Consider the following 108,570-nt stretch of genomic DNA (forward strand, 5'->3'; position numbering starts at 1 on the left):
TGTTGTTAATGAGTCTGAATATGAAAGCAAGACATTTTTCAGCAGAGGGATGAAAGTTGAGGTGTGAGTTTTCTTCGATTTCTGACGTCTTTGATAAATTTTAAATCAGCAGTTGCGACCTTACAAATTTCGTTTGTAAAGGGAGACAAAATTAGGGAGATAGATTGAAGAAAACTCACACCCGAGTCTGAATATGTTTGTCATTAACACGACTGTATAGCATTTTAGGTACAAGGTATTTCATAAAGTGTGGCTGAATACTGTCGTCACTCAATGATGCCATTCAATGATAAGACAATGGGCCGTATGCGTAAAAGGTATAGCAATTGCTTGCAATTAATTGCTTGTTAGCATACGGATTCAAGCAAAAAGCTATAGCCCAAGCAATTGCTAGTTTTTATGCATCCGGCCCACCGTGTCCCTGTCGATGTTATGGAGTATCTATTAAAGAATGTTCCCTTAAAGGTATAATGCTGAACATGTTGCTGAGGACATCATTCGTTTCTCTTCGTTTTGATACGTAGAGTGAGCACTTTATAAGACTGCAAGTTGGACAGGGGCATATAGCAGCGTTCCCCCCCCCCCCTTTCTGAGCTCGGAGGCGGGTGTGTCATATTTTTGGAGTGCGACTCCACAAGGCAAGGCTTTTAAAAAACTAGAAATAAATCATGAATAGTATATAAACCATCGTTAAAAGAATACTCATCCTGTTCACACCAATGACTAAGTAGCATGTAATATATTATAAGTTTCTCGTTCCGTCGTTCATATACTTTTCTGTCCAGACATGAAGACGTGTCAGATGATTTCCAAGTCCAATAACTACGACAGCAGTAACTCATTCAAATATTATATCAAATATCAGAAGTGCCTGCTTTCCCAACTGGTCGATATGCTCAGGGTGCGTCATGACCCAAATAATCTATGCATTATGAGTGAAGCTCTCGGTATCCACGGTGAAGGTGCAGCTGCTTCGCTTCCACACGGCGACGAGTTTACCGGACCCCATCACACGGCCGCCATGGCCGACGAACTTGACATAACTCCATTCGAACAGTCTTTCGCTGTCCAGATCATCGCCTACATGCTGTACGCTGAAGAGGAGTTCAACTATGCCCCCTTGGCGGAATCGGCGAAAGACAATTTCTGTGTAAAGAAAGTGTAAAGGCAAATATAAAAGAGTGTAGTTGTCAAAATGGAGTTTTGAGATGGAGTGTTCAACACCTTCATGTTTTACGCCCTATGTTTGTCGCATGGCGGACACACTTAGACAAAGCTTTTATGATAAGGTTTGATCCTTAAATCACATTTTCTTTAATTTATTCTTAATTGTGTCTACGTCGAAAACACCTTCAAGGCACATTCAATATACAAAAAGATCTAGGATGCTCAGTATTCAGCCATCCACTTTTTACTCTAACGCAATTTTGTAGTCCATTAAAACTGTAAAGATTTAGTTCTGGTATCATAGAAAAAATATTATTTATTTATTTATTTATTTATTTATTTATTTATTTATTTATTTATCTAATTCTAATCTTTTGTCAGGGTAGTCCATCCACTAATACGTAGTGGTCCTCAATTCCATGGAGCCCTGAATAATATTGATGAACATTATGTACATTAAATAGCAAAACGTATATAATTATACAGAAGATAACGTAGATATATACTGTACTTATATAACATAAAAAATACAGTGTATATTAATTATACCACAACATTGTGCAGGAGTGATTCGCTATATAGCCCATAATAAATTTGGTGTGTTACTTGCAAATAACAACTTTGTTTAATCTCTTAAATGAATATATGGAAGAAGCTGATCTGAATGAATGATTTAGCTTGTTTCACTCAAGTAAAGCAGATATGATCGGTCTACACTTGTATCAAACAATCAGAGCGAAATCTTGGCACATGTAGACTTCCACTGTCTATTAGCCTTGTGTGATGTTCATGTACATCATTGGGCTTAAGTAAGTGTACCTTAAGGTAAGAAGGTGCTAAGTTATGAATATTAACGTCAAACAATTCGAATGAAACATAGATGTGTAAAACTCTAGGTAAAAACAGCTCGCTCTGTAAGAATCAATGTATATCATGTCGGAACCGAACTCAAAAGCAGAGCACAAAATTAATTGTCAAGTAAATGCACATCATCTATCCTATTTCATTTTAATTGTAACCAATGTAGCTATTTTCGCTTGCGTATACGACCATGTTTGACGAGGACGTTTAAAGGACACTTCTGTACAAGAAATAGTTGATTAAAAGAAAAGGCAAACAATTTACAAGCACAATAATGACAACATATATGCAAATCTGATTAAAATAAGAAAGTTATGAAATGTTTGTTTGTTTGTTTGTTTGTTTGTTTGTTTCATCCAATCACAGATATGCTGATTTTCAGCACGGCCATGAACATAAAGCGAATACATGTAGTTACAAAAGATGTTAAAATGATTGAAAGTGGGAGAAGGGGAACAAGGTCTTGACCAAACTGAACACGAATGTACAAACTGGTTTATCGCGAAATAAGTACAACTTTGGTTCCGGATACGATAGATATGCTACTAGAGGATGCTATGTGCTGACGTTTTGTATACCTCCTCTTGTATAAGTCTTTAGTGAGACTGAGTATAACAGAAACCATGTACTATTCGATTTTCGCATTGCGATGAAAACAATACAACGAATGATAACTCCTGTGTTGTTAATGCGACTATCTACGAACTTTCGAGGCTAGAAACTGAATTCGGTGTGAATTCAGGGTTCTGTTATGGCAAAGAGTTCTTGACACCGAAAATTGAGAGAGGAGAGTTGCTTCTCGAAGGTTCATTAAGAAACGTATGGGTATATGTGTGAGAAACAAGATTGGCATCAGAGGGAACTTGCTCATTATACCTTTTCCACTTCGAACGTTGAAAACAAAAGAAAAAAAAAGAAAAAAAAAAAAGAAATGAAACCCGGAAGTGGCACCAGAAATATTAGTCACGCCCCCCCCCCCCTTTACAGAATTCCTGGATCCGCCCCTGCGTACGTATTCATTTCATCTTTCGATGGAAAGAAAAAGTTATGAATATCAATCTACTGCCAAACCTATATTTTCATTAATTCTTTCTTTATTCCTGAGAAGGACGGCCACGGGATGTAGGTCTGGAGTGTTCCAATCCTGAGGCATATTGGTTTTCATTGCTTGTCTTAGGTTTAGATGGGGAGAGGGAAATAACCAAGGGGCTTGGGGTAATCTGTGTAGGTCGATGTACTTTTCACTATCCAATCAGAGAACATTAAAAAGGTCTTGTCGGGCTAGGACCTTGTTTTTGCTATATGACAGACATACTATTCACAAACATTGATATATGATTTTCATTTCCAATATTTCTACGAACTCCGCCAAAGGTTATATACTCGATAAATTGCGTAAACGATGTTAATAACATTTTTCCCCCTCTTAACATTAGAAATCATAGCCATGCAATCAATTTTTCTAGGTATTTCAAACAAAAACAAAATGATACAGAAAAGTGTTCTTTGGCCCGGCGGCCCCTTTGAAGTGATCGAGTAACATGCAGTTCGCAAAATTCATATCAATTGTGTCAGATTTCTGACATTATTGATTATGATTTAGTTGTTGCTTTGCACTGAGCACAGACACAACAGATGCCGTCACTCCTTCGATGACGTCAAAAACAGCTGCAGCAAGTATATAATCGAAATTGCACTCAGGAGCGGGGGAAGGTTGAACTTGCATACGCTTCTGCAATTATTCATGTGGTTTATAAGACCCACTGTAGGCCTATTTTGCATCCATTACTATGCAATGTCTTTCTGGTTCTGCGTAACGGCAACGTCTGATATACAGTATCTGTCCTGACTTAAGGCTGATCAATACTTATACGTGCTACCGCTCCATCTCTATATAAGGAATTAAATCAAGCCTTCAGACATTATATACTTTTTCCTTCTAGGAAAAGCTCAAAGCATGCGGGCACATATTATCTATAACTTGCTCAATTATGAACGCCAGGGGACGTTTGATTAAGCTTCCCTCCCTTTGTATCATGTTCATATTGGGAGGGAAGAGATATTATATCGTGTGTCTATGACGTCCAACACACACACACACACACACACACACTCTCTCTCTCTCTCTCTCTCTCTCTCTCTCTCTCTCTCTCTTCAGGCATACTCATTATATCTTAATTGATTAATTGATTTATTTATTCATTCATTCATTCATTCATTCATTCATTCATTTATCTATTTATCTATAAATATGATTATGTAGATTATCTACTCATGCTTTCCGGATTTTGATTTGTTATCACGTCATACTCTGCAAAAATTGGAATTGATTAATACAGGACATTCTGATCAAAGCCATCACTTAACAAACGAACTAACAAATAGTTATTATGTATATACCATGTTCATTGTTATTTTTTGGACAAAAGTCATTGTTATGATCAAATTGAGTCGCTCTTTTATCAGTCTTTCTATACCACACACCTATATATCGGATGCCAGGAGGGTACAATGTCTGTATAGTCATGATAACACAAGACATCAACGGCTTTATATTATTTGTTAAATGCAACGTCCTGTCAATCGACACTTGCAAATGTGACTTGACCATCATCCCTCGTATGATCATGAACGCCGTCTTTAACCTACCATCGATACAGCATAAAATAATTTGTGTAATTTCCAGTGCAGCAAACCATCGGGCCCAGGCAGCTATAGATAATAACTATTGATACTTGCCTGGATTTACGTCGCCACCTGATGTGGAACTACTTCCGGGGTATAGCATCTTGGCGTGCGGAGAATAGATCTTTGACGCTATGCCTGCCAAATCCTCAAAACTATAAAGAGTCATTTGCAAGCGACGCTTCTCAAGTATTAGGTTCATTACTGCCGACGTGTTTTCAGGACAGGATACCGCCATTTTCCCTGTCGGGGATACGTCAATCTCGGTCTTTTGCACAGCCACAGTATTGAGTATATACCGCCCTTCTTATGACATAGATGGGAGCGGTTCACACCGGAGACCTTGTACATCGATTGTCGAGGAGAGTCCTTCCAATTAATGATTGCAGGAACCACATGGATCTCGATTACCTTACAAGAATTCGTACATTTGCCAGTCCACATACGACCATTAGGAGAATATCTAACTCTTTAGTTACGGTCTATTCAATATAGAATAGGTTTGTACTGGCGATAATGATGAACAGCGCAGTGTCTTAGATTAGTGAAATTTAACGCAATAACGACTAGACTTTAACCCCAACTACTCAGCAGTGTTGATATGGCGTTAAAGCTTTGTTGTACACGTGTAGAGTGAGTTCAATAAGGATTTCAAAAAATCTCCAGACATCAAGTTTGTCCTTTGAAATCCCATCTTCAGTAGATCAAAAAGCGCGCGCTACGCCTCATACCACACTTGCCATGGTATGCCATCCAAGAATGACTAGGCAGTCGGCATCAGCTGATGGATTGGCCAAAACCATCCTTCTTATTCTCTTTTTCTTCAAACGCAGCAGTGAGATCAGAGAGATAGCAGAATTACAGTGCCAAACCCGCTGGTTGTGGTGGTCTATGCGACCTTAATAAGTTCCAACAACTTGTAGGCAATCCCAACGTCAAACCTGTCACTCGAAATCAAATGTATTATGGTATTGGCTATGTCAACGCTGCTGTCTCGATACAGTCCTCGTTTTTCGTCCTTGCGTCACACAGGATCTTATATTACCGAACCAATTATCAAATATGCATCTGCACCGCATTATGTGCAGAACTCAACATCATCGCGGAGTAATTCATTGAACACGGCGCTTCATGGTAGCAACGACTCGGCACGCACCATTTGCTGTCTTTTGCGGGCACAAGGTGTATAAACATAATTTTAAACTCCCACCCAAACCAGCTGCGAGTGGCAATTGACATTCAGAATATTGACCCCATTGCTACCGCAGTACTTTTCACAATCCGATGTGTCTCAGTTCCTAATGATAGACAGGAGTATAGCAGAAAAGTGCAGAATTATGTGTTGTTATTCTTTTCATAAGACTATTTACGGTACGGGCTGCGTATTCATATAGGTTATCAGATATTATAGTAAACATTGTTTATGTTATAACTTTTTTACTGATTATGCGAGGACAGTATCCATCAGTAAAGTCATAACAAGGTAGACATCTATTTGTTCAGTAAAAAATGTTGTGTGTTAACTTTGCATGTAACACTCTCAACGAATGTTTTGCTATATAACTATCAGTAATAGACAATAACCAGATAACTGCATGGGCCTGCTTGTCTCTAGACAATGAAAATTATTTCAGGCATTGGAAATATGACTATTTTCACAACCACTCAAGTGCGCTACCACTGCCAAACTCATGATATTTGAACCCCATTCGTCTGATAAGAATCCGAACAGTTATTGCAGTCCTGAATCATATATCATAGCCGATATAAGTGGTATGCTCCGGCAACTCATTTTATGGCATACTGTGTAGCACTCCAGCGGCTAAATTCCTGCTTGTTTTACGGTGACTCATCTCCGTCGCGCTTTTGATAGATCCCCGCCGATATGTTTGCCCGTGGTGTGCGTACCCTTTCTTTCAATAGAAAAAACGTCGCCGTTCACCTGTGATATCCGTGGGTATGGCGAAAGGGAGGCTGCAGATGGTGTAGAGTTGCTGGATTGACAGGGGAACATGACGGGAAGGACGTCCCACCTGCTATCAAAGTAAGAAGGTACGTACAACGCACACTAACCTGATGGACACTTTATACCTATTACGGGTTCTTCGAGTGGTTCTCGAGGGGTCCGATTGGCACACCATAAACATTGATCATGGTACATGTGGATACTTTAGATTTGTTTAACTTTAGAATGGTCTTCATCAATAAACATCAGAATCTATTACTGTAAACACGATGTGTGAATCTTTCGGAAATTATGAAAGCGTGGAAGAACTTGTCCCTTAAAACATAATCAGTACTTTAATTTGTGCGCCGGCCAGTCTAATATGAAGTCACAACTTTTCCTTTAGACCACGGTAATCGACAGTCCCTGTTTTATTTTTATCCGGTCTTCGCCATGTGATCCCCGTTGGTCACAGGAATACAAAATTATCTAAAAGTAAAGAAAGATCCACCACAAAGCTTTGTCCTCAGTCCTTTGAGTAACAAAAGAAATTAAAGCACAGCATGTTTTATTTCACATACTGTTTGCTTCTAGCAAATACAATTCATGAATTCTGAAGCCATGCAGTTCTTTCATCCTGTCATGATATAATGTAATAGTCGGGCGTAATTCATGAAAATGTAACAAAATGACCATGATCTCTGGTGATCTTTTGTGACATTTAAGAATAGAAAATATTAACTATGCTGTCAGTATCAAAGGTATTGGGATTATCGTAAACTACGATTTCTAGTAAGCTCCTATATACTTTCCAGGAGGTTTGCAGACTGACATATGCCATCATTTCTTTGCTGATACCGCACTCATACGTCCGCTAGACCACGAATCATTCTTCCATTTATCTCGAATAAACGTACAAAAAGACACATTACTTTGCAAAATATAGAAACACTTTCAAAGCCATTAAATTCTTTGTCTGGAGGCAAAATGAACGTTGTGCTGATGAATATATCTCCCTTTAATAACCCACTCTGATCGCCCCAGCCATCCCTTGTACACCTCTGTGAGATAAGCACCTGTCACATTACACCGATCAAAGGTTTGCCTCCAATCATACATACATTGTGTGAGTGTATATGCGCTTGCATGTGTACTTTTGGGGGGCTGTGTATGAGTTCGGGTGTGTTTCTAATGTGTTAAAATATGTTCGCTGCGTTTGGCAGATCGTGGGAGATAATGGATATGAAAATTAGGCGGATCCGCGACACTAAATTTTAATGACTCTCAAGGGCTCTAATATCCAATCGATACTGAAGCCTTGAGTGACGCAAATTTTAGCCTGTTATTAATTTATTTGTTGTACAGGTTTACGACGTTAGCACATAGTTATGCACGTACTCAGACATGCACTCGGTCATGATACAAACTGTGCGCTTAATTCATTATGTCCGAGCACAGTCACGCAGTCATACATAAATAATATGTGATCTGCATCATTTCGGTGTAGGTCGTGTTCTGACAGGGTGGCAATACCTTGCCAGTAAGGGACGATATAGCCGCTCATACTGATGTCTTCCTTCTTTTATCGGTCTGACAGTCTTTTATTCATGTATTCATAATCGTCTGTGTCATAGATACACTTGACCCGGCCGAGGGGCGAAACGGAGTTACTCATCACAGGCAGTAGGTGGAGCCATTGGTGCATGCAGTAAATAGTGCGGATTAGTCATGATCTGGCATTCGGGCTGCTAGGGAGAGCACAGACTGATGAAAATACACACCTCCACGACGTATTCCATTCCCAACGTAGTCAAATCCCTAAGTTATCAAAATACTACACGTGAAGCTGACTCCATCCATACAAATTTCGTGAGTATGTCAAAAGTAAGACATTCTGCATTTAGTTTGATTCTGTGATTTACTCTGCTGTTTTTCACCGAAAGATAACATTTAACAGCACCCAGCTTGGTCTCATTCAATCTCATCATATCAACGAAGTCACACTTCCCTGCCTTCTAAAAAGCATTCGTGCATATCAGTCAATTCACAAAGTGTGTTCGACTGTGTGTTGCAGCTCCATGGTTTGACCCAGCTGTTAGTTATAGGGATGCCTTATTTCATACCCAGAGTGTTTATGTGAATTTAATAATTGGATTTCCAAAGACGATTGTAGACCGTATGGAGATGCATATTTTCTTTCAATGGACGTAGCTATCCAGGATGATGTTATGATGCGAGTTAACTGCAAGGATTAGGAAGATGGCATTATACATTACCTGTAAAGGCTACTCAGACCTGTGGAAACCATCCTCGATGCGAGTGATCTCATGGCTTTGCGATTTGAACGTGAATAATATGCATGCCCAATCACTTCCCTATACTGTCCTTAAACTGAAATACACTGTACAAACAACCTTGTTTATCAGTCTTCCCATTCATCTCACAAAGTTCTATCATTCTCTTATGCCTGATCAATAAATCCATACGAATTTATCATTGTGATAAAAGCTGTATAATAGAGCATTTAAACCAAACTTGCTGAACAGAATACATTTCGCAAACTACGCGACTGTGACTTCATGTAATGTTATGTTCTAAAGGATTTGACTCATATAACACATCGTGCTCATGGAAAAAGTAAATCCTCCATCAATAAGGCATATACGATTCACATGACATTATTCCTTACTTCATTTCATAGATCTGTGAAAGATATCTTTCGAAATTAAAGGGCAAGTCTGGACCAAATAAAGTTAGTCTCATTAGTAAGAGTAAGATTTTACAAGCGCAACAGCGAAAATTTGACCACATCAGGTAAAGATTAAGGACGTTATATGAAATTATGAAGTTTCGCTTATTTTCAGAAAACAGTTCCTGCACAGTCAATAAGAATTACAGAAGGAGTGAATTGATGATGCCATCACCTCTAAACTGGCCATATAATTCGTACACTAAATCTTGAAAGTTCCCGTTGCAGTTTTATCTATTTTTTTTTTTTGAGGGGGTGGGGGGAGGGGGTGGTGGTTCAAACGCAATTATGCCCCAATCTCCAATCCTGATGTTGGCTGATCTTTAGTACGATGTTATTCAACCAGGAGTAATGTTATGTTTCACACTTTGATAGCAGGAAAACTGTATTTTCGTCGGTCTTTGTACACGATTTTTGTACACGATCAACGAAATATTGTGAGATGATGACATCATCAGCTCACTCTCTTGAGTATAATTAATTCATATCAACTGTTGGATGACTGTTTGTGCAAAAATTAGGGAAAGTTCACAACTTCATAACTTCCCTTACATTTATCCGATTTTGATCACACTTTCACTGTTGTACTTACAGAATTTACTCTTTCTTATGAGACGAACTTCAAAATTGTCTCGAATTCCCCTTTAACTAACTGCATCTGCTTGGAAGGAGTGAAGAGAAATGAGTCCGAAAGGTGCATAATTCTGAGAAGGAGGAACAGTGTAACAAGTTGGGCAGATGCTATGAACCCTGGGAACTTCTTGTAGGATTCAGTTCTATAACTTAATAATTGATAAAGCTGATATAAATGTCCTGACAGAACCCCAAGACATTGCATGTCAGTGACAAAAAGAGCAAATATCGTGATTAAGATTGTGTTTTAAAACTGAACAAATTTCTGCAAATAGTGATAAACAGTTGAAGGAGAATGAAACTCAAATTATGTAGATTTTGAGTGAATGCCGCAATATTTTAGTACGAACACACAAGTGAATGAGAAGTTCGAGGAAATCGGACAATCTGTTCAAAGGTTATGAGTTTTAGCCGCAATCGCTGGATGAGAAGACTAACATTTCGTGACGTCACGTATGAAAAACTATGGAAGAAAACTGAAAATTGAATTCCTCATACTTTGATATTTCTTGCATAATGAAAGAGCACCGCATGACTTACTTTAGTAAGAAAACATCGTCGGAGACGTCACGGAGACGTCTTCGCGACATCTCCTTAGTTGCAACCAAGTCGCGGGGACTAATTTTATTCGCGAGGTCTCCGAGACGTCTCCGCGACTTTGTAGAGACCCATTGGTGACGTCTCGGAGACGTCGCGAAGACGTTATGCGACTTCCGGACGAATAAATTATACCACCTACTAGTAATTTGGAGACGTATCTGAAATCGCCGTGGAGTCGGTCTCTAGGTGGGAGCGCAAGCCATCTTTTTGTCTTCCGAGTCGTACGAGTGGCGGCGACGTCTCCTCTCAGTGAGATAGGCCCTTAAGCCGTCTCGATGGCCAAAGGGCCTATCTCACTGCGTCGGTCCTTTCATATACAAGCACGAGCTTCTTCGTGGTCTCGTCAAAGTCCAAACACGAGTAAGAAAAAAAAAGAAAGAAATTCCCTCGACATGTTACTGACATATGTATTCCCTTGCTTTCTGAAAGGGGTAAGTCAGGTGCTCTTTCATTCAGCTGGAAGGATGTTTGATTCTGTTTAGATTTCCTTCACATCTTTGTTGTTCAGTGACGTTAAGAAATGTTGTAGTCTTCTCATCCAACGATGACAGCACTGAAACTTTAAAAACTCTTTACTTTTGAACGAATTTTCAGAATTTCTCTGAACTCAATGATGTGTTCTACACCTGTACTAATGTTGCCTCGTCGTAGAGGCCTACATGATAATTGGTTTAATTCCCCATTAAGAAGAGCCGTCGAGGGTTTTTGAAAGTGGAGAGGGTGGAATCTGGAGGCGGAATCTTTGGGAAAGCCTGTAGTTTATTGGGTTTAAAGGCTTTTAATATACATATACATGTGTATGTTTTTTTCAAGTTTGTTTTTGTTGATTTCGTTGTTGCAGCATACTTTTGTGCAGTTTTGCTTGTTCTGGAGTCAAAACTCTGTGTGGGTTTGGGTATAACTTTCAAGCCTATCCCCTCATCCACTTTGTGGCTCGCGATTAAGACCAAAGAGCGTAGAAGTGCGCCAAGAGGGTCTACTCTCTCGATTTTGCGTAGTACGCTCATGGGCCATTTTAGGAAGCAAAGCGAGCGATGGCGGGCGTATTTTTACGTGACCCTCTATGGAGAGGTATCTGCCTTCCTTTCATTTTCTCCTTTTTATGGAGACATACAGGGTAAAAGAAGTACTTCAGACCTCATTACGACATTTAGAAGTATCATTCCCTTCAAAAACGAAATATAGATGAAGAAATTCCCTTTATTATCCTGTATACTAGTCCCTAAAAATTCGAGCTATTAAACTAATGACTTAATGATATAGGGAGTTTATAAACATGGTGTTTGATATGCATGAGATTGCTCACAGCTTCAGAGCCCCCCCCCCCCCCCCCCCCTCTCTCTCTCTCTCTCAACCCTTTTCCTGGTTAACGATGTAGACTAATATACAATGATTTTTCCCGAGAACAAAAAATAGAAACCATTGTAGGCGGTCAATAAAATTATCATTTCTATATACACTCATTTACAGAAAAGCTGCAGAACACTTATTTCTTCTTTTGGGGTTATCTTTATTCTCTCTTTATTTTTTTTTTTCGGGGGGGGGGGGGTTACCGTGGATCGGGTAATGTAGACCTCTAGATACGCTTTGTGAGCTTTTCACTGCGTTGGCACTTTTAGAATTTATGAATACTAAATTGTATGTCTCTTTTTTGTACTGATCATAAACATGAACATGTTGCTATTCTTGGGTCGCTGTGTAGGCCCTATATTTTCAATGACACGCATGTCAAATTTCACATATTTTTTTTTTGACATTCTGTTGAAAAAAATGGAATTAAAGTTTGAATTTGAATTTGAACTTGAATTAACATGGATCAAACGGATGAAGGGTATTATTTTTAGTGTGTATTGTTTAATAAAGGATGCGCAAATTTGGGCAGAACAGCCCTTTTAGTTAAATCATATGCCGTCCTGAAGTAAATGAAATGAATTAAATTAAATTAGATGAAAGTGTATAATTATCAACATTCTCCTTCTTAGTATTATCGTTATGTTGAATCGTGATTTTGTCGCCGTCACCTTATATTTTCACATTACTGACCCCCGCCTATAAAAACAACGTCTCTTGTTAATTATAACAAATGTGAATTATTCTTGCCCTAATATTCCTGGGTAAAGTGGCCATGTGTGTGTGTGTGTGTGTGTGTGTGTGTGTGTGTGTGGAGGGGGGTGAACGTACATTAATCTCCTTTCTTGGCCGCAATACACATGTCAGATCGTCTCTCTTGGCCGCAAATTTTAATACCTCCAGGTCTGATCTGAGGACTTGTCTATATACCTAACTGCCCTCTCTTCGATTTTTCATTAAGAAATTCAACAATCATGACAATCTCAGCGCCCACTTTGTAGGTGGAATGATATTTAAAATGTCTATTATCAAAGAGAAAATATTCTGGGACAATGATCCCCGGAAAAATTCCAGGGGAACACGTCCCCCCCCCCCCCAAGAAAAAAAAGGCGTAATATAAGGCCAAAAGAGCAGGAGCAAAAGAGAGAAAGAGACTGAGGGAGGGATGGAGAGAGAAGGCCGCTTCAGTAGTGTCTATAGCTCGAACTTTCAGGGACTACAGATTTGAAAATAATGGGCATTTCTTAATCTTTTTTAATTTTTAGGCATAAATGATGATTCTAACTGGAATTTTGAGGTCTTAAATAATGCTATACCACTGTTTGCGTACTTAAAAAGGAGAAAATTATAGGGAAGTAGAATTCACCTCTATGGTCTCGTATTACACGCTCGCGATAACCCAGCGCTTAGCTTCCTGTAATGGCCGCCGTTGGGCTCCTTGGCGTACTACACCGTACTACACCTGTTTATGTGTAAAATCGCGAGAGTAGACCCTTTTGGCGCACTGCGTGTGCCTCTATGCTCTTTGGTTAAGACTGCTATACTATACCAGAAAATCGCACTGTTGCCAAGACGATACTTTTTTCATTAACAATAATACTCTTTCTCAAAGTAAATCTGTTTAAACGTGATCAGTCTGTTGTTAGTTTTATAGAAGAGAGAGAGAAAAAAAAAGACAATACACTGTACACAGTTCCCAGAGAGATACATGCCTCCATGCAACATCATGGCTCATGCTATCCAAGATTCTTCCGGACTTACAGATACTTAGGAGAAGAACAAGTTAGCGCAATCACGCCACTGAAGTAGCTAAGTATGTCGAAGATCCCACAGGCCAACCTCCATCTCTCTTACACAAGTAGGCCTATACACCCACCAGCATTCACTCTCGTCATGATGTAAAACTTCATCTAACAAATTTCTGATTTCAATGCACTAAAATGCTTCAAATTCAACTGATAAATCAATGAGCCTAAGTTATCGTTGTCAAGATACATCAATCATTACGATGCTTTTTTTCTCATAATTCTTAAGTTTTCTTGATGAACGACTATGGCGTCGTCGTCAGCGACCAGTGTAGATGACACGGTCAGTCCGGCCATCGCTGAAGCGATCAATGCTGCTCACGCCCTCTACGACGAATTCTACAATAGTCGTCAGTTCGACAAAGTCGTTGAATCCATCTACGCCGAGGACTGCTGCATCATGATGGAAGGTCGTGACGTCATCAGAGGGAGAAAAGGTTTGCAAGATGCATATCAACTACAAGTTTATCTCAGTGTATGACCCTTAGAACGATGTTCAGTAGCTGATCTTGTGATTATACTTCAGAGATTGCTATCGAGAGATTTCATTGGAAGTTGTCGGGATGCGCATGGATAATTTCCGAAATCACCAAATCTACACACTTACTTCATTAGGTTATAGATTTATGGATAACCGAAAATGCATACTCCTCTCCCCTCTTCCAACAACCCATTTTTAAAGCAATTTGTAGTCTTCATTTAAGTCTCATCAATTTCGTGACACATGGCATATAAGCTCAAACTTGTTAATGAAGAAGTGAAACATACCTGGTAAAAGGACCCAGTACACATGATGGCATCGCAAACATCTCTTCGTCATAGACACCACTCATGCAAACCAAAATAACAAATACCCGGTACTCCAGATTTTTTTTTTTTAATGTAGGTAATCGTAGAATGTTAACAAGCTGATGAATTATCTTATCTTGTCTTGTCTTAATGAAACACTTCTAGCGCGCAAATTCCAATCGTATATACATACCTTTTTCTCTCTTCCAGCATTGTTTGAGCTTCTCAGCCAGTTTTCGCAGCACCCGAGCCACCATCGAGTTGAGAGCACTGCCCTGGAGATTCGCGAAATAACTGCACCGGGTCAGCGAATTTACGAGTTAGGACGCTACTCATTTTATGATGTGCCCAATACGGGCCGTGCCGATGGCAAACATGTGATTGTGTGGAGTAGAATCGACGGGAAATATCTTATCACTCTACAGAGCATCAATCCAATAACATAGAAGAAAATGATAACAACAACGAACTATTTTCTTCTTAGAGCTATCGGCAATATTATGACTGCTACGTGGAAATTAAGATAAACTAATGTAACGGTTATAGGCATATCCCTAGCCGAGCCAGATAAGAATGGACGTTGAAAATGACGCTTTCATGGAGGGACGCAATGAACTGTCTGAAGACTCAACAACCACGACGACAAGGAGACTTTCTCTCTTATGATTAAGATACTGTGTATCAACATGGATTTCAGATAGATAACTCAACACAGATAAATTAGTGTGACAATGGACTGTTTCAATGTATGATAACATGCTACTTGCAGACCACTGACAACGGAATATAATGCGCTCCCCTGGATTAGGTAAAGTTTCGATTCGACTTTAAATCGTTAAATTTTTCGACGCTGAGATAGAGTTCACTGCCAATTGTTTCTGCGCATCGTTAATCAGCTAACCTGTACCCTGCCGCAATAAAATGTCTATGAAGCGAAAATAAACATGCTTGGATCGGAGCTACTAATAACAAGAGGATAACATCGCCCCCCCCCCCCAAAAAAAAAAAAAAAATAAATAAATAAATAAATGAAATAATAATAATAATAATAATAATAATAATAATAATAATAATAATAATGTGCATGATGCCCAAAATACACTTTATATCAAATTATGGAAATTAGGAAACGTACAAACCAGGGGACATTCATGACATGTTCAGAAGTGTCACTCTTTAGCAGATGTGTATAGGTGAGTGAAAGTCATGCCAGAAACTGCTCTTCATTGCCATTGTTTAAACACACGTCTCCGTGACAAAGACGAGCGTTATGGCAACCGGAAAGGACGGAATGTCAGCTAATAAGAAAAGATGGCACTTGAAATCCAATGGCGGAGAAGGCAATAAGCGCGTTCCACTGGCCATTAATAAAATCTCGCTGTATCACACATACCAGAACAGCTCGCACACTGCGATCAGTGCAGAAAAAAAAAAAACTACACTGTATATCTGACTCTTCCTGAGAACTTGTCAATGACGACATAAAGAGTGTAATACAGTAGTATAGATTACATGTCATTATACAGAAACATTATCTGAAAATGACTATGCCTCTCAAACTCACTATTATAACTGTACTGATTGATATCTTGGCGTAGATAGGGAAATACAGGTCCTGGTATGATCATAGACTTGGTACAAAGATAAAGGTAGAATAGAATCTACATAGGAGCATAATCATTAATAGCCAGCAACTCTTGGACAAGTGTCATGGCAATGACAAGAATCCTCATTTTGCTTTTTGCTTCAGAAAGTTGCTATTCTTGCAAGAATTGCTATCCTCACATCTTTCATGAAATTAAACCCAGATTGACCTGAATCAATATTGCTACCACTTGAAAATCACGTCACAAAATAATAACATGGCACAGTACTAGTATGTGATCTCTTTGGTAACTCGTTCGCATTAGGGGAAAGAAAATTGTTCGAATTAGACAGTAAGGCTTGAATTCAAGAAGGTGGTACAAATGAAACCATGGTTTAAACCATGGGTAAAAACCATGGAGCGCCAAGTGCCGCATGGAATATTTCGTTACGAAATCAGTCATTTCGTCGATGAAATGATTATTTTGTAACGAAATGACATCTTGTAACTAAATGAACATTTCGTCCACGAAATGATAATTTCGTTAACGAAACGGTCATTTTGTCGACGAAATGACCAGTTTCGTAACGAAATATTCCGTGCGACACTTGGCGCTCCATGGTTTTTGTCCATGGTTTAAAAACCATGGTTTCATTTGTACCACCTTCGTGAATTCGGGCCTAAGTGTGTCAAAATGTCACAGGTCAAGCAGGACAGTATCATAAATCCAAACTGCGCATGAATTTAGAAGATGATGTCATGAGGATGATACTAATAGTGTTCACAATGAATCTGCAAACGTTGATCTTTCATAAGTGTCTATGTACAATTTTAACCACTAAAATAAGAGTTATTGTATAGTTCACGTAAATAAAGAGAAATAAAAAAAAAATCATAATGCACACGACTTCCTGATCTTGTTTTAAAGATTTTATTATGGTGATTAATACATGTATCATTACTTCTTTTTTTTTGTAGTCTCTTACGCTAATCCCGAAATACAAACAAGAGTATGGCTGGAAGTTGAGAGAATAGAATATGGTTGTATACCTATCGAATGCATCTCTACACAAAAACAAAATGAATAGAACAGATTTGATTTCATGTTATATAATGTATGCCCCCGTGTAATGCATCTTTTATCCTCATGACGGAGTCCGGGAGGAGGGGGATCGTACGCTGTCGGTCCCGTGGTGGCTCGCACATTTGATTCTTCAGTGGTCACGTTAAAGTCCAAACACAACTCCAAACAATATATGAGTTACCCTCGACTTGTTTCTGACATATTATGCATTCCCCTTGCTTTCTGAAAGCGGTTTGTTAGGCTCCTATTGGTAACAAGAGCTATAAAAATCCCCAGATACAGACTAAAACTAAATTACCTTTCATTTTCGCAATGTCATGTACACGTAGTGTCGTAATGCAAGACGGAATATCTATTGGTGCAGAGTGTTTAAATATGGCACAGGACTACACCATCAAACATGTTACCCTGTCAACTAGAGCCCTCCGACCTCATTTCTATCAGATACAATACTCAGTAACTGGATCGTATACTTCGCATAAAATCCTCTGATGTCAAACCCTCAGCTTACAAAAGGGTACTCGTCGACCGATTGTAAAGTATGCCTCCTGTGTTTGGGGCCCAGCTTCCAAGAACCTCATCCACAAAGTGGAAATGGTCCAGAGAAGAGCTGCGAGATTCACTCTAAATCGCTACCATGTCACCAAAATGCTGCAACAGCGCAGAGAAAATGACAGGCTAACCATTATTTACAAAATGCACAATAATCTTGCTCATCTTTGGGCACATGGCAATACGGTGTAGTATCAAAGTTGTTACCCAGTCGACGAGAGCCACCCAACCACATTCCTATCAGATACCATACTTGAGAACTGAATCGCATCGTCAGTCGTTCTTTCCGAGAACAGGAAGGAGCTGGAATTCTCTGTCCTCGGAAATTGTTGCAGCGCCATCTGTGGGAGCCTTCCGTAATCGACTGACGGTTGATCACAGTGGCTAGTTTATGTTCTTTGTGTTTGTTATCTATGTGCTCGTAAATATCTGTAAATGAACTGTATTATAATGCAAATAACACTCGAATGAAAGTATATTACGGTACGTAAACACACACAGTCTGCAAGAATCTTCAGCTAATTGAAGGAGGCAGACTTAACCAGAAGAAGAAGGCAATAATAAGATGAAGAAGGTGAAGAAGAAGGAGGAGGAGAACAACGTTTTTGGTGGTAGATAGGGCTTGATGGTATTCAAAGACATATTGTTCTCTTGTTTTTGCATTACGAATCACCCTCACTCACACACACACGCAAATTGTGGCGCAAATAATTGTGACGTATTATGACGTAACAAAGACAAAATATAAAATGTACGCACAGGCCGAGATAAATGCGCAAATCCAGACCTATCCCGGGTGACGTGACGCACATGTGGCAGGAGCTAGCTGTGAGCTACCTTGGTAACCAATGCAACCAAACAACACCACGAACTTCACATACAGAAAGTTTTGGTGATACGTGAAGTCAGAAAGTCGCGAAGTTAAAAAAAAAATGAATAAAGAATCCATTGCAGCTGCAGCAGCTTACATCACCGGATAATGGTGAGTTGATGTCACGCAACGTTGTACAAAATTGATGTGATCTGTCGATTCACCCGTTAAAACAGCAAGATATTTGGTTTTTACTTGCACTTTTATTTTGCCCTCCTCTTTTAATTTGTGTGTGTTCACACTGTATTCTGCACTACACGTGTTCCCGTGACCGCGCACCTCACTGCACTCAGTACGACTATACTCTACTAAGAGGGATGTACTTTAATGGAAGAAGAAGAAGAAGAAGATTGTAGGCAGCTAGTGTACGTATAGGATGCGTTGTCCTGGATCACATGTGACCCGTACAAAACGGCTCCTCGCTCTCAAAATTAAGATACATGTAATCACCATTATTTTGTTCAAATGAGATAGACAGTGACCATACAAAATTCTAACAATAACAGCAACTAAAACGTCACCAGCCTGCTAAGACCGCGGATACCGGTACCAGGGGCGGATCCAGAAATTCCGTAAAGGGGGGGGGGGGGGGGGCGCACGCACCCTCCCCCCCCCATTTTTGCTTTTTCTGTATTTTTTTTTTTTTTTGGGGGGGGGGGGTTTAACAAAAAATAAAAAATAAAGAGGGGGCGCGCGCCCGGTGCGCCCCCTCTGGATCCGCCACAGGGTATACTCATAGGCAACTTTCATCACTTGAGGAGCTCGATCCATGCATGCTTTGATCGTGCATTTCACATTGTGCGTTCTTACTGGATTGTGGTGGTTTAATGTCACCGTATCTCACTGTTGTTTGTCTGATCAGCAGGACCGCCGCAAGTCATACGAAGTATCAACCTCAGATGGAGCTACAGCAAGGTTGCCGGTTGTGGAAGAAGAACAATTCTTGAATTTCAGCAGGGAATGTTGTAACAGTCAACACTCGATTGCACGATTTGACCTTGGGGGTGGGGTAGATCTGGATTGCCTACGTTTCATCTCTTCGCCCATATCACCTAGGCTGACACACCAAACCCTCAAGACTTCTGAAATACACGAATTCCCTCCTGAAAAACTTCCTAAATATCCAAAGCAAGAAATGCCATCTGACAGAGGAGAACGTCAGGGAAGCGTCGAAGCAGCAATGCAGTCCCTGTCTTTATCGGATATCAATGTACAGGACCCCAATGTCATCAAAGAAAATCGCACAATGGAGCAGGCAGGCACAAATCATAAAGAGTGTCGCACCAGCCTGTCGAATATCGGTAGCAGTATAGTGAAATCGATACACTCATTTTGCAGCGAAAACAACAACTCAAACCTCATCGCATACACACCGATGGCGTGTCCAAAGGGCGGATGCATCGAGCGTGGAGACAACTCCTGGAATTACAGCACCCTGGTATCAGCGGCAGACGATGAGGGCCAAATCGGAGAGCCACTAGTGTCCCTTGGTCGCAGTTATGCCGAGAGTGGCAGCAGAAAACGATCAGGAAAGCACGTCTCCTTCAAAGTTTCCCCATCTGTTAAGTTGTTTGGTCCAGACGATTTCATCCAGCGTGGACCAGGAAGACTCAGAAGCCTAGATTGGTTGCCATTTTTAAAGCACCTCACATGGGCGAGCAAGTCATCGACCAGCGAGACAAGAATGACTCAAAGCTTGCCCCCATTTTGAAGAAAAAACACAAGCGTTTAGTGTGATAATCGAGGGCTAGTAAGATTAAAGGGAAATAAGCCAGCTCATATCAATCTAACAACTTTTCCAACGCAAAAATTTTGAAATAACTTCACTGCATGACGTTCAGAAACCTTTTTTTTAATCGCAAAATAGCAAAATCGCATTATGAAACAGCCCGACATTGGCACCTTAACTCCACAACCTGCCATTGAGAGAGAATGCGCTAGAAGAAGAAAAAGAAAATGCCACAAATTAAAGATCACAGCAAATATCTAATTCACAGAGTATACTATGCCCTTTTATTTTACAAGACATTGCTACTTTCCTATTGTTGATTCTGAACAACTATAATTATGTTGTAAACTAGAAAATATCTACCCCCTCAAAAAAAGAAAATGAAAGAACGCTCATCACTAAGATTCTGTAAACTGTACCATTTATTATATAGAGCTTCTATGAAGCGTAATCGTTTATTTCACAAAGACACACATCGACACGTAGGCCCATAGATACACACACACCATTATACGCACACACAACATACGTACACACTCACGTGACACTGTGTGCTACGAGCAATGTTTGTTTATCTTACAAATCTCATGCCTTTCGTCACGGTACACACGTTCAAGATAGCTGATAACATTGGTGCAAAATATTCTTTATTTAAAACTAAAGGTGGCAAGTTTATTGAATTACAAGATCACATTGTACAAGATCCTCGGTATTTTACAAGTTACATATTATGAACAAAGTAATTACCAGTCTCTTAAATGATATGTAGAATTATCAAGTTATGCGTCTTTCACCTTGCCGCGCGGTGAAGACCGCTATCATCGCCGTGAGCGTGGCTGATTATATCTACTATTGTAACTGATTGCTTGTTATACCTGATTGATGAAATTATTTATAGAACAGCTATGTTTGATACAAAAGTGAGCAAAAGCAAAGATGGTATTTCAACAAAGAAATAAACAATAAAAAAAAACAACTGTCACTGCAACTTCTACCACTAGCAAATAATCAGAAAACACGAGAGAGGAAGGGAGAGAGAGAGAGAGAGAGAGGGGGGGGGGGGGGGGAGAAGGAGAGAAAAATTGCTTGACGCAATCATGCATGCATGAGCTAAATTATGATGCAGACATTTGTTTTGATGTTTCTGACACCACTGGTTTCTTATTCCAGTGTTTTTGTATTTCTGAGTGATGTTCCTGTTATGTTGAGAGAAATTATTGAATTGTCTCTAATGCTTTTACGCCCATTTCTACAACAAAATATACACAAAGAAAACATTCTACAACAAAGAAATAGAACATACGAGTTGTATATACTTTCTTTGTGGTATTATTTCACTATCCAACAGAGAGAGTATAATAATAGGAAAGAAAAAAAGTGTTTAAGTAATTAACTACATGGAGACTCACGTTAATGCAACATTGCCTATTCGTACAAAGTTATCTAAGGCTCTTTACCGCATGTATGTACACTAAAAATGTTAGAATCGCACCATGCACGGGTTTTTCCATGTTAGTAAGAATTGAGCATGTTATTGTCTTATCAAAAACGTTACAATTTGTTACAGCAGGCCCAGTTAGTTTGTGGTTTGTTCGTTCATATTGTCTGTGCATTTTAATATTCTCATTTACAATACTTTTCGAACAGAAAACCCACTCATGCATTATGGATTGTCCTCAAAAAACCCCAAAAGATATTAATTTTCTATGCCTCAATTTCGGCACTGTCATTTTCTTTCTTTTCGTTTGCGGATTTTTTTGAGAAACATGTTTGATTGGTGAATTGCATTGATTGCAGTTCACGTTATGCATCTCCAGTTTTCTGAGTACCGGAAAATGAGTTTAAAGCAAGCTCTAGGATGATCCAGTGTTATCACAAAATCGACCGATTCTGTCAAGAGTATGTTGATAAACACGAACTACAGAATTGAAATCAATATGTCAGTCACACTCACAGAAGTCGTTACTATGTAGAAAGTCATCTTTTTTTTCCTTTGATAAACAGAAAGTGATAACTCTTTCTATTTTCTGTGAATGACCGTCTACCAATTTCGTTTGATTGCAGTAATAGGATTATTTGAAATTCTCGGTCTACCTCAAAATACGCCTGTTTACAGCTAAATGAGATATGTCTCTTGTTTTAACAGTAGGTGTTATGCTTCTGGCTTTTTTACGTGTACTACTCGGACATAGCACACACACTGACGTCTCTTCAGACTGTGGAACTCCGGAGTACTTGTACTTCGTCAGCTTAGTGTTTGAGGATAAATCGCTTCTTGCGGTCTCCAAGAATCAATCTGCAAGAGATGGAACATAGATATAGATGCAATATAATTTTGTTCTCACATCGAATGGTGATATGATCACTTTTAAACTAAACTAGTATAGATTTGTCGTCACAAGCGTTGGCTATAATAACATAATAGATACTATCAAAGCTGAAAATTAGGTGACCTGATCGATATTCCATTTTATACGTCTTGTGGATGTACCAAATCAACTGTATGAAACAGAAGACTCTTTGAAAGATTAAAGCATCATGACGAGAGTCTAATGAATTTGTTTCTGGAAGTATTGAAGAATATTATTAGGGCTTCTTTGTTTTGGGGTGAATAGGAAAAAACCCACATGTGTATAATGACGTATGTCTTGTACCAAAGCAAGGTGTATGTTTTCATATTTGTTAACAATAATCAGAGTAAATGAAGAGTCTTTTTTTTTCATCCAGTTAAGAAACTGAATGAATCAAAACTGCCCAAACTTTATGTCATTAATTTTGACTAGACTAAATTCACATGTGATTACGCTAACATATCTTACAGACACATTGACCACGTAGTTTATTGAACATCTTGGTCGTGAAATGTAAGCAATTTGCGTCACTTTGACGTTTGTATGTAATTTGGTTGTGACAAACCTGTAGAAGAGACCCGCCAGCAGACCACCCAGCATAGGCCCGGCCCAGTAGATGTAGTGCTCGGCCCAGTATCCAGAGACTACGGCAGGCCCGAAGCTACGGGCAGGGTTGAAAGAGGCTCCAGTAGAATGATAGCTGTTAAAAAAAAAAAAGAATAAAAGCGTAATAAAACGAATTGAATGCTTGTCCATTTACTCTCTTCTTCGGATAAATAATTCTCCTGACATGATTGCACGTCTTCATTGACACAGAAATTCTAAAACAGAGAGAAAAAAATCTCAACTTCAGAATATCACAAGATTCTGAAGTAAAGATACAGATAACATATATTATAGGGGATATTGACAAAAGCGAATTAAACACAAACACAAACTTATGTGAAGCACAGGTAAAAGTTATTAACTAGACTGTGGAAAACCATTAAAGATATGAATTAATAAACAAGAGACGCATATAGAGTAACAAAAATTCCGAAAGGGATTGTGACATGAAAACGAGGGGCTTAGTAAAGGAGAAAATATACTGGAAGGGAAATTATAATATTGGCAGAAGCAAATTAAACAATAACTTATGAGAAACAAATGGAAAAGTTACTAGCTAGACTGTTGAAAACTATCAAAAATATGAAATAATAAACAAGCGACGCATAGAGTAACGAAAATTCCGAAATAGTGACATGAAATATAAGAAGCTTGCTCAAAGACAGAATATATTGGAAGTGAAACATCAATATTGGCAGAAGCAAATTAAGCAACAATTTATGAGAAACAAGAGAAAAGTTATTAACTAAACTAATGGAAAACATAAAAAAAGGAATCAATAAAAAAAGAGACATAAAGAGTAGTATAATTTCCGAAAGAGTACGTGACATGAGGGAAGAAAAAGGGACGGTGAGAAAAGGCAATGCTCACGCAGCGATAACGCTGACGAGAACGGCGAAGCCATAGGCGAGAGGGCCGGTAGGCTGACGACTCTTGCTGTCCAGGTTTGCCATGAGGTAGACGAGGAAGATCATGGTGCTGAGAACGCTCTCGATGACCACGGCCGTGCCCTGTGTCATCTCCAGTTGGCGGTTAGAGTCGTACTTGTCGAAGGGGACGACGCCACGGTATTGGTTACACCCTCCTTTGATGTCGTGGTATGAGTCTCCCAGGATTACCGCCTGTACAGATTTTGATATGGACGCCGTTACCATTGACGGTATATTTTTCTACATTTGTGCCCAGTGGCAGTATATAAAGTATAGCGTCATCTAGGTAGGATATGGTGACACGACATTTTCTCTTGTGACAATTGTTCCGGTCTTATTTTTCTCCAAGGACTTAGGCGTAGTGCTAAGGTTGTGATAGGGTTTTAGGTCTAATTTGATGTGAGCATTAGGATTTATATGCTTGGGGCTATGATTGGTGGGTAGAAATTATGTTCGGCATAGCGTGCAGATGGGAGCATGGTCGAAGGAGCAAAAAAACAAAACAACAACAACAACAAAAGAAAAAACGTAACTTATCAGATGTGTCCATCTTCCAAGTTTGTATTTATTAAGAACCATATATTTGTCAATGTGGGAAACAAACTGACGCAAACTTGCATTCGAAATTTGAAAGTAATCTTCATATGGTCACAATACAGGGTTGTATAATACGCAGATGTTCATTCATTCTTCTATTCGAACCACATACAATCCTATGCAATCAAGCGAACTTGACACGATAAAACGATACAAAAATGAATTGATTATTCACAAAGTTTGAAATTTACATTTGCTTGTAAAAGACAGGATTCTTCATCAGACAGTGTTGGTGACATGTACTTTCATGCAAAAATACTGGCTTGTGAGCCTAATGACTTGCTATTATGTATCATATTGTGTTTATTGTTTGTCAAACGCTCCGAAAAGATGAAGAAAGATGACACACCCTGACGAACGAAGCTCCAACCAGAGCACCGACTAACTGGCAGATGAAGTACATGATGGCAGCCACGATGTTGATTCCTCCTGCCAGTGCCATGGAAAAGGTCAGAGCCGGATTGAACAATCCTCCACTGTTAACAAAGAAACAACATACCACGAAGATTAATACTCATATGAAATATCAAGTTTGATATTTACACGTTTGGAAAGACGTTTCCTTTACCCCCCCCCCCCCCCCCCCCCTTGAACAACAACAACTTTGTAATATCTCTCCAGCCATTCCTTATAAAGTGAACATGCTTCGTCAAACCTAAAGCACTTGGATGAATAGTAAAGTTTAAATAACATGGATTGCCTAACTCTCCTATCAAATCTTGAAGTTATACGTAATTCAGCATACAATGAAAATCTAACGCCGCGGCGTTAGATTTTCATTGTATTATAGCCGGTGCGAATTAACAGTACCGTATGCAAGATAATGCCTAATAATATTGATGATAATGATAATAATGATGATAATGATGATGATGATAATAATAATAATAATAATAATAATAATAATAATGATAATCCAGCATGTGTGCTGTGACGAATAACCCTTGAGTCTACAAGCGATGTATTTATAAACATGCTTCTACCAGTCTACAGGTGCAAATATGAGTTTTTGTCACGCATTAAACTAAACTTTACGTTAAACCTCTAATGTCCAAGAGCAAAAACTTGAATAACATCTGTATGCGTCGATCTACCTTTGCATGCTTGGATGCATGTGATGGCGTGTGTGTGTTTGTGTGTGTGTGTGGGGGGGGGGGGGGGGTGGTGTTTGCCCCAAAACAGTTGGACCTTCGACGGTTACGGTACTAAAGATCGTTTTAGTTAATGAATGTTGGAGCATGGAACCCATTCGCTGTATGCTGAGGAAGATCTACTCATAGCATGAGGATTCGTGAAGCTTCGTCATTGCTACTGCAATTTTTATATATTTCACTTCTACCACAGTAATTGATATGTCCGTTATTTATTTTCTTACACCATAAATCATTTTTACGATGAAATGATCAATTCCATCGTTGTAACCAACTTACGAATAATGGTCTATACAATGTACATTTCTTTATATCCAATTAATTTTTTGATAATTCTACGCATTTTTTTTTGCTATGAATGGCGTACTTTCATCAGAAAAAAACAAACGATTAATATTGATATTGTCACCATTATCATTACCTAAAATGTTTCTACTGTTTGTACTATCAGTAATCACACATCCTTACAGTATGAGGGGCCAGTAGTCTTTGAAAGTTAAAAACAATATCTGTTTTTAACCTCGGGACTCGACGTAACATGTGAACTGGATTGAAAAAATGATAAAAGTATAACGAATAAATATTTCATCTTTAAAGTCAATGCTATGATAGCTCTCATCCTATATAACAGAATCAGATTTACAAATCGACGTCAAAATGGACTTTGATTACTGTTTATTTACTTCAATTTGAGTAAAAACATTTGCTCTAATATCTCTATCAGACATCATACCAACAACGCAGTATCTGCGTAAAAAAAAGTAACACATGTATCAGAGATTCATGATAGTACGTTTATGGGTCCTTTCTAATCTTCAGCATTGTATAGTCAAGTCGACAGTGCAATTCAGTATCTTGAGATTGTGATATAATGATTTCCCGTTGTTGTAAGTTTAACGTCCAATATGCATTGGTGAATAGCCAACGAAATTGGTCGCGTCTGACAATCCAATTTGGGCACTCCCGTGACATATCCTACAAGAAGCTCTGTCAAAGCTTCACATTCAAAGTTGTATAACAGGGAGAATGTAAAACCTCAGCGGTCGTATGTAGGTATATAAAGAAGGGCGGATGCAGGAATTTAGAATTAAAGGGGGCGCACGCGCCCCCTCCATTCTTTCTTTTTATTTCATATGTTTAAAAAAAATAATAAAGGGGGAGGAGGTGCCCGGTACGCCCTCACCTGGATCTGCCACTGTATAAAGGGAGATCAACATAAGAGAAAAATTTTACTGACACTAGACTAAAATAAGAAATTAAAATTTACTCTCCGGAACATCCCGCTCTCTCCCACTCATCTTATAAGGAAAACTCTTCCCCTTCCACCGCAGGAGGAAACAGTAGAAACAAACCGGAAGTTCTGACCCACTTTCTTTGATTTGATTTGATTTGATTTATTAGTTCCTGTATTATCATTGTATATGCACATACATGTACGTGTATACATACATTGGTGGTGGTATACATCAACAGACATAATTTGTTAATTAAGTATTGATGGGTTACAATGGATGCCGGGGGAGGCCGGCCGAGATAAAGAGTTCAATCTAAAACCTCCACACGTCTTCACAACGTATGGATTTACTTTTAGGAATCTATAAATCATTTACTTTTCTTTTAACAATATTCTGCCTGCGCAAAATATCCTTGACGTCAATTCGTACTCCGACAGCGATGTTAAAAACAAAGACGATATCTTTTCGACACAATTCCAGTAGAGATTATGTTTGCAAACTTACCTTACTGAGCAAATAAATATCAAAGTTGATTTCGTTGATTTACTTCGATGATTTACTTTGATAATGCAAAAGATTATAAAGACCCGTCGAAGTGGAGAATCAAAAATATATTACACACTCTGAGGCACTGTAGTAAGTCTATCTTAACATCTTATTTAGGAATTTTAATGTACAGTGTATGTCAACATCGGGCGCCATTTTGAAAAGAAAAACAAATGCTATTTCAATACTAGGCAAAACCTTGTCTTCTCGGCCCCAAGGGAAAATTAGAAAAAGCTTTATATTTGGGCAAACCCTTAATAATCCTTTTACCCTATTCTGTTTTTACCTGACACTCAAGAAAGCGGAACACAAGAAGGCGATGCCAAACCCTTCTGCGAAGGCAATATTTGTCACATCCATGGTTGTCACAGCTAGGCAGGCGATGAACGTGTAGACCATTGTCCCAGCGAATTCAGCGAAACTCGACTGGACATATTTCTCGAAAATCGACGTCGCTTTCGACAGCTCCGCGATCTCCTCTTCAACCGTTATCTTGTCGTCTCGTCTCCTCGCCATTTCTGCAAAATTTCACTCACAACTTATTTGTCTCCAATAACAATATGTCCAAGAGATTTATTCCGAAGTGGTGTGAACTTGCATACGCACAGCGTAGGAAAAATGGCGGTAAAACCAGCCCAACAACAAAAACGCGTTGGGCGCAAAATGATATTACACACGATCAAGAATGGACAACTCCCTGAGTTTTTGATAGGTGCACGAAGGCGAATGGAATGAGATGTGAGTAAATAACGGTTTTGGAATATGTTATGATCGCAAGAACGCCATTGGTCCGACTGGGAGCATTGTTTGTCGAGTCGTAGACACTGTTTGGTAAAAAGTTAATGGTTAACTACGCAAAACCTCTGAGAGTATTTAGTACATGAGCAATGAGTTCGCACGTATAAATACAAGGAATAGTTATAGTCCTGTCTTTTTTTTCTTCATCTAATCTATAGGTATTTCATGAACTGATTTGATTGAAATTTTGACCTTTATCATCAATGATCAAGTAGTAACACCCAACATAGTTTCCTAACCACTTCCAATACACAGTAAAGTGCTGGAGCTGCTATACATCAGTCAAATTTGCACTCGCTTTATCAATCGAGAAAAAGAAAAGTATACAGTATATCATGCCGCAAATCACAATGTCTTAATACATCATCCTGTTTAGTTCTAAAGTTCTTATCATTGTATTGTAATCATATATCATATTTATAACTATAGCAATCATTGTCTCCCCCCCCCCCCCCCCATTATCGTTATCATTATCATCCTCCTTAATTGTCCTTATGAAAATCCTTATCATTATTAACACCATTATCAGTAGTAGTCGTACAAGCCTTGAACAATTCCGTTAAAACGGAAATAGCGGCGGCCTGGTTATCAGCACGCGATGATGATGATTGTGCCATTAAAATCAATGTTTGTCTCGACGTGGTCTGGTCAAGACCTAGTATCAGCCAGCAGGGTGGAAAGGTCCAGTTCTAAAGAGGCCTACAGATTCACTTCACACCATCGGAAAATAATGAAGTCACCTTGAAGACATTTTCTGATGTATGAAAATATGAGTTACATGGTCCCATATGTTATCATAGTCTATGATATTTGTGTACTGATGAAGCTATGAAATTAAGAGTGGAAAATGAATTCTAAATGCTTGAAAAGAAAATTAAAATCTGTGAATGACTGGATTCCCCATTCTCAATTTTCCCATATAGGCAATAGTACTACTATGAACCATTTACTAAACGAGAGTTGTTTATAGATCTTAACAGATCTCATAAAGTGACAGCATTATTCTCATATGTATAGGACTAAGTCTCCTGTTGACTGTTCATAAATCTTTTTTTTTCCCATTTAGACGTGTCATGTAATCAAGAATAAATCTTTCCCAACGACTACTTTCATGGGAAAGAATTGTGACTTATAGATTGTCGGTGTCTGTTTGAATCCAATAAATTCACCACCCAATGGGAGAGCTGTGATGTTATGGCATTTTTAAATATATTTTCCTCTTCTATTTTGTGTGTAAAGTTAGGACAAATGTACAACTTTTGGTGAAGACATGTAAAACTTTTTAAATTCCACAAGTAGCTCTTATTCCATGTCCGATTCTGCTGAGATTTATTCCATTCTGTTCGTCTCTAGGAACTGTCTTTATCAAGTCACCTTGACCGTGGTGTGAAATCGTACTGCACTATATCTACAATTTTGACAAACGTTTGCTATTTAGAAATTACACCTGTTAATCGTCAGCAATATCGTGCTTCTTTGTGCAACTGGGCTACAGTTTCTTAAGAATTGTTTCTCTCGAGATCCAGAAATCTTTGTTGTATGTTCCTGACTCTGTCCATATTTATGTGCACCCCCCCCAAAAAAAAAAAAAAAAAAATGGTGATAAAATGAACTGAATAACAAATGAACTAAATCGAGAGTCTAACAGGTACCACCCCTGTAACTGTATGTCTTCCTCCCAGCATGCTCCCAGCAACTCCGACCACAGTAACGTCAAACACACAATCAGAACCTCGAACATTCACACTCAATATCTCTATTACTCTTATTTTCTGGCCAGATCAATGCAACAACATCACAAAACATGATACAATTGTACATTGTACAAAGATGGCTAACACGCTTGTCTCATATACTTTTGTGTGAGCGAATAATTTATTCTCTAAAAACTCACATCCTATATTACATCAATCTGGGAAATAGAAAGCGTGTTACAGACTACATTGTACGTTTACTTATTAACAAACACTCATTGATACATGAATATATACAAGTCTCCATCAGCAATTGCGATTTGCACTTCACCGTTGTGGAATGAGTTAAAGCTCTCTCTGTTACAATGAATTCATCCATCATGATTCACACACATTGTGTAGTTCATCAAGTGACTCATCATAATGTCAGGTTAAACTTTAATAAGCGACGTACTAGCACGTACCGGGTGCAAGCCACATCTCTACCGAGGTGTATTGCCCACTGGTTAATTATTAACTACAAGGTTCATCGGTGGAATTCAAAGGTTCGAGGGTTATGTACATTACCACCAGTGTTGCCTCCCTCGTATATTTGCGTATGAAATAATATGAGAGCGCGGAATGTCTTGTCGATGAGGTCATCTGATGTTCAATGTGTTTTGAAGTTTTACATTTTTTTTTTTAAATTAAATGGTCGTTAATGTTAATGTTAATGCAGTATTTGTTTGGGTTTTTTTCAAATGTTTTCATTTCAACTCATATCATATATCATTTCATTTCATTTTACAATGTATTTCATTTCATTTCAATTACTTCACGGGTCGATATCCTTCATTTCTCACGCATTCCTGTTTGCTACGCAATGCACCAGTTGGTTAGGAGCAAATGATAAATCATAGAAACGTATCATATTTCATAGTTGCAGATCAAAACTTACAAAATTACAGGTTAGAAAATTGTATATCTATGACTACTATCAATTAAATACATGTATATATTACATATATAATCATACAGGTAATAAGCCAGGGTTTAGCGCTTTATATAACGTGTTTAGTATAACATTTTCCCCATCTTGTTCGTTCTGTTCAAATGGCATCGATGGTCTTTGGTTGTATAGGGCTAAGTGCTTGAAAGCTCTGGGCTGCGTAGCTACGTAAGTCATGTCATCATGGTACGGTAGCTAGAGAAAGACGAAATGAGGCAGACCCCCTGCTTCCTTCACCTACCTACACACTCACTGTGTAGTTTACGCAACGTGGCATGAAATTACTATTCGATTTTATTAAAATACACACAAAATTATTCCGACAAATAAAAGTGTCCATAAAGACCTTGCAGGATTGAACGTTGACATGTTTAAAACTGCGAAATAATTCTACAGGTGCCACTTTATGGGCATGTATAAAGTGAGAGACAAGAAACTTACCTCGACCAGTCAAATAATGTAATTATCATTCATTTCCTCGATACTGCGATTTGCATTGATCAAAGAATGCCACTTCAATTGCACACACGTGTTAAAATCTGCATGATTGTCTCCCAATCAGAGCAAGGTCACTATTTGTGCTTTGATAAATTGGACATACTGTATCCTGCTACCACATCTCATTACTCTTCCAATCTTGGAATCATATGTCATGTGTGTAGTCATCTTGAAATCATGTGTCTAGCTCAGTGAATACATTGACATACGTCTAAAGGCTAGCCCAGTCCCTTGTTATTGAAACTTGTTGCCATTTTCCCAGCTACTTTGTTCAGCTTGGTTTCTAAGAATGTTTTATCGTAGGTGTCAGCTGTTTCCAAACGCATTTCCATATGTCATTACATAAAAGTGTGTTACCTCTTGTACTTTACTGTGAAACTATGAATCAAGACGTGGACACTGAAACTCAGGAGCGATAGACACTCGTCAGCTAATAGTCTATGATCCATTCTAAGTTAGTCTAGGCAATTTCAACTCTGACATATTTTTACAACAATTTTCTAAAGCAGTCATATCAATATGACGTATCAATATACAAATTTCATTTCCATAATTTACATATGAATTTCATACCTGAATATAAAGAGAGGATAAAAAGGAGGACATCGAGAAGAGAGAAATGTCCATAGGCACTATAAGGCAGTGTGGATGGAGTGGACATTTACTTGTTTTCAGTGGAGTGTAATAAAATCTCCCTGAGATGTTTCATGGGAGATTGATAAAATGAGTAAGAAAAAAATAACACCAAGCACCCGCATGAAAAGATTAGGCAACAAAGGTGGAATGTCGAATTTGAAACATCCCTTCAGCCATCTGAAATATGTTTGAACATCGCAAGGTACTAGAGAGTATTGGTCCGCCTTTGTCAGTCTGGATCACTGTCTTACTTATTACCGTTTAAAGGGATGGTATAGTATTGGTTGAGGTGAGAATTTAGCTTTTAACTTTTTTTCGAGATAATAAGAAAACCACTTTATGAAATGTTAAAATGCATATAATTCTAAGAGGAATTCATTCAAAGTTTATTTTATGAAAATCTATTTTAAAATGGCCGAGATATCACAAAACAAAGTAAAACAAAGCGATCTACCACCTTTTATCTTTGCTTCGTTTTGGATATCTCAGCCATTTCAAAACCAATTTTCATCAAGTAAACTATGAATTCCTCTTAGAACTATATGCACTTTCATATTGCATAAGAGGTTTATCACTATCTTACAAAAAAAAAAAAAAAAAAAAAAAAAAACATTATCAAGAAAACGTTCGGAACTTCAAACCCTATCTCAACCGAAACTATACCATCCCTTTAAGAGCTATCAAAAGTGTAAAAGGCTAAGGCGTTAGCACCCTTCATCGTCTATATATACTGTCTACACCTCCTGATTCTCTTGAGAGAATCATAGGATCTATGATCCTATATATGGAATGATTTGCCAACCACGATAGTGTCACTTGACTAGTTATGTTCACATAAATTAGGTGCATTCAGAAAGATACATTTGATCACGATCCTATAAATTTAATCCATGACTCCAGCAAACTCTGTTGGACTGCCATCAATCGTTTGTAACTTAGTGAAAGTGTTTCACGTCGCCATCATATGTCACAACATTTGCTAGATGCGTAACCTTATGTAATAATTTACAGAATAATATTTCCAAATTCATGTTATTCATAAAGTTAAGGTATGTTGTATATTCAGCTCTTTATTTCAGTAAGATTCATACCATTTCAGAAATGAAAGCTTTATAAGGAAAAGGACAGCAACGCTTAGTGTCTGATTATACTACCTTATGAAGGTGTTTATATGTGTGCTCATGTGTGTTCGAGAATGTGTGCAGACGAGACACTAAGGACTGTCCATCGAAATGGACTGTGAAATAACAAACATAAGTAACAGATACCACAGTCTGAAAGCACACACATGACATGATAACCATTTGAAATAAATACTTTATAAATCCATACAATGTGTCTACAAGTAACTTGTACTTGTTTACGCCGGCGTAAGTCGATTCTAATGGCTCTTTCAACCTCGATTCCATAAAACATTAATACCAGTTGTTCGACAGGACACTATTACGAGTACATATGTACCTCTCATAATTGAGTCACTCCGGTACTACACTGTGTATAATTGTAGATAATAAAATAGGATAACATTTTCTCTTTCCCTGACACAAAAATTGTGTCGTACAAAGGGGTGTAAGGCGTAACTGATGACTTCAAATGTTTTCGTTACAATGACCGTCCCTGACTAGGCTGTCGTTCTCCATCTTGTTGTCGCTCGCTTTGTTCACGTCATTTTGCAGCTTCAGCTCGTAGTTCTCACCGGCCACCGAACTCACGGCTAGGTATTTCTTTGGTCTGATGAACAAGAAAACGGATAGTTTCAACATGTTTGTTAATCAATGTTCAAATTTCAAGATGATCTAGATGTAGCTATAGAGTTCAAGTCCGGATCATCGAAATACATGTATTGATGGTTTGTCTCGTCATGCCAAGTGAATTGTTTTACATCACACATCTATGGTAACAACCTTTTCGATTTACCCTCTTCTTTTTCAGCAAGTGCATAAAATCGTACGTCCGGTAAGTACCGGATGAATTTTTATGGAACCGAAAACCTATAGTCAGTTTACTGAACGACTTTGAGCAATGAGGGACAAGGGTATTTCCTGGGTAGGGTCGGCAGGAATCAAATACCTACAATATTTCTGCATTTTGTCTGAATCACAGTCTTGGGTTAAGGCAATGTAGAATATCTACTAACCCACTCAACACTCAAACCTGTGCATCATGACTTTGGTATACAAACGTACTATCGTATGCACAAACAACTTTGCCATGGTGACGATAAGAAGAAGAAAGTCTATAAAAGGTAATTCTGGGTAAAGCCGTCATAAACATTAATCAGAGAATAGTGTTTTGCTTCAGATATATGCAATATACCCTGTCTTGGACTGTGCCACCTGCAGCCTTATTGCTACATGTAGGCCTACATCCATTCCTTCCTCACCTGATGAATGTCGCCAAGAGCGACGGGTCCACCTCTTCCTCGCACTTGTCGGGATTTATCCGACGTATAATGGCACGGGACACCTCACTGACTATTATACCAAATATGAAAGTAGTCATTGTCGAGATAAGGCTGTACCACATGAAGGAAATCTGCAGAAGAGCCAATGAGAAGCCAGTATGGAGAGGGAGAGTCAAACTGGAAATCATCCACTCATGGTATTCCAATTGTCCCCTCAAACGAATTGTCTCTCTAGTGAATAAATCACTTTATAAAATGGCCAAATATTGCACGTGCTAGGTTCCCTTGCTTACCCTGATACTACCTAGCTAGTCGTATCGATGAAAGTATTTCTGGGAATATCTATTATCACTAACTTATAAAAAAACAAACACACCAGAAAACGAATAACATTTGTACATTCATCTAACTTTTACGATAGGACATAAGAGTGTGAGAAGGAAGGATCGTTTGAGTCGAAATGTAAAAATAAATTGTCGAAACTATTTACATCATTCACTTTCTTTCGATTGGAATTGGTCAGTATTGGGTGAGTGATCAGTTGTTAAGAAGTCGATATGGGACCTGTCATTTACCTGCGACTGAAATCTGCTAGGCCTACTTGCACATTGCTAATTTGATAGTGCGGCAAATAATGAATTATTTATGTGAAGACATTTTCATTGATAGACTTTGATCTGGCGGGCAAGCAACTTTGATGATAGCCTTTTGCAAAGGCAGCGCGCTGTAATTTGAGGACATGCACACACAGCGGGCGACCGGCGAGCTGCGAAGCGTACGCTCGCAGCCGCAGCTCGCCGGTCGCGCGCTGTGTGTGCATGTCCTCAAATTATAGCGAGCTGCCTTTGCAAAAGGCTACTTTGATGATAATGTCGGCGGCACACGTACCCGGAAGAACCAGCTTTTTTGGTCCTCTTCGACGTCTTTGTTGACCATGGACCCGATGGACAAGGTTATACCCATTACAGCTCCAAACAATAGACCGAAGAGGGCGCCCCTGCAGTCAAAAAAGTAAAGCATTACAGACGTGAACCCTTCTCTCACTGGTTTTTTTTTCCTCTTCCCTCATTTTTTTTTTTCAAAACCATATTTTGAAGAAACAGAACGCTAGCTCCTGCAGCACTATCATCATGCAGCGAAATCTCTCTAACGTCTCGTGTGCTTACTGAGATTTTCACTGTACTGATAATTAAGCAGAGTAAAAGATATAACCTTTCACCAATTTATACGCGTGGACATCAAAAATTGTCTCCGTACGCGATTTCTAAAAAATAATTCCTGCAAGCAATCGTGTAAGAGCCTGCCAAAAGGTGCAACGTCATTGATGCCCTACTGTCAAGTTGACAGCCGTGCCTAAGAAAACCAATTTAAGTGTTCAAAATGATCATATCTGATTTTTTCATAAAATGTGACAATATGTGGTTTTATTATTTCAAACAAAATATTTCAAGCATATTCATATATACAATTAATATAAAAATAAATAGTAAACATGTATTTATTGATAACTAGGGAGCGTACGCATGACGAGCAGAACACCGCTGGAAAGAGTTGTGTATCGATGACGTATGACTCTCCACCAAGACTTGCTCATTAGCATATTCACCATGCAGAGTCACACTTTTTCAACCAAAATGTACGAGCTTATTTGGTGATTTCAAGTTTGTTTTTGGTGAAAGTAGTTCATTACGCTTTGCACTAATTTTCGAAGGGCCGGCGAGGCCGGCTCACTATACATGCATTGCGCTAGCTAGGTCACCCAGGGGTAATCACGTACCATTGCTCTCTTTGTACAATATGTGACCTCTTTGCTGGCGGGTTTAGCAGTCACGTCGGATTTGGCTAGGACTAACATACTTTGCAGCCAAAATTAAATAAATTTATATTCCGATATCATGGCCTCATTAGTCTCCTATTTTGGCTGGAAACTGAAGAAAAAAAAATATTATCCTCTGCACCGCATTTTTGTTTCTGTATTTGTTTTTTTTTTTAATTCTAAAATCAAACAAGCTTTCCTAGATTGTGCAAATATTAGCAAGTCACTGACTAGCACAGTGAAGAAATTTATACAGTAATCAGATTGTTCATGCACTTCAATTTGAGATACCCAGCAGTCAACTCATAATAACCTCCATGCATTTAGCAACACAAGTGTGTAAAATGTTAGGGGTGAAGCTTAGTACCGCTCACAGCGGTCATTCTTACGAGACGTTGGCACGTTTATACAGCATGCCAAGAGAGAAGAGACCCACGAGTGGTCCACCCAAGGCACCAATGATCGTGTTTCCCATGCGGACTAGTGAGCCCATCTTAGTAGACACAAAGGCAAGGCCGAGTGTGATGACGCCGAACCCCACAGCTGTATTAGGAAGACAAAAGACAGACATACACGAATAACCAAGAACGTTTAAGAGGACTACACCGTCTACAACCAAAAGAGAATTGTATACAGTATCCAGGGGGGTGTTAAAGAAGAAGAAACAAGAACCTCTCTTTGTACCCATGCTCAGTATCGCAGAGAAATTATGCGCTCTATGACATGCGTTGGTAAATTGCTATGACAAAAGACAGCATTTCAGTTTAAGTATGTATCACTCCTCTGGCAGCTGGTCGCTGTTCTTGTCAATATTTTCGGGAGCAATTATTTAGTGTACTGAGAACAGGACACGCGAACAAAAATCAGTCGAAAATGTACTTCTTTAAGTGTAAAATGCTACTAAACACGCGGAACGCGCATTAACCAATTACATAATCAGAAAAAAATATATACAACTGTACATTTAAGTGCGGAGATTAGCGAACAATTTTTTTTTTTCAGTTCTGAGGTATTAGTAACAAGAAGATTTGAAGAAAAACTGGAAGTATTTGTTCCATATCACATTATCACCAAGTTCCATACAAGATTTAAACATTTTTCTCTGATATACAACAGCTTAAAATTGTTAAAATCAAGGACCTCGTCTTTGGTCTCCATATCCATACTCAATGGAAGAGCGGTTTGGAGCATGGAACATCAAAGCCAGAGAAATGATAAGCATTAAATTCCACAAATCACAAAAGAGATTCCACTTCTCTTAACACCTCCCTGGTATATCATAGCCAGAACTAGATCGGAGACGTTAGTGAGTTCAGTTTTCAAGGAGCATTCATGTTAAGTGTCTATTATTCAATTTTTCCGTTCTGTGATATCTTCTGTCCTCCCTCTCGTTCTCCTTTTTTTCCATATCTTTTGATTTTCTTTCATTCCTTCTTCTCTTCTTCATCTTATCCATCGTCCTTTTCGATTCTAATCTATAACAGTGTATTATTTGGGGCAATCCAGAGATCGCAAACGTCACAAAACGTGACGTTGCCAGAAGGAAGGTACTTCTTTCGTCGCACTACGTCGATGGGTTCACTTACTGAGGTACTTTGACAGTGTGGTGTCGCTGGAGTCTTGTTGTCGGTCGACTATTTCACCCGAGTCTGGGGCTGCCTGACCGTCCTTATGCCTCCACTTTCTCCATGGTTTCACGATGTCAACCAGCGTCACGGCCGCCAACGAGTTCAGTCCAGAAGTCACTGTGCTGTTGGTGGATTTCAACAGAGAGGAGGATACACGTATACGAAATTCGGTATATGGATGGACACGGACTAAAAAGCAAATAGCTGAATTATTCATAAACTTCTTATAAATGCACAAGGGATAGGTAAAAAGATAGACACAAGAGGAAAAGAGAGCATTGAAAGAAATAGTTCGTTTACATCGTATTTTGCCCTTTGTCATCCATGCCAAGTCCGTGCTTCTCTCAATGTTGTTGCTGCTGATTCGTACTTCTCTATTGGCGTGCCTCTACAAGCATTACTACTCCCCCTCCATAAGAAATACTGTTTTATTCCATCACCACTACTTTGTATGCTAAATCTATTATCACTGCTACTAGTACCACTTTGGCCTTTCGGTATCCGGTTCATGTGCGTTCATTGATACTACCAGTACCTGATCGTTCCGGCGTAGAGGGCAGCAATAAAAAGTCCTTGGATGCCTGGAATTCGACCAAACTCCTGGTTCACGAAGGTTATCAAGATCTGTTGGACAAAAAAGTGTATAGCAAGACTGAATGAAACATCATAACATACACACCTTCAGACACTACATACAGAAAATAAAAACCAATACGGAATACGATTGTATGGAAAAGCTAATATTTAGACTTGTAAGTTTTACGATGTACTGTATTTGGAACCCCAATTTTGTATCTTTTGGAAGCGTTGATTAGGCTTCGGACCAATTTAAAAATGTAAGGAAAAAAAAACAACAACCAACCAACCAAACAAACAAACCAAAATCTGATGTACCGACGATAATGACAGTAGTAAAGCCGCTATGAATACGATATCCGTATCTCTGAGATTCTGAGAAAATTTGTTGCTATGTTGTGTCAGTTTCTTCATAATGGAGGCGGTCCTCGAGATAATTCTATGATGTCACTTCTAAGCCCCTATTTTGGTCAGGGTCCGGAACAAAACGTAAGACTATTATCTACAATATTATTTTGTGTACTGAAAATGAACTGAGAGCTGCTTAGATAATTGACATAACGATAGATCCAGAGTAATGCAAATATATATATATATGTATATATATATATATAACCAAAGCAAAACATATACGAATCTGCTGAGTATAAATCATGAATTATCATGGTGATTTATGTAGCAGTCAAAAGGAATGTAGCGTAATTTACCTGGTCACGTTTTGTATCCTCTGGCACACTCCTTCCCGATCCCGGGTCTATGGAAAGAAATTTTCCAAAAATATGAAAAAGAAAGAAAGATATATCTTCTTGTAACAGCAAAATGCATGAACTATAGAAGAGATGGGATGAGAAAGAACTAAAAATAAAGTTGCACATGTAATTTGCACAGAAAAAAACTAAATACCCGGTCGCATCCAAAAAACGAGAGAAAACAAACAAACAAACAAACAAACAAACAAACAAACGCGATAATCATAACGTAAGACAAGATGAGCAGGATCGCAAGAGGCAAGTGTACCTGAGGTAAACACAAACTACAGAAGCATGAGCAAAGACACATGAATTCAAAGTTGCATTGAAAGGAAACATCTTGATAAAATAATAACGTTTAAAAACAAAACACAAAGTAGAACTCACAGTTATAGTAGGCATACATGACGAGTCCGCTGAATGATACTAGAGCCGTCATGAAGAACTCCCCAGGCAAGCCGTAGAGAAGAGACCTGGGAAGAGCAAGAGTCGATAGAAGACGCCATTTGTAAGATATATTTGAAAACTTCTATCACTTTGTGTGACGGGGCGAAAGCTATCATTACCGCTTTTGTCTTAGTCACCATTTCTACAATACCAGCCAGATCGTTTCCTGCATGCCATTGGAAAGTTGACTCTCTCCAAATAATATTCCCAGCACTTTCATCAAATCTCACCACCTGTACGGACACCAGGTGTCGGTATCACAATGTTTTGGGGTTTTTCTTTTTCAATTTTTGCAATACATGTATTGTAAATGTAATGTCCAACTTGTTACCAGAGCAACTGCAATTGCAATTCGTTATTGCACATATTATTACTATTATTATTATTATTATTATTATTATTATTATTATTATTATTATCATCATCATCGTCATTATTATTATTAGTAGTAGTATTGTTGCTATTATTATTATTATTATTATTATTATTATTATTATTATTATTATTATTATTATTAGTGTGTGACTTGTCCATTGGTAACTGTATAATCTGTCCATCGGTAACTTATAATCTGCAATCATTCGTCAAGTTCGAATCAGTGTATGTTCCAGAGTGGAAGTTATAATTCATTATAAGCCTACTTAGTACGTTTGTATGATAGATTACATTCACATACATGCACATGTAGGCCCCTACAATTCTATTTCAAACGACGGTGTGAAATTGAATGTCGTGACACAATGATACGATAACAGAACATAAAATGAAAACAGTACCATAAAAACGTATTCGCGGATGTTCGGCTGACGAAACAGAACATTGCAACTTTACTGAATGCACTATGAAGGATTATACTCCAGCAGTTTCATTTGAGTACTGAATGATTTATTCTGTGAGGCTGAGGTCGTCAAAAACAAACAAACAAACAAACAAAAAAGCAAACAAGCAAACAAACAAAAAAACACGTTCTTTGTAAATCCACACAAGTTTTGAATTCAAGATGATAAGATAGCCTAGTGTTTATTTCTGTTACAAACAGCTACATGTGAATTGTTCAAAAGCAAACAATGAACAGTGTCACGGGTACTCACCGCCGCGCGGCTTTGAGAGACTTGGCAGTGAGAAATCTCTGTACAGCAATCTGGTTCACCGACTGAGTCAACCCTTGGAATCCAGCACCAATGATGGCCCCCCAGAACGTCAGGCGGACAGTAGGATCCGGTGAAAACCTGAAAGAAACCATTACAAATTTACACCATTAATGTGTGATTTCGAAACCTTTTTTTAAACTGTCAAAATGTTAGAGTATTCATCAGATCAGATTCATCAGATTCATCTTTTATTGGTCTATGATGGGACATAGAAATTTTGTTCCTATTGACATTTGTACAATAATCAGGACAGTACATACATACACATCTCACATCACAATTACATATCTCAATGAAAGTTACAATGACCAAAAACAGCACTTTACAAATTTATTACACAATCATACATATACAATATGCATATTTATATTTACGTGAACCGCGGATCGATGGGGGGGGGGGGGGGGGGGGGGGGTCTTATTTTGTACATGTGTTTGCTTTTTCTTTTGCGTATGTGTGCAGGCCTGTTCATTCGTTTGTTCCTCTGTGATACACAATCTGAATAGTAAATAAATATTCGTTGAACAGTTAGATGTACGTGTGGTAATCTAAATCAACCATAATTGGCACAATGTGCTCGGCATATAGGAAACTATACGAACAATTCATTTACAGATCGAAGTAATGCCCAATTCGATTGATTATAACTATATGAGCGAGTGCGAGTTCAGTGATGTAAAATAATATTTGAAATTGTAAATTATTGACATGATTGAGGTCATATACTGATGGGAATATTTGAAATGATTCAATGTTTTATTCATGAGCTTTACTCTACAACAAAAACCACACGTTAGTTTGGCCCCTTAAAAGCGTTTTGTGCATTATTCATTGCCATCTAGGAAAAGATGACAAACTAAGAGATTAGGTGATCGCATGCCCTGTATCTTATTACATTGTGCTATAAACCACAATGGCATTATCATTATTAGTAAATGAGGTTCACACTGACTTTGGCGTTGTTTGTGGTTACGTGATATACGTGATATAAGATTCTTTTTGATCCAGTTTCAATACGAACTCGGATGTTTCAAACGGATGTGGTCGAATTTAAGTGGCAAAACATCTCCCCCCCCCCCTCCTCCTCTCTCCCTTTCTCTCTCACTCAACACAACTGAAATCGTTAGATATGGTGACTTCGCGATGTGGCAGTTAAGTCCGTAGATAAGAGAGATGATTATGTTTACAAGGGACACTGCTGGTGTTATGATTAGGTCTCAGAATTCAGATCAATCGGAAAATCAAGAAGAATGTGAGACAAAGTGCATTTCCTCGGAAGGTCGTGTTTTGATTCTGAGCTTGGGTCAGCAACGTTTAATCAATTAACACTACACATTTCCTGCACTCACTGCCATGGTACTAGATTACACAAGCAGAAAAGTAGGGGTGTTGCCCGATGTCAGAAAGAAAGACAGAGAAAGCAAGCTCAACCCTATTCTAGCTGGGGGGGGGGGGGGGGTCAAATTGACACCCCCCCCCCCCTCGACGTTTCGCGCCAAGATTCCGCAACGCGCAAAGATTTTGCCGCGTTGTTTCACGACTTTTTTCATTGAAGTCTCCCGCAAATTTTGAGACCAAATTTGCGACGTCCGCGTACACCGTTCTGAAGTTACATAATGTTTTGCATACGCATGTCAACCCAAAAACAGCTCAAATTCATGATATCGTGTGTAAATCCAATGCAAATCGTGTTTTTAGGTTAAATTGATATGAATTAGATTATTTCAACTTTTAACCATTGAAACTAATCAATCCTAGTGTAGATAAGCCTGAAAAAGTGCCTGCAACAAATTTTGGCAAAAAAACAATAGAAAACAAAAGGTCGTAAAAACAATAAAATACATAAGAAATTAACAAAACAAAAACAAAAGAAATTTATTTAGATTGCGCTATTTTTTTGCATGAAAATTGTTTGATATGTCTTGAGGAATTCTGACACAAAAATTTAGCAATCGTTCCGTCTTTTTGATGGAGTTATAGGTGAAAATATAATTTCATGCACAAATTTGCATAATTAATTTATTGAAAATAGAAAGGAAATATTTTTCTATTGTATGACCATGTAATCTTGTAGTTGACATCCAGCTCTATCTTTAGGCAAAATTTCGCGGCTATCGCGCGATCGGTGGCCGAGATCTGAAGGGGGGGGGGGGGGGGGGGGTCAAATTGACACCCCCCCCCCCCCGTAAAAACTTGGTCTCAAATAGCCCAGTTAGAATAGGGTTAAGATCAAATTTTTTTTTGTTTTTTTTTTTTTTGTTTTTTTTTGTATTTTTCTAGGTATACAACTCAGGTGCCAAAAAAAGTGAACAATTAACTCAGGGCCAAGTGTCATCAATGAATATGAGTCAAACCAAGTATGCAAAACACACAGCTATTCCATTTCCTGAAAATATCAAGCAATATTCTCCACCAAGTAATCTTATATGAACTCGCTGCGATCAATTGTAAACACACTGTTAATAGTTTTGTATCACCAGGAAAAAAAAAACAACAACAAAAACTTGCAACATAATCTTTTAAAGACACCCGTCAGTGATGTTATGTCAGAATATACGATCGTGCGGCGTTTAGTTAAAAACGCCAAACAAACGAACAAACAAAATAAGACAAACAGAAGAAGAGAGAGAGAGAGACGGGGGGGGGGGGGTGGGAGGGGAAGGGAGGGATTATCATGACGTGACCCACACAAAAAAGTTGAGGTGACCCTCTTCTCTGTTGAATTCCCACACGTGTTCGACGCCACCCGCCCTAATGGAACCGAGGATGACCACGGTGAGGAAAGAAACGACCAGCACGAAGAACTGGAACACGTCGGCCCAGATCACTCCCTTGATTCCTCCCTGAAATCAACCATGAAGTAAAAACATCTCTCAATATTAGATACAATCAACTTCTTGAAAGATCCGTTCACGATCGAGGATTTAATACTTTCAAAGTGTACACCTTTACATATCATGCAATGTTATTTGACTTTTTGAAACGTTTGGCCAAATCGCTCAATAAAGTTGTTGCACTTCCAATATTAAGTGGACGTTCTCTCTGACGACACTCGATTTCCTTTAAGCTAACGTAAATGTAAGCTCGAAGCGTACTCATTTAGCAGATAAAGGGATACCCTGGTTACTTGTTGAAAGATAAGTGGATAAGTGCAGATAACATCATAATTATTTTAATATGATATTCATTACATAGCTGTTTTTTTTTTGTGTGTGTGTGTCATACTTACGAGTGCAGTGTAAATGGTACACACAGCCCCACTGATCATAATGGTGGCCCACATCGGAAGACGAGTGACTGTACAAGGAGAAACAAGCAGATGAATTACACCATGTAACATTTTCAAGTTCATAAGCCTTACTGTGTTGCCGTTTCTTTCGCATTGTGTCACCATACATGTCTCAGCTCTCTACTGAAAGGCAATCACTGTCTTATTTGTTTTGACCTCAAGTGTAATGATGACTTCTGGCAAAATAGAAGCAGGTACGGGTTGTTCATTGGACAAGCTCAATGTACACTGTTCTTTCTCGGGTTAGGAGCGTCTGTCAGAAGGATTTACTTCCTGGAATGAAATCTGAAGCACTCGATCCGTCTTGTGTTCGACACAGAGCTGATGTGTCAACTTGCGCTGTGAACAGTTGGATTACCCCCCCCCCCCCCCCTCTCCCCCGCCCCCGCTGGTAATTCGATTCAGTATGATTGGATAAGTTCATGTATGGCTACATTAGATACGTTCATGATATATGGCTACATTGAAACAGGCGCTCATTGGAGGAAAATACTCTCAACAAGCATTTTCTTCAATGTGATATCACCACGTACATGTACTATAGTATTTGTCTCGTTGCATTTCATCCTGACTCATGTGTTTCGTTAGTCTCCGACATTCTAAGTCTTCCTGTCTTTCTTCATCAACTTTTTTTTTCTCTTTAAATTCCCCTCTAATTTAAATCTACTCTTGATTATGATATTGTACGGGAGGAATTTTTCAACGTTGCCACTGTATTGTTGTGGTATGTAGATTTTTGTGCTGTGTATTGTAATTTTCAACAGTTATTTCATAAGTGTTTTGTTAACCTGCCACTCGTTTTGTATGAAACGGAGGACTTGGTTTTGGTATATGTTTCATACACATTGTCTTGAACTTGAATAAAGTCATGACTTAACAAACAACAACACGAACTTTGTACATCCTGTTCCTGGAAGAACAAACATTTATTTCCGTGTCTGTTAACATATGATTATTGCTATGGACAGACACGTGTTCGTATCCGTATCCGGGCAATTACCCCTCGAGGGCAATAACCTCCGGCTAAGTACTGGTTAGTGGTAAGATTAGAGCAAAGATTATAGGGTTAGGGTTAGGTTTAGGGTTGAGACATAGGCGCCGGAAGTGGGGGGGGGGGGGGGGGGGGCAGGGGGGCGGCCGCCCCCCCCCCCCCAATCCAAAAAGTGGGGGGGGGGGGGGGCAAAACGTATTTTTGCCCCCCCAAAAAAGCCCCCCCCCCCCCCTCCAAAAAAATAATAATAATAATAAAAATAAATGAATAAACAAAGAAAATAAAATAAATATGTATATATATGAATAAAAGGGAAAAAATATGGCTACAAACGGCAGCTTTTGGACAGTAAAATGTCAAAATTTCAAGCTCGCTCGCTTCGCTCGCTCGCATCCAGCAGTTGAGCCCGGTGCGCCTCCCCCTTAATTTCTAAAGCGAAAAACATAGCTACGACGGCAGTTGTTGGACTCTAGAATGTCAACATTTTCAAGCTCGCTCGCTTCGCTCGCTCGCATTGAATCGTTATGCCAGTCTCCTAATGTTGCTGACAGTAATTGCCAGTAGTTGCGCCCGATGCCCCCACCCCTTAATTTCCAAAGCAAAAGATAAATATAGCTACAAACGGGAGTTTGGGGACTGTAACATGTCAAAATTTTCAAGCTCGCTCGCTTCGCTCGCTCGCATTGAATCGTTATGCCACTCTCCTAACGTTGCTGCCAGTACTTGCCAGCAGTTGCGCCCGATATGCCCCCCCCCCCCTTAATTTCCAAAGCGAAAGATATAGCTACAAACAGGAGTTTGGGGACTGTAACATGTCAAAATTTTCAAGCTCGCTCGCTTCGCTCGCTCGCATTGAATCGTTATGCCACTCTCCTAACGTTGCTGCCAGTAATTGCCAGCAGTTGCGCCCGATGCCCCCCCCCTTAATTTCCAAAGCGAAAGATATAGCTACAAACGGGAGTTTTGGGACTGTAAAATGTCAAAATTCTCAAGCTCACTCGCTTTGCTCGCTCGCATTGAATCGTTTATGCCATTCTCAATGTTGCTGCCAGTAATTGCCAGCAGTTGCGCCCGATGCGCCGCCCCATTAATTTCCAAAGTGAAAGATTAACTGCTACAAACCCCAGTTTTGGGACTGTAGAATGTCAAAATTTTCAAGCTTGCTCGCTTCGCTCGCTCGCATTGAATCGTTATGCCATTCTCCTGATGTTGCTGCCAATAATTGCCAGCAGTTGCGCCCGATGCGCCCCCATTAATTTCCAAAGCGAAATATATAGCTACAATTAAAACTCAGTTCTGGAACTGTAGAATATCAAAATTTTCAAGCTCGCTCGCTTCGCTCGCTCGCATTTTATTGTTATGCCATTCACCTCTGATGTTGCTGACAGTATATAATTTGTCGATCGTTTCACACCGTCATTCCATAATCCATGTAAGGAAAACTTACAATGTTCCTCAATGACTGCGTTGTTGAATGTATCACATTCCGTAATGTATTGTAGTCCCATTATTGCTCACGCACACACGCACAAGCATACAGACCATCAAAATTACTTTATGGTTCACCCCATGTTTCGACCCACCGTACGCCACTTTACATATATATATATATATAATAGATGTGTGTGCGTGTGTGTGTGTGTATGTGTATATTGTGTAACATATGCATGGTCTAATCTTGAGCCCCCTCCAATGTTTGCCCCCCCCCCCCCAATCCAAAACTGCTTCCGGCGCGCCTGGGTTGAGAGTATGGGTTAAGGATAGGGTTACATGTAGCTTCAGGATTAGGATTAGGGTTAGGGCCAGAGAAAGGGTCCGAGGTAATTGCCCAGGAGGTAATTGTCCTAGACCCGATTGTATCATGTGTCGAAGCAGGTGCTTGTTACATGTTGTACGGCTACGACATTGAAATGTGTTGTCCCGATTGTAACAATACATTTGTACCGATAATGAAAATTGCAAATATATTATCATTATCATTATCATGATTATGATTACAATCATCATTATCACAGTTTGTATTCTTTACATGGTCATTCAATTTGATCAGTTCCTCACTGTACAGCACTTTATTCACACTTAATACACACGCCCCTCTCTCATTACCTCACTGTGTAGACACGCCCCTTTCTCACTACCTCAACATTACCTCCTCTTGAAAATTACCTGCTTGGATGGCTAGAGCGGGTGCATACAAAACGATGGCTAGGTAGAAACTGGTATGAAGAATAAACATAGCCGTCCCGAAGATTCGAACTAGCAGACCAAAGCGCAGGTGTAAATACTGCAATATGGACAATCACGAAAGTTGATAAACAAGAGCATAATAATATTTCGACTTGAAAACTTTTGGTGATTTTGTAGTCTCTGTTATAGCGATACAGGCGATCAGAATAAAAAGCGACGGTGTCCTGAAAATATTTCCCGAGGGAATGTCATTTTCCCTTTTCATTCAAAATCACAGAGCAGTGTTTCTCTTTACTGAACAGGCACTGCACATTAGGCTAAAAAAAAAGAGAAACAAAAAGATAGAAAGATTTATTCATTCTTATATAATCCTGTTCGTACATCTTATCGGAAAGACGTGATAAAGCATTCCGAATAAGTGGGTTTGAAGCAGGCAAGAGGTGAGTGAATGTTTATTCAAATCTTATACCAGGAAGGCTGTTGTTTAGGTAAACAGGACTGTATTTTGAAGGTACACCGGTACTACAAGCCGTGTAACAATGAACATGTATTTCATACCTGCCTCTTTTATTCATTACTTTCGCGTTTTGATAGTATATTTTATGAAGTTTACATTACGAGACAAATCTTGACTATATACAAATCCACACAATACAGTATGTAAAAAAAATACAATCGGATTTTTGCATTGATAATACCAACACGATTAAACAATCTAAATGTCACTTCATGGTCTTAAAATATAACATCTTAGCTCTATTTTGCAGAAAACCACATTCAATTTGGTTAAGCGGTCACATGAAATGTGGATTGTTGTAAAGCATGTCATGAGTCTGATTCTTCCAAGTTTAGCACTTGGATGCTCTTGGAACTGCATATTAATGTGTAAACACAATAAACAGAACTTGGAGGGAAGGGATTTCTGAAATACTCTACAAAAAGCCTTATTTCTCTTTGACACTGAAGCAAATTGAATGGGGTTTTCTGTAAGATGTGGGCAATGAGTTATAGCTTCATACCCTGAAATTGTGTTTGGATTGATTCACTATTTTTAAAGTTATCGTTGCGGAGGGTACCGTTGTAATTTTTGTTGGGACATTCGGTATATGTGCTGTTTATAACTTCAAGATTTCACATCTAAACATTATGGACATTTTCTACCAGCAGTTCCAAGTTTGCGGGGGGGGGGGGGTGTTAACTCATATTTGCCTTTTATGGTACATATGTACACGGTATCTACAGATTCCGTATTATGCTAACAGTAATCACATTACACTGTACAAACAGTGCGCAAAGATTTTAACAGAAACTGTGATAAACAATGTTGCAACATATAATACATTGAGAATGAAGATTTTTACCACGCAGAAATACTTACTGTGATATACAATACACAGTCAAAGACAAACGCACACAACCAACCAAACATTCAAACTCATACAACACACATGTGTAATTTCATTAAATTATGTCTGTTCAATGACTTATGGACAACATCTTGAAACAGAACATTTTTCTCACACAACGCCACAAAACGCGTCATGTTGCTTCTTCACATGATAGTAAAGGCAAACATATCACTTCAGAAAAGAAAAGGGCTGAGTGAATGATATATCAGCTTTTGAGATCCTTCACGCCTGTCAATATGCGATTTCTGATGGCAATTATTGACTTTGAGTCTGCTCTCATGTGTGACATTGTCTACACGCTCATCTAGTAAATACCACTCCAACGTCTCTATCGGGGGAAAAATACACTGTTAATATACGACACTACTGAACTGCATAACAAACACACACAGACACTATAGCATGCATTCATACACAATTATCCACATACATCGTTCAGTCACGTAAAAAGCTCTTCTAAGGGGTAAGCAAATTCAAACTATACTGCTGCGAAATATCATCAATGGCTTGTCAAAGGTGGAAAATACTCAGATATTGATAGAGACAAGTACAACTGGACATTGTTATGCAGTAGCATGTGTGCATGGTGCATTCTGACGAAACCATCTTAGAATGAGACGAGGTAAAAAAAAATCAAACCAATGCCCTTTGCCGCCGTCATGAGGCCCACAAAAGGACGAAATGATCAACCTGGCTGATATAACTTTGGTCTATTTCCTTCATCATTGTTGCTATACTTTTTACTTCCAAATAAAAACATTGGAAAGAGATATTTGCCTGTCAAGATTGCTTGCGGAATTGCTAGGTCGCTGCACACTAAATTTGATATGATTCTACCCTTTGCCCTGAAAGCTTTGGAATGCCGACTTTGGTAAATCTTCATACCAGCCGGCGCGTGATTCCTGTGCTTCCTTTCCTCGCTGTATAGACATCTAACCGTCCGAGAGGTGTAAGTGTAACGTCTATAGACATTCTACCTCTAGACATTCAACCATCCCAAAATGAATAGAGGGTCAGTCTCTCAGCCCGAACACAGTCTTTGTATAGTCGAGAAGGGGGGGGGGGGGGTGTCATCAGGACGTATTTTCTTTTTAACTTGATTAAAACAGTGCAACACAGCAAAAAACAAAGAGTGAAGGTACAACGAACTAACAAGCGCGAAGGAAACTATTTTTTTTTTTAAGATAAAAATGATGAAAAAAAAAGGTGTAAATCTTGTTGTCTCTCAGCACCAGTTGGCTTAGTGGGAGCCCAAAGAAGATGCCCGAATATCGCTTGAATTATTTGGGTGTTGTTCCTGAAACGTACTTGCTATAATGTATAATCTTATCAATGGTCCCATTGAGGACATTCCCCCTCTTTATGTGTTATGCCACTGGACAGGGACGGGGATGCTCACGAGTGGCAGGCTAATGGTGGGCGAATATATTGCGCGACATTACGGCATGTGTTTGGAGGAAGGGTGATCTGGTGTCTCACCTCCCTGGTAACATAGAGTTACTCCTTGTAATTCATCCTCTACGTCAGGGAATACATTTGCCAACCGGACACGACGGCTTCTGCATGACCTGCTTTTCAAGCACACAGAAAGTTATACTATAGCCAAACACGCAGGTTGCATAAAAGTGCATGCTTGGGAAACATCGGGGTCTATATGCACGATATCGGTCTTAAAAACCGGAGAGAAGTCGCCATAAAAGGCCGTGGGATGAAAGTCAGCATTTCATCGACTTCCTGTTTTTTTATACTGCAGTTGCAATCAGTCCTAGCCTGATTAGAAAATACATGATGGGAAAATCGACACGTGGTAATAGCATGACAAGCATATCAACGAGAATCTAAAACTGTCACATTTCAAACACGCAGTACACAATTACAGATATCAACTTGATCGTTAAAGTTCGTCCATTTGCCTGAAATACAGTAAAAAGTTCTTGTACAAGCCCCTCCCACTTTTCAGTTTATTTCAGTTGAAGTCGACAGATCAAACTTATAATTATTATGCGTTCTTTTTCTTTTTCCAATACTGCGCAGAACCTCCTTGGAGTATACTCGCACAACTGATGAAAGGCTTTCATTAATACAAACAGTCTCGGCGTGTGAACAAAAAAAAAAGGTGTTTACGGTCCATGTACAAGATTAAAAATTTAATGCCTGGAAATATGACTAGTTGCCAAAGTCAACGTCTCTTATTTTCTCCAGGAAGATGTTGACTAAACGTGAGCTGATGGCACTTTGGGGCAAGGAGTTCCACAGAGGGATGTGTCTGGGGTAAAATGTGCCCCTCAACTAACAGCATTAAATGAATCGTATGGTTTTGGTTGAGACCTATCTTCAGATTTCTAACAGTTTTTGGTGAGATAGTGAAAAACCTATTACGAAATGTAAAAGAGCATGTAATACAAAGAGGGATTCAACGTTTACTTGATGAAAGTTGGTTTTGAAATGGCTGAGATATCCAAAACAGAGCAATCCTATTAAAAGGTGGGACCCACCTTTTATTAGGATGGCTTTGTTTTACTTTGTTTTTGGATGTCTCGGCCATTCCAAAACCGATTTTCATCTAACAACTTTGAATTCCTCTTAGAATGGCATGCTCTGTATTATTTCATAAGTGGTTTTTGGGTATCTCGTAATAAGTTATAAGTCCACTCCTCATCTCCACCAACACTATACCATCCCTTTAATGTAAAGCATGTGCGTCTGCCGGGTTCAGCCATGAGAAGGAAACATTGCAATACGAAAGAAATGCTTCCGTAGCTGCTGTTGGGCTTAGGTAATTCATCATGAAAATGAATTCAGTGGAGTGATGCATTATCAACTTCAACTTTCTCTACAAATAAAGAGGTCATCTGTTCTGATTTGTTTTTACGATAGTTTGCAATGACCGCACCAGGCAATTCCAAAATATCAGCTTCCAAAACTTAGATCCACAGCAATACGATTCCTTTGAGTGATATCGCATAAATTGTCATGCGCCAGATACTGATCGCACAACATCCTTCACAGCGAAAGAAGTATTTGAACAACACGAGGAGCGATTAACGGTAAAGTTTCAACCATTTAGTCTTAACGAGGATCTCTCTGGGGGAACACATCAGCTACGATAGCAATGCCACGCAAAAGGTGTGAAACAGATGGCATCTGCACAGATGGACCGGAAGAAGTGACACGGTCGCATGGCAACATGGGTGAGACCCAAGTTTGGACAGACTTGAGTTTTACATGACGCCTGCAAACAAAATGTGAAGGTCGTGGAATCTGTATTCCTGTAAACAGGGGAGAAGTGCGACATGATCCATGGGTGTGTGTGTTTTGTTTTTAATTTTGGTTGTTGTTTTTTTTTGCGTTTGTTTGTTTTGTTTTGTGTATTTCGTGGATTTGTTGCTTTATATTTTTTATGTGATTTTTTTTTTTTTTTTTTTTTTTTTGGGGGGGGGGGAGGTAGGGATGAGTGCTGCTTGACAAGCTGCAATAAAGTTTAGTTCATTCGTGTCTGCACCCCCCCCCCCCCCCCCCCCATCTCGATACTGTAGAATATGACGCAGTTGTTTGGACCCAGTACATACTATACACTCCCTGCTGCGATTTGGCCGTGGGAGCATACCATGTGTTCATTTCGCGTACGTAATCGACTCCTGATTGCGTGACATCATTATGAAAAACTAGGTTTTGGCACATGCTCTTATTTCACTCCGTGACAAACAATTTATGATGTAATGAAGCTTGGGTAGTTTACTAGGGGGTAAATATCGTTTACAAGGACAACGTTACAGCACCATAATGTAAGGTTTGAGACTGTCTGACCGATTTCTACACGTTACTCATATAGAGGGGTCCTACTCGTGATGATGAAGAAGAGCGTAAGGTATGACAACATGCTTGTCATCGGCGTCTTGGCTGCCTGATAGTGTTTGTTATTGTTATTTTCAACTCTACAAACGTCGAGAAAAACTGCCTTATAGCGACTGTTCAGAGAAAAACTTAAATGACCGTGGAATAGAATCATCACAGAGTGCAGCAACTATTTCATTCTTCTGCCAAAAAGAAAAAAGAACCTCAAGTCAATACCTCTCTGATTTAATCAATAAGTACAGAATGAAATTGCGAACGAGAGTGGGTAGAAATTTTATCATAGAGATCATACTCCAGTCAGTATGTTGCGAATCATTGTCCTATGAAAGTATGTAGAGAAATAAAAGCAATTTCTCATTTTTATTTAGATTCCTGATATATCCGGTTGTAATGGCTCTGTAGTCAGCAATGCACAATCAAATACATTTTTCTTATGTATCTTTACACTGATTCAGGTACATTATTGATCGGTAAAGGTGAGGAGATAGTGTTCTCATCAGTTAATCTGAAGTGATAATCAGGTGAGCATATTCTCCCGGACGGTAACGCCATGCAAACTTGCTTTGCAGCACGCGTAGTTATCGTGTTCCATTGCATCTCCAGCAAATTAAATATCGCTCCTTTTTTTCCGAGCTACCAAACCCCGTCCCAACCCACAAACTACACACAGCTAACAGATACTCACGATGACAAGCGTCCGTTACATATCATACCGTGACATATTATACTGTGGACATCATTCTAGTAATTATCTCCGTTATCTATCATTGCGTCATCTCATTTCACTAAGGCCTGTTCATGTATACGAATTTCTATCGAGATGTGAGGATCTGTTGAAATCAAAGGTAATCAGTTAGAACTGACTCATTCAGTAAGACAACGTTCATAAAAAATGTTGACAATTCACTCAGTAGTTCAAAGAAAAAGAAAAAGAAAACATCTCCATAGCTTTTGATAAATCCGAGAAGCCAATTTTTGTTTCTTTCAGTTTTCTCCCCAACACTCGTTTGGCAGGAGTAAACATCTTATTATGTATTGATCGTAAAACCCAACTTTAATCAGCTGTGTAGAGTGTTTCGCTGCCAATATTTTCATAATCAATAGCATCAATCGAACATCCTCCATATTGCATTTTCAGCTGCAGTCGTCGACATGTTTGCTAAAGTGTGTACAACGTTCGCAATGATCTCATGATTTGTGACATTGCCATAGATCTGGTTTTGCGGAATTATGACTAAAAAACCAAAATACATTTTAGTCGACTGTTCTGCGTGACGTCTACATTTTAGTCGACTGTTCTGCGTGCAACATAATCTATCTATTTATCTATCTATCTATCTATTTATCTATCTATACATACATACATATATACAAAACGTTCAGGTAGTAGTGGGATCACCATATATACAATATGAGATAAAAACCTTCATGTCATTTTAGGTTTTTATCACATATATCATATAGTGATCCCACTACTACCTGAATGTTTAATGTAAAACGACAAAACCTGAACAGTGTGAAATATTTCGTTGTAAAATACCCACCCAATCAAACGAGAAATGACTAGGATGAAACGCATGAAAACATACGACAGAGGCATGAATATATTATTAAAGGGGCACAACCCTGATTGTCGATGAACTACTCACTATGTGGTCGTGCTTAACTCTCAATCATTTCCGCCGTAGTTATTTGTTTTTCATCACATCGATCTTGTTGTCTCTCTTTACTCAGCTGCAGCTCCGTGTCAACTGTTAGAGCAGTCTTTTTGTTTTTAATTTCTAATTCGGGCTAAATGATTTTGTCTTCTATTCTCCGTTTGCTTTGTAGGCTAGTATTTTCTCCATTCAAGGCTTTCACTGTCATATTTACTGCGTAAATTGAATTGTGATTGGTTGCACCTGTCTGCATAGGCCAACATTGATTGTAGTATTACTCCTATAAGCTGTCTTGCATGATAAATATCATAGAAACAGACACAACACTTAAGCGTTTTGATATTAAGTGTTCGATTAATCGATCGATCAACCACGAACAGTCGTGTTTCCATCATGTTCTCTACCACCGTTTTCCCCTTTCTTCTCACCTGATAGGCACTAACCAGCCCCAGGCCGTAGTAGACTGGGACGAAGACGAAAATGGGGACGGAGACCCTGATGATGAAGCTGAATGAGACCAGCCAGTACTGGATACCGTTTTGGTAGATCTCAGCCGGATGACCCAACAGTGTGATCGCCGACAGGAATGAGACTACTGTCGATAGTGCAATCGGAAGACTGGACATGCTGCGATCGGCCAACAGGAACCTATGTGAAAAAATAAAAGAAAGATCAAGGGTTTCCTTTTTCTACCAATAATGGACTAAGCAGCCCTCCCTGTGATTTCCGAAATCAATTGATACTGGACGTATTTGTGTATATGACAGTAACATGCACAATGCCTAAACTGAAGAAGACGTCGTTAATGGAATATTGCGATTCTTGTGTTAGTGCGATTTGTCTTACAGACTATACAGTTCTCCCGTAGCTGATTCATCTGGGTCTATACACGGTACTATAAAATGATAAAATGGAACATAAAAGTTCTTTCTGCTTGATTTCGGTTGAGTCTCAACTCCCAGCATGCATGTTATTATGTTACAAAATGTTGTTACTCTGAAATAGAGTTATTGCATGCCTCAAATAACGATAATATTGTGCGAGAGATTTGAAACAATCCGCGATCAAGCTGATCTATTTGGATCTTCAAACGGACTGTTGCCTTGTTTTCCTTATTTCATACCTAAAATTACGTCAGTTTCAATGTGGAATGGAACTGTGATGTAAGACAGCGCTTCTCAACCATTTTTATCCAGAGGCATAACCTACTTCGGCTCCTATACAGGTTTTTGAGGCCCAGCTACATGTGTAGATCAAATACAATCATTATTATTATTGTATAGTAGTAGTATTAGTAGTAGTAGTAGTAGTATCATTGTTATTATTGTTATTATTATTGTCATTATTAATATTATTATCATTATTATCATTATTGTTATTATTATTATCATTATTATTATCATCATTATTATTATCATTATCATTATTATTATTATTATTACTATCATTATTATTATTATTACTATTATCATTATTATTATTATTATCCTTATCATTAGTAGTAGTAGTAGTATTATCATCATCACCATCATCATCATTATCATTATTACTATTTTGGGAAGACATGGCAGCCAAACTGCAAGAGCTTCGCGGCCCATCGGTTGAGACATCGTGTCAGGTTTTCTGGAATGTTCATTTGTACGAGGAATCCTGCTGTTAACGGGAAGGATATTTTACCCCGCGTGACTGATCATGTTTTGTGGGTATACTGCGCGAGTGATCTAACTGCAGTTAAATCACTTATTAACTGTGGAGCCAATAGATAAAGTGATGTCAGAGAGGAAAGTATGACTTTATTCAATCAATTGAAAACTTGATGGACTGACTGGGTTACTAATCACTACATTCACATAGACTCGTTTATTGGATCACTTGTCTGTTTTCGTGTTATACAACAAAAATATGATGGGCGGGATGCATGACGGGCGTTGCCTTACACTAATTTTCCCGGCCTTTGACGTCAATAGTTAGATAAAAAGAATGCTAAATTCACGGTACACATACCTCAAAATTCCTGACCTGAATGGTGAACTCGTATATGTGGTGACGTGCTTATGTGTGAATGCGTGCGTGGGTGCGTGTGTGTGTGTGTGTGTGTTTCCCCATCCGTGTCAAAAAAGACAATAGCCTACGGAATATCATTCTTATAACCGTGTTTGGAATGAAGGCGTGGTGGGCTAAAGCCTGATATTTAATACACGCCACCAAACTTCTGTAAACGAGTGCCATTCAAGTATTTTGTCATACACCAGTTTGCTTCACAATGCAAGAGTACAAAGTCCACTTGGAAAAAAAAAATATATATATATGTGATAATATGATATCTGTGAATGAAAATAACAGTCGACACTCTATGACAGGCATATTCCAGAAAGTGACAACAATATCCATAGACGACTGAAGCAGTTCATTACGATAGCTGAACTAATTCAGAACATGCTATATAGAGTGCATTGCAGACAGCAGATTTGTGCTGTCGTTATGCTATCGTCACTATACATTTATTCATAGTACTACGAATTTCTTTAATACAATGTATCTTGATTATGCTTCAGATCAGAGTACCATGTGTTAAAAAAAAATCAAAGCACTGAATATTTTGTGTGGAATCTGGTCAATCAATAGATGAATTAGCAAACTATAGCAAAACAAATATGAATCTACAGCAATACAATAATTCATTGCGATTTTTTTTCTCTATCTCTCACACGAGTTCCCTGATTGCGATAATATCATATTTATTAGACATTCAAACGCGAAACCAAAATGACAAGAAAAGAAAAAGGGTAATAAGAGTATACTCTATAGACTCTCATTTCACAGTCAGTACTCCTATCATACCTTCTCGTTGTTGTCTGTCCACCACCTGCGAATGCGTGGTAGAGACCTGTGGCTAGAGAAGCCGCCAGCATAGCGCTAAAAACCACGTAATCGATGGCGGAGAAAGGCTGCGTGTTTCCGCTCATCGTTGCATTGGTGCTCGCCATCGTAGTGGTCTCGTTTATGTCCATGGTGGTCGGAGACTGTGGGACGACTACGACGGACAAGTCACAAGGGCAAGTCTTTCACAACTCACGTTGCTCTCACTGCTCGATATACCCTCGAAGATACACTTTCACAGTGCGTAGAAATACTCGTCACGTCCTGCATTTTGATGAAATTAAAACAAAATAGGCAATCAAAAGAAAATATAAAACACAAAATATGTATATACATTTCGTATTTTACATGATATAAATGCAATATATTTGGTTTAGTGTCAATAACCGTGGAAAATAATAGCAACTCTTCATACATCTGACGACGGACGAAGGCTGTGGCTGGATCCAAGTTTGATTTCTGTATCTGTGACTAGATGGTCGCATATCTGACATCAGTTGTTCCACCTTTCTTGGTTTCCAGTATAGGTCTGATTGTTTTGTGGACTTGAGATCGTGTTAGCAAACTTTCTGAGATTAGGTGGCTGTCGTTGGAAATGCAGGGGATGTACTGCTACCTCGGGGGCTAGTGATTGAACTTGTTTAAGCGTTGGCCAATCCTTCCTGAGAATCCTAACCTTCTTCATGAACTGCTGTGATGTTGGATGGTATGTGGTTACAAAACCTTGCGCGTGTGAGAGTCTTTCATAGACATCAAAGACTCATTTACTTCCTTGGTAACGCGGTTGCAAAATCATTATGACGTAGTAATTGTTATTGTTCTCTCAGTATCAACCGTCGAGAAAAAGCGAATCGCTCGAAAATATGTGCGCCGAAATAAACTGTAGGTGAATACAGCATGAACGTTGCTTCAGTTTTGCTTTTGCTGATATTATCACGCCAACACGTGGACAAACTATACTGTTGTAATCATGTTATAATCATGTCTTTATTGATAAGTAAAAACAAATGACATGTTGACATATATACCAGGTCCATGGTCCTATTCTGAACACATGGCAGGTACTGACACACTTACAAATACTTACAATGAACAAATAACAATACAGAAATATTTATAACAGATTTGTGAGGTTGACAACAATCACACAAAATTAATTAATCACCGTACATTTCCCCACGCAGTACACATACACTGTATTATACATTCCTGATTGTTGAAGTGCTAATCAACTGCACTAATTTTATACTTTCCTGGATACGTAAATAAGTACATAATTTTGAGTGATTAGGTGTCAATAACCAATGACTCATTTCGTTATTTTGTCCAGGATGCTCCATCACATTTTCTAACTGATCAAATAAAATTTGAACAAATCATTATATTTGTCCGGGATACATGAGTTGTACATGCATTTCCAAGTGTTCGCGTGTCAATCCAATTTTACTCGTTTATACACTTTTTGGGATAAGTGCCAAATGTCATTCCAGTAAATCAGTACATTTATCCAATTAATGTAATAATTCTATACAATTATTACATATTACTAAGTGTCTTTCACACGTACAGATATTACATTTCTAAGTGATTAATTCTCCCCCCCCCCAATTCTGTTCTTTTCTTGCTTAGAATATGGTGAATGATGAAACTATTGCATATCTACTAATGTCTTGATAGAATGCAGGGGGACTTTGTTTGGATTTATATGTTTTGAGTAGGCCTTTCAGTCGTTTTCAGTCGTGTTTTTAAGTGTTATCTGCCCCCTATCTCCGATCTCGATGGCAAGAAAGAAAGGCTTATAGCCCTTGTGTTTTAGTTCATTCAATAACACTTTGTATTTCTCTATACACATTGTACTTTTCTTTCATGAGCAGCCTCAGTGTTAGGTTCGAATGGTACTGTCAATTCAACAATTAGGATTTGCTTTACTCTTTCTAGTAAGACTACTATGTCTGGTCGTTGATTAGTTGTAACTACGTGGAGTGGAATCGTTCCGCCTGCCACTTTGCACCCATCTAGATCAGCGTATATGACATGACCAGTGGGAAGAGACTCTTTGATCGTATGGTAAATTATATTGCAATATGTTGTTGCGTCTCCATTCGTACCTTTCCAAAAATGCCGGGCAATTTGACAAAATAATTATGGTGGAGAGTGCCAGTTGCATTAGGACAAAGTACACATTAAATTTTGTTCGTTAATCTTTCCCCCCATCTATAAAGATTTGCATACGATGGTAAGGAGTCGTCACATGCATTTGTTACAAAACTGAGTACCCTTTTCGGCAAGCTGTATATAATTGATTTCCAGCTGAGATTTTCGTCAGAAAGAGCCAGGAGCTTTACAAATTGACCTTGCATCAACAACAACTCGATACGTTTTTTTCCAGTATTGTCTTGAAGTGCCCCCTTAATCGTTTTCTTTACAGAATTCCACTTACTATTATCGACATCGATGGTGTCTTTGGCATTTTGTATATCATATATCAATATATACATTGTATATTGATGACCACTGAAGCATGGTGCCCTTATTCGAAACTATTGTAAAGCGTTTTATGGGTGGACCGTGATACAAGGTCAGGCCCAAATCTTGATTTCAGAAAAAAAAAAAAAAAAAAAAAAACAAGAACGGAATTATCTGGGTGGGGTGGAGTTGCCACGTTGCATCGTATATCTGCGGTTTGTTCAATCGAAACGCTGAACAAGGAGAGTGAAGTATATGTACTTTTGATAAATAGTTTGTGACAAAGAATACCAATTAATGATAAACTTCACTAATATAAAGCAAAATAGGGTATCGGGAACTCACAGGGCAGTTAAGGGAAAGCGCATGCTGAGCATTCCGCTCTGACTCAAAAAGGACAGGTGTGGTAAAACATTGTTTGCATATATTGTCGTATACGGGAGCCACTCTACAAATATATGGTCGAAGCGTAATTCTCCAGTAACAAGGATAAACTTCGACAACCGCGTTTTACTACGACCAATTTGTACGCTCAAAGCCGACGCTACTTCCCCACGGTGTATGAAGAAATGAAGTATATCATGTAGCTGTAAATGGTGCCTAAAGAAATCAAGCGTACATATTTTGTAAATTACGAAGATATCAATTAAGCACTGGTATCCCTCATCTCGACTAATATCCTCAGTTCTATATGAACTTCTCTCGGAATATTACAGTATATTGATACACATGATTCATTTTTCCATACCCTTCCATCGATGACAAAAGTCAATATTGAGTGGAGATTGCATTTCATATTCCGTCTTTCCCCCTCCCTCGTTGCTGTATACATCTATTAACTTTTACGAATCGAGCTGGAAAAATGAAAAACAATCACGCCTGTTAGCACTTCTCCATTGAATCTGGCCAAACAGGCATAGGCCTATTTGGACTCTTCTCGAACAGGGCCCGCGCCATAACTATCCTTTATCTGTCTCCATCGTACATCACGCTGATAATTAAATCATGAGGGTTTCTCCCTCTGTGATTAAAGGTACCTTTTGGAGCTTCTCAGTTACATGGTGAGCTCTCAGTGAATCAAAGTATACGATGGTGCTTCACTTTTCTTCACTTCTTGGGAGGATGGGGTAACAGACACATATAAACACATACACATGCATATACTCTGGCACACAATACATGTAAACCGATTTCTGAGGGGAAATTCGTGAATTTAGTGATTGTTCTCACGGGCGGATCCAGAAATTCCGCAAAGAGGGGGCGCAAAGAGAGGGAGCGTATCGAGCGGGGGCAGGGGGAGGAGGGTGTACCCCCTCCCATGATAGGGAGTTTTTGTTGGTGGTGGTGTGGTTTATAATGGTCATCGTGCGATTTCATGCATACTTTTGGTATTACAAAAAAAAAAACAACAAAAAAAACAAAAAAAAACAACTAAGTACAGGGACACGCCCGGGGCGGCCTCTGGATCCGCCATTTGTTCTAACCGCTATTATTTGTAAATCAAAGACATTGAGGATCTTCATCAATTGTATCTCAATTTCTGAGCTATAGCATGCAGAATATTCATTACATCATCTAATTAGAAGAACCCCTATGTATGTCAGGATGTTTAAAGAACCCTCACGTTTAATCCTGGTCCTGTGAAATTCAGTGTCATGGTGATTCTGCTGATGAAAGTAGTTCTTCATATTAACAATTCAGGGATCTTTTGGTCCAATTTAAGTGTCAAATGTAATTTCATTTATATCTCTTTTTCTCTCTCCATTCATTGAACTATTCTCCACAAGCGGCTCTTTCTTATACCTTTCCTGATGTCATCACCGTTAGTAAAGGCAACTGATTTAGCCCAAACCTAAAAGTTGGCCTACGTAATGCATCTTGCAATAACCAGGAGGGTGTAATTTTACACACTAACATCAGTGGTCTTATTTAATACAAAATACATGTAATTTCCACATTTTTTCTGTCCTATAATCAATCACTGAACATTTTCCACAGAGTAGACCTAATCACTCATAATATTGTAGAGCTCTATGAAACTGGTCTTGTTATCATTACTTTGAGCATTGGTCAAAGTTAACAGATAATGACAGCTTAGCATGAAAGTCAAGGGGCGGAGCTGAGTGGGTGCAGATTAACATTTGAAAAATGATTACAGTTCGTTGTGATATTTGTAGACCACTTCCCGGGAACCACTTCACACCAGGGCCCCGTCTTATAAAGCCTTCAAATCAATCACAAGTCCCCAAATCAATCGCAACTTGCATTGAAGCTCACATGAAACTTGTGATTGATTTCTATCACAAGTCTTTATAAGACAGGCCCCAGTAGACGTCAACATGAAATAGGATCCCAGGAGACCTTTAATAGGGAAGTCAACAGACAGACTTTCCTCCATCGCCCTTCTAGATTCAAGGTAGATCGACTGACGTGACGCTTGATCTTGCGAAGCGCATGATCAATACCAAGAAATAACGTGTCGGAGTAAATGCACTGCGTGCGCATCGCATCTGACATACCTCCTCCACGCCTTTGCCCTTCCCCACCAGACTGCCACAACCGGGCGTGGTTGCATTCATTTGTGAGGTGGAAATATCTACACCAATGTAAGACCAAACTATAAAGTCATGAGGAGTACTTACCCTGTCTTTTGGTTACAAGACAGAACCCTGACTGAAAGAAGCTAGAATCATCAAATGCTAGAATCTTTGGGGTAATAAATGGCGAGCATCGGCACAGCTCGGCGTTCGGTCATTCAGACTTCGTTTCCAGGCATATGAACCGCACCGCAGTTGACGCTGCCTGATGATATGAACGGTACTACTACGTATGATTTGTAAACACTCCGCCGTTGTACTGATATGCGTAGTATGTGTGTGTCGCATGTGCGTGTCTCTAGCAACCAATCGGTTGGGCGAACTCGTACTCTCATTCATTCATCGAGTTCTATGAACGACGTCCATAGTAAACGCCGTGCGCGCACACGTAGCGTTACCACAACTGATAGCGCTCTGATTGGTCCTTCATTTTTTTCCCCCCCAATATCCGGTATGCTCAGTATTACTCAGTACTACTACTAGTATTAGAGCTCAGAGGATAAAAAGCTCAGAGGCAAAGATCGTATATACGATCTTTGGTAGAGGTATCGTTACAGAGGGGGAGATAATCTGCTCTTTGAAAAAGACACTGTGAAAGGCATTGTGCTGACGGTTCCTACATTTTATAATGGACTCATTTTGATACCATTTGTCTTCTAGCCCGTCTCTTCATTTTTGTTGTGGGGACGAAGCTCACCAGGCTCCACCCTGCGTGGAACTCAGTGAAACTCAGCGAGTAGATACGTCAATACAGCGCACTTCTGTGTACAATGTTGTTGTACTCAGTACTCAGTTCAGTTTACTTACCTTTGCGTAGCTGGGATACAATACTTTTAACAAAACCACAAAGGCCTTGATGTGAGCAGGGAGGTGAGACCCTCTCACTTCCCTGATGTGAGTGTTCACCTGCAACGGCACTACAGACCAACTGACAAAATAGGCGTAACTGCATTGCACAAGCACCGATTCAGATGACTGGCTGTATGAGTTGCAGAAGCAGTGCAAAGGTCGTCAAATGTGTTACGTCACTGAAGTCGTGCTAAAGAATTACGTTTTCAGCTGTAACTTCCTCAATACATGTAGAATTAAAAATGTCCTGTGGAAATTATTAGCAAAAGTCAAAAGTTAGAAGGTCAAAGGTTATTTCATGTAATAAATGCAGCTAGAGGATGTCCACTCGATTGTCTCGTACAAGGATAAACAAGAACAATTAAAAAAATAATGATCTGTTGTTTGAAATGACTAACTGCGGTGAAAAAAAAAATCAATGACAGAGGCGAAAAAGAAAGGCTTTTCTATCATAGTTTGCCAAATTGAATACTACTTGTTTATTTTTGAAGCGCCATGAGCACTGAAAAGTGGACCAGTGCGCTATACAAGTAGCCACTATTATCATTATTATTATAGGTGAAGTGTCATTTTTCTGAGCATTTATTCTACACGTTTGTAAGTCCAGTTGCTATGTTACTAACAATTGGTATAATAGATAAAAATGATTTCCAGAGAGGACTACAGATCAATCCTTTGTCCGTGTCAGGGTCAAATAACATCAACATTAAATGTAAATCGAACGAGGTTATTATTTTTCGGAACATTTCATTCTTCATCAATGGAAACAAATTGTACAAAACAAATATACAATATCATGACATCAATTTCATAATCCTTACACTCTGATTAGCCATGTCTACACCTATCCAAAAACTTGTAGTTATACTAACTACGAGCATAAAAAATTCCTTCCCCTAACCACGACAAAACTTCGATGCCGTTCACACCTACATGCAGTTAGCAAAACCTCGAGGTAAAGCTAACTACGATAGAAAATAAAGGGCGCCTAGTTCGCACATAGGGTTGCGCGCTGTGGAAAAAACTTGAGCGTCGTGGTTAACAAAACTCCGTTCACACTTGTCGCAGTTCAAGGTAAAGGGATCTAGGTGTGAACCTCACTAATGATTATTTCACCAAACCATTTTTACCTCCGCCAAGGGAGGAGGTTATGTTTTCGTTACCGTTGGTTTGTTGGTTTGTCCGTGTACAAAATAACTCAAATAGTAGCTAACGAATTTTGATGAAACTTACAGGAAATTTTCAGAATGACACAAGTAACAAATGATTAAATTTGTGATCCGAGAATTTTAGGGGGAATTTATGAAGGATTTTTTGATATTTTGACAGGTAGGGTTGAAAGTTGAAAGTTGAAAGTTGAAAGTTTATTTACTCACAACCCAAACTCTGGGTATCGGAGTCCAATGAAAAACATATAGCACATTATAATATCAATAAATAATAATTGCAAATAACTCTGAAAAGTGTACAAAACAACTATAACAAACAAAATAAGAATGAAATGCGATTGATGAAAAGAAAAAAAAATGTACAGAAATATACAATATATACACGATATATAGTGAGAAAAAAAAACAAAGAAAGGGAAATATGACGAGAGAGAGAGAGAGAGAGGAGAGAGAAAGAGGGGATATATGGAGGTGAAGAGGGAGAGTGAGAAGGACACAAGACTGGTGAATTAACAAAGGATATACGAGTGACTTTTGGTTCAGGAAAAAAAGAAAAAACAGAAAAAAAGAAAACACACAAAGACATATGGAAATGAATTCATACGCTAAGTGAACAAGAAGGAAGGAAATATGGACGAGAAGAAGAAGAAGTAGAGAGGGGAAGAAAAAAGGAGGAGAGAATGAAAAGACAAATAAGTTACAAATCAATTGTAAAGAAGGCACAGCCTGTAAAAAAGGCATGTAGTATTTGCAAAAAGGATAAAAAATACTAATAATCTAAACATGTGTCATTATATAATTACAAAACTTGGATAAATTGGAAAGGACGGTTTTCTTTTGACAATTAAATAATTGATCCATCTTCATAGTGTTGGGGTATTTCCAGTAATATTTTTTTAAGTATTTCTTTCGTTGTTCATTAAAAAGTCTACACTGAAAAAGGTAGTGAAATTCATCACCAATTTTCTCTTCATTACAATGGGTACAAAATCTTTCGTTTCTTGGAATCTGATTGTATCTTCCAGAAACAATTGGCAGTTTATGATTAGCGCAACGGAATTTACATAAAATTTTTGCCTGTGAATCATTAAGGTGTCGAAAATACTTCTCAAAATGAAGATCCTGCTTAAAAATTCGATAATTTAAACATTGAGAATTTTTGTCTACATTACTATGCCACTCTTGTTTATAAATATCATTTAATCTGGTACTAACTAAACTTTTGAAGCCAGCTAAAGTGAGATGTGCTGCTTGGCTGTTCCAAATTGCAGTTAGACCTAAGTTGTTAAATATTTCTTTTATCCTAATTACCCATGTCATCGAATTTTCTTGCCTCGCCGATAAAACATATTGAAAATTATACAAAATATGCGCTATCTTTGACATATTACTGTTAACAAGTTTAAACCAAAACATTAACATCCGAAGGGTCACTGTTTTTTGTAATCTATCTTTACCTATTTCTCCGTAAACCATACAATTCGGAGTTCGCTTATGTAATCCAAGAAGTTCCTTACAATATCTACAAAAGAAAGTTTCAATTTGGGCGAGGTCTTCAAAACCCCAAATTTCACTGCCGTAAAGCAAAATAGGCATGATCAAACGTTCAAATAGCTCTAGTTTTACGTCGATTGGAAGGAGGAGAGGTAAAATTTTACTTTTCATAGAATACAACGCTCTTTTGGCTTGGGTTACTTGTTTGTTTATAGCTTTCTTAAAATTATTATTATAATTGAACGTCGTTCCTAAGTAAACATAATCATCGCAGACACAAATTTTGTCATCTCCGAAAAGAAAGGTAGGAGCTGTTCTAACTTTTCCACGGGAAAAAATAACTATCTTAGTCTTAGCAGTATTAACGGTCAGATGCCACAATTGGCAATAATCAAATAAAGCATCAAGAGCTAACTGGAGTTCCTCAGCATTTTCAGCCAACACAATCGTATCATCTGCATATAGTAATGTGAATAAATCAACAAACATATTCACTTCTTCGGTAGAACACGTTTCATTGATACCTGACGAAAGAAAATCCAGGCCAGGGTATCTCTGAGACAGAAATGACGAAAAATCGTTTAAATACAACGAAAATAATATTGGTGATAAATTCTCACCTTGTTTTACACCTATGTTACTCTTAAAAAAATCTGATTTAGAATTGTTATAAAAAACGCAGGATTTTGACTTTCTATAGATATCCTTAACGACCCGGAGTAATTTACCATTAATTCCATGGTCAAACAATTTCAACCACAGTGAAGATCTATCAACCAAATCGAATGCTTTTTTGTAATCAACAAAAGCTGTATACACCCTTTTCCTTCTCTGTAAATAAAAATCAAGAATAGCATGTAATGAAAATACATGGTCCATAGTTGAATATCCGCATCTAAAACCAGCTTGTTCCTCTCCTAACAGGCAATGTGATTCTACAAACAAAGTTACTCTATCATTTAATACTGCCGTGAATAGCTTCCCAACACAGCTCAATAATGTAATACCTCTGTAGTTGTCAACACAATCTCGTGAGCCCTTCCCTTTATACAATGGTTTTATCAAACCGTTTACCCAATCTGTTGGGACAATGCCACTGTCAAATATAAGATTAAACAATTTGGTTATCAACTTGACCAGATTTTTTGAACTATTCTTCAGAAGTTCATTCAAAATCAAATCAAGGCCTGGTGCCTTGTTATTCTTAAGTCGTTTCATTTGATTGACAACTTCCGATATTTCAATCTCTCTGTCTAATTCTTCATTTGACATATCATGAAGCAGTGCTTCAATACCAGCATCATAAGATCGTACGTTACCACTACCCAAACTTTTAAAATGATCATAAAAATCATGCGATGATAGTTCTTGAGATGTTTCACAGTATCTATTCTTCCTATTAATCAGTTTCCAATAATCTTTCGGATTTGAACTTTTTAAATTCCTTAACGCTGAATTTAATTGCCAGGTATGATTTTGCTTCTTTAAACGGATAACATTTTTGTACAGCTTACTTTTACGTTTCATTTCACTCTCACTGTGATCAGTTTTAGTTCGACGGAAGACATTTCTTGCTCGTATAAAATCTTTTCTTGCATCAGAACATTCCTTATCAAACCAAGAATTTGCGTGAAATTTGTTTCGGCGTGCCTTGAAATTCTTTGTTTTAGACTCAATAACCATATTACACGCATCTGCAGCATCTAAATAGATATTACGTAGATTACCAGTGATCTGATCAATTTCACTTTGAGAGATGTTTCCTTTAGCAAGTGTCTCTATGTAATCTATTGATGCAAGTATTTCTGCATCATCAAAATTTTGAACGAATATATTTCTTTTCTTATCCTCCCATTTGATCTTGATTGACATTTCATCATTACAATTACCTACGTCTGTTCTAAAAACATTATAATTTCAGTAGATCTTTCTACAGCATGAGCAAATTTATTGACAATTTCGAGTGAAATCGGACAGTGTTTGTCTGATAGAAATTTATCAAAAGTACCGATGGAGAAATTTTCAATTTTTGTGAACACTTCGGGAGATGCCAAAACATAATCAACAGTACTGGCACTGCCACATGTTAAACGACCAATACCGAAATCATCACCGAATCTGCCATTCACTATATGTATATCCATACTTTTGCAAAGATCTAATAATCTATGACCGTTATTATTAACATGATGATCATTGTTGAACCTTTTAGTACAAATACCAAGCAATTCAAGTTCAGATTGAGAATCAGTTATATTCTCGGATATGAATGACAAACCAATTTCATTTTGAATATCATCTTCCACTGTAAGAAAATCACCAAGTATCCCTGTTCTGGCATTGAAGTCTCCTACCAACACAAACGGGAGATCGTATTTAGCCCGCAGAGTCGTACAATCATTTAAGATTATGTCAAAAATATCGTCAGTATAGTACTTTGACCCTTCATGCGGAATATACACTGAGCCAATCAAAATAGAGAATCCAGAAAAGTCGAGTTTAATCCACAAAATAGAATCAGACTGAGTCTGATTCAAAATTTCATAACAGCCCTTGAATCTCTCAGAAACAATTATTGCTAACCCATGAGTCCCACTGAGGGGGATAGAGACGTTTCTTTTCTGGGCCGTCACATATTGATACCCAGGAAAATACTCAGAATAATTCAAATCGGTTTTAGTTTCACTGAGACAAATGATATCATGCTTTTTGACAAAATCTTGTAGGAAGCCATAATCACATTTCTTAGAAATACCGCAAACATTTAGCCCTGCAATCTTCAGCCTTGAAATCGATGAGCAATGATATTTATGGTCATCGGAGCAGGCATGTGCCGCGAGTTCCTAGATGTCAAGGTAAACCCCCAACTTCTTGATGCGGTCCTCGTCCCATCCGATGTCATGGAGGTTGTCCAGCGAATCTAGAACTCTGATGCTCTGCCTCCCATCGGACTTGCTAATGTAATGGATCTTTCCATCTATTGTCCAGACGCGTAGTATGCCTGTGTCCTTCCTCATCTCTTGGACGACTTTGCTCCTGAGACGGGTGAGGTCGTCGTTGATGTAAACATGTTTCAGATCCTCTCTCTTTCTTAGGCCTTTCTTGGCTCGCATGAAGGTTGCCTTTGCCTCACGCCTGGTGAAACGAGCAATGACGGTGCGCGCTTTCTTCCTTTGATGGTCATCCGCCGATGTTGAGCCCAATCGATGGCAGATGCTCAAATCCGTGGCCTTGATGTCTACTCCCATTTGCTTCGCTAGGTCTAGCACCACTCCTGTCGTATTTTCACCCTGCTCCTCCTTCAGACCGTAGATTTTCACGTTCTCCTTCCTTGTGTATTGTTCGAGTCGTTCTACTTCGAAATGACCAATTTGAACAGACCTTTTCATTCTCCCACTAGCCCTTCCTTCCTCATTCTGTTCCTTCCAAGTCTTCTGTTCCTCAAGCAAGGTCTTCATTGCAGCGGTAACAGCGGAAGATACGGCTTGGACAATGATAGGCTGGATAGCAACTATAACCTTGGCGACTATGTTGGCTATCAGCGCATCATCAATTCCAGCCACTGTAGGGCTAGTGGTGTCTCCTCCCTTGGTGTTGGTAGACCTAGATCCTCCACCTGCTGCACCACGTCCTTGACTTCCGGAGCCCTTGCCCACACCTTTCATGGACGCCGCATCTACACCCATGGAAGCTACCACTGCATAGGACACAGCATCATTAATAGCTCGGCTGGGATCCTCCTCCTTGATAGACACCTCATCATCTAGAACGTTGAAGTTGGCCATGACGTCACAAAGGAGTAACAATAGAGCGCGTGAGATGCGTTGCTCGGTGTTGCTATGTGGAGCGCTCCTTCTGGAGATGTGTGATATACGCACTTGTAAGGGGTGCGCAGAGTCTTGTCCAGTCTCCTGTCGCTAAGGAGACGGCGTAGTTGCCAAGGTCGAGTCAATGCGTTGTGAGCGCCAATGATGCAGAGTTGCGCAAATAGGCAATCAAAATCAAAATGTTAAAGTACGTAGAATCGCTAAAAAATTGACCAAATCCGCTGCAAACGTTCCCAAAGAATAAGGCAATCCACAAAATCATGAACTGATCGAATTTACCTCGCTGAGCTTTTCAAAATGAAGCACAAATAGCCGTGACCAGACACCAATAGTGTAAATAAAGTCCAATCTGCCGGAGCTCAGCAAATACACGTCCAACCGTCTCAAGTCTCAAGTAAGCAAGTTAATCCCTCAATGAACTTGAGGGATCACGCTGTGCGTTTGGTTTTCAAACGCGCACTAAAGTGCGTGCTGTAGTTTCTCCTAGGGCGAGGCGCGCAATGCAGGTGAGGGTTTATGACGTAACAAAGGCTTCTATATTGGGAAATCGGTCGATTTTCAGGATGCTGCTCTCTATGGAAGAGCCCACTGAGTGCCGTATATTAAAGGGACTGGGGAGGAGTGTTGGAACCCAAAATGCAAAAGTGCTATTTCATGAAGTGAAACAGGCAAAAACAAGGACCAATGTCTATGAAAGGACTAAGCAATGAAAAAGAATCGATGAAAAATACGGCATTATGAAGATATCTATGATTTTTTGAAGAGCGTTACATGTAACGCTTGTCAAAATCACGGGGGGTCGGCTTAGAGGCTCTCCGTTCAAGTGTTGTTTTTGCCTCCCTCTTTTGTCCGATTTTGGCACAGCGTTAATGTATTGCCTTCTCCTCGGCGAAAAGCAAGCCCAAGATATCGCCCCTATTATTGCGAGGCGAAACCCGGGTGCCTGTTCACTGGCTAGCGAGCGTTATCGGTGCATTTCCCGGGATCCGCCCGGCAGCTTGTAGCTGGCACGGGTCCGCTTGAACTCTGATCTGCTGGCTGCGTATAAATACCATCCACACTAACAATGGAGCCGCAGGTGGAGAGCGAGAGATCTGTCTCCAAGAAGAGGAAGACCATGAAAACCAGTGACAGAGTATGGAGATGGTGACAGAAAAATAAAATGTAGAGACAGAGTCCCAATTCCCCTCAAGACACTAGAAGATAAGGGGCTGAACGACAGAGATGTCATTTCACTTCGGCTGGATCGGTAATAAATTTGTGAAACTCGGAAGACCTCATAGTCATACTAGTTCAGTGTGAGTAGGACCTATAACAACTGTTACAGTGTTTAGTGTTGTTAGTGTAACATTAATTGATAGAGATGTCACTTAGAGGATCTACACACACTATTGGCCTACTATTTAGTAATACTGATAGAGCTAGTAGGCCTAGATTAGTAATTTTGTTAGGTGTCCTATGCCACACCCTAACATTTTTCTATTAAACTAAAAGATATACTTAGATCTATAGGCCTATCAGAGTTTGCCTGAGATTTTTAATACTCACATATGTGGAGAAAGGCTACATGCAGATTCACAAAAAGGTGTATTCAGAATGCGATTGAGGTATGGTAGGTATCTTAGACCTGTATTTTGAGACCCATAATTTAATGACATGAAAGTAGAATAGGGCAACATAATCCAGACTACGGTAAAATAGGAATTCGCGTATTAATATCTACATGCAAAACACTTTATTAGCGTGCCATTTCGTAATGTGAACAGCGATTTATGTGTAATTAATAGAGAAGCACATTTCAAAAAGGAGAAATGTTGAGCCAAATTTGGGATGTCATTCATAGGCAAAAAAATTTCCAGTTATGGTAACTATACACAGCCCAGTCGCTGTACGTACGTAGCGACAGGATTCGCACAGTGTACTTACAGCGTGTGGTCGGGCTACAGCTATAATGGCAGAGAAAAAGGGCCTCGGACTAGGAGTGGTAGACGCTGTAAGTACGGTACGCTGTGCGAATCCTGTCGCTATGTACCTACGTACAGCAACTGGGCTGTGTATAGTTACCATAAGTTAACATGGGAATTTTTTTGCCTATGAATGACATCCCAAATTTGGCTCAACATTTCTCCTTTTTGAAATGTGCTTCTCTATTACACATAAATCGCTGTTCACAGTAAGAAATGGCACGCTATTTGTGTTTTGCATGTAAATACGCGAATTCCTATTTTACTGGTACCGTATTCTGGATTATGTTGCCCTATTCTACCTTCATGTCAAATTATGGGTCTCAAAATGTCGAAATAAGAAAGTTACGACACTCATCAGAACTGACGTTTGTTACAAATTGGCGATAGGCGAGAAATCCAATTTTACGAAACGACACTGAATGAATGAAAGTGTCAGCGAATCTGGTAACTCTCAGTTTTTACAAAATACTTTGTGGAGACTCAACTGTGTATATGTTGTCATCACAGCTATGATCGGACCAAAAACGTGAATTCACATGTTTGGTAAGGTACCAGTACCTTGTTATTGTCTCCGGTACACATGGCATTGCAAAAATGTTGATTGAAGTGTATCTATTGTACGTACATACATAAGTAGCTAATGGCGTATATGCATTGTAGCGCAGTTCACTCAGTCTCTATAGTGTAGTGGTTAATGGTGTATGCTTTGTAGCACAGTAGGTGCTAATTGTTGAGAAAGGTCTGTCAGATATTATTGTGGGTATCTTTTGTAGAGCAACAGCCAGCATCGCATTCAAGGACCATCCTGACTAGGCCGCTCAGTGAAGCCAGTGACAGCCCCTCTGGTCAGTTGAGACCAGCCCTCCCAGCTACCCAGCTTGATGAAGCCAGTGAAATTCCCTCTCGTCAGTTTTGACCAGCTACCCAGCTCGGTGAAGCCAGTGACATCCCCTCTCATCAATTGAGACCAGCCCTCCTAGCTAACCAGCTTGATGAAGCCAGTGACATTCCCTCTCGTCAGTTTCGACCAGCTAGCCTATACCCGGCTTGGTGAAGCCAGTGATGTCCCCTCTCATCAGTCGAGACCAGCCCTCCCAGCTTGATGAAGCCAGTGACATCCCCTCTTGCCCATTGAGACCAGCCCTTCCGTTGGTACAAAAGGTTTGTACAAACTAACTTTAATTACCTGGTACTATTTTAATACACCTAGATCCAACAACTGTTTTGAACCTGCAAATGAAAGTTAATGTTGATATTTAGTACACAAAACATCAATAAATTGAATAGATAACTCTGTGTTCTCAAACGATGCTGTTCTTATTCTTGCTGTAATTTAACTTATAACATTTTTTTTTTTAAACCCAAAGCTGTGGTAGTGGTTAATAAGATTATGGTTGTCTTGATCATTACTTTTAGGCTTACAAGTTACATAGTTTGTACATTGCAGCCACATATAGGCCTACTATATGATTGTATGTGGAATTATACAGACCCCCAAATCCCTTGCATGTGGCTGGATTGAAAGACATCATAGGCCCGATATGAGGTTGTATACACAACATATAAATGAATAGGGCCTACTTTGTAGATGGGTAATTCCATGAAGTTGGGGCAGTGTCCATGTATGTAGCATCGTGATATTGACAAAATACATGTCAGCATAACTCAATATCAATTATGCTATACATTTATTGTTTGTAGGCTTTACATTTGCATTGAGGCCACACATTTTCCTGGAAATTTTGTGCCTTTCAGACTCAATTTTAATGAAGTTATTAAACAATATGTAACACTGTGTCCTGGAGCATCGTGACGTGTCCACGTAGCATCGTGATATTTTAAAATTTGGTCCAAAGAGACAAATTATGGCAATGAGCTTGACCAAAATTTGATGCAATATGCATATTTACAAGGTATGAATAAGATAGCTAAATATCTCAAATTTCCTGTACACAGTTTCAATTTTAAAAGAAAATTACAAAATGTATCACGATGCTATGCAGTGTCCTTTTTTGTGTAAAACTGTGGAAAGGAGAGTTAAGATATTGGTATTTAGCTATCTGACTAATCTAGTAATTATGCATATTATATCAAATTTTGGTCAAGCTAATTGCCTTAATTTGTCTTTTAGGACCAAATGTTTACTATCACGATGCTACATGGACACGTCACGATGCTACAGGACACCATTACATATCGTTTTAATAATTTCATCAAAATTGAGTCGGAATGGCACAAAATTTCCAGGAAAATGTATGGTCTCAATACAACTGCAAAGCCTATAAACAATACATGTATAGCATAATTAGTATTGAGTTATGCTAAAATGTCACACTTCGTGCCCCAACTTCACAGAATTACCCAGATGCACAATGAGAGGCTGAGGTCATCCCGACGTCATGTGCAGTGTCAACTCATCAAAAATTTGGCTAGGGTCTCTGTAGGTCATATTTTCCTTTTTGCTATTTAAGTTCTACAGTAGACAGTCTATTTCTAACATATTTCATGGAGTTTTCTCTGTTGCATGTATGTGAGCACTACAAGATAAAGCTACCTGGTAGACTCTACACTGAAATACATGGGATAGCAAGTTCTGTGACTAAATTTACAGATTGGTGAAGAACTAACGGGACTATCCTAATTGTAAGTCCGTGTTAATGCCTTTCATTGTGTCCGATATACAGATGAACTCCAGTCCAGATGCCCCTGTGAAATGGAAAAAGGACAAGTTCATGAATGCCGTTGCCTTCTAAAATTAGTTGTGGAGGAAAATGCTACTCTGAGGAAAGGACTTGGGTCAAATTGAAGTGGATCAAAACCTGGTGAGAGTGCTGACAGATATTGATTTTATCAGAGCCTGGGCAGATGTAAGGAGATAACAGGTTACTGTAAAAGTGGATATTTTAGCGCGACTAATTTTTTGCGGTCGGCGGGGTAAGAAGAGCTTCGCATGTTTATAGTTCCGCGGAATCAAGACATCAACTACTTGAACAAATGGCGAGCAAAAATATTCGCATGCTTTTATTTTCGCGCTAGTTTCGGCTTACGCGAAATGCGTGAAAATTTCAACCAACACCGCAAGAAATTTCCACTTTTACAGTAGATGATGAAGACGTCCCTTTGGCATGCATATTAGGGAATTTTTATGTAGATATCATAAATAAAATGAGCTATTTTCATTGGACTTTCAGCATATAACATAATTGCTTTCATCAGTACTAAACTTGTCATTGCTTGAATGATAGTCTTTAAAGAGAATATTTACTATGTGTATTACTGTATTACTGAATAGTTAATTGAGTCTATATGAGTAGTAAAATAATTTTTCATTGTAAATGTGTAGTAGTTACTTTATTACCAACATTCAGTCATTAGATGAGAGATCAATAGAATGTGCTTGTTGGCCTCTATTGCAGTGGAACAGCTAGCATCACATCCAAGTGCCATCACAGATATCCAGGTTGTTGAAGCCAGTGACACCCCCTCTCGCCAAATAAGACTGCCTCTTCTAGGCTACGCAGCTCGGTGAGACCTGTGACATCCATCTCGCCAGTGGAAACCAGCCCTCTCTGCCACCAAGCTCAGTGAATCCAGTGACATCCCCTCTCATCAATCAAGACCAGCCCTCCCAACTACTTAGCTCCATGAAGCCAGTGACATCCCCTCTCATGTTCTTCTTTGTGGCTGGCAAATGTTTGAAAACTGAACTTGGATGACTTCAATATCATAATTATGTTGAGTGCATCCAAGTGATGGCAATGATAATAGCTCTGACACCAGTTCTTCCTGTAGGCCTACTGTCAATTTATGCCTTCATTGTGTATTATAGCAAAAGACATGTTAGTAATGAAAAAGCTGCACCTTTGTACCAGGATTGTTGGGGATTCTGATAAATGCACATTGAACATGAATAACATCAATTCCAATCATAGACTACATTCATGTGATGGCAGTGATAACTGATATGACACTACATTTATATCTCTGAACTCTCTATTTCTGTCTTTCCTGTGAGGTAACAACAAACATGTTAGTACTCAAATGTGTGAATCAGAATGAAACAGTGAATTGATTGCCTGGAAAATTTGTTCTTGCCCCATGTAGCAAGTAGGGAAAATAAATCCTGTAAACTCCTAAACTGCATGTGCGTTAAACTGTTACTGGAAACTGAAAGGGCTGCAATATCCAGGCACAAAGTGTTTTGTCCTTTTTTAGCTCACCTGAGCCGAAGGCTCAAGTGAGCTATTGCGATCGCTCTTCGTCCGGCGTCCGTCGTGCGTCGTCCATCGTCCGTCGTCCGTCGTGCGTAAACTTTTTACATTTTCATCTTCTTCTCGAGAACCCCATGACCGATTTTCACCAAACTTGGCAGGTAGCATCCCTAGGGGGATAGGATCTCAATTTGTTCAAATGGGCACCATGGCCCACCTGGGGGGCCCCAGGGGGCCCAAACACCCTAAAATTAAGGAATCTTTAAAAATCTTCTTCTCTAGAACCAGAAGTGATAGGGCTTAATTGATACTATGAGTAAGTACATTGATGACTGTAGTTTCAAGTTTGTTCATGGGGGAATCAGGGGTGCCCCCCTTGGGACCCAGGGGAGGGGGGTGGGGAGGAGTCGTAATGGGGCCTAAATTGTACATTTTCATCTTCACTTTGAGATCGCCATATCTGATTTTCACCAAACTTGGTAGGTAGCATCCCTAGGGGGATAGGATCTCAATTTGTTCAAATGGGCACCATTGCCCACCTGGGGGGTCCCTAGGGGGCCAAACCCCCTAAAATTAAGGAACCTTTAAAAATCTTCTCTAGAACCAGAAGTGATAGGGCTTAGATGATACTATGAGTAAGTACATTGATGACTGTAGTTTCAAGTTTGTTCATGGGGGAATCAGGGGTGCCCCCCTTGGGACCTAGGTGAGGGGGTGGGGAGGGGTCCTAATGGGGCCTAAATTGTACATTTTCATCTTCACTTTGAGATCGCCATGTCTGATTTTCACCAAACTTGGTAGGTAGCATCCCTAGGGGGATAGGATCTCAATTTGTTCAAATGGGCACCATTGCCCACCTGGGGGTCCCTAGGGGGCCAAACCCTCTAAAATTAAGGAACCTTTAAAAATCTTCTCTAGAACCAGAAATGATAGGGCTTAGATGATACTATGAGTTAGTACATTGATGACTGTAGTTTCAAGTTTTTTTCATGGGGTTGGCGGATTCATTCCCCTTCCCCCCCCCCCCCCCCCCCCCCCCCAACGCCCTTAGGACCCAGGAGAGGGCTGGGGAGAAGTCCAACACTTGTAATGGAGCCTGAATTGTACATGTTCATCTTCTTCTTGAAAACCTCAAGATGAATTTTGACCAAACTTAGCAGGTAGCATCCCTAGGGGGATAGAATCTCAATTCCTTCAAATGGGCACCATGTCCCTCTTGGGGGCCCCCTAGGGGGCCCACCCCCCCCCCCCCCCCCCCCCACATTGAGGAATATTTAAAATCTTCTGCTCTAGAACCAGAAATGATAAAGCAAAGTTAATACCATGAGTTTGAACATTGATGACTTTAGTTCCAAGTTTGTTAATTGCAGATTCAGATCCAGGACTGCCTGCCCCCTCCCCCCCCCCCCCCCCCCCCCCCCCGAGTTGAGGGGGGGGGGAGGGATCCATATGCAGACCTAAAGTTTCCAATGTTCTCAGGTAAGAGTGTGCAAGAATGCATGGAAGGTGAAATTGCGATACTCAGGTGAGCGCGTGACCCGCGGGTCTCTTGTTTTTCATTTGGTCTTTTTTCCCCCTGTGTTTCCCAGGTGTTTCAGAGGTGAAAAACTACAATTACTCCGTTACGATAAAATATTGCATCAGTGTTTTAAAGTGAACTTAAGCAGGGCTGTCATGCACAACAGTGTACATCACTGAAGGGCCTTTCACACATTTCATTATTGCTCTAACTATTATTATTATTACTACTACTACTATTGTTGTTGTTGCTAATTTTTTATTACTATCATCATCTTCATAATGATTATTATCCTCATCATTTATGTGATCACTGATATCATGCCATGTGTTACATTCAAGTGGCACAGCAGGTCCTACACAGTAGCATTGTCCATCAGCATTTTGGAAGACACTTTTTCAGCACAAAATTTTGTGATAACTCTATCAAATCACATTATTATGAGGACAATATTTTTGTGGTAAATGGAGTTTGTGCCCTTGTAATATTCATTGCATCTATATTTTGTGGCCAAAAAAAAAAAAAGTATGAATTTTGATAAACAAATGTGTTGGAAGTGCTTCAAACAAGATGTTCAGTTTTCATTCACATAGATATAAAAATACATTGTAATATACATTTTGGTAGGTCCCTACATGATGTTCTACTGATATAATTGTATATGCTCAAACCCTAAACCAATTGTGTTTTGACAATGCAATATGTAGAAGGTCTCCACACTGAAATAGTATAGTGTTCTTTGTACTTGAAGTCATTAACCCTGTGACATTGATTCTTGGACTTTCACTTCAATATTTTTTCCCTGCAAATGTGCAAGTTATTTGAAAGTGGTTGCATTTGTAAGGTTCTTTTAATTTACATGTTATAGTATTATTATCATAATTGTTCAATATGATAGGAGTATAATGTGTAGATGCCCAAATTGACTAATGACAGAATGCTGAGCAGTTTCTTTTTTCTTTTTTTTTCTGCAAATGATTACCTTACCTGTGTCAATTGGCAATCTTTGCTTTACAACTATTTCTATTATGACATTTTATATTTAAAAGATATAGGCCTACATGCAAGTAGCCAGCACAGATTTGTTATCTCTACATTGTATATCACATCACATTACTGTGAGAGCAGTTTCTAAATACATGTAGCACATTTGCAATTAGAACCTGTGCTCATGATGCAACACCAAATGCAAATATACATGCAAAGATAAAAGAAAATGTAAGGTCAGTGTACCCTGGTACACACAACTTCTAATGTAGGTCCCATGTACACATGCAATTTATATGTGCACATGAAATTTGTATTTATGCATGGTAGTATAACGTAAGTGTAGGGATTTATTTTGAACCTTTTATTAGAAGTGTATCCCCCCTTCTTTTATTACAGGTACCACCCCTCTACACATAAATACGTCAACCCACACATACAGTAGTACCGGTATTCACATCCACATGCATCCACACACCCCACCTACAATTGTATCACAGACACACCACATATCACATGACATTTTCCACTCTTTCACTTCTCACCCATTGTTCCCTGTAATACTGAAATCATGCCTAAATCACCCAAGCCTGCACATCATTTACATATTATTATGAATATTTAGTTTTAACCTTTGTTTCTTTATTTGCATGTTTTGTTATGTTGATTTTGTGTATGCATATTTATGTAACAACCCACATTTACATGTAAACCCATGCCAAATTATGTGAAGAATAAACTGGCTACAAGTTAGTTAGCCAGGGGACTCCTTCCAAGTAACACATGTGTGCTGCCCTAGTTTGCTTTTAGTGTGATGAGTGCTAGAGAGCTAAGTGAACCCTAGCCCTACATAAGTAATGTGTTAGATTTAAATTCACTGAAATATCACAACAAGATATTACCTGTGTATACAGGCCTAATTGTTAAGCGTCAATTTACCAATGAGAAAAAAATGTGTTCTGATGATAAAAACCCAATCAGGGTTCTAGATAAAACTGAGTGAATGTTGTTGACCTATGTGGAAATAATTGACTTGAACAGATTATTCCTTGTGTCTTGATTTTCTCCTTGTATAGGTGAACAAGACATTGCATCATGCTTGGTTGCATTGTACATATGATAAATAAGAAAATGTATAAGATAGCCTAAGAAATTGTTGGATTGGTTATTAGACTATTACAGGTGTCACATTATTCAGTCTAGAAGACTGAAAATGATCTGATTCCCAACATTTTTGTGTGTATCTGTGAAATAATTCCAATTAACCCTATTTATACAGAAAATAGGTAAGGCCTAAGCCATACCAATGACCAACTTTCTAACCTAGTACAAATATGTGCATGTGTCAATTGTGAAGAAAATCATCCACAATAAATGTTACAACTATTAAAGTCACATGAAATTACAAATACATGACAAGTTGTACCGGTAATAAAAATGAACTATTGGTTAGTTCCAATGCAAGTTTGGATATAACATTGTACCGGATACTTCGAATTCTCTGGCCTACTCGGTACTTGTGTTTCAAATCTTTGAAGAAAAAAAAAATGGGTTTGCCATGAAGATTGCATTGAATTGCATGTACATGTAATAACACAACCCGTTTGTGTTTCATGTAATAATTACATGAATTGTAAATTATTGTAAATTGAGATTTCGTTGATTTTTTTTTCTACGTAGCCCGACCAGACGCCGTGCGAAGCACGGCAGTTCCTGCGTACATGGTACCGACCTAGCGCTGGGCCGGCTGTGTCCGTCCTTACCCGGAAAAGTTTCTATGTACGTACACGCACAGCCCAGTCGCTGTACATATAGCCCGCCCGGCGTCTGGTCGGGCTACGTATTACTTCACCGCATTCACCTATCCCGCTTTCGGTACTTCTCAACGAAGAATCTTGTAATAAATGGAGTTTGATGGCTTTTAGGATACGTAGCCTACCGAGTCTTCTGACGATAGAACTAGCTCTCATAATATCTTGGAAGAAGGACATGTGAATCTGAAAAGGAGGAGTCCTTTGATTTTAGGTTAGCGCTCTCATCAAATGAAAACACGCAAGATCGTACAGCAGCTCGAGCTTAGAAGCACTAGCACTGTACTGGACACTGTGTATGATGATGCGAGTTATGGCAAGTGAAGTGCGGCCAGCGCTCGCCGCGCCCATAGCACAGCCAGCCGTAGAGCTAGCCACAATTGCTCTACGTATAACTACTAGTAGTTCCGCAGCTCACTCGGCATGTTGGCTTGATTTCGCTGTAAGTTGGCTTGATGTTCGCAGTCAACAAGCAGTATTCCGCAATTCAAATACGTATCGCCATCGTATCGAAGGGTCTTTTTCCAGAAAAGTATGTTTTGTTTTTCGCTTTTTAAAACATTTGAGAAGATTCCGATTTCCAAGATATTTTCACACATGTTAAGTTACATATCTACCTTTCATTTTATACCCAAAGCACCTTCTCTTTCGCATGTTTTGCACAACCGAACACTCATCCCCAGTCCCTTTAAAGGGGCATGGTCCCCGTGTTTTAGTCAAATGCGTACGCGGGCGCACGGCGCAAGTTTCCTATAGAGACCTACGCTATCGACTTCTTTTGGCGCTTACGCTTTGGCCCACTTTCCCGAGTCCGAAGAAGACCGATTCACTGTAGTCAGTGGTCCGATCACACTTCGGCTCATGATTCGGCTGAGGGGGAATGACAGCTTTAGCAAACTTCTTTTGTGATGTCATAATAACAAGCACATATGCACGCACCCTGGCATTACTACAGACTGCGCGATGCGCAGAGAAGACAACAAAGGCAACGTTACTTAGCAACACCTACGCACTGTACTCTTGATGACAGCTCTACTTCGGTAATCTTCGGCAGTATCATCAACAGCGCCATCTACACTACCGGGACTATGCCCCTTTAAAGGGCCGTTCACATTGGAGCGGTTTTGCGGCAGCGGCAGCGGCGGCGGCGTGCCGCAAAAATCCCTCGCGTGTTGTTCATGTACAACCGTCCACACTGGAGCGGTAGCGGTGACTTTTCAGAGCGGCAACCGCAAGCGGTTTTCTCGAATCGCTCCGCAGAGCGATTTTTCTAGTCTGCCGCTGCGGCGAGGTTGCTATTGACCAATCATAATAGAGTACAGTTCGTGACGTTATTATGTGGGTGGGGTCATAAACTTTAGCTTGAAAAAGAGTCTCGCGAAGGTGCAACACGTCGGTCGAAGAGCTGAACGAAGACGTCCAGAAAAGACAACTTTTGTACAATAAACTCAATTATGTTCACAAAAACACTCCTAAGGAAAATATCGAATTGGAGACCATTGGTGATGAAATCGGGCTAAATGGTAAGTTGCTCATTTGGTTTTCTCAAGGTTTTGCCATTTGTTTCGACCCTTGACAGCGGTCACTCTCTTGCAGAGGCTACATTGCAGATTGTAACTTTCCACGTATTTTGCCATAGACGCAGACTCGCCAGCGAAAGAAAGCAGTCTATCAATATCACAGTCCCATATACGCGTATCTATGTCTAGAGTATTCTGCCAACGTGGTACTGAAGCCTTGAAGTCTAGAGTAGATCTAGAACTACTAGGTCCAGTAGGAGCACTCCTACTATCCGACTAGTCCCACACCTACTAATGACCAGTAATGTATGGGTCCATAGATGGGAAGGGCTTCTCATATGATAAATGGACCACAATATGGTCGATTGTATACCGGTAGGCAGGCGGTAGGGCCTGGCCCTATTTAACATCCTCATTAAAAAAAAAAGTTACGTAGGCAGGTGTAATATATTCAGCGTCACAATGCTTCTTATTACGCTAGTAGACTAGACACTCTACGTGAGATATATTTCATATCATAGAGTATTTTTGAATTATTTCTAACAACGGTTGACAGAATTAGAATAATGTAGGCCCTGCCTAGAGGGAAATTTTTTTTTGAATTAGAAGGTAATTCATAAGTAAAAATTTGGCGTTAATTAGAGCTAATACGGGGAAAAAATGGTCAATAAACGGCAAATAAATTCAAATAAAAACAACAACAGAAACACCTAGCCTCTAGGCCTGATACTGTTATTGTTAACGTTAGACACAGTTCTAGACTCTAGTCTAAAGTTTCTAGACCTACTGTGCATTAGGCCCTTTAGGTATGTTCTGGGCATTGACTCTGCCTCTATACAGGCCTAGATCTAGGTCATGTACCATGTAGGTGTTTTTGTGCTGCCATACTGCAACCGCACTGGTATAAATGCATACACATAACCACAACTTTGTCCATCGGCATTGGCATGACAAAGACAATCTACGGTACTTGAATTTACTTGCGTTCAATCTCGCATCATCAGACAGGCAGTGAAGTAGGACTGATTTGTCTTGTTAGAAAGTGAATCAAATCCTCTCATGAGTCTCAGGCTGAGTCTGACCAAGTTAAGGGTAATGTTTTAAAATCACTTTAACTGTAACTGTACTGTAGGTGGTAAGCATACGTGTGCATTATCTTGTCTTGCCTTTCCAAAGATGCCCACATTTCCCACAATCAATAGGCTTGGACGGTTTCTTCAATGTATGGTAAGGGTACCAGCTATCGGCAGGGTACATCGACACCCTGCGTATCATGGCTGTTTGCGTATAGAACAAAAAGGTATGCGTGGGATTAAGTGCCATTTTATAGCTATGAAAACAGTAACAAAGAAATGAAAATCAAGCCAACAAAACAAACTAAACACGTTTCAATTACACATCCACACAGTAACAGCACATGACTATGAAATTCACATGTATTACCTGTGGAGGGAAGGGGTGCAGATCGTGAGGTACCCTTTTTCAGCCACGCGAAGAAAATGCATCGCACGTACTAAAATTGCATAATTTTACAACAGAGATTTGGATATCAACAGAACGGTCACAGGATTTGAAACTGCAGTATTTACAGCTTATTTGAGGAAAAACTTTGGTGAATTTGTTTTATACTTTTGGAATAAATGAGCTGCAAATTCATAGGGTGCCAATAGGTGGTACCCTCATTCATACAATTTAAATGCTAGTGATGCAGTGGTTGGTTAATTGCTGACCCTTGACATATTGTATCAAGGGTTGAAGCAGCCATTACTTCTTCTGGGAGGCTGTGCCAGTCCTTTGTGTTCCTTGGTAGGAAAGATGACCCTCTGTATTGTGTTCTGCAGGTAATTCAGTGCGTTAATTCATGTTGTTAGCAATACCAAATGTCTATTTTCATGAATAGTTTCATGAAGCACTTGGCATTTTAGTAGCACTTACACTGTACTGCAAAATGAGCAATTTAAGAGCAAAAAACAGATATCAAAAGTTCAGGCAATCAATTCCTGCATGTGGTGTTGGTTATGGGAGTGAAGGGCTAAGGTGCTTTTTAAAAGAGACCTGTTTATATTACATTTTCTTTGTGCTGAGTAAAAAGTTCCCCCATTCATGTAAGGAAATAACATTATAATGCATTGTACATGTATAACACATCATTTGTGTAACACCTCACTTGTATGAATATTATTTACCCTCAGGTAAACAGTGATTGAATCTGCTTCCCTCCTATTCAGCGAATGCAGAAAGACCATGCAAAGGAGGCTGCATCCCTGACCAGGCTTTGATGCAAACTCACTCATTGACTGGAAAGCTGTGAGTTTCAGCTTTCAGGATTTACTGAAAGTGCATTATTCAAAAGATTGACATTCTAGGTACATTTATACCATAACCATCATTCAGAACTTGACCTTACTCCTGTGGGAGGAAAAAACAACAACTTTATTTTGGAAGTGATGGTACATGTATTGTACCGTACCTGATAATTCTAATGACAACACAGGTACATTATTTTGTATGTCACCTAGAACTAAAGAGTGAACTTAAATTAAGAGTGAAATTTCTGTGAAGGCACATCTTTTAATCTTTACCCTGCCCCTTCATTCAAGGAAATGTACATGTATGTAGATTCTTCTCTTTCTTTATAATGTATATGGCAACATCCCATACATTTGACAGGTATGACAATATGCAGCATGCACCAATCAATCATTTTAATAGTGTATATTATAGTGTGCCATAGGTGCCTAGGTCTAGTAATTGGCCCATACCAATTTAATCAGTTTCGGAGGACATGAAAATGCATGTCAAATATAACTTTGAATGTAAAATTGTCTGTCACTTTTATTTTCATTTTTATTTATTTTTTTTTTTTTTTGGGGGGGGGGGGTTGGTCCAAAAAAAAATTGACTTAAGACAAAGTTACACTTCTTTGCAAAGACAGTTCTGGTTTGTAATTAAGCTAGACATGGGAAAAAACAAACAAACAAACAAACAAACAAATAGCACCATGAAGGCCAGAATTGTGTGAATTGTTCTGTTGTGATCTGTAGCTTTCTTACAGGCCTGTACTACCTCCCCATTCCCTTCTGAAACAATTTTGTCCCCTGTTTCCAGATATCATGTTTGACTCACTCCTGCATGTGCATAGTAGATCTTCAGCTTTAAAGAATGACCTTCTGATCTTGGTCACTCTTGCTCCTAGTTTGCTGGAGTTGCTAGTAAATATATGGTACAAAATTACTGGAAATATCATGTGTATAAAGGCATAAGAAAATAGTGCACATCAATATGTCTTAAATTTTTTTACACTGTTTCCATATATGCCTGCCTTTTTCGTTCTTCCAGGAAGGACTGTTTTAACTACTCATATGTGGTCGACACAGAACATCCGCAGTCACAGCCCTTCATCCTTCTTATTGGAGAAAGCAAATTATACACTCTTCAGGTACATGTATCTGCAGTTGTGGAGCACAGGGCATAGTCCTCAAGGCATTGTGGGTGCAGCTGATCTTGTCTTCAAGTTGATCTTTGTTCTAAATCGCAACTACTGGCCACATTGCATGGCGGTGAGACCATTTTAAAAGGGACTCCTGTACAAACAAGGAGGATTTGAAACTTTGGCATCCATCCCTTATTTTCTAAATTTGCCGAGTCAACCATAATGCAACCATTTATTTATCATCTCCACCCTTCCCGTATCAAGTCTGCATAATAAAACAGCATTTGCTTGAGAAGTACATACAATGTTATAGGGAAATAGGCACTGACCCTTTAATTGTGATCTCCTCATAACAGTGACCATGTTATTTCACAAGCCATTTGCCATTTGGATATTGTTGTATTTTGACTATACACCTGTACCATAAGGTACCTTTATATTGATATTATTAGTGCTTAATGTTTCTTTGAAACATGTACATGTATTCACTTTTCAAGGAGTTAGTTTAACTTATGATAATGTAGACAAGTATCGAATATGTGAAAAGCTGCTAATTCCATTATTACACACCACGCCCACACATAGTGTGTACAAGTTGACAAGGGATGTATAGAGCACCAAACTGTGACATTGCCATGGAGACTACCATAGACCTCACCTGGCCTAAATATCTGTCAACAGTATTGTTGCTAACCATGCTTGCACCTGGTTCCAACCCAAGTTACAACAACTCTCTTGCTTTTTCAGGAGTTGACCTAGAACTTGGAAAATGTGGCCACTATTACAGGTAAATGTGGTATGTAATTAATGTGTTGCCATGGTAATGTAAAAAATCTATAGAAAATCTAACCAAGATATTGTGGATCAAACTACTTTCAGTCTTTATAGTGTGAATGGTAATTTGAAAACACAAGATATAATTGTCTTCAACTGGCATCCTTCATGTATCACTTGAGTAGTGAAGATGTACCCCACGCAATTTCATCTATGTTCGTAAGAAGTGATCAAGTTCTTCATGATTATCATACAAGGCAGGCTAGTGTGCATCACTTCGCAGTTAGAAGTCGACTCAGGAGAAATGTGATAGCATAATACATGTACAGGTCCACAACACAAGAATTCTTTGCATAGCTCCCAGGTAGGCCAGTAGCCAACATACTATTCAAAAATGTGATGAAATTTCACCTTTTCACTATATACCTACATAGTACCTGTCACTCATGTGTGTATTTGACTTTGGAGTATGGATGTAATATTGTATTATGCTGCATGGCAATGAGTAAAATGATTAGCAGTAGACCAAGCACTTTATAGTGTACCTGAAGCATGTTACTACAGATTTTTGAAAGCTTCAAGTTTATCTTGAAACCCAAATCTATGAATGTTGACATAGCATCGAATATTATTTTCATTACATGTATAATCTTGAATACTTAGTTTGTACCTTCCTTGCATTAAATTAGTATTTGATGTCAGACAACTCATAGCAGGTCATTGCATTGGATATGCGTAATATATTGCTATTCTGTTTGCTACTTGATTTTGTGATCTGACTAGCTAAATTGAACCATGTAAGCACCTAGGTGCCCATTTTTGTTGTATTCCTTTGCTTATCCTGATTTTCTTGTGTTTGTGTTTGTAACTTCAATACATGTCCATATCACTGTAAATCTCAAGCCTCATCCATCCCTATGTATCCGCTCTTTCTTGCTCACTTCATTTGATGAACTCTGTACTGCTCTTTTCTCTCAATCCTATTCTCTCCTATATTTTTCCTGTCCTACATGTATGTACATGCGCATCCGAGCAATTGCCCCAGAGGGCAATTACCCCCTGGCTAAATACTGGTTAGTGGTAAGGTTAGAGTAAAGATTAGGGTTAGGATTAGGTCAAGGGTTAGGAGTTTGGGTTAGGGTTAGGATTAGGTTCAGGATTAGGATTAGAACCACGGGAAGGGTCCGGGGTAATTGCCCAGTTGGTAATTGCCCTAGACCCATGTACATGTAATACAAGTACTTTTTGTTTCTTATTATACTTAGAAAGATTGGTCCTTATGAGGTTTGAAAGTGAAATGTAAACAACTGATTTGTTTTATGTTGTTAAGTATGCATTTCTGCTAGGAATTTGCACTGTATTAACTCTTCTTCTTTTTTCAGATGGAGGAGATGAGAATAATATGCTTATAGAAAATTGGTCCAAGATACAAATTACATTGGTGTTAATTATCATACATATACTTCAATCATTCATAAAATCCAGTACCATACTACCGTTACTGTATTGTTTTGACAACTCATGTCTGTCCATTCAGATTTACAAAGTTGCTCATACAGTGTCAGATCTTGTGAATTTTCATTTTACATGTGAATGTGTTATATTACTTCCCTTCGCAAATGTTAACAGTATATGTATACACTGTACTTTATTTCTGCAACAGACTGCCATATTAGATCACATCAAATGAGATTGTATGTTGGAACAATTGTCCTGAATTAGTGTCTCAAGTGCTAAATTTGACATGTGTGGTTTGTATTAGTGTATGTACATTGTTTGATGTGTATTTCGAGTGATGTTTGTCATTTACCGACATAAGTTGGTTAAAATTCCTGTTAACTAATGTTTTCATTCGGTGGTTAAATTTCGAAGAAAAGATTTAGTGCAAGGCCACAAAACTTGCTTAAGATAAAACCGACCTCAGTTGGCTTTTGGTAATCACTTTACCCAACAGTTGTGTGGTTCACTTGGAAATCGACTGTCTGTTAAAATGCTATCCAGATTTCTGAAAGCGTAGATTTGATGGTGTAATGCAGATGTATGAATATGACATCCAAACTGACATCGTGTGTGTGTGTGTGTGTGTGTGTGTAGTTTTTGTTTTTGTTTGTTTGCTTGTTTTTTCTAAGAGGATGCAAAACTGCCATTAATTTCTTCCCATGCATAATACAATAACACATGTTGTGGAGAGTGAAAATGCTACTCTTGTTTTTCCATAGCTGGGAGTACAGTATGTGGGTGAGTTTATTATGGGCCGTTTGTTGATTACATTATACTCTACATACGTAGATCTAGTAGGTGTGAGTAGGAGAGTGAATGGTAGGCATATTCTCTAAAACATCCCCTCACCTTTGTAACTACACTTCCAAAAAGAGCATGAACTGACATAAATCAAATCAAACATTAACATTTCATCCATATAGAGTTCATCGGTAATAATGATAATAATAATACAGTATACATTTAATGTGCCAATTCCACATGACTAACGTGCTCAAGGCGCAGTAGGAAAAGTGAGTTATGAAGTACAAAAATCATTACACAAACATGCACATGAAAATGAATGACACAATCATGATGATCTATATATATATATATATATATATATATATATATATATAGCAATAATAAAGTCACAACAGAGGAATGCAGGGAATGCATTAATAGCCAATCTTGATTTAATGAATAATCTGAATTTTCGAGGATTGGCTATTAATGCATTCCCTGCATTCCTCTGTTGTGACTTTATTATTGCTATTTCTAGTACTGCCAATACGCGGAACAACTACAATATATATATATATATATATATATATATATATATATATATCATAATACCGGTATACTATTCTATGGTAAAAGATTGGAATGACAAGTAAAGAAGTATGTTGCTGGGTTTTTTTTAAGAGCTCATCTTTCATACAGTTGACTACTTTACCGACACCAGAAAAAAAGAAATACTAGTCATTTTCTCGTTAACATGAAACAAGATAAGATATCATTACTTTGGATGCTGACTAATTTTGTAGAAAGAAAAAACAAACAAAAAACAAACAAACAATAAAACAAGAACAAGGAAAATGTGACATTCGCAGATCATATTTGAGATATTGAGGTGTTGGATGTACACATTTTATGAACCGCCTTCTCAGTATATGTAGCAGTGGTCCGATGCAATAATTTCTACGTGCATACCAATATCAGTAACACAAGGAATATTTTGCAGTTTCATTGAACAGTCTGTGTTGAAAGTGTTCTTTTTGTTTTAAGCAAAAAGTTGAAAAGCTGAGATTCCAGTACTGATTGTCCAATAGTCTTCTTGCATGTTACTCATCCTTGATTTCCTTTATTGTTTGTTTCGTTTTGGAAAAGTGATTTTGTAAATTCTCAGATCCATGAGGAATGTATTCACGGTATACATGTGCGTATGATAATTATGTAATTGATTACTAGGCCTAGTAAACTGCAGGTGCCCAAGGGCAACAATCTAATTTGCATATTACGCGCGGCAAACCGCTCCAGTGTGCACAGCGTGCCGCTGCGGCAGAGTTTAGCGGCAAACCGCCGCCGCTGCCGCTGCCGCAAAACCGCTCCAATGTGAACGGCCCTTTAGAGAGTCTGGCCAACTCGGTTTTCGGCTTATGTGTTTTGAAGCCTGTGATTGGTCAAAAGCTGGTCCCGTGATCTACAGGCGCCATGTCGTTACCAAAGTCAATCACGCGGGCGTGAGCAGAGTTCATACGCAGTGCCCATTGTTGAACATGCGCAGCTACGCGTTAATATTGCTTGCCTTTGGGACATCCCCAATATCAGTCACGGGGCAGTGTCCTTGCCGTTGTCTATTCTATTGAGGTATACGAAAGATATTTTTGATATCTTCCTGCGATAAACAGAAAATTCGTCATGCCTTTCCTGCGCAGCATGGCGTTGCGCTAACCGACCTGGCTCAAGTGTAATGATGCACCGCTTTCCGACAGATCCAAAACGAAGGAAAGAAGTGGGAAATTAGAGTGTGACGAGAAAACTATTTGATTTTTTTTTAATTTGGATTCCTCGAGGTGTCTTTCAGACTATCCCAGTTTTGATTCACATTAAGATTGTATGTCACCGCTATAACGTATACGAAGTGTCGCCTGAGGCATTTTTCCTTCCTTCGTAATCAATTTTGTTGAAACCGTTGGCCATGAAACTTAACATGATTGTGTGCAAGTGGGAGTGGACGAAGTTTTTTTTTTTTTTTTTTTTAGCATACAATAACATTTGTGTAAACATGCTCAAAGTGAACGGTCAAAATCATAATGGTTAAAATCTTAAAATACTGCCATTTCCCCCATATCTGTATACAATATTTCTGAAGATGAGTACATGTATTTCCAGACGAAACTTACTGCCCGACCGTGATTCTCTTGTGATTTTTTTTTTTTTTTTTTTGGGGGGGGGGGGGGTATCAAACCTTCAAAATGATAAAGTTTCTCTTATTTTCAGATCAACGAACATTCGGAAAAAACAATGCCTATTCAATTTTTGGATAAATAGCGTGTAGGTTTAATTGCCACGTAAATTCTCCATCAAACATGTGATATCTTTATCTTCTTTTGGTAAATTAGGTCTGAAGAAAATACCACTAGTTTTTTTAATCAAAACTGATAAAATACTATTCCTTGTGAAGCTCAACGCGGTAAACCTTTTATGCTCGCGTAATCAAAGCGTGTTTTTGTATTCTAACCTGTTATATTTTATAACACATAAAGCTTTGATGGCTACATTATTTCATCAATGAAATCACTTATTACTAGTAATTTCATCGTCAGAGCCACACTCAGAAAGATTTGTGGATGTTTTTATTTGAAATTGCGTGGTATTTATAGGCCTATGCTGACAGTATTGTGGTTGTGTTGTGAATTATTGTTCTCCAGACATAGAAATTCAATTGTAAACCTACGTTTAGGCCTATACTTGGCTAAAAAAAAAGGGGGGATTCCAGAAGTTCAAGGCATCATCTTATAGGATTGTCCCACAAGTACAACATACAGTCGACTGCAGTCGTAGTATACCCAGTCAATTTGCATATAATATCATGAACAATTTGATATTTAGACTCAGTGCCTCGATCTTCAAAGTGTTTATGGATTAACTCAGACACAGTGCAGCCGACTGAAATACCTCTCTCTTACCAAATCCTGCTGCACAAACAAGATCGCAAAATCAAGAACATTTCTAATTATGATACGAACAGTCATGGCTACTGTTGGGCCCTATTTTTTTGTACAAAGTTGAAAAAAAAACATTAGAGAGAAATCACTGGATTCTGTACTAGAGATAAACGATCGTAGATCGCCATTCGTTTTTAGCTCCATGGCCAAACTAAACACTTATATTGGGTAAGTTACATAATCATGCAATGCATGCATGCAGTACTCCATCCACCCACGGTGAGAAGATCTGCAGGGTGTTGGGAGAAAGCAGGGAGGTGAGAGGCCTCCCTGGAGACAGGTACTGAACTGTGTAATACCTATAACAGTCGATGGCACTAGTCTAATTCAAATTCAGCAATAAATTCAGTATCATGTGTTCGTATTAGGCCTACTGTGAAGGAAAAGGTACTGTCTCTTTTCTGCAGAAGAATTGAATACTCTGAAACCAATTTGTGACCTATATGAATCTACATGTCATTAATATAAATCACATACGAAATCAGATAGATCCAAATTCCATTTAATGAGACTGGCTCAACAGACTACTACCATTCTCGGTGGGCGGGACCACAGAACTCTAGAGTTCTGTTGGCGGGACCTGTCAGAGCGAATGATTTATCGCGTTTGATCAAAATCGTAAAACTGAAACTTTCTTCCCGGACGCGTGTTTTTTTTAGACGGCGCAGATTGGGGACCCTAAAAATCTATTGGGGACCCTATCCCTAAACCTAACCCTAATCCTAATCCTAAACCTAACCATCAAACCCTAACCCTAACCCTAACCCTAACCCCAACCCTAACCCTAACCCTAACCCTAACCCTAACCCTAACCCTAACCCTAACCCTAACCCTAACCCTAACCCTAACCAAAAACCCTAACCCAACGTTTTTCCCATAGGTTTAACACGCGCCATGCCCCAATCTGTGCCGTCTTTAAAAAAAAACGCTTCCCGGACCCTTTTTCGTTGGGCGCGCAGTCTCTCGTAGAAAATTTGCGCCCTCTCTTGGTCGCACCAGGGAGGTGGAAGAATACACCTCCCTGGTCGCACCAAGGAAAAGGGGACGGAGCCCAGACCAGTGCCGTATATTAATACGGCACTGGAAGAGCCCAAAGAGCTTTTCCCCTCGGATGAAAGATCTCTTGGGAAGAGCAAGATCATCGATGGAAAGTGGCTGCTTGGCGGAGGTCTGCGCTCTCAGAGTGCTTTTCTAGTTTCTTTTACTGACAAACAGTCCATTTTCAATAACAATTCATTCATCACAAAGATATTATCTACATGTATATCAATAAAAGAACCTTTATATACTCGCATTCATTCTACATGGCCTTGAATGTCAATATCCATTGAATAATAATCATTTCTGAAAAAAGTATCCCCTCACCCTCCTGTCAAAATCACCACCTACCCCCTATAGCATTCCTCACTTCCACCTTACTCCCCTACCCCTGACAGCTACCCTTCCTCCTTCTCTTTCTCTCTCTCTCTCTCTCTCTCTCAAAAAAAGAAAATCCTCAGTAACACCAAAAATATGTTATATCGACTTACATACACGTATTTTAGTTCGAGTGCTCGTAAGACACTACGTGGTTTGTTTGTTTCACAAACCAAAACAAAATCTCACAACTTTTTCTTAGTTTTCTCACTTTTACCTTCCAAATGTATCTGAAGCGTATATATGGCTTACAATTGCTAACTTTTCTTTTTCTCAATTATCTTATTCTACAAAATTTTAATCAAATGTTGCGTTGGCGTTGTGGGTTTTTTCCCCTCCTTAGAAAGTATTATTTCTTAACCAAAATTATAACATAGTTAACTATATGAGTTTTTCTTGTCTTGTAAATCAATTCCAAAAAGAATCTCTTCCCAACTCAGCTGTCGCAAATCAACATAGTAAAAAAAGAAATAATAAAAATCACAGCACTTTTGCCAAATTCCCTCGAAAGTTCACATAAATAGAATATAAATGTTTATAAATTCCTTCCTCTTTATGGCATATAAAAGGAAGATATATCATCATTTACAAACTTCAACTTAAATCAAGTGGTGATTTGTGTATACTATATGCTCGATGCAATCATCTAAATGGAAAGTCCCTCAAAACAGAACTGAAAGTGCTACTTCTTACTCTACTAAAAATAGATGTTATGTCTTTGCTATATAGAAAATCACAAAAATATACATTTCTCACTTTTTCTTTCTGTAGCCATAATGATCGATACTTGTAAACTGATTGCGTGAGAATCAAAGGCATCCGAGTAAGCAATCGTGCCCGACAGTCATCATTTCTAAAACTTTTTATTGGGCAACAGCCAACCATTTTTGTTGTTGTTGTTGTTGTTGCAATAACAAAAACACACTATCAACAAGTCAAATATGTCACGATATTGGTCATCAATAGTACATACTAATCAAGGCGATCATGCCCAGGGCAAATATCTCACCTTACCTTATAAAACAATATCCGTTCGGACAGAATCTCCTCGAAAGAAAGAATCCGCGAGCTCTGACTTGTCGGGAAAAACAGAGCCCTAATCATCCCGATAATTGAAAAAAAAATCCAAACTTACTCAAACCAAACCAATGAATGTCTTTGAAACAATCATACAATGAAAAAAACCTGATCCAATTCCAAGAATAACCTCATCAAAGAGGTCTAATCTTTATGGTTCATTTCTTTACATTAATACTCACTTTACTATTCTTTTCAGCGATTTTCTTTCCAACGGTTTGTTTCAATATTCATTTATTATATAAAATGCTTGAGAGCTTGGCTGTCGATTCTGAAATTTACATATAAACGAAATATTTTAAATACACAAATGTGAAATCAACGTAGTTTTTTTTTTTTTTGTTGCTTCGTTTCTTTATTGATACCAAACATACACTGAACCATCAGTGTTCGATTCAAACTGAGACCAATTTCTTTACATTATGAGTACATTTGTACTTTCAAATCATTCCCTACAGGTTCGATAATGGCACATGCACTTCATAAACAGATGGTCCATGGTTTCAGGGTGGTACTCACAAACACACACACACAAACACACACACAGACACACACACACACAATTAAGTGGCTCCTTTCTTTTTATCTTATATAGAGGAAGTTATTAGTAGCAATGGTGTTGTGAAACATCTTAAAATACAGAAGCCCTTAACCGTCTCTGTAATGCTTGTGAGGTTATTGTTGTGACAAAAATTCCAAGCTATAAGATAAGGTTTTGGCCCACTCTCTCCTATTCGATCCTCTTGTAATAATTCCAACCATGTGCACTTACTTTCCATCTTTTTTTATACATTCATTTATTTATTTCATTCTCATTTTTCTTCCAACAAAACATAACACAAGGTAACTCAGAAAATCCATCATAAGCATATTATACATTGTTAAGTGCGAGGGATAAACGGTTACGATAGTCGACAAACTAATAGAAATAAATTATGTAAACATACGGGAAAACACAAAGTTATGTTTTGAGGAGGGAAAAAAAAGAGAACTGAGAGGTCCACTAAAAAGCAGTGCTTGTGAATTGTGGACCACTCGAGAATTTCTTTCAAAAATACTTACTACAATTACAAATACATTAATACACAAAAAGAATTTAGACAAAATGGAACAAACAACAGAGACACAACATGACATGACTAAACTGAGGGGGAGACGATTGAACGGAATGGGACAAAAATGAACTAAAGGAGGAAAAGGAAAGCAAGAAAGAAAGAGAGAGAGGAAAGAGAGAGAGGGAGAGAGGGAGAGAGAGAGAAGAGAGAGAGAATGTCTACACGCTGAACAAGAGAAACGGAAGAGAGAATTGAGGAGGTGCTTCGAACAGCTGGTGACTGCACGCAGCTGTGCCAAAAATTATGCAAATAAGATGCCGTATTTCATTGCCTGGTAATGCCGTTTTTCACTGCGTTATGATGAATTCAATAACTGATGATGACCCTCATGTTTGCTGTAACCTGTATAGGTAATGAAAATAAATATCTCAGCCAAAATTTAACCCCCCCCCCCAAAAAAAAAAAAAAAAAAAGATTTCAAATTAGGCTTAAAAATGCATAACGATGGAAAAAAAATTATTTCAGAACTTCATGAATTCAAACAATTTAGGGCTGGTGTATACAAATGTGTTCTGAGCTAATAAGGTTCTCAAAAGAGGTAAATGAAACTCATTAGGACGCCTAGTATAGAATATTCATGAAAAGATTGATTTCGTGGAAACATAGAATTAAAAATATTAGAAGGAGCATTTGTGTTGTAATTGAACACGAACTGACCCAGTTGAAAAAGAAACAAATCTTTCATTTTTAAAATTTTATATTTAGTGAACAATGAATCTGAATGGGAACGTGGCGAAACCCCACAAATAATGCGAAGTTATACGTTCTTTTGTGATAACAATAATTTATCTAACAAAGTTTGATGGCGCTGCCCCATGCTAAAATGCTAAAATGGTCCATATCTTGTCAGGATTAGAAACACATCTCATTGTATTGTCAGGATTGCGTTACACCTTTTTAACTCTTAGCAATTGAGTAATGATTCGTTCATTGAAATTCCCATTATCTTCCTCATGGCTGATTGCTCTTTTTGTGTGTGTGTTTGTGCAACCCCCTTCGGAGACCCACGGCCCAACAGCCAGTGCTGTATACTGCCAACAGCTGCAGCCAGACCAACAGCATCGTAATAGCGCCCTCTAACTTTACTTCGTTTCACTCATGACGCAGTAAAAGCGCCATCGATGAAGATGGTATATGTTCAGGGATCTCTCTCCCAAATTCACGACCACAATGCATTCATGCTATGCGGCAAAAGTGCGACGTTTTGTTTTTCAAGATGCCTTTCCCTTCAAGTGCTGCTCCTTTATAACATCAGTTCACATAACAAAGGGGGGGGGGGGGAGTTGAATGGTTATCTGCTATATGGATTAATACATGTGAAAATTATAAGTGTAATCCAAGTGCAGATGAGACATTGTATTGCCAAAATCTTATTCTTAGGAACATGAAAATTATTTGCTTGCCTTGTCGAGTTATCCTGTGCCACATCATTCTTTTGGAATAATTTCGTTACATGTAGCGGGAGCAGCGTTAATTTGTATTCTTTATCTGGTATTATTGTGTTTGTTTGTTGTTTCCCATTTTCGTCTCTCATGTTTGAACATGGACTATATATACATGATTATGATATATATCTTTTCATTTTTGAAGCGCCATGAGCACTGAAAGGTGGACCTGTGCGCTGTTATATACAAATGGCCACTATTATTCTTCATTTCCACAATGTCGGCCTACATAAAACAACCCAACTGAAGTTGATATATTATATCAGTAATCTCAAGAATGTTCATGGTTTTCAATAAACAAGACATCAGTGCCAGGATCTATTAGCGGCATCGCATGTCAATCGCATTGGGTTTTTTCTTTCTGTAACAAAAGTACTCGGTCTATTATTGTTTGCACTCCATTTTCCCTGACGTTAGGTATGATAAGGTATTATACAATAAGAGTTAAATACAACATAAGAAGTATTGACTTGGGGAGAATTCGTGTAACTTGATTGATGATCAATATGATAATTCCAGGGTAGATTATTGTCTATTGTAACTCCAAGAAACTTTGTAGTCTTGACTTCCTTAACGACAGCATTGTCAAAATGTCGAATTGCTGAATAACATACAATTTCTGTTGTTGTTTATTCAAAGACGATCCTATTCGCCTTTATCCAATTTGTCACATTTACAAGTTCTACATAAAAAAACTTCAACTAATTCAGGATAACTATGAGTATAAATTTGAATTATCAGCAAAGAGATAAAAGAAAGAATACTCGAAGAAGTTTGAATGTCAATTACATAGAGAAAGAAAAACAATGGGACAAGAAGGCTTTCTTGATGGGGTATACTCCACACGTGATGGGAACCGTAGACACGTCATTTCCGCTAATGGTAATAACGAAGTACTATCTTCCAGAGAGATAACTCTCGAACCATTCTAAAGGGCCTCGCCTTCTACCAGTGTACAGTGTGTTTTATAAGAACACTGTCAGTGTCATCATTATAGTCAGGGGCTTTGCTTGTTTTGAGCTGAAGTAAAGTTTTCATTAAATCTTGCCTGTCTGTTGGTTTGAAAAATATTGAGTGTTCACTTTGTGAGGACAGAAATTCGTAAAACGATTTATCATCTGGAGCAATATATAGTTTGCGGTAAGTTTGAATCCATTTTAGAAAATTAGTATGAATTAAGAATCTCGATAATTTCAGAATTGGCTTCAAAGGTACCATAATCAACTTGTACTTTAGAATGGTATTTGTATAGTTTTCCCTCTGTTCTATTATAAACGGTATACCTATACAAAAATATTATCAGTAACATCAAGAGTGCATGGCAGAGTGAATATAGTAATTCTTATAGGTTTAGAAATAACCAGCAAAAATGAAGCTTGTAATATGTTATCAATCAAGTTATGAGAGGCTGCATTACTGCTAGACAATAAATTCATACACTGTATTGAAATTCCCCACGATGATGCAATACTTGTTTTGAAATGAACAGTTTTGATATATGTTGTTCGTAATTTCCATAAAATCATTACAACTGCATGGGGTGGTTTGCATATCACCCCAAGCAGAATGTTTTGCCTTTTTGAACCGAAAATTCAATACATATTGATTCCGTGTATATACATAGGCATCATTCATATATTTTATTCTTCCTTGATAGCGTATATAATCATAAATGAATGGGGGGGGGGGGGGATTACACAGCTGCTCAACCACCTGTTTTGTTTGATCTGTTGTTAACTACAACATCATAATCAGAAAGAGTATCTAATTGTTTGTTTGTTTTCATTTCCGTCATAAAAACAATGACTTTGAAAATATCCAGCGTATAAAGACATACAATAATACGTGTGCATATGCAAATACGAGAAAATGAATAACACTGAAAGCTAAAAGTAAGGCTTCAATCAAAGAGCATAAACAATAATAACAAAGACAGTATAGATGATGAGATAAGACGGCTTGATAACCCATATTCAGCGACACTATTATAGTGCCGCTAAAAAAAAAAAAAAAAAAAAAAAAAAAAAAAAAACGGGCAGGAAGGGCGGAGACGTATATCGTCTTGTAATAATAAAAGGATGTCAACGTTATCCTATTATCATATAGAGGTCTTAATATGTTTGATATTAATTATCAGTAATACAAATATTGTACATAAGGATCTTTGAATTATTTATAAAATACACCAATAAATCTAATTCATTCTAAAAGTGATCGCTTAAATAAGGCAAGTGTCCATGGGCAGTTATGAATATGGGTGGGAAGACTATTATGTAACTTTATGACCTCTATTAAAAAAAAATGTGGTTTACAACCATTGTTCGAGGTTTGAGCAAAGAAAGATTATTATGTTGTAAATGGTAACTGTTATCAAAACATGATATATTTTTCTTGCAGATATAATGGGTGTTAAATTGCTAAGAACTTCAAACATCATAATTTGAACGTAGAGAATTTGGCGAGATTTCAGAGTTTCCCATTGTAATATTTCATGCATGGATAAATAGAGAAATATGAGATTGTGGTTTTATTTTTAAGATGATTCTTCCCGCTCTATTTTGAAGTTTCTGCATTTGGTTAAGAAGTTGTTCACGTGCAGATTGGAATATAATGTCTGCATAATAGATGAAGTAGAGTTACGTAGAGTATCTGCTCAATACATCAAATTTAGATGTTTCTACAGAAAAATTGTCGTAAACGACGGAGAAAAGAAATCAACCTATTGACACAAGACGTTTAGTGGTCAACATACATCCCATTTATAAGTTCAGCATCAATATCCAGGCACAAGTATACGCTCTGTATTATTGATTGATCACATGCCCAGTGGCGTATCTAGGGGAAACGGCGCCCGGGGCAAGCGCGAAAATTGCGCCCCTAATTTCTGAAAAAGACTAGTGTTCAACCCCAACCCCATCCCGGTAGGGACTTTAAGCAAAGTCCACATGATATGCTTTTCAAGCCCTTGAAGGGGGTCTTTTGAGGGTGATTTAAATAAAATGAATTTTGATTAATTTTGGCGAGCGAGCGCAGCGAGCGAGCCGAAAATTTGTGTATTTCAGCTGGCAAAACATGGACTTCTTGTCATTTTTTGCTTATCAAATCTTACAATTCTAATCAAGATAGTGACTGTCTTATAGATAACGATTTATCTATACCAACAAACTGAGTACTTTAAAAAAATATTCTAAATCAGGGGGCATTTCATGAAGCACTTTGTCCGACAACTTGTCGGACAAAATTTGCTTTCAGCCAATCAGAAGCAAGGATTTCAGTAGCTTTTAACAGTTTGTCAGACGAAATATCCGACAAATTGCTTCATGAAATGCCCCCCCCCCCCCCCCATGTACGCGCGAGTGAGCCGAAATTTGTATATTTCCGCGTTATCATCACGTTTTGTTCTTATCTCCTTTTTGTTTTGATAAATTTTGGCGAGCGAGCGTAGCGAGCGAGCCGAAAATTTTTGTATTTCAGCTTACAAAACATGGAACTCTTGTCATTTTGTGCTTATCATATCGTACAATTCTAATCAAGATACAATGTATAGTGACGGCCTTATAGATAACGATTTTTACCAACAAACTGAAGAACTTGAAAAAATACTCTAAATTTAGTACGAGCGAGTGAGCCGAAATTTGTATATTTCCGCGTCATCATCACGTTTTGTTCTTATCTCCTTTTTGTTTTGATAAATTTTGGCGAGCGAGCGCAGCGAGCGAGCCGAAAATTTGTGTATTTCAGCTGACAAAACATGGAATTCTTGTCATTTTTTGCTTATCAAATCTTACAATTCTAATCAAGATAGTGACTGTCTTATAGATAACGATTTATCTATACCAACAAACTGAGTACTTTAAAAAAATATTCTAAATCAGGGGGCATTTCATGAAGCATTTTGTCCGACAACTTGTCGGACAAAATTTGCTTTCAGCCAATCAGAAGCAAGGATTTCAGTAGCTTTTAACAGTTTGTCAGACGAAATATCCGACAAATTGCTTCATGAAATGCCCCCCCCCCCCATGTACGCGCGAGTGAGCCGAAATTTGTATATTTCCGCGTTATCATCACGTTTTGTTCTTATCTCCTTTTTGTTTTGATAAATTTTGGCGAGCGAGCGTAGCGAGCGAGCCGAAAATTTTTGTATTTCAGCTTACAAAACATGGAACTCTTGTCATTTTGTGCTTATCATATCTTACAATTCTAATCAAGATACAATGTATAGTGACGGCCTTATAGATAACGATTTTTACCAACAAACTGAAGAACTTGAAAAAATACTCTAAATTAGTACGAGCGAGTGAGCCGAAATTTGTATATTTCCGCGTCATCATCACGTTTGTTCTTATCTCCTTTTTGTTTTTGATAAATTTTGGCGAGCGAGCGCAGCGAGCGAGCCGAAAATTTTTGTATTTCAGCTTACAAAACATGGAACTCTTGTCATTTTTTGCTTATCAAATCTTACAATTCTAATCAAGATATAGTGACGGCCTTATAGATAACGATTTTTACCAACAAACTGAGTTCTTGAAGAAATACTCTAAATTAGTACGAGCGAGTGAGCCGAAATTTGTATATTTCAACGTCATCATTACGTTCTATTCTTATCTTGTTTGATTTTTTTGGCGCCCCCCCCCCCCCGTATGTTCGAAACCGTTGGCGCCTTCTTTTGATCCAATTGGCGATCGCTTCAGAACGAAAGAAATTGCAGCCGCTGCTCCGTGAAACATTTTGCCTGCTAAATATAGAATGACATGTGTGAACACAATAGACATTGTCATTTTGTCCGCGTCATCACATTTTGTTCTTACCTTCTTCTTCTGTATACAATTTAGAGAGCGAGCGCAGCGAGCGAGCCGAAAATTGTTGTACAATATTTCAGCTTACATAACATGGAATTCTCGTGTGAACACAATAAACATTGTCATTTTGTCCGAGTCATTGTTATGTTTTGTTTTTAGCTTTTTTGACTTGGTTTTCTGCCCCCCCCCCCCACCATTCTCCCCCCCCCCCTTTCAGGTGAGTTTCTTCTTCTTCTTCTCCTTTTCTTTTTTCTTCGTTTTGTTTTTTGCGCCCCCAAGAAGTGGCGCCCGGGGCACGTGCCCCCCCTTGCCCCCCCCCCCCCCCCCTAGATACGCCACTGCACATGCCCTTTTATGTTATCATGGAAGTAAATCCGGGGGGGGGGGGATGGAGGGTATGCATCCCCCTGAAATGGAGGAGGGGAATGGCCTGTACAATCACCCCCCCCCCCCTGAAATTTGAAGAAAAAATTGGAGGAAGCAGAAATGTAATTGTATCAATTTTGGCATATTGCGAGTTCGTACGCCCACCTTCAGAGAGGTATAGAACAGAGCTGAACAGTATTCTATCTTGTTGGATAATGTATACATTATTTTCTATAGCGCTTGCTCGCGAAGAAAGTAATATCGACATAAGGTATGGTTCAGACGTTGACAACGTCAAATAGTATAGGCCTACAGGTAAACATGCTATGACGCGAGCAACTCGGGACCATCTGCAAATTATGTACGAATACAAACAAACAATAACAAAAAACTATACCGCCATAATTTAACCCCCCTCCATTTCCTGAAACATTCCTGAAACGATGATGACTCTGATGACTCAGTCAGGATACATCTATGGGCATATAGGGATGATCAGGGGCGTCGATTCTATTTCGGGGAAGGGGGAGGGGGAGGAGGAGCATTTTTTTTTGCCCCGCTCCTACCGAAATGTTGGGGCAGACAAATCATATGTCCCCCAAGCAATTCCTGAGATGAGGACAAATCTCGAACTTTCTCTATGAAAAATTGTCCAAATACCGCCAGAACTATGCACCAGACCGTTGAATTGCAATCATAAACATGCAAAAGCTCCACTACTAGGTCCCTTTCGATAGACTTTGTACACTTTTGACTGCATCGAAGGGGGGGGGGGGATGGTTCCCCCAGAAAAGTATTGGGGACAAACATATCATTTTGCTCCTCCTCGTAACTCCCGAGTTGTGGAAATTTTCTTACTTTTTTGTCTTAATATTTCACCCAAGGATGGCTGAATTTCAATTCTGAAAATACAAAATCTCCCTCGCGTGAGAGGGGGGATAGGCCTATACCCCCTTCCATACCCTCCCCGTTCAGGGGAAATCCCCCTCCCACACCCTCCCCCTATAAGTTCTATACCTCAATAGACTTTGTACATACACACAGATGACGCAAACTCGGAATAAGTGCTAAATTCCGTGATTTTAACACTTTCCTGAAAAAGCCATATTTATTCCATTATTATTATTATTTTTTTTTTGGGGGGGGCACCAAAAAGTTTGCACCAGATCGCTGAATTTCAGGTCTGAAAATGCTATAATCACCTTCGTGCGGAAGGAGAAATGCCCCGGATCTACACCCTCGTGTGCTTGCTTTTTCTGTTTAATAATTGCTTAACAGACAGCGTTCATGATATTCATTGTAAGAATTAATACAACAAGTTTATTCAAATGATACCATTTTATGGGCAAATTGTTCAGTGTAATCTACATCAAAATATACTATACCTTAAACAAGTGGGACTGTTTCAAATCGATAAAACACGTAAACATGCATAAAATCGCACCATTTACAACGTCAAAATAAAAGAAGTTCTCACCGTGGAAGGGGGGACACCCCTCCCACCCCCCACTCGCTCCGCTCGCTCGGCTTCGGTCGCGTTCATGATAGTCAGTGTAAGAATAATGTAGGGCCTACAAGTTAGTTTATTTGAATGATACCATTTTATAGCCAAATTATTCAATGTAATCTACATCAAAATATACTGCTACCTTAAAAAGTGGGACTATTTCAAATCGATAAAACACGCAAACATGCATAACACTGCACCATTTACAACATCAAAATGCAAAAAGTTCTCACCGTGGGAGGGGGAACATTCCCTCCCACCCCCATCCCCCACCCCCACCCCCTCCGCTCTCTCGGGTTCGGTCGTGTTCATGATATTCAGTGTAAGAATAAATACAAAAGTTTATCTAAATGATGCCATTTAAAAGGCAAATTGCTTGATAATAATCGAGATCAAAATATATTGCTACCTTTAACAAGTGGGACTCTGTCAAGTAGATAAACACGCAAAAACATGCATCAAATTGCACCATTTACAACATCAAAATGCAAAAAGTTCTCACCGTGGGAGGGGGAACACCTTGCTAGACATGACCGTCGCCATGAACAGACGTGTCTTATTTTAGCTCCGTTCACCAATGGCTTGTGTGTGGTAAAACAGCCGAAAATGTACTTCCTTCATCTCCGTTTCTTATACTACAAGTAACCTTGTGGACTTGTGCGCAATTCTTGACATGTTACTCGACAGAACTGTGTATATTTCGAGAGAGTTTGCCTGATTTTTGTGAGATTGTGCTGCTGCCAAACAGACACCCATCATGACGAAAGGTAAACGTGGTGCCGATGAGCCTGTGAGAGACAGCCTGAATGTTCGCGAAGAAGTTCAGAAAGCTCTTGAGGACAGCGATGTCATTGGCATTCTTGTGAGTAAAATCAAATCATTGCTTGTCGAAGAACTCACGTCAATTATCACAGAGAAAGTTGGTGAAAACTTGAAAGAGAGCTTTGACTTTGAAATGAAGTCGAAAAGTGATAAGATAGCAAGATTGGAGAGTGAGATTGAGCAAATGAAAGAGCAGCAAGAGGAGGCAGAACAGTACTCTCGGAGAAATTGCCTTGTATTTCATGGTGTCAGTGAGCATGAGGGTGAACACACAAACGAAATCGTGAAACAAATTTGCGAGGAAAAATTGAAAGTGAAGCTTCAAAATGGCGACATCGACAGATCGCATCGTCTCGGCGCCAAGAAGGGCAGGTCACGTGGAATCATCGTGAAGTTCACCAGCTATGACGTCAGGGACCGTGTATATCAAGCCCGAAGGCTCCTGAGAGATCTACAAGGGGATCCCATCTACGTTCATACAGAAAGCCTGACCAAGCTGAGATCGGACCTCTTCAGAGAAATCAAGTCAAAGTTCAGAAGTAAATGTAAAAGCATCTGGACCCAAGATGGCCGCATTCGTGTGCTAACCAACGGTGGACATCGCCTCACGTTGACGAAAAAGTCCCACATTGTCAAATTACAATCTTCGGATTAAGTCAATTGAATTCAGTGTCGCGAGGTGTGAGATAGGCATTATTGCGGGAATTGGCTTCTTTCATCCCGTTCTAGGTTGCTATACTTACCGCTATAATCCAACGAGTGCCAGCGAGCTCACCTGTTATCTCACATACTTGGTTTGTTTTGTGTCAAGATCAATGGGATGAAGATAACAGTCAATTTGTCTTCTTTCAGTCAGCAGAACCTTCAAACTGCTGAGCTGCAAACACTGTGAGCTTGTTCGCCGCTGTGTACCTTGTCATCCCTTCACTCTCTTCTCATCTTTATGTTTCGCGTGTCTATTATGAATGGACTGGGAGTGTCGACTGGTGCATAATTGAACTAGGTTAATATATTGTCACTACAGTGTTACAAAGTTCTGAACACAACTTTTTTCTCCCCCCTTTTTGTTCAGAGCTTCTGCCCTCTCCACTGATGTGAGATAGCCATGTGGCATTCCCGTACAAATTTGAGCAGGCCTATCAAAATTCATGTTGTGTTGTGACTATTATCTATCTTATTGTTTCTTTCCTGCTGGTTCGTCACAAGGGCACTATAGTTTTATTGTGAATGAGGAGATAGGGATCTATTTTGTGTCATACACATGAAAATAACGCTGTTTTACTGCCGCCTTCGGTTACATTGTATTTGTATTTAGTAATCCTAGAATAGTGCTGTGACTGCAATTATATATCATTCCTATCTAAACCCTTTTGACTGAAGTAGTTTTTTTTCTTTTATTTCTTTACATTTACATTTTTATTTTTCTTTAGATCTTTCATTAGATCTTGTGTTGGTACTGCATTCAATACATTTTTTTTTTGTATACATTTTCAAATGGTACAACTATTTCCATGTGTTCTTTGTACAAAATGTGTTAGAAATAACCAGAAAGCACTCCAATGTACCTCATGTCAGAAATGGGTGCACATATCATGTTCAGGAATCCCCGTGAGTAAATACAATGATCCCAATGAATTATTTTTGAACTGGGAGTGTAATAGATGTACTTTTCAACATCTTCCGAATTTCATTGAACTCAACTCGGAAACTCTTCCAGACAGCAATTTATTCGATAAGTCTGTTGACTCTGGTGAAAAGAGAGATCCATCCCTTAGGTATGAACAACTTTCTGAGAAGGGAATTAAGTTTGTTCATTTGAATATAGTTAGCCTTGTGAAATATCATGAGGAAATTAAACAAATTATGATTGAGAATGAAATACATGTATTTGCCTTAAATGAAACTAGACTTGACTCTTTTATTTCAGACAATGAAATCGGTATTCCCCATTATTCTTTAATTCGGAGAGACAGAGACAGAAATGGAGGTGGTGTCGCAGTTTATGTTCATGAATCTATTCCTTTCACCTTGGTTACCCATGATTCACTTGTCAACCTGGAAGCACTGTGCATCAAGATCTGTCTGAAAAACTCCAAACCAATAATGTTTTTGAATTGGTACAGACCTCCAAACTCAAATATTGATCTCTTTAATCATTATGAGGATTTTTTAAATTTTTTGAGTAGTTTTGATAGCCAACTGGTTATTATGGGCGATATAAATTGTGATATTAAGAAGAAAACACCCGAAAGAAATATTAAGGTTTATGATCAAATTAATAGTGTATATTGTTTGCAACAGGTTAATAATGAAATGTATACAAAAGTGACTGAAAGATCAAGAACACTTGTTGATCACATGCTCACGAATTTTTCAGACAAAGTGAAATCATATGGTGTAATTCAGAACGGCATGAGTGATCACTATATCAGTTATATGGTATGGAAATGCAAACATACATCACAAAGTGAGACGTATGTAACTTTCAGGAAATCACGAAACGTTGACATGGAAGCTTTCAGGTCTGACTTACGTAAACAAAATTGGAAGAAGGTAGAAGAATTCAGTGATATAAATGATTCAGTTGATATATGGGAAAGTATGTTGATGAAGGTTGTTAACAAGCATATGCCTGTTAAGACGAGACGAGTACGAAAAACTCCCTCGCCATGGATGAACAGTATAATTATGTCATTAATGAAACAGAGAGATAAAGTTAAATCAAAGGCAAAAATTAGAAGGGACAATGATTTATGGCAAAGTTATAAACGTCTGAAAAATAGAGTAACAAATGAAATAAGAAAAGCAAAACGTAAATATATATGTCAACAATTTTCAAATGCAACAAGCAGAAATGAATCCTGGAAAACACTGCGATCATTAATGGGCAAGAGTAAAGTTACTGATTGTGCATTCCCTCAAGAAAATTCACAGGTTATAGCAAATGCATTTAACGATTATTTTGCAAATGTGGTAAGTGGTGGAGATAAGCAAAGGAAAAAGAATTGTTTCTTTCAAAAGACGCATAATCGGGAAAGGTCTGATAAACAATTTAATTTTTGTTTTGTATCTCAGTTAGATGTTTTGAAGTATGTGAGGTTAATGGAAGCAAAGAAGTCGTTTGGATTAGATGAAATGTCTATGTATATATTGAAAGAGTCAATTTTAGAAATAGTAGAGCCGTTCACTTACATTATAAATAAATCCTTAGTTGAAGGGATAGTGCCTGATAAATGGAAAATAGCTAAAATTGTACCGATATATAAAAAAGGGGATAAGCTGGATTGTAGTAATTACAGACCCATTTCATTATTGTCCTGTGCTTCTAAAGTCATGGAGAGAGTTGTTCAAAAACAGTTACTTGATTATCTAAACTTGCACTCTTTGCTTAGTAGAAACCAGTCAGGATTCCGTCCCAAGCACTCTACTATTACTGCACTTGCTACCGTAACGGACGACTGGCATCGCTCTATTGATAAGGGTGAATACGTTGGCGCCATCTTTGTTGATTTGCAAAGAGCTTTTGATATGGTTGATCACATGATCCTTCTATCTAAACTGGAAAACATGGGGGTTAATGGCATAGAACTTGAGTGGTTCGAGAGTTATCTCTCGAACCGAAGAATAAGAACGTCAATCAATAATACTCTTTCGGATGAAAGATTATTAACTAGCGGAGTGCCACAAGGATCCTTGTTAGGACCATTGTTGTTTAGTATATTTATCAATGATATCAATTCGGTTTTTTCTGACTGCAGGGCCCATTTATATGCCGATGACTCGGTTATTTATTACTCACATAAAAACCCGAAATTTGTAGAAAATGTTTTGCAAAAAGAGTTTGTATGTATGGAATCATGGATGGCTGATAACAATTTAAAAATCAATTTTGATAAAACTGTTTGTATGTTACTTGGTACAAATAATATGTTAAAAAAGCAAGAGTATTTGCATGTCAAACTTAGGGGTAAATAATTACTTCAGGTGAAAAGTTTTAAATATCTGGGAATTTTTGTAGATAACAAGTTATTATGGGATGTTCACATTGAACAACTATGCAACAAGTTAAGTAAAATGATTAGTTATATGGGTCGTTTGAGACAGTTTGTTAATTTGACTTAATTGAAACTGATATATAATTCTATTGTGTTACCTCATTTTGATTATGGTGATGTAGTGTGGCAATCCGCCAACGGTAACTCTCTTTCCCAACTTCAGAAGATGCAAAATAGAGCCGGGAGATTAATTTTGAAAGTAAACCCTTATTCCCATATTACTACCAGTGATGTTCATTATAGCTTAGGGTGGAAAACAGTAATCAATAGACAAAAAATTCATCTGCTTTCATTTATGTATAAGATCATGAATAACATGGCCCCCGAATATATGAAAGATATTTTTAAGTACAAGACATCACCATACTCTCTCCGTAATCAAAACGATTTACAGTTACCTCGGCCAAAAACTAATTATTGTATTAAGAGATCTTTTTCATACAGAGGTGCATCAGCGTATAACAACTTACCCAATGATTTGCGTCAAATTTCCTCTTTACCCGTTTTTAAGTTCAGTTTAGTTAAAACCGAAATCGTTTCTATTTGAACTTTTTTTGTGCTTCAAACCTTTGAACAATGTGTGATAATAATATGGTATATATGTAGTAACAATGTAGTAATGTATGTACCGTTCTATTTGTGTTTGTGTATATTTTA

General features: G+C 38.7%; 3 protein-coding genes and 1 long non-coding RNA gene across 6 annotated transcripts; 2 read left to right on the forward strand and 2 right to left on the reverse strand.

Moving 5' to 3' along the window:
* The first annotated feature begins 6,634 nt into the window (after positions 1 to 6,634).
* Positions 6,635 to 15,567, forward strand: LOC139742813 (uncharacterized). Of its 2 annotated transcripts, none has more exons than XM_071653327.1 (4): positions 6,635 to 6,765; positions 8,293 to 8,527; positions 14,025 to 14,232; positions 14,795 to 15,567. In XM_071653327.1, exons 3-4 carry the CDS (start codon positions 14,043 to 14,045, stop codon positions 15,028 to 15,030), a joined length of 426 nt encoding a protein of 141 aa, XP_071509428.1. In that variant the 5' UTR covers positions 6,635 to 6,765; positions 8,293 to 8,527; positions 14,025 to 14,042; the 3' UTR covers positions 15,031 to 15,567. The 2 variants fall into 2 exon arrangements, with proteins under 2 accessions (XP_071509428.1, XP_071509429.1); XM_071653328.1 differs by having other exon boundaries at positions 6,677 to 6,757.
* Positions 15,568 to 20,846: 5,279 nt separating this feature from the next.
* LOC139742800 (aquaporin-8-like) lies at positions 20,847 to 28,536 on the reverse strand. Its single transcript, XM_071653315.1, has 5 exons — positions 28,107 to 28,536; positions 25,238 to 25,364; positions 24,233 to 24,483; positions 23,322 to 23,456; positions 20,847 to 22,701 (listed from the first exon to the last, which is right to left on the reverse strand). The coding sequence occupies exons 1-5, from the start codon at positions 28,334 to 28,336 to the stop codon at positions 22,656 to 22,658; spliced, it is 789 nt and encodes a 262-aa protein (XP_071509416.1). The 5' UTR covers positions 28,337 to 28,536; the 3' UTR covers positions 20,847 to 22,655.
* A 4,500-nt stretch (positions 28,537 to 33,036) lies between these two features.
* Positions 33,037 to 62,760, reverse strand: LOC139742801 (sodium-dependent multivitamin transporter-like). The gene is made up of 15 exons (XM_071653316.1): positions 62,583 to 62,760; positions 57,436 to 57,738; positions 55,023 to 55,242; positions 47,652 to 47,769; positions 44,435 to 44,502; positions 43,894 to 44,048; positions 41,146 to 41,283; positions 39,995 to 40,080; positions 39,566 to 39,612; positions 38,818 to 38,906; positions 38,241 to 38,404; positions 37,044 to 37,197; positions 35,727 to 35,835; positions 34,818 to 34,969; positions 33,037 to 34,165 (listed from the first exon to the last, which is right to left on the reverse strand). The coding sequence occupies exons 2-15, from the start codon at positions 57,603 to 57,605 to the stop codon at positions 34,024 to 34,026; spliced, it is 1,812 nt and encodes a 603-aa protein (XP_071509417.1). The 5' UTR covers positions 57,606 to 57,738; positions 62,583 to 62,760; the 3' UTR covers positions 33,037 to 34,023.
* Positions 62,761 to 70,514: 7,754 nt separating this feature from the next.
* Positions 70,515 to 74,590, forward strand: LOC139742802 (uncharacterized). 2 transcript variants are annotated; one of them, XR_011711724.1, is made up of 3 exons: positions 70,515 to 71,174; positions 72,617 to 73,004; positions 74,528 to 74,590. It is a non-coding gene; the product is annotated as an uncharacterized lncRNA (long non-coding RNA). The 2 variants fall into 2 exon arrangements; XR_011711725.1 differs by having other exon boundaries at positions 71,083 to 71,125.
* Positions 74,591 to 108,570: the final 33,980 nt, after the last annotated feature.

The sequence above is a fragment of the Diadema antillarum genome, unplaced genomic scaffold (genome assembly GCF_040938485.1).
Source record: "Diadema antillarum isolate AM-2024a unplaced genomic scaffold, OU_Dant_1.0 seq00001021_RagTag, whole genome shotgun sequence".
In the NCBI taxonomy this organism is placed as follows: Eukaryota; Metazoa; Echinodermata; class Echinoidea; order Diadematoida; family Diadematidae; genus Diadema; species Diadema antillarum.

What these genes read in the sequence shown, in the direction of transcription:
- LOC139742813 (XM_071653327.1), top strand. Translation starts at nt 14,043, where the DNA reads ATGGCGTCGTCGTCAGCGACCAGTGTAGATGACACGGTCAGTCCGGCC. An exon ending in CGTCATCAGAGGGAGAAAAG is followed by an intron (nt 14,233 to 14,794) that starts GTTTGCAAGATG and finishes TCTCTCTTCCAG; the next exon opens with CATTGTTTGAGCTTCTCAGC.
- LOC139742800 (XM_071653315.1), bottom strand. Translation starts at nt 28,336, where the DNA reads ATGGCGAGGAGACGAGACGACAAGATAACGGTTGAAGAGGAGATCGCG. An exon ending in TTGGAGCTTCGTTCGTCAGG is followed by an intron (nt 24,484 to 25,237) that starts GTGTGTCATCTT and finishes AAATCTGTACAG; the next exon opens with GCGGTAATCCTGGGAGACTC. An exon ending in CTGGCGGGTCTCTTCTACAG is followed by an intron (nt 22,702 to 23,321) that starts GTTTGTCACAAC and finishes CATCTCTTGCAG; the next exon opens with ATTGATTCTTGGAGACCGCA.
- LOC139742801 (XM_071653316.1), bottom strand. Translation starts at nt 57,605, where the DNA reads ATGGACATAAACGAGACCACTACGATGGCGAGCACCAATGCAACGATG. An exon ending in GTACCATTTACACTGCACTC is followed by an intron (nt 44,049 to 44,434) that starts GTAAGTATGACA and finishes GGTTGATTTCAG; the next exon opens with GGAGGAATCAAGGGAGTGAT. An exon ending in AAAAAAGCTGGTTCTTCCGG is followed by an intron (nt 34,970 to 35,726) that starts GTACGTGTGCCG and finishes GCTCTTCTGCAG; the next exon opens with ATTTCCTTCATGTGGTACAG.